General features: G+C 44.7%; 2 protein-coding genes and 1 non-coding gene across 8 annotated transcripts; 1 reads left to right on the top strand and 2 right to left on the bottom strand.

Moving 5' to 3' along the window:
* Positions 1–2,320: 2,320 nt before the first annotated feature.
* NKRF (NFKB repressing factor) lies at positions 2,321–18,821 on the bottom strand. Of its 2 annotated transcripts, XM_055564369.1 has the most exons (4): positions 18,087–18,821; positions 16,525–16,623; positions 6,674–6,804; positions 2,321–5,536 (listed from the first exon to the last, which is right to left on the bottom strand). In XM_055564369.1, exons 1-4 carry the CDS (start codon positions 18,350–18,352, stop codon positions 3,579–3,581), a joined length of 2,454 nt encoding a protein of 817 aa, XP_055420344.1. In that variant the 5' UTR covers positions 18,353–18,821; the 3' UTR covers positions 2,321–3,578. The 2 variants fall into 2 exon arrangements, with proteins under 2 accessions (XP_055420344.1, XP_055420345.1); XM_055564370.1 differs by lacking the exon at positions 16,525–16,623.
* Positions 18,822–26,196: 7,375 nt separating this feature from the next.
* SEPTIN6 (septin 6) lies at positions 26,197–101,305 on the bottom strand. Of its 5 annotated transcripts, none has more exons than XM_055564381.1 (11): positions 100,041–100,368; positions 83,686–83,800; positions 74,254–74,449; positions 56,563–56,749; positions 53,518–53,679; positions 44,163–44,259; positions 41,890–42,058; positions 38,580–38,712; positions 35,933–36,123; positions 33,699–33,743; positions 29,246–30,462 (listed from the first exon to the last, which is right to left on the bottom strand). In XM_055564381.1, the coding sequence occupies exons 1-10, from the start codon at positions 100,068–100,070 to the stop codon at positions 33,740–33,742; spliced, it is 1,284 nt and encodes a 427-aa protein (XP_055420356.1). In that variant the 5' UTR covers positions 100,071–100,368; the 3' UTR covers positions 29,246–30,462; positions 33,699–33,739. The 5 variants fall into 5 exon arrangements, with proteins under 5 accessions (XP_055420354.1, XP_055420352.1, XP_055420356.1 ...); XM_055564376.1 differs by lacking the exons at positions 29,246–30,462; positions 33,699–33,743 and adding exons at positions 34,736–35,278; positions 100,995–101,305 and having other exon boundaries at positions 100,041–100,143; XM_055564379.1 differs by lacking the exons at positions 29,246–30,462; positions 33,699–33,743 and adding an exon at positions 26,197–27,214.
* Positions 101,306–106,124: 4,819 nt separating this feature from the next.
* On the top strand, positions 106,125–106,251 carry LOC129640496 (small nucleolar RNA SNORA40). Its single transcript, XR_008708863.1, has one exon. It is a non-coding gene; the product is annotated as a small nucleolar RNA SNORA40 (small nucleolar RNA).
* Positions 106,252–144,179: the final 37,928 nt, after the last annotated feature.

Consider the following 144,179-nt stretch of genomic DNA (forward strand, 5'->3'; position numbering starts at 1 on the left):
TTTTATAGAGACAAGGACAATGACTGGAAATTCACTTCTTAACTTGGTGGGAGGGGTGGTGATAAATGAAATTTAAGTCCTTCTGGTGTATTTAAAGGAGCTTCAACGTGAGGGACCTCATCCTACACTGAACACACGAACTGGTTAGATTCACCTGGGAACAACATCCTTAGTAAGTTCATTTCTGCTTCTTAGTAGAATGACATTAAATCAGTCTTTATTTGGCAGATTAGTTTTACATAAATTTCTTCATCCTACTTTGGCTGGGTTGTTTTTTTTTTGGCTGTGCCACATGGCTTATGGGAGCTTAGATCCCTAACCAGGGACTGAACATGGGCCATGGCAGTAAAAGCGCCCAAGTCTTAATCGCTGGACCACCAGGGAATTCCTGTGGTTGGGTATCTTGAACATTGACACTGTTACTCATACTTGAAAAAATTAAGGTGAGATTGGGAATATGCATGTTTATTATTTTTTTCTTTAGTATACCTCCTGAGAAACACTATTCCCAGTATCTTTCATGGGATAATCCTTTTAAAATCTTACAACAGCATCAACAAACTGACTTCCCCAAAGCATCATATCCATGGTCAAAAGCACCACAAATCATTCATTTCAAAGTTTAATGCAGATTTGCCTTTTTTCTTTACAGTTTTTTTTAAATGCCACAGGCTAACAACACCATACACTAATTTATAACAATTATAAATTTAAAACATATATGTGAGGTCCCCTTTCAAATGGCAGATTGAACTTGAATCTTCAATTCTGCACCTGCATGTATGGCAAAGGGGGTATGATGAAGAGCTAGAGTTGTAATTAAGAGTCCCTTATTTAGGACCCATTTCCAACTTCAAGAGTTACTCTTAGCACAGTGAATAATGTACTGTATACTACTTTTAAAAGAATCCAAACAGAATGCATGAAATTTCCATTCATTTTGTAATCAAAGGGGAGGGAAAAAAATCTAAAAAGTAGATCTGTGAGCCTTAATGCTATAAATATATATGTAACTGAAAGCAGAGTTAGTTCCTCAGTATAATTTATTCAAACAAAACTTAAAGCTGCTCATGTACCTGTGCAGGTTTTATAGCAAGGTTACAGTACTGGGTTAAAAATGACTGCTGTCTCATATGTCTCAAAGAAAGGGAAAATATAAGAACCAACAAAAAGGGGACACAATAGAACAGCAAGGTTGTCAGCAGCTCATTCTTGCCAACCCCATTTCTCAACATATTCTCAAGCAGAGTTAGATGATTTAAATTTCATTTATCACCACCCCTCCCACCAAGTTAAGAAGTGAATTTCCAGTTAGATGCATTTCCACATTAATACCAAGGCTGATCCTAAGAAGTTAGGAAATCTGGACCCTCAAACCGAGAACCAAATATATACTTGGCCCCATTGTTTCAGAGCTTAACTAACTACACTGATATTCTATTCGTTTTAACTTATACAAATAAACCAGATTTATATAACATCACCCTACTCCTCTGGCCCCTGAATCATTTTGGGAAGAGGAAAGAAATGTAAAGAGAGGAGTTTCTACACTCAATCTCCAAAGCTACCCTTACCCAAGAGAGGTGAAGGTGGGCTTTTCTAATACACTAATTGAACCATAGCTTCTCAAAGTTGGCATGAGACTAGGAGGTAAAAAACATAATCCTAAAAAATCTATAAACATTTTAGGTTAGTTCCCTTTGCCACTGTTAAAAGATTAAGGGCCAAAATAAAACGCACACCTCATTCCTCATCCTACTAACATGAAAGGCCAGACACTGTAGGACAAAAGTTAGCGGAAAGCAAACATCATACACTGTGTTATCATTGTAGGTGACTGAAAGCCATAGAGATCCAGGCATAAAAGAAAATCCCCTTCTATTTTTAACATATTGATTTAAGTACAATGGACAGCTTCTTAATGCAAAATATACCTAAGAAGGGAAAGGAAGTTGTTCATTGTGGGCCAATGTCAAGTTTGGTGCTAAATGTTTTCAGTCACTGTAAGCAACCTAACTGTTCTAAATATGAAGTCACTGGAGGTGTTTATCAATATTCACCTCTGAATATTAATACTCGATTTACCTGAGATACAAAAAACAAAATCATGTAAAAGGAAACAGCCTAAGATTTGGCTGCAGCCAGCATGTTGGTCCCCGGGGAAAACATGATGGGTCACTGACTGGCTGTTCCTATCTGCTAAGTCATCATGTTCATCCACATGTGTTCTAGTGTTGAAATGTTTTGTGCAAACACCACTTCTCCAAAGACTCAAAGTGTTGCTACCAGGCTGCTTCCCAGAAATGAGCACACCACCACATTGATCAACTCTGGCTCCTTTTTATTCAGGAAGCATACGCTAATTCTTTTTATACATTTTTTTTACATTCCAGAAATAAGCGAAAATAGCAGTTTTAAATATGTTACAAAGTTGGCTTTGGGGGCTAAATAAGCTTTTCGAGAGAGAACCAGCCAACTGACCTTTTCATCAAAGCACCAATGTATCTTCAGTCTTTCACCAAGCTCTGCCACAGCTGTGGCCACCCTGGATGTGTTATACATCCAAGCCACATGAAAGCTGTAATGGAGAGTTGCTGCGAGTCTCTCTGCAAGGCACCAAGAACAGACAGTTCCAGCTTCCTTTCTTCAGACTGAATCAAAATTTTGGAAACTTTTCAATTGCTCTCTCAAGTAGTGCTCTCTCAGCATGAAGACTAGAATTTGTTAAAACTCCTATCACAAGATACAGTAAATCACTTCCAATATTCTGGAAACCACATGGAAGAGTTATAAATAAATGGACACTAAAATTACTTTAAGAAATTTTTGCATCATTTAGTTGGTAAGGACATTTACACATACAGCACAATTTACTGTTAAACATTCTATAACTGGCTTCACATAAAGATGAAAATAGATAATACAAAATGATCTGACATTTTCAGTTAAGTTGGAATTAAGACTCTAGGCACCCCACTCCAGTACTCTTGCCTGGGAAATCCCATGGACAGAGGAGCCTGGTGGGCTGCAGTCCATGGGGTCGCAGAGTCGGACACGACCGAGCGACTTCACTTTCACTTTTGTGCACTGGAGAAGGAAATGGCAACCCACTCCAGTGTTCTTGCCTGGAGAATCCCAGGGACGGAGGAGCCTGGTGGGCTGCCATCTCTGGGGTCGCACAGAGTCGGACATGACTGACGCGACTTAGCAGTTTTATTGTAGTCAACATCAATTTTACATATTGTTGCAGATTGCTGTGCTATGCCCTTTAAAATGGGAATTTCTTTCTTGGGGTGAAATTCCATTTGGATATGTGTTCTTGCTTTGTACAAACCACTAAAATCTGAGGGACACAGCAATATCAAAGACAGAAACAGTAACTGCACAATATTATCTGCTGGATTAAGCTAATACAAGTGGACAGTATTCTTCAAGTTGCAATATCTAATAAAGCACTATATGAAATGAACAAGGTGAAACATCGTAAGAATGAATATACTCTGCAACCAGTACATGTAGCATCACTTCTTTAATTCACAAATCTGCCTCAGGTATCTGCACAATAAATTAGCAAGATCTCAATTTGCTTGAGGCATCACCAGCTCGTAATGCCCTACTTGGCCTTCCTGTTTGAGCTGGTCAAGTAAGTCCTCCTTCCGTCTTTTTCTTCCTACCACCAGGTACCTGTCGTGGCCCACCCCATGAGACTTACTCTTAAGACCATACTTCTGGGCGATCTGATGTATTTGCTTCCTCTCATCATTAGTCAGCTCTGTAGAGAAAGTTAAATCCGTGTGGCTCTCGGAGCGGGCATAGTTTCTGATGATCTGTTCAATATCTCTCTTGGCAATTTTATTTACCCTCTCTACATCAAGGCCAAGCCCTTCCCGCTTATGCTGCTCTTTGACGGAGATTGGCTCCCGAATGCCCTCACCAGATTTACCTAAACCACCACCCGTCCAACCCATCTTTCTCAGCAGCTGATTCCCAATGTTATCTTCTTTGATTTGTTGTTTATAAGCCTCCTCTGCTGAGCGGCCCTGAATTTCATTTCTGGAAATCACATCTTCAATAGCTCCTTTCTTCAAGTTGTTAATAACAGTCGGTTGGGTCTTTTTGAGGGTTTTCACAGCTTCCCCCGCAGCTTCATATTTGACAGTTTTCTTCACTCCAACTGCTTCTGCAATTACTTCACTCTCGAGAATCACCTTGCATTTCCATCGGAGGCCTGTCATTCTTTCATAGACGTATTCAACTGTCATTCGGTTAAACTGAGCTGTGTCATTCAGCGTGCACACAGGATTGGAAGAATTCTCATAAACTACAAGATCCTTTATGTCTTTCTTCTTTCCAGATCCCCTGGGGGAAGAGCCTGCTTGGCACTGTGAACTTTTGACAGATGGATAAGTGGGCTGTGTTTTTTGAAGGATTTTCAAAGCCTCATCAGCAGCTGCATGTTTACTTGTTTTTTTGGTTCCATAACCTTCAGCTAAGCAGTGATCTTGCAAAAACACTCGACAACGCCATGTACGATTTGGCATCATCTCATATTTGTATTCAACAGACATTTTGTTGTATGAGGCAGAATTGTTAAGGATACCAATTGCATCGTTTGCATTTTCTGTAAGGATAAAATTGGTCCAGTGTTTGGCGGAAGCATTAAAAATCGGCTGCCCAGAAGCATCTTTAGCCAGCACCACCAGCTCTTCTGGTGGTTTCAGAGCTGGAGGAAAGTCATAGGAAGGCATGCCAATCTGACACACCACAAGGTCCTCTCCAATTGTGTGCTTGAATTTCCGTCGGATAACCCTAACTTCAATACGTTTCTGCAAGAGTTTTACAGCTAGCTCAGTAGCTCGATCCCTGGACCCATTCTTGCTGCCAGCATAGCCTGTAGTTAAGTAGATGTTCTGGCATCTAACTTCACAGGCATAACCATCTGTTAGAAGTTTTTTATTTTTGGGGATGTCAGCAGGAGGGATTTCTTTTAAAGGAGCATATATATATTCAGGATTTGTCTTACATGCCTGAATACAACGAGTTAACATATAGGTGTAATTAATTTTATCAGATCCAGAAGTCATCTCTGGATTAGAAAGGTTCTTCCAGATAGTTGCTGTTAATTTTTCAATAAAATACTGCTTCTCAGCTACCACTGACTCAGGAAATGTCTGTGATGGTGAAGGCTCAGGAGGTGACTGAGAGTCTGCCTGCTGTGATGTGCTGCTGGGGGCAGGGTTCCCACTGTCAAAATACATGTTGGCTGTGACAGGCTTGTCTTTTGTGAAAATAAATCCTGATGAATCACAATACTGAGAGTTCCCATCTTGTATACTGAAAGAGTCTTGAGTATAATCTTGGTAGATGTCTCTTGGCATGTTAGCAAAATGTGTTTGTTCATTTCTCTCTTTTGCTTGAGGGCCATAAGGATCTTCCTGTCTTTCGTCTTTTGAACTACTAGCTACAAAATGTACAGGCTCAAAACGAGGTCTCACATGGAATTTGGAACCGGCTTGCTTTTTAGGAGGATTTTGACCTATAGAATGAGTGAAATTTACAATTCATTAAAAAGGGATATTTCAAAAGAACCAAGCAGGAAAACAGTACCAACCACTTTTTTTTTGCAAGCTGAACTGCTGGTAAAAGTTATGTCCCATCACAAAAACTTCAGGTCATTTAGGTGAAGGGACTCAAATATCAATGTAAGATTCCAGCATAAGGAGAGATGCTCCCTGTCCTTCCACGTGTAAGGGAGGAGACTTGACAGAAAATATGCCATTGACTCAACTATGCAGGTCACCACCATGCACGACGGGTAGATGCTTCTGCATCTAATGAGTTAAAGCACAGGTGAAGTGTACTGAGTAAGAGGATGTTCCACTATGATCTCATACCACCTGTGCTGAAAAGCTCCTTCTTAAGGACTGCAAATGGAACAGATGGCTCTAATGCAACAGAGATGATGACCAGAGGCGTTTACAAAGCCTCTCTTTTGTACCAGAAGTGACCGACTCTGTGATGGTGCTTTACATAGTTGCGACTAAAAAAAAAATCAAATAAAAAATATTTGTCAAAAGATCCCAAAGATTTTCAACTTCAAAATTTTAGTTCTGACTTATTCTGCACAAAAAGATGTTTGCTATATTTTATTTCTAGAACAAACTTTAGCTGGAAACTAATGATTTATAGAGGATATCAAATTTAAAGCTATGGAAGAACTCTGCTGAGGCTATACCAGACACTAGAGCTTTCTCCCTATAACACTGTTTAGTAGAAAATTGGTCTACCACAGACCCATCCAGGAGGATTTAGTTACTTAGATGCTTAAGGGAGGTTCCATGGCATGGAAGCATTACCCTTCAAGGACAGCATTATAGCATGAATTCAGTATTCTTAGCTTTCAGTTCTATTTAGCACCCTCAAAAAAAAATGTACAAACTGAAAGTTAAAACTTTTACAGGACAGCATTATAGCATGAATTCAGTATTCTTAGCTTTCAGTTCTATTTAGCACCCTCAAAAAAAAAAAATGTACAAACTGAAAGTTAAAACTTTTACAGTGTGTAAGATCTGATGTTACCAATGTTATTTAAAATCATATACCACACTCATATCATTAAAAAAGAAGCTACACTGTTTCTTCAAATCCCACCTTCCAGAAACAGTATACTCACCATCACATGTTGAGAGGTGACGTTTTTGACCTTTGGAGGCCTTGGACAGCATCAGATCATATGAAGGCATCTCCCCAATATCAATACCTTCAGCCATTTGGAGAATTTTTTCCATCAAGCGTGGGCTGTACCTATTTAAATGAATATAATCTACAGTTAAAACAGCAAGAATGCAGTTTTTGAAAAAGTTTCTAGATGACCCATCTTATAATTGCTCCCACAGGACTTTACTAACAGAGTGTCTTGGCTATAAAACTGAAGAATCTGCCCTAAAATAGTTATGTATCAAATGAGCAATTATGTTACTGTCATTAGAAGACATACAAACACAAACATTAAGAAATTTAGGTGAAGACCATATCTTTAATTTGAATTAAAAGTATCCATATAAACTCGTAATTTATTTTTCTCTACATATATACATATATGATGTATATCATGTATACATATATGATAATGATAATGTAAAAGTACTAAGAATGTTAATAAGAGATGGGTTGTTAACATCCAGATTGCGGTTTCTATCATTTCCCACCAAATGGAATCAGAGTCCTGAAAGAAGTGGCTGGATCCAAGTCTGGGCCAAGAAATGTAGAATCTGGGAGATATTTTCATGCCTGGAAACAAGGATGCTGTCAAAGACCTCAGGGGTTGTTGTCAAATAGACTCAGAAGTGAGCCAACTTGAATATCAAGAATAACCACAGTGGATTGAAACACATCAAACACGTTAAAAAATCCATTAGTTCACAGTAATACTTACAAACTCATTATTGGTCACCTTTGGAGAATGGTGGGGAATCAAGTCATTATTCCCAAAACAAGTAACATTAAAAGAAGAAAGCAAGCATTTATCCAGCATTTCCCTGTACAAATTGTACCTCAGAGAAAACTAAAGAGTTGATGAAGAAAATCTCCTTTACAGAAGCATTCCAGCTAATAAACGAAGGAATGATAGATTTCTACCATTTTGCAACCCATAATGCAACAATAAATGATCATCAATGGCTGCTAAGTTTAGCAAGGAGAGATAAGAACGCTTTCCTAAATGAACAATGCAAAGAAATAGAGGAAAACAATAAGACGGGAGAGACAGAGATCTCTTCAAGAAAATTAGAGATACTAAGGGAACATTTCAGAGAAGGCAATGGCACCCCACTCCAGTACTCTTGCCTGGAAAATCCCATGGACGGAGGAGCCTGGTAGGCTGCAATCCATGGGGTCGCTAAGAGTCGGACACGACTGAGTGACTTCACTTTCACTTTTCACTTTTATGCATCAGAGAAGGAAATGGCAACCCACTCCAGTGTTCTTGCCTGGAGAATCCCAGGGACGGGGGAGCCTGGTGGGCTTCCATCTATGGGGTCGCACAGAGTCGGACACGACTGAAGCAACTTAGCAGCAGCAGCAGCAGCAGCAAGGGAACATTTCACGCAAATTGGGCTCAATAAAGGACAGAAATGTTACGGACCTAACAGAAGCAGAAGATATTTTCTTAAGGTGGCAAGAATACATAGAAGAACTATACAGAAAAGATCTTAATGACCCAGATAACCACAATGGTGTGATCACTCACTTAGAGCCAGACATCCTGCAGTGAAAAGTCAAGTGGGCCTCAGGAAGCATCACTATGAACAAAGCTAGTGGAGGTGATGGAATTCCAGTTGAGCTACTTCAAATCCTGAAAGATGATGCTGTGAAAGTGCTGCAACTCAATATGCCAGCAAATTTGGAAAACTCAGCAGTGGCCACAGGACCGGAAAAGGTCAGTTTTCATTCCAATCCCAAAGACAGGCAATGCCAAAGAATGCTCAAACTACCGCACAATTGCACTCATCTCACATGCTAGTAAAGTAATGCTCAAAATTCTCCAAGCTAGTCTTCAACAGTATGAGAACTTCCAGATGTTCAAGCTGGATTTAGAAAAGGCAGAGGAACCAGAGATCAAATTGCCAACATCCATTGGATCACAGAAAAAGAATCCCAGAAAAACATCTACTTCTGCTTCATTGACTACGCTAAAGTCTTTGACTGTGTGGATCACAACACACTGTGGAAAATTCTTAAAGTGATGGGGATACCAGACCACCTTACCTGCCTCCTGCAAAACCTGTACACAGGTCAAAAAGCAACAATGGATTGGTTCAAAATTGGTAAAGGACTAGGTCAAAGCTGTATACTGTCACCCTGCTTATTTAACTTATATGCCAAGTACATCATGTGAAATGCCAGGCTGGATGAAGCATGAGGTGGAATCAAGATTACTGGGAGAAATATCAATAACCTCAGATATTCAGATGACACCACCCTTATGGCAGAAAGTGAAGAAGAACTAAAGAGCCTCTTGATGAAAGTGAAAGAGGGGAGTGAAAAAGCTGGCTTAAAACTCAACATTCAAAAAATGAAGATCATGGCATCCAATCCCATCACTTCATGGCAAAGATGGGGAAACAGTGACAGATTTTATTTTCTTGGGCTCCAAAATCACTGCAGATGATAACTGCAGCCATGAAATTAAAAGACGCTTGCTCCTTGGAAGAAAAGCTATGACCAACATAGACAGCGTATTAAAAAACAGAGACATTACTTTGCCAACAAAGTCTGTCTAGTCAAAGCTATGGTTTTTCCAGTAGTCATGTATGGATGTGAGAGCTGGACCATAAAGAAGGCTGAGCACCAAAGAATTGATGCTTTTGAACTGTGGTGTTGGAAAAGACTCTTGAGAGGCCCTTGGACTAAAAGGAGATCCAACCAGTCAATCCTAAAGGAAATCAGTCCTGAATATTCATTGGAAGGACTGATGCTGAAGCTGAAACTCCAATACTTTGGCCACCTGATATGAAGAACTGACTCATTGGAAAAGACCCTGATGCTGGGAAAGACTGAAAGCAGGAGGAGAAGGGGACGACAGAGGATGAGATGGTTGGATGGCATCACTGACTCAATGGACATGAGTTTGAACAAGCTCCAGGAGATGCTGAAGGACAGAGAAGCCTGGCATGCTGCAGTTAATGGGGTCACAAAGAGTCAGACACAACTGAGCAACTGAAAACAATAAAGGCTTATCAGGTGAAAGTTGATGGGGAAGAACCTAGAAATAGACCCACACTGACATGCTCAATTGTTGATAAAACTAAAAGCAATTCAATGGTGGCAGGACAGTCTTTTTATCAAATGGTGCTGGACAAAGTAGGCATCCAACCTAAACAAACCACCTCAACCTAAACCTCACATCATATACAAAAGTTAACTCAAAATGCATCATAAACTTAAATGTGAAACTAAAAAGTTTTTACAAAAAATACAGAAGAAAATCTTCAAGATCTCCAGCTAGGCAAAGAATTCTTATACTTAACACCACAAGTATGATCCATAAAAGAAAAAGTTAATAAAATGGACTTCATTAAAATTTAAAAATTTTGCTCTCAAAAGATCCTGGGAAGAGGATGAAAAGACAAGCTACAGAGAGCAAGAAAATATTTACAAACCATATACTTGACAAAAGACTGCTGCTGCTGTTGCTGCTGCTGCTAAATCGCTTCAGTCGTGTCTGACTCTGTGCGACCCCATAGACGGCAGCCCACCAGGCTTCCAGTCCCTGGGATTCTCCAGGCAAGAACACTGGAGTGGGTTGCCATTTCCTTCTCCAATGCATGAAAGTGAAAAGTGAAAGTGAAGTTGCTCAGTCGCGTCCGACTCTAGCGACCCCATGGACTGCAGCCTACCAGGCTCCTCCGTCCATGGGATTTTCTAGGCAAGAGTACTGGAGTGGGGTGCCATTGCCTTCTCCAGACAAAAGACTAGTATCTAGAATAAAGACCTCAAGACCTCTCAAGTTCAACAGTAAAATATATACACATATATAATGTGTATATATGTGTATATAGTATACACACATATAAATGAACAAAAGATATGAATAGAACATTTCACCAGAGAGGATATACAGATTGCAAATAAGCAGATAAAAAGAAATGTTCAACATCATCAGCCACCAAGGAAATGCAACTTAAACCACAATGAGATATTATTCCATATCTATCAGAGTGGCTACAGTGAAAATGGCGACAACACTAAATGCTGACAAGGATGCAGAAAAACTGGATCACTTGTACACTACTCGTGGGAATATAAAGTGATATGGCCACTCTGGAGCACAACTTGCAAGTTTTTTATAAAATTAAACATGCAATCACCTCATGACCTTGCAACTGCACTTTTGGGCATTTATCTCCGAGAAATAAAAGTGTACATTCACACAAAAAACTCTACACAAATGTTCATAACAGCTTTATTTGTAACAGCCCCAAACTACAACCAGCCCAGATGTCTTTACCACACACCATGGAACACTGCTCAGCAAAAAAATGAATAAACTATTGATACACGCAGTATTGGGTATGAGTGGGAGGGAAATGGATGTGGTTTTAAAGGGCAATGTGAGGGATCCTTGTGGTACTGGAACTGTTCAATATCTTGATTATGGTTGTGGACATGCAAACCTACATCTGTGATAAACTGTATAGAATCACACACACAAGTATTAGTAAAACTGGAGGAATCTGTGTAGACTGCAGATTGTAACAATGTCATTATCCTGATTATGATATATTAACTTTGCAAAATGTTGTCATTGCGGGAATTGGGTAAAGAGCACAGGGCATTATATTATTTTCTACAATTACAGGTGAATCAATAATTATGTCAATAAAAATTTCAATTGAAAAAAGTTGGTGGAGAACTTTATAATCTTAATCTCACTAAAAATGGGACAACCAGACATGTGTTCCCGATGTGATATGACAGGGCAAAGATCTACAAAGTGTTCTTGACCACCAAATAATTGCACGCAAACCTAATCAAGCCCCTAACTCCTAGAAACATGTTAAGCACCACCACAAGAATACAGCCAGTCGAATCCATGATGAAGGAAACACTACGTGACAGTCCATTTCGTCATCAAATAAACAGCATGAAAACAAAAGGAGAGGGAATGGTTATAGGTTAAAGGTGACACATCAATCAGATATGTGTGGACCTTGTTTGGACCGTGGGTCAAACAAACCATTCTGAGACAAATGGAGAACACATTATTGGATCATTTTGAGAAATTATCGTTAATTTTTCTGAGTATGAATAATGGTATTATGACTCTATTTTTTAAAATTATCTGGTACAGATACATACTAAAATATTTGCAAGAGAAATGATGTCAAGGTTTTCTTTAATATATTCTGCCTTGCACAAAATACTGGGGGCGAGACGAAATGAGAAGGGTAGCATGACAGACTGTTGATAATTGCTGAAGTTGAATGATGCATGCATGAGTGTCCACTAAACTCTTCTACTTTTTGTGTTTGATTTTCCTTAATAAAAAGCTTTAAAACATACAATACAATATTGTAATTAGCCTCCAATTAAAATAAATAAATTTATATTAAAAAAATAAAAAGGACTCCTTATGAAGTACATTTGCCCTTGACAGAATATCAATTTCCTGCAGAGAAACAAAACTATGGGCTCAGTGAAGTTTTGGTTATCATGGGATCTACTCACTCTTCTCACCTTCAGAGCCTTTCTAAGCCTAAGACCAAAAAAGACTTCTGGTGGTGTGTGAGAAGAAAGTTCTTCTTTGGGCAGGGGCAGGGGGCATGCTGTGCAGCTTGTGGGATCTTAGTTCCCCAACCAGGGACCACTGGACCACCAGGGAATTCCCCAAGAAAGTTGTGAAAATGAGAAACTAGCACACCTCTATATGAGTAGGCTCTGAACTTGAAAGAGGATAACATTTTCCATTTTCAACACAACAGGTCCTGCACCCATCAGATGTCTTTCCTTGCAAAGCAGAGAAGTGACATGGTGGCCATCTCTGACAGATGACCTGGAAGCTAGCCCAGTTGTAACCCACATTTCCCACTGATAACTGCTGCTGCTAACACCAGCATTTAAATGCCGTGATTTATTTTTATTTACTCTTATCTAAACATCAAAAGGAGAAGGCAATGGCACCCCACTCCAGTACTCTTGCCTGGAAAATCCTACGGACGGAGGAGCCTGGTAGGCTGCAGTCCATGGGGTCGCTAAGAGTCGGACACGACTGAGCGACTTCACTTTCACTTTTCACTTTCATGCATTGGAGAAGGAAATGGCAACCCACTCCAGTGTTCTTGCCTGGAGAATCCCAGGCACAGGGGAGCCTGGTGGGCTGCCGTCTATGGGGTCGCACAAGAGTCAGACACGACTAAGCGACTTAGCAGCAGCAGCAAACATCAAAAAGCATAGCCTAAAATGTCATACATTATATATATCACTTTCATTAAGATTTGGGAGTGGGGACTTCTCTGGTGGTATAGAAGATAAGATCCTCCTGCCAATGCAGGGAACACAGGTTCGAATCCCTAGCCGGGAAGTTCCTACATTCCATGGAACAACTAAGCCAGTGCACCACAACTACTGAGCCCACACGCTGCAACTATAGAAGCCTGCATGCCCTAGAGCCTGTGCTCTGCAACAAGAGAAGCCACCACAATGAGAAGCCCACACACCACAACTAGAGAGTAGCCCCTGCTGGGCGCAACTAGAATAAGCCAGCACACAGCAACAAAGACCCAGTGCAGCCAAAAATAAAATAATTTAAAAAAAGATTTGTGAGCACAATTTCCAAGGTATGAGATGAAAAGATTATGAAAATGAGATGAAGTCTACCAATCTTAAACTGGTATTGCCAATTTTGCTACCAAAACTGGTACTACAACCAAACCACTCACCTTGAATTCCAGTTAAAATTCTCCAAATCTTATAGATGGATTCCAAACATGGTACCCAAGTGTAATGGCATGTATGCCATTCAGGGTGCAGGAATGATGCATTTGGGGCCCACTCCATTCACATTCACTTTTTCTCTCCGGTTTCTTCCAGCATTAGTATTGATTATACCTACTTACTGTTCCCTATTCATTACATCTGCCACAAAATTTAACATCACCCATAGGCTATAAAAATAAACCTTTGTGTTGGTTGCCAATACAGTCATCTTCTCAGCCCTTTATTAGGAAGTCAAAATACTGAAGAATCCCAACCAGCTGGAACAATAATGGAACAGACTGTGTAGTGCTTGCTGCTGCTGCTGCTGCTAAGTCACGTCAGTCGTGTCCGACTCTGTGCGACCCCATAGACGGCAGCCCGCCAGGCTCCCCCGTCCCTGGGATTCTCCAGGCAAGAACACTGGAGTGGGTTGCCATTTCCTTCTCCAATGCATGAAAGTGAAAAGTGAAAGTGAAGTCAGGGGATCCGTCCATGGGATTTTCCAGGCAAGAGTACTGGAGTGGGGTGCCATTGCCTTCTCCAGTGTAGTGCCTAACACTTGACTATTCAAAGAACAAATATTAATCTTTACATTAATCTTTACTATGAAGACCACTAGGATTTCAGTCTTATTTCTAAAAATTCTCCAAAGAATACCTACCCAGGGATAAAGTGGTTCCACAAATCTGAAATAAGCCAAGGCAGTAAATAAAGCTTTCATCACTCAGTTTTCCATAGTGCATTTTTTTAGTGGATTTAAAAAGTAACACCTTTACTCCAGAAATTTTAGAGAATCCATCAAGAAAACGCCTACAAACCCAACCACTGATAATTTCATTAACATTTTGGGGTTTACTTTTTATTCCTTTTTCTATGCTTCCCATACCACCTTCTCCCCACCCCTGCAAAAAAAAAAAATCACTATCAGATCATCTATGTTGATTTGTAATCTGCTGAGATTCTTTTTTGATGTTTTTCTTAATTTATTATGTCATAAGCTTTTTCTCCATGTCATTAGCACATGACTTTTAATGGCTATACAGTATTTTATCTCATGGAGGGATCATGATGTAAAGTACCATTAAGGCAAGTCCAATGAAGTAATTTTAAGATGTATGCATACTATGCATTTACAACCCATTTGGTTGTAAATGCTTAAAAAAGAAAACCAAAAAGCCCCAGCTGGTCTTTAAGGTTTTCCAAGGTAGTTTATCATGTATCAAGCTTTTTGGAAATCACAACTGTGCCACCATACCTACCATACAAAAAGATGATTTCTAATGGACAAAGACATCTGACTTCATGAATCTTACATTCTTGAAAAAAGACACGTGCTTATAGGTGTATACTTATGATATACAATGGCACCTGAAATTTAATAAATATTCAGTAATAGATGCTTTCTTTCAAATTAAAAAAATTATCAAACTGCTCTACTAGGTCCAAATTTAAAAGGTGAGGTTTGAAAACTAAGCAAAGGTTAGGATTTCCAAATATAAAATTATTTATGCAAACCTATTCAAAAGACTCCTACATAGTGAATAACATACAACTAAGATTACTGATACAGCTTTTAAAAGCTCCCACTCATATTTCATCAGCTGGTGATTGATGCATTCTACCTACTATGTGCAAAGTTAGTTTCACAACATGAGCCCAGTCAGCATCTTCCTTCCAAACATCAGTCTCACATCAACAGGAAGAGACAAATAATCAAGGTGGCAAACTGGATTCATTTTAGGATATATTTTCTCTATTGATTAATATCTCACCAAAAGTCAATAGATCAGGATTCTGTTTCTTTCTTTTTTTTTGGATTCTGTTTCCAATACTACTGATGAAGAATGATTGGAAAGCTGAATGCCCCAGTTAACCAAACATTCTGCTTTATTAAATATACACGCACTATCAACAATTTTAAGTAAAAATTGCATAGGTCCCTTGGCATTCATATGAACAATTATGTCTGTGCTGTACATGAAGTTGATAAGACTGCACTAAATTTTCATTAGCCACAAGATATATGTTAGAAATGGCCTACAGAAAAAAAAAAACCTTGACACGTTGTTTATTTTTATGAAACAGAGAAGAAAAGGTGAAGAGAAATAATTTCAGCTATTTGGGCTTCCTGATTGCCTGCTGCTGCTGCTAAGTCGCTTCAGTTGTGTCCGACTCTGTGCGACCCCATAGATGGCAGCCCACCAGGCTCCCCTGTCCCTGGGATTCTCCAGGCAAGAATACTGGAGTGGGTTGCCATTTCCTTCTCCAATGCATGAAAGTGAAGAAAGTGAAGTCGCTCAGTCATGTCTGACCCTTAGCGACCCCATGGACTGCAGCCTACCAGGCTCCTCTGTCCATGGGATTTTGTAGACTGAGGGAAAAAAATGATCAAAAAGCAGATTAGAAAACATTGTTTTATTTATCCTGTAAGACAACGGTTCTCATAGTGTAGTCCCTGGATGAGCATCATCCATTACCTGGGAACTTGTTAGAAATACAAATTCTGGGGTCCCACCTCATACCCACTGAATCAGAAACCCTGGCAGTAGAGCCCAGCAATCTGTGTTTTAAGAAGCCTAAGATTCTGATGCTGCTTAAGTCTGAGAAACATGTTACAGATGGTCAAGAAGATATTAAAACTTGTTCTCTGAGAATCGCCACTATCACCAAAAGGGATTGAAACATGATTTGCTCCCCTGCTCATGTGAGCTCCTCCTGGCTTGGTCTTATGATCAAGGATTTTTCAAAGCTATCCCTGACCTAGGAGTTCTTTCAGTCCCAGCTAAATTAGAACACACAAAGTCCTGCGAGTGGGAAACAAAATGCAAAGAGTTCTCTTCTGGCTACTGTTTATAATCTGTTCTAAAAGTCAGGGGATGGGCCTTCAAAGACAAATTAATGATTTCAGTTTAGAGTGGGCTGTGTCACCATGCATTCTGCAGTCCCCCTGGGAGAAAAGAAGAGTCTTCTGTCACAGAAAAATAGACCAGAAAATAGAGCTCTGCCAACACCGACGTTAACAAGTACTGGAATACAGATTTTACTCACCTGAAGATGACAGCTGACATAAAGCCTGCCTCAAGTGGAAGATTACACTTGGTTCCTAGTTTCCATGATTCTTTATTGCCCCTTCCCTTTCTCCTATATCTAAGTTAACAGATAGAATGTAAACATTACTCTTCAGTTAAACTATTGGTTAACATTATAGCAATTCTTTAAGTTTTTTTCTTAAAGGATTCAGATTTCCCATGGCTTCTGTGATATTAAGGACATCTATGATTATAGGATAAAGGTACCATTCCAATTGCCAGAACAATATTGTTAAGTGCAGGTCAGTTAGATTTATCTGACTTGATTAATTACTGAGGCTTCCCCAGTCATAACCAGTTCCTCCAGTGAAATAGTCATTTATCTCTGGAGGCAGAAAAGTACACTAATCTAGAGAAGACAGAAAAAATATTTTTGTGTTATGGAAGCAAAACAAGTATCACACTGGATGCTATCTATGTTCAATAATTAAGCATTAACCACAGACAATCTTATTTATCTGTATCTGTTACAATCATTCCTGGAACTGAACTGGTTGAATTTGATCTGATCATTTTTCATAATTTCTCATCCTTCCTAAAAAATTTGCCCTGAAGCAAGTGTCTTAAAAAAAAAAACAAAAAACCCTATCAGTCTATCAAAGGAATGATTAGTCTAGTATAGGGCCGATTTGAAGGTTCTGAAGGACAGTGGTCCAAGTAGTTTGTTTAAAAAAAAAAAGGGTTGGAACCATACTGCAGTCTCCATTGAATGCAAAGAGCTTTCAAAGAGGCCTGTTCAGAACAGGCACTAGGTTCTAAGAAAGGGGAGCGGGGCGGGGGCGGGGGGCGGGGGCGACAAACACACACCTAAAACCTTACTCAGAGGCCAAATGTTAATCCTACTGATCACATTTAAGGTGAAATGAGGGCAATCCGCTTTTACAGTAGATATAACCATTTCTTTGTTTGCGTCCAGACACATTATGCGCAAATCTACAAGCAAGGCGGACCCTGCGGCTGAGACCTCATACAAACCGCCTCCCCAGGAGAAGACAGTAAAACCCAGCTAGGGGGCTGCTATTTAATTTAACGGGAGTGGAAAGAGAGAACGCTCAGGAGACTAGGATTAGAACCGCAGAGCCCCTCTCCTCTCCCCCCATAGACCCCGGAACCCCGACTGTCGAATATTCTCTGCGGATACCGCATCCCTGGAAGGTCCTACGCAGGTCCGAGGTTCTGCTATTCGTTATTTCCCACGCCCTCCAAAACACCATCACAATGACCACCTCTCGGCAATCCTCTCCCAGGTGCTGCTTCATCTCCATCCCTGGTCCTAGAGAGCCTCTCCCGCGATCCCCGTACCTTTCTAGCTGTTATGTCATCTGCAGCCACCTCGCTCAGCCAACCGCCCCCGTCCCCGCCCGCCCGCCCGCCCTGGGCCAACAGTGGAGTCCTCCAGCACCTCCAAATCTCCAGTCTCTAAGCACTCATCCATACTCGCCCCCTCCTTCCCTATCCCGACCCTCTTCACTGATCCCCACCCCACCCGGGTCCCCAGCCCGACCCTCACACCTTACTCACCTGCAGCCCAAGAAAACGTGGTTGGTCCAGGCAGCGGAGAGCGCGAGGAGCTGGTCTAGGGCAGCCCCTGGATAACTGTGCAGGTGCCGACAGATGAAGCTGCGCCGCAGAGCCCACTGCCAGTCACTTTCGTGGCTATAGCGCCACTGCTCCAGCACTGGCTCGGGCGGGGGCGGCGGGAGGGGCGGCGGCGGCGGCGGCGGGAGCGGGGGTAGCGGCGGCGGCGACAGGAAGTCGCCCCCCAACAGCAGACGTCCGCCAGCCATCTTCTCCGCCCCCAAGCAGGGACCCCAGGGATGAAGCCGACTCCTGATCAGGAGCAAGCGGGAACTGGAGGTTGGTGGGAGGGACCGGGTGAGCAGGGGCGCGCCGGGGGCACGAAGACCAACTCTCAGGGGACTGGAGTGTGTAATTGAGGGGCGACCGTTAAAAAGGGAAAGGCGACCACAAGCTCCTGTCCCGGCAACCCGGGTACACGCCCGCTGCACTCCTGCAACTCGTGGAGGAGCACGAGGGCACCCGGCACAGTCACACGCGCGCCGGGGAGACCAAGCCAGGCCCAGCGCTCCGCACCTCCGGCGACCCTCAGATTCACGCACTGCGCTGGGAAAGAAAAAAAAAGACACCTGCACGCTCTGCTTCCCCTTCTCTGAGTTCTAGTCTACCTACCCGCGTGCCGCCCTGAGGTTGTGAGGCCAGTGCGCGTGCGCTGCGGCTGTTCCCTAACTTCAAAATCCCGTCGCTGAGTCTCGCGCGACGTACGTTTTTATCCCTTCTTATGACTACTGGGGGCCTTTGACGTACTGTGGTCGCAAGCGTGGGGCGGGGCTCCGGGAAGGGGATTTTTTGAAAGATTTTTCTGAGGTTTGGAAACATGGTTCCGTTAACTCCTTAGAAGGCTCTCTCAGGTGACTGTTGGCAGCAATAGGTCGCCTGACGCTTTCCCCTGGGTTTCTGACAGTGGGAGGGACTTGGGTTTGAAATGGATAACACACTTCTTTTTCTTCTTAATGTAAGCTCTCCGAGGCGCTCTTTCTTCAGAGGATAGCTTGAAAAGCTATCTGTGCGTCGTACACCATTAGCTTTGTTTTATTGTGAAGTAATAGTAAAAACAAAATACTTAAGAAAAAATCATCCAAACCCACTTATCGTCCATACTCCATCCCAGTTGCTGACAAATACAAGCATCGTGTTCACACAGTTCTGATCACGGTTTCAAATAATCCTGTATTAACTGTATCAATTTAAAACGTGCAGAATATTACAAAATACAAAAGGGGCCCCCAAACTAAAAGCTGCACAGCACCAAATGGCTCACTCTGTAGGCAAACGTTTTCACTAGGCCCGCGGTCTGCTCCAGCCCCTCAATCAACTGTCTGCCCGTCTGTGCTATGGAAGTAGTTAATGAGTGTCAGTGGGAATTTATATATCTATTTTATATAAGGTTGGGATTGGTATCTTTCATGTAAACAATTTTATGTATTTATTAATTTGGCTGCACTGGGTCTTCCTTGGGGCATCCAGGCTGTGTCTAGTTGTGGTATCTTAGTTCGAGGACTAGGAATCAAACCGGGCTTCGCTGCATTGGAATGCAGATTCTTAACCACTGGACCACCAGGAAAGCCCCCGGTCAGTAGGAATTTACACAGCACTTACTGTGTGCTCAGTATAGTCAATACAAAGGAAAAAGAAACTGGATTTTCTCTGTTGTCCTGGAACTAATTATCGGGTTGGTGGGGAGAAATAGTCCTGCCTAGAACTCAGTGTTCCATAGCAGGAGGACTGTTGAATGAAGTGACTTTTATCCGTTGTCCCCTTTTAACTGTTTTCAGAGAAGATCACATCAGATCAGTCGCTCAGTCGTGTCCGACTCTTTGCGACCCCATGAATCCCAGCACGCCAGGCCTCCCTGACTATCACCAACTCCCAGAGTTCACTCAGACTCACGTCCATCGAGTCAGTGATGCCATCCAGCCATCTCATCCTCTGTCGTCCCCTTCTCCTCTTGCCCCCAATCCCTCCCAGCATCAGAGTCTTTTCCAATGAGTCAACTCTTTGCATGACGTGGCCAAAGTACTGGAGTTTCAGCTTTAGCATCATTCCTTCCAAAGAAATCCCAGGGCTGATCTTCAGAATGGACTGGTTGGATCTCCTTGCAGTTCAAGGAACTCTCAAGAGTCTTCTCCAGTACCACAGTTCAAAAGCATCAATTCTTTGGCGCTCAGCCTTCTTCACAGTCCAACTCTCACATCTATACATGACCACAGGAAAAACCATAGCCTTGACTAGACGGACCTTTGTTGGCAAAGTAATGTCTCTGCTTTTGAATATGCTATCTAGGTTGGTCATAACTTTCCTTCCAAGGAGTAAGTGTCTTTTAATTTCATGGCCACAGTCACCATCTGCAGTGATTTTGGAGCCCCCCAAAATAAAGTCTGACACTGTTTCCACTGTTTCCCCATCTATTTCCCATGAAGTGATGGGACCAGATGCCATGATCTTCGTTTTCTGAATGTTGAGCTTTAAGCCAACTTTTTCACTCTCCTCTTTCACTTTTATCAAGAGGCTCTTTAGTTCTTCACTTTCTGCCATAAGGGTGGTGTCATCTGCATATCTGAGGTTATTGATATTTCTCCCAGCAATCTTGATTCCAGCTTGTGCTTCTTCCAGCCCAGCATTTCTCATGATGTACTCTGCATATAAGTTAAATAAGCAGGGTGACAATATACAGCCTTGACGTACTCCTTTTCCTATTTGGAACCAGTCTGTTGTTCCATGTCCAGTTCTAACTGTTGCTTCCTGACCTCTTAATAAATTTAACTGTTTTAGGATGTATTTATCATTATGTGACATATTTATATGTAGGGCTGTTTTGGACTGACAAGAGCAGAAGATCACAGCATTTTTCACTTTAATAATGATTTATTTTCATGCCTGTCTCTCCCATTACACAGGGAGTGCTGTCTTTGACTCTGTGGTAGGTACTCATGTTTATTGAAGTAATGACAGTCTTTGAACCATGAAATCAAAGAAAGTGATACTAGAAAGGAAGCTTTGAGATCATAAATTCAAATCATTATTGTATGAGTGAGAAAAATAAGGCCAGAGAGGTAGAGTGATAACTGAAGTCTGTAGAGGTGGGTTCTGGCAAAGCTGAGATCAGAATCTAGGTCACCTGACTTCTCATCCAGTGCTCCCCACTCATTTGCCATTATATTGCCCTGTTTTTTTTTTTTAATTCTTCACAGTATGTACCACCTTTTGAACTTCAAAAAATTTTTGACTCCTCCTCACCCCCTGTAACAGTGCCATGAGAGCAAGGAACTCATCTGTCTTGCTTTTAGCAACTACATTTGGCTCCTGCAGGAACTCCATAGATATTTGTTGAATTAAATGAATGACTGAATGAATGAAGGCTCTTCCTGTTGTCTCAAACTTGTGAAACTCATTTTCTTAGGGCCTACATTTTAAGCTGGTTTTAAGTTAGATTAATTTCCACCTAAGCTGCCAACTTTCATCAGAATCAGCATTGCAATCAATACACATCTTTCCTAGAAAAGGAGTTGAGAAAAGAAAAATGCCTTCCTCTCAGATTGGATGAAAATTCTTCCATCATATAGGAACAAATAATTCCAACCTGGCTTTTGAATTTGGATTACAGAGTGAAAGGTGATAAAATTGATATTAGAGGCCATTTGCTCTGGAACAGCCATAGCTGGAGTGCATTTATAAATCTTGCTATGGAATAAGCAGTTTCATCTCTAGCAAGCAAAACAAAAATTCCCATGATTCTCCAGGAACTTCTTTCTTTGGTAATCCTTCTGATCAAAAAATCCTTCAGCCAGCCTAGCTCAGTCCATCCCTTCTCACACATCCCAAATGTTTTCTCACTAAGCAGGAATTGAAACCCCTAAGCAGAAGTAAATTATCTGAATAAAGGTTGAAGAGAAATGCAGGAGGGAAGTCTGATAATGGCAACCACTGCCATCCTAAAACAATCCAGAAACCTCATGTAATCACCTGTCCTCCTCCCCTCCATCATCTTTCTCTGCTCTAACACAGGCTCCCGCCATGTTTTTACGTGAAACATAAACACACACACACTCATACACACATAGTCTGTAAGCTCTGAGCTTCCTTCCCTTCCCTTTCCTGTGGGGAAGCCAGTGAGTAAAGAAAAGAGGGAAACCTGGAACCTGGCTCAGCACCAGCCTCATAAATTATCCCAGAAATCAGATCACCAAAATTTCTTGACCAGAGTATTCCGCACTGCAATATCCTCTTGAGGAATGGTCACTAATGGACTAAAAGCAATAGCTAGGAGCTGGCCAAAGCCTGGTAATTTGAGCACCCAAATTATTAAGGACAGTAATGAGCCATTGAAAAAATAGGAAGCCATAAGTCTACAGTGAGACCAAGTAGATAAATAATGAGGGAAAGGGGAGGGCCTTTGCTTATGATAGCATACCATGTGCTGACTGGTAAATATGAAGGGAATGCTGGAGTCAGAAAATCATCATTGGTTCAGGTAAGAATTACCAGTAGATGCTAAATCTAGGGGGAATTTTTTGATGAGGAAGATTTTGCATGGACTTACAGTTTTCTCCTCACAGATTGTTTATTAGTAGCAAAGAAGAGGAAAAACAATAATTATATAGTGGAGAAATTGGGCAACACCTTGACCCAAAATGACAACAATCTTTTTTTAAAAATGGCACTTCAAAAATATCAGTATCATGAAAGACAAAAAAAGGCTGTTTCAGATGAAAGGACAACAAAGTAACACGACACAGTGCATGATTCTAGAGCCAATCTTATATGGCAGGAAAAATTGGCATAAAGTATACTATTCAATGGGCTTCCCAGGTGGCTCAGTGGGTAAAGAATCCATCTGCAATGCAGGAGTCACAGGATCCTCGGTTCCATCCCTGGGTAGGGAAGATCCCCTGAAGGAGGGCATGGCAACCCACTTCAGCATTCTTGCCTGGAGAATCTCATGGACAGAGAAGCCTGGCAAGTTACAGTCCACGAGGTCACAGAGTTGGACACAACTGAAGTGACTGAGCACACACACATACTATTGAACAGGTTAAAGTAGTATAACAAGGTTAAATTTACTGAAGTTGGTAACTGTGGCTATGTAAGAGAGTATCCTTATTGCTAGGAAATACCCTTTGCAATATTTAGGAGTAAAGGCCAGAATACCTGTAAATTATCTTCAAATGGTTCAGAAAAAATGTTATGTATCTTTCTCTATCTATTTGGTTCCAGGGGAGGGGGAAGGGGGCACCTCAATGTAAATGATAAAGCAAATGGGGCAAAATATTATCAGTTAGTACATCTGGGTCAAGAGTATGTGAGTGTACTTTGCACTATTATTATTTAATCTCAAAAGTAAATTGTTTCAAAAGTGCAATAGCTCCCTAAATTGGTGAAGAATCGCCATCTAGCTACCTCTTAATCGCTCTTTATTGTGTGTCCGGCACTTTCCTGGGCCCGCTGGGGAGCTGTAAATGATGTTTCTACCCTAAGGAAGCTTAACATCTCTTGAAGAATGAAGTCTCTCAAATGAGAAGCAGAGAAGATTAAACAATTTCAGCCAGGAGGTTTTTGAAAAGGAAGAAGAGATCAAAACAGGTGGATGGGGTCAAGAAAGTCTTCAAGGAGAAGATAGGCCTGAAGCTCAATGGCAGGATTTTTTTAACTTTTAATTTTGTATTGGGGTATAGCCGATTAACAATGTTGTGATAGTTTCAGATGAACATTAAGGGGACTCAGCTGAGTGGGGGCTTTTCAAACACAAAAGGACACTGCTTAACTTCAGTTGCTCACAACTGGAGCCCAGGTTGCTTAGCCATTTTGAAGGTATTAGAAGCCTGGTTCTGTCCCTAAAAGCAGTTGGCGTTCTCACTGCTCAGTAAGTCCCTAGGAACTGGCTCTCAGCACCCCAGCAGACCCTTGCCCCCATCTATGCTCTAGCAAAATGATATACAAATTTTAGTTAACCAAGCCCATTTCCCCACCAACTTGCATTAAAATATCAGCCATTTGTCTTCATTTCTGATTTCTTTTGACCAGCCAGTCACTTCTAAGACCTTTAGGCTTTGTGATGCATTCATCTATGCATGCTCAGTCGTGTCTGACTCTGTGACTCCATGGACTGTAGCCCACCAGTCTTCTCTGTCCATGGAATTTTCAAGGCAAGAATACTAGAATGGCTTGCCATTTCCTACTCCAGGGGATCTTCCCAATCCAGAGATCGAACCTGTGTCTCCTGCTTTGGCAGGCAGATTCTTTACCACTAGCGCCACCTATGATGTGTTAAACAAGCACCAAAATGCATTAGAAGTGGGGTCGACAAACGGTGGCCCACAGGCCAAATCCAGTCACACTCCCTGTGTTTATATGACCCTCCCATGGACGGAGGAGCCTGGTGGGCTACAGTCCATGGGGTCTCGAAGAGTCGGACACGACTGAGCGACTTCACTTTCACTTTTCACTTTCATGCATTGGAGAAGGAAATGGCAACCCACTCCAGTGCTCTTGCCTGGAGAATCCCAGGGACGGGGGAGCCTGGTGGGCTGCCGTCTATGGGGTCGCACAGAGTCGGACGTGACTGAAGCGACGCAGCAGCAGCAGCAGCATGCTAAGAATGGTCTTTACATTTTAAATGGTTGGAAGAAATATAAATAATAATAAGTCAGGACATGTGAAAATGAAACCCACACATGAATTTCAAATTTCAGTGTCCATAAATGCAGTTTTATTAGTGCACAGTCACGTTCATCCTTTTATGTATTATCAATGGCTGGTTTTGGTCTGTACTGAGCAGTAAAATAGTTTCTGACACCATGTGGCCTGTGAAGCCTAAAATATTTGCCTGCTGGCCCTTTACAGGAAAAGTTTGCTGACCCGTGGCCCAGAGCAATGGTTCTCAATTTGGGGCAATTTTGCCCTCCAGGGGACGTTTGGCATTATCTGGAGACAGTTTTGTTTGTCAGAACTGGGGATGGGGTAGTATAGTGTGCTACTGACATCTAGTGGGTAGGGATGCTACAATGCACACGTCGGCCTCCGCAACAAAGAATTATCTGGTCTCAAAAGACAATAGTGCTGAGGGTGAGAAACCATGGATTGGAAGAACCTAAGATACTTCTAGTAAAGGGGAAACTCCATCCTTAATAGGAATTTCCTTTAGTGAACACCCACCTCCTTAGTTTACAGTAGCTCACAAAACCGTTGCAATCATTGCTGCAAGGGAGTTGCTGATATTCTTTACAGGGAGGTTTTTGACCACAACTTGCCCCCAAACACACACAGCTAGCAAGTCTGTCTGGCTCCAGAACCGGTATTTTTCCACACCTCCAGGAGGCCGGGGGCTCAGTGACGTCATGGGCGATTGTTGTCCCGCTCGGCTGCTCTCTAGTGTGCGAGTTGCACAGATGCAGGCCAGCGTCATTTTCCCTGGTACCCCTTCCCTTCAGAGGTCTCCAAGGGCTTGGTACAGAGAGGGTACCGACCACCTTCTGGTCTCCAGCATCTGGCTATTTGGGAAATGAAGGCGAGGAAAAGGAAATTCCACCACGATTGCGGCCAGAATTATGAAAACTGACCACTGTCCCTCTTGCCCACTTGAATGCTGGGAGGGACAAGGAAGCTTCCCTCTCTAGTAGACCCTATTTATAGAAGGCTTTTGGAGTCATGCCCATGAATTTTCAGGATGTTCACATCACAGTAATAATAAGAGAAGCCATGCAGCACAGTCCTTTTCCTTCTGGAATTAAAACTCAACCGACTCTTATTCTTATTCTATAGTATCTGGCACTCCACTTTCTCCATCTATTATCCTAGATGAACTCAACGGATCAGTGAAATCCATGCTAATGAAGAAAAAGTAAAGGACTCCCCCCCCGCCCCGCCCCGCAAGCCCGTGGAAATTTCAAACCCAGATGAGGGGTGTGGTCACAGTAGCCCACCCAGGAAGGTTGCAAATGGGCTGATGGTGTCTCCCTGAGCCCCTCAAATCACCCCCTTGAAAGGAAGCCACCCACTCCTCCTAAGGCAAACTCCTCCTAAGGCATCACCTAATAATCACACAGCTACTGAGCATTTCTTTGAATTTTATTGAAAATTGACATGGACATTATAAAGGTATCAAGCTAAACAGTGCTGGTTTTGGGATGTTTCTCCTGGTGAATGAAAGCCCCAGAGGGGCAGTGACTGGTCACATCTCTGAGCAAAAAGAACAAAGGAGAAGAAAGGAAGAATGAACACAGATTTTGGAAAACATGCAAAGAGGCTCTCTCAAGAGACACGGGACAATGGAATGGTAATGGTCGTAGGGCTATATGGGGATGAGCACACTCACATGGTATTTTGATCCAAGTTAAACCAATGAATTTGGGGCAGATTTATCAACATCAAAGCTCTCCCTCCAGGTCCCACATTGAGCAGAAACCTCTCTCAAAACCCCAACTGCCTTGGAAGGCTGAATGGAGTAATTTTGCTCTCACTAAGCTTAAACTCCCCCATCTCTCCTTTCCTTTCTCCACCTGAATGTTAGTAGATCGACTCGCCCCACTTGCTGAGGGGGTCTGCAGAAGGTCTGTGAATGCTGAAGAAGATATGAATGTTGCTTGACTTTCTTGTCCATATTCAGAAATGTTTAATAGTGGCTGTAGACAATCAACCCATTGAACCAGAGAAATGGTGTTTAAAAGGAAAAACAGAAAACTCAAATGAAAAACTTGTGAACAGTACTTCCACACCCACAGCTGAGGTCTCCTGCCTCAGTCACTTACACTTGGGTGAGTCATCCTGCAGTTGTCTCTCTGAGGTTACATTGGGTCCATTCTCCAGCTCGGACGGAGCTTTTCCTGCCTTGTTAGGTTAGGACAAGACACTTCCATTTAAAATACCATGTAAGTTGGGAGAGAGCTTCTTGCCTGGACACATGAACACTTGTTGAGAGAGAGAGTGTGTGTGTGTACGCGCGTGAGCACACAATTTGGAGGGAGAGGGAATTGGTTGGTTTCTGGTTTGAGACAATATGGAAACCCTAACTCTTCTATAATGGTAGTCTTCTCCTTTAGACTTAGTGCAGCTGCTGAAGACAAGATTAAAAAAAGCTGGAGAGGGAAAGAGAAAGAAAACATGAAATTAGCCAAAGAAAAAGGACATTCAAAGTAAGACAGGGTCAGGGAGGTGGGCAGTGTGAAGTAGCACAGATTATACATGGAGAAGACAGGTGAGAAATGGGTCACGATGGGCCATCACCACTGGAAAATCTGCTGAGAAGGTTTTAAGAACACCACACACCAGTTTCAAGCTTCTTGTTTTAATAATAAAAAAAAAAGCGCATATTGACAGCCACATGTGAATGCCAAATGATTAAAACAAACAAACAAAAAAAAACATAAACTAAACCAAAAGTGATCTATCCTGCATCTAGGAAAAGCAAACTTCTTGGCTTAAGAGAAATGAGGCGTGTGTGTGTGTGTACATGTGGGGATTTTTCAGGAAAACCATTTCAGTCTAGGGTAGGGGTGGGGCGGGACAGAGACCATTTCTAATGACTGGTTTTGTTTCATCAGAAGTAAACAGAGTATTAGGGTAATTTTTTTTAATAGTAACAATTATACCCAGTAAAAAATCTTTTCACTGAAGAAGGAAAAAAATCTTTCTGTTTACAGTGAGACAAGCTACCCGATAAAATAAGCATTTTAATTATTTTACATAGCCTTGGTTGACTTTATAAAGGTCTCATGTTCACGCACAAGTTAGATTTTTGTTTACCAAACTTCCTTGATGACAAGGGTCATCTCTGGCACCTGTTAAACTTCCGCACTCACAAGCCTCATTCCAGACTCCAAGGAAAGCTGAGCAGCTAACAGGTGTCCATGACTCTTATCGTCAGCAGAAGCACTCAGTTCAGCGGTGGGACTAGAGTCCTCTGCTTTGCCCATCCCTGCCCACCCCATCCTCGAATATTTTTCTATGGGATAAAAACCTCAAAGGCACTCTAATGCTAACTATTCATTTTCTCCTGAACATCAAAAGACTTGTCTCCAGGAATGAACATGAACAGATTGAATCCATTTGTGAAAAGTATCGGGTCTCAGAAGACACTGAATTTAGCCTGACTTTTGCCACGAAACAGCCCTGGGACCTCTGGCAAAGTCCCTTCATTTCTCTGCGCCTCGATTTCCTCTTACAAAAAGTGGGTCCTACCTGTCTTCTGGACCCAAATGTCTCCTTTCATACAAAATTCCTGCCCAGTCTCTGAAGGTCTCTCAAAGGCTGGGTGGCTCTAATACCTTTTGAAGTTTTCAGAACCACTCAAACCTCAAGTAGTTAATCTGTAAATAAATTTAAATGAGGGGACCTCCTATTTGTGATGCAAATAATTACTGGGGGGGAGGGGATGGAGACCGTTAGTTGTTTAAGTTTGGGATTCTTGGGAAGCAGCTGTGAAACTGGTCAAATAAGGCTGCAAATAAGAAGCCTTTCCCATGGAGACTTGACAGCCTTAACTTAGCATCTCCCTGAGCCAAGCTGAGGATCCAAGTTTTTTTTTTTTTTGGCTTTTAAATCTCCAAGCATAGGATCTCCTAAAATGCTCCACTGTGTGACTTGGATTTTCTCAAGAAACTAGCTTCTGCTTTGGCAGCATCACCTTCATACTTGCTTCTGGCCACTCACCAATCAGTGACTCACCAAACAATACATCTCAAAACTGCCCTCTTGCTTTGCCAACAAGAAAAGATAAAGTGTGTGCATTCGTTTGCTTTCCGTTGTTTCTACTTTTTGCTTCCTGTTATTATCTATTATTGAAAAGAGAACACCCCCTCCCCATTCTCAATACTTCAAAAAGGTCTGAAAATTTGGCATAGCCTTGTTCGATTGTGTGTTTTCAAAGCAAGTGACCAAAAAATAAAAAAGAAGGTCATGGTCAATGCCAGTGGGACTGTGAGGCAGAAATAGAAAGAAGAGGTGGGGCTTGAAGTGGAAGAACATGGCAGGGGCCGGGGACCCGGCTGCCTGGCACCCCAAAGGAAAGCTGTCAGTTACAATAGGAACCTTGGCTTAAAAGGCTAAGTGGAGTCCAGTCCAGCTGTAGCGGGGAATACTATTCAGTACACAGCCATGGATTACTGCAAAGGAAGGGCAGAGAAACGGCGTGTTAGCCACGGATCATTGCCAGTCACCGCCAGTGCTCACTTTCTCACTGGTCTAACACCAAAGTCCAGTGCGCCTCATGGCCCTGACAAGGGAGGGCTCTCAACTTCAAAGGGGTTCCCAAAGCCACTATCAGAGAGGCCCCATTATACAAATCCGGGCTAGAAGTTTTCAAATATCAAATCCTTAGAGGCAAAGTTAGGGACCTTCCAAGGTACAACATCTCTTTTCTCTTCTCCGACTGACAGTCTCACCTCCTCTTCTTATTAGGAGACACATGCAAAATACAGATTGAAACTCATCATCATCAAATTCACCAAATAAATAGACTGGAAGACTCCTCAAAGCCAAACTAAAACACTGATTCTTGAACCACTCAGTCTGGCAGTTTACGACACAGGATGCTTACACCTGCTATTGACCCTGCCTTGTTAGGATGGTGTGGCATCCTCAGGGAAATTACAGAGGAGATGCGAGACACCTCATAACAATTCCATAAGACACTATGCTGGTACTAATATTCAGGTTTATTTTCCCTCCTGCATCTGTAGGGTACTTAGAATTACAGAGAGGGACATTTATGCTATTTTCTTCAGCAGTTGTGTTGTCTGGGAAGGGCTGGGTGCAAATAAACTCATTCCAGATTCTTAACAGAGCCTGAGTGCAGTCACTTTTGAGTGAATCAAAACTGGAAAGGGCTGGGCTGACCGAAGGATCTCCTTCTGGAACCCTCTGAGGAGAGGCTGTGGTTCCTGTCAGGGGCTTAGTGGTGGTTGGGGAAGCCAAGTGACTGAAGACTAAGGGGGAAATCCCTGCTGACTGGTGCTCACCCAGCCAGGCTGGATGCAAATACCTCGGGGGAACAAACAGCATTCGGAGTTGGAACAGGGAAGCTGGTGGTGCCGTAGAGCAGGCAGAGCTCCTGCACATGTTACAGTCAAAGATGGGGTGGGGAGTGGCCGGCTGGGGGCGCTGGGAGGGGCTCTGGGATGCAGGATGCAGCTTTAAACCACGTGACTGCTGGCTTCTTGCCCAGAGGCCAGACTCGGTCCTCAGACTCTCAGGCTTCTATAAACCTTGGCAGGAAGAAAGGGGGGGGGGCACGGGTTGTGTGCCCCACAGACGTGTTAAGGGGGAATTAGAGAAAGGGAGGCCCAGCTCTGTTGCGCAGGAAAAGGGCGTCTACAGGAAACCCAAACTGAAAATGAAAAGAGAAGTTGGGTTAATGAATGGATGGATTAATGTAAAAAACAAAACAAAGGTTAGAATTGTCATGATGACTGATGGATAAATTAGAATATAGCTATGTTAGATGGTCTTAAGGTCTTATTGCATTGGCTTCTGGGAACATGCTTTCTCTCTCATTCACCCCCACACACCTCTGAGTGGCGACTGTCATGGCATCGGCTAGTAAAATAATCAAGAGCCACAAGAATCCTTTTTCTCTCTTCTTAATGACTAGGTCCTGACTAGTGCTCCCAACCCAGACACCTTGTACAGGAACACCTTCAGCAGATCTCCAAGTGGCTCAGGTCACAGCACAGAGTGCCAGGCTCTCAACCAGTGATGGCCTCACCCCACAGCGAATGCCAAGGGGGTAGAGGTTTCACCTTCGAAGAGCCCCAGTCCACTAACTGGTCCCCCGGGGCAAGATCTGTCTGAGAAGTATCTGGGGGTGGTGACTGGCCTCTGCACCAGGGTCTAACCACAGTCACCTGGAAACCTGAACAATGGAAATCCATTACTGGTTTGTGTTCACTCTGCACTTTGAACTTTCTCCCGTTCAAACTTCACCCTTGTGACATAAATGGGGACAAGTTGTATTGGTCCCCATCTGACTTATGAGGATGCTGAGAAACACTGCGAGGCCAACTGACTTGCCCAAGGTCACAAAGAGTCACAACCTACAGGAGCAGAGCCCGAATCCCTGGGTTGCTTGATTGTGACTCTCCTTCACACCACAATGTCCCTGAGAACTCCTTGCCTGTGGATCCAAGCCCCTCGTTTTATTTTTTTTACCTGAACACATTTCTCTCATTAAAGATATTGGGGAGGGATAGTTAAAAGCATAAGCTGAGTCTATCTGTACAGTCGCTTCCTCAGAGTGAATACAAACACACACACACACACACACACACACACACACGCATGAGGATGGCAGTTTATACCACAACTAGTTTTGCGTTCTCATTCCAGTTCTGCCAATAACTCCCTGTGTCAGCCTCGGTAAGTCCCTTAACCCCATGCCTCCATTTGTTCATCTTGTGAAATGAAGATCAGCACCTTCCTCCTCTGCCTCACAGGACTGTCGTAATGTGAAAATAAGATAGCGTGAGGAAAAACACTTTGAATAGTATTAAAAGGTCCTATGAAAGCTCAGCTCTCTTGTTCTTCCTTGTCTACTTCCCAGGGGAAAAGAAACCTATAGAACACTGCAAGGGCTTATGTCCTGGGCAGCCTGGGAAGGCTGAAATATTTTGCTAGGTGAACTGTCCATACATCATACTCTGTCCCCCTGCCAGAGTACCTACAACTGTGTGTGGGTCACAGAGGAAGTGTTTTGTTACAAATACAGATGGCTACAGACAACAATCTCTATTTGGTTTGGAACTGCTCTTGTGGTCTGCTGGGGAGAAGCATGCCAGAAAAAGCCAACCTGCTTAGGGTCGGGGTTGGCTGTTCCCACTGTTTGCCAATTGACTCTTGCTCGTTAAGTGTGGCTTTAATTATAGTTTTGAAAGAATTCATTTTAGTAATGGCCACTACCAATGATTTACTCGGGGAAAGCTGAACCAAACTGGGTCAAACCACGTTAATCTGGGTTTCATGAACTGAAAGCTAGCTGAGCAGGATGCATCTTTCCTATTTTCCTCCTTGAAAATAGGGGAACCGAGGAAATACACGTGAACCGAGCATCAGCCACTCTGCTGGGCACTAGGACTGCAGCCATGGACATACACTCCAGAACTGTGTCTTCCTAGGTTTCATTCAAGTCAATGCACAGGGCTCCAAGTCTTGCCTTTAAGCCAGACAAGAAATCATTTCATTGTTCTTTTAGGGTTGTTTCCTTTGGCCCAATTTCATAGGCCTTATGTTTCAGAAGCCTCTATGGACTTCCTCTTCAGGATTTGCTTGAAAGTAGGATGTTTTGCCAGCTGCCCAAAGTCCCCGGTGCAGTAGCTGCAGCAATTATTTTGGTGACTAACAGCAGGTTCTCCATTTAAATCATAAACTCCATGGTGAGTGTGGAGAAGTCTTCTCAATATTTTATATTCCCCGATCCAAACAAAACAAATGTAAAAGGCATTTATGAGACAACCAGGGTATTCTGAACCCTGGCTAGAAATTTTATGTGAATGAATTGTTAAATTTGGAGGTGTGATAATGGTGGCATTGTGGTTTTTTAAGAGTCATTAGCTCTTGGAGATCCATGCTGAAGTAGTGACAGATGAAATGAGATGCGTTTTGCTTTACAATAATCCAGCCAATTTGGGGGCAATAAATGAGACAGGACTGACTTATGTTGACAGTTGTTTGGGGGCTGGGGGTTGGGTACATGGGGCTCCATTGTATTATCCTCTCTCTTCTTTTGTTCCTGTTTGAAAATTTCTATGGTAAAGTTTTAAATGGTAATACACCTAATTATGTTAGATTGAAAATATTTGTGTTCCTCCCCACTCACTACCTAAGTCTAGTAAAATAGATGGAAGCTTAATCACTGCTGTAATCAACCTATAAACTATGTGATGCCAGGGGCTGCTTTATTTACTCCTGTTGACATAACACCTAGCCCTCAGGAATGCATCTTACCTGCTTATCTCCTTAACAGAGGTGTTCATGAAGTTGGTGCTTGTAGATAAGAGTATAAGGAATTCTCTATAGTATCTAACTCTTCCCTTTCTTCCCCTTTTATTATGGTTTTGGGAGATTACATAGCCAAATGAAATTAGAAAATTTGAACCCCTCAGATAAGAAACAGCCACCAGAGGGAAACAGAGAAACAAGTTTCCATTGACTTGAAACCTTCCCAAACCTGGGGCTCAAAGCTGACCGTGACATTGCAGGACAAGGCTTATGAACCCAACAGTTCCCCTCATCACTACAGTTTAGTTCATTATGAAAGTAATGATGAAGTCTCCTTAAGAAAAAAAAAGTGGCTAAAATGGAAACCTCAAATACCTATCACAGGTTCCACCTAGGCTAGGTAGAAAAGTCGGAAAATACCCCACTTATAATCAGGAAGGCAAATATTGCACATGTACACTTGGAATCAAACTAGACTATTTCTTAATATTATAAGTCACAAGAGAAACCCAGCTAGAACAATGAGGCAGCTTCTTTGATATTAGGTGTGTGTGTTGGGCAGGGGGTGAGACTTGGGGATATGTGTTCTAGAAGCCACTGCCAGTTCTATTTAGAGTTAATAAAGCTTACCAGGGCCCTGGGTATCATGCAGCATGCAGCAAACAGCAGAGTTAACTGTAAAACAGTAAGAGCTGATGAAGATGGAGTGAGCTTGGGGAGAAATCAAATATAATGAATTGATGCAAATAATGAAGAGTTAGAGGTCAAAGGAGATTAGGAGGAGTGGGGAGGGGAAGGTGGGAGGGTGGGCTGGTAGGGATCCCCTGAAACACCAGTACTCTTTCTTAACTTATTTAAGGGCAGCCAAAGAAAATTCTCAATAGGTGACTCTATTAGATCCAACCACCGTCTCTCCAGAAGAAATGCTTTTACCCTGACTTTCGCCCTTCACCCACCCCCGCCCCCATCATCACCATGGGACCAGAGTGACACCAGGCTAAAGACAGGTCTTCCGGAGGTTAGGCAACTGTTCACGGAATTACGTAAGAAGCCCAGGCCAGCAGACACATATATCTGAAAGTATAGAAGACAGCAGGCTGTTCTGTCAGGCTCTCTTAATAGGATGTGTCTGGTGTGAGTGAGGTTTTCACTCATCTCAAAATTGGAAACGGGTGCCATCACCAGCTCCAAATATTCCTAGAAGACTGGAGAGACATGTCTCCTTATGTGGGGTCTTCGGCTAGGGGTGGGGGTGGTGGTCAGTCAATTGGAGGCAACTAGGAAAAAGCCTGGTCTGGGAAGAACTTCCACTGAACAGCTCAATGGGGACTATTTATATAGTTGAGTGTCAGTGGGGTCCCAACAAATGAATCTCCTAATTCCAGCCAGCAGGCTGTGAAACTGCCCCAGGGATCCTGTTAACAAACACCTTGGGACTGTGAAGGCAGCAGGTTAGAGCTGGAAGACTAATTTAAACTTTTCTGATCTTAAAAATAGGAATCCATTCCTGCTGCTACAACTAACACACCATTACAGGTCAGTTAATATAGAGTGTGTCAAAAGAGGCTTTGTTCAGGGTAGTTGAATTTTGTCATGTAATACCAAAAAAAAAAAAAAAAAAAGAGATCGTCAGTGACTCTGACATACAGTGTTGTGACTCTGTGACAAAAATCTCTGAACGAATTGGTGAAAATGCCCAAATGACACTTTTGAAAAAAGAATGATCAGATGGCAAAACTTAGTGCCTTCAAAGTTAAGATATTTTACTGTTGCATTTTACTCTTGGTGAAATGTGGTACTGTTTTATTCCTAAGTGATGAGCCAGGGGACAGAAGAAAGGAAGATGTTTCCTCCTTCTGGCCAGTAACTAGCAATGGAGTCCAGCAAAAAGTGGCTAAGAACAGAAGGCACTGATGATGGCCATGTTTTAGATCCTCAGACCACTATAGTTTGGCTCCTCCGGTCACAGTGCCCAAACAGCTAGAGTGCAAGGGACCACTAGATGTTTTCCTGCTGTTGTATAAGTCCCGTCGGAAATCTTTTTCTCTTCTCTGGTTCTGGGATGAGGAATAGGTAACCCCAGCAAGCGAGGCCAGGGCTCGGGTCAGCATTCTTGACCCAATGGTAACCAGGAGCCCATACGTCCTGTGTCGCCAAACCCCAGGGGAGACAGACGGACGGTGCAGTCGTTCCCCAGTGGAGGGTGGGGCCTGCAGAGGATATTAGCATCTGAGGATTCAAGTTCCCAGCACCCCAGGCTGGGGACAACTAAGCACCCAAGAGGGAGGGACAGGAAGGGGTGAGAAATCAGGACCGGGCTGCAGCCTTCAGTGGCAGTGCTTAAACTCTGTTAGGCACAGCCCTTAGAACTGAGGGGGGTGAGGGGGGCTCCAGGGCTGAACCACCTCAGGCATAGGATGAGCAAGCTGGCCTGGGAGTCCTTCCAGCTCCCACGTCCCGGAGGGAGAGGAGGCCCAGAGGCTTCTGCTATCCTCTCTCTGCCCTTCTTTTTGTTCATCTCTTTCTTGTAACTTTGCAGATTCTCATCGTTTCCGCCTTTCTTCTTTCTACTTTCTCACTTGCCTTTTGCTTTTCCTCCCTTTTCCCTCCCTCTTCTCCTGCCTTGAGTTGGCAGGACTTTACCAAGTGGGCGGAGCAGAGGGGCTGGTCCTCTGAGGCCACATACAGCCCTCGCCTCCTCTCAGCTCCCCAGATGTAGGGAATCTGTGGGGCCTGTGGGGATACCGAGACCAGGTCCAGGGGCCCAAAGGAGCCTATCAGCCCACAGCTGGCCTCTATCACCGTCCTGAGGGGATGAACAGGAGCAGAAAGAGGCCCTCACCCCAGAGCAGCCTGCCACTTACTTTTTCTTCTCTTTGTCTCTTTTCAGAGTCTGTGAGCCTCCAGCCTGGGAGCCCTGGGACTGGAGCAGCTCAGCCGCCGTCTTCCTCTGTTTGAAAGCGTTCACTTCGTCATCCAGGGATTTCTTCTTATCCTCCAGCTTCTTCTTCTCGTCCTGGTGTAGTTTCTTCAGACGGTCAAACTTCTCATGCAGCTGGCAGGGAAGCACAGGGGGTTTGGGGAGAGCAGAGCTCAGCTGAGTAGAGTGCAGGTCGGGCGGGGGGAGGTGGGGGGATGGAGTGGGGGTGGGGTGGGGATGGGCGGGCTTGTGACCATGAAGGACCCTGGGATCCAAGGAGACATTTCTGCCAGGGACAGCTATAATGTCACCAAAGGGCATCATGTTCTGAATGGTTCTCTTCTGCCATTTTATCTCCACATTTCTGCTCCTGAATATGGTCAGGGAACCATGCATTCTGTCTAATCAAGCATTTTATTTAAAGGAGTGCCCATAGTTACTACATATGAAAAATAATAACATCAGTTATAATGTAGAACATGTATTGAGTGCTTATTGTAGGTCAGGTACTGGCTTTTCTAAGCATTTTATATGTATTAACTCATTTAATCATCACAACAACCCTATGAGGCAGGTTCTGTTATTATCTGCATTTTATGAGGAAACAGAAGGTGTGAGAAGTTAAGGAATTTGCCCAAGGTCAACGCATTCTTTAGATGATCATATAATGAGATCTCTCAATAGGAAAGGGGCCTGTGCCTTTTCTTAGCCTCTCCAACCAGGGAGGCTCATTGGAGATTGCAGAGAAAACTTCGACAGTGCTGAAGCTGGTCAAAGAAAACACATGTCCGTGGATGTGGAAGGAAAGAAAAGAACTTTAGAAAATGAAATGAATGTGGAAACCTCAGCTTTGATCAAGGGGAGGCTCAACTAGCCCTGATTAGAGTCAGAAACCCAAAGGAGAAGAGCAACAATGTTCTAGCATGTTACTGTGATAAGTGGATCAGGGGAATTAGGGGTGTGTGTGCATGCATGCTCAGTCGTGTCTGACTCTTTACACCCCCATGGGCTGTGGCCCGTCTTCTGTCCTTGGGATTTTTTTAGGCAAGAATAATGGAGTGGAGTGCAGGTTGGATCCCTGGGTCAGGAAGATCCCCTGGAGTAGGAAATGACAATCACTCCAATATGCTTGCCTGGAGAATCCCGTGGACAGAGGAGCCTGGTGGGCTACAGTCCATGGGGTCACAAAAGAGTTGGACACAACTGAGTGGCTGAGCACACACACACTGGGGGTGTAGGTGACTAACAAACTGGAATGTGATAAACTATCCTGAGTAGTAAGAGCAGCTCAAGCATCATTTCAGTATCTTTTGAGGATTCAGGAAGGAATGGAGGGTTCTACAGCCCTCACAGCACACAGTGGAGGAGGCTGGATGTCCTATAGGTATCTGGGCCTGTCACCAAGTAAGGGGTGGTGGATGACAGACTTGTTGGATCAGCCAGATTCCGCTAGTCACTCAGGGTAGGCTGCTGGTAGAAGCTCTGCTGATCAGTGGTGTCCACCTGGCTTTTGCTTACTGGCCTTTCAGTCATTCAAAGGATCACCTTCCCTCTCTTCCTAAAAGTACGGGGTGATATTTTTCTTTTGAAAAGTGAAACTGAAATGAAGTCAATACTCTTGCCATGGGCTTTGGCAATAACACTGGAGAGTCTTGGCAGATTAAAAGAGGAAGAGACTTGGGAAGTAATTAAGTGCTCCTTTCTTTATGGGTTTCAAGGCCTAGAGAGCTGAAGCAGTTGCTGACATGACCAAAACTGTGGCTGAGGCCAATTAATCTGGCAGCAGTAGGGGAATCAGTAGTGGGACCTTGGAGGCAAGGCAATGGTGCGAGGGCTAACTGCAGTCTATTAGTCATGGCTTAAGTAAAGTCCAGATAGACCATCAAGCCTTAGTTAAAAACTCACTAGAGCTGCACAGATGCTCTTTAGCAGTAGCATGAAATGGAACGGAATACTCAAGTGGGTGGGGAAACACACCAGCTGTCACTGGCTTAGGATTCAACACGGTACCCAGGACTCCCTGGGACCATCTTTCTCCATGGCCATCAGAGCAGGCAGGATGGGGCAGGACCACCAAGAAAGTGATCAACTGTCCCTTCTGAGCTATGAACTCCCAGAAAGGGGGGCAAAAAAACCAGCCTCCCCTGACCTCGAGGGGCAATGTCAGGTCCCGAGTGTTGAGTGGCACTGCCCAATAGAACTTTCTGCGGTGATGGAAATGTTCAATATCTCATAGCCCCGAGTTGCATGAAGATTGAACATTTAAAATATGGTGAATGCAAATGATAAATAGAGTTTTAAACTTTATTTAATTTCAGTTCATTTAAATAGCTACTATATGGGACAGTGGGGGTCTAGAGAATTAAATAACAAAGAGTGAGAAAATATCCTGGCCTTGGGGACTGAGGGATGGAAAAGACACAGATCTCACAGCCTCTCTGTGCCGGCCAAGGCAGGGCTACAGATGCTGTGTCCCATTCCTGCCTGAGGCCCCAAGGTTCCCCCAGCTGCTCTCCTGGGGCAGAAATCCTTGTCTTGCTTAAGTTCAGCCTCCTTTTCCTTCCCACCTAGCATGCCAACCCACATTTTACCTCTTTCTCTGCCTCTTTAAGTTCAGCTTCTTTCTCTTTGACTCTCTGCACAAACATCTGTCTCATCTCCTCTTCTTTTTTCTGGAGCTCCCCTAGGAACTCGTTCCTTTTGGCCTCATATGTCTCCTGTAAACTGCGAACACAGTCAGGTTAATTCCCCTGCCTTTGGAATGGCTCTTGTTCAATGAAAAACAGCCCCAGTGATCCTCCCTGGGTTCCCCCACCCTCCTTTCCTCAGTTCTTGGAGATGTGCAAAAGCAGAAGCACAGAGCTGTGGGCACCTGGCTTTGAACTTGGAGTGACTTGGAACACCTGCTTCTATACCCTGATTCTACAGATAAGGCCCAGAGAAGTGAGATGACTCGCTCAAGATCACACAGCAAGTTAGAGGCAGAGCTGGGACCGGATGCTGGGTTTCCTCTCATAATCTAGGTCCTTCCATCTGCACTATGCCGCCAGGTCCTGGCTCTGAAACTGACCACATTAATGACTGAGTTCAACAAACACTTGATGAAACTCTACCACATGCTGGACACAGAATTAAGTGATATTATGCTAGTCACTCAATACCTGGAGCCAATAGCCACTGTGCCTGCCATCAAGGAACTCACAGTCCGTGGGAGATGCCTATGTTATGTCTCCCTGCCCACACCCACTCCCCGGCTGGATTTAGTTTTATAGAAATAGGAGTTAGCCTGATAAAGAAGAAGAGGGTGGGTGCTCTGAAGAGGGTACCCTGTGGAAAGGCACATGTGGAGAAGGAATGGCATATACCTGGGGTGTCAGGCATGGCCCCATGTGGCTGGAGTAGTGGAAGATAAGGTTCCTGAGAGTGGCAGGAGAGAGCAGGCGGTGGCTGCCATGTTAAGACTTGGGCGTTTTAAGCAGGGCTGACTTGATCCAATTTGAAAATGGGAAAGACCACTCTGGGTATTGCGTGAAGGACAGACTTTCCAACAATCAAAGTAAGAAATGATGGGATCTTGGGACCTCCCTGGTGATCCAGTGGTTAAGAATCCGCCTTCCAATGCAGGGACATGGGTTCAATCCCTGGTTGGGGAACTAAGATCCCACATGCCTTGGGACAACTAAGTTCATAGGCAGCAACTACTAAGGCTGCGTTTTCTAGAGCCTGTGCATCACAACCAGAGAGGAGGCCTCGAGCCACAGTGAAGATCCTGCACACTACAATGAAGTGAAGATGCGATGCAGTGAAAGAAGGAAAGAAGGGCTCTTAATGTGAAGGCTGGAAGGGAAAGGGAGACCAGTGAGGGAAGCAGAACTCCAAGGACTCGGGAGGAGTCAAAGATGATTCAGGTGAATGGAGAATGAGTATGTTTAAGAGGGAAAGAGATGAATTAAATTTGAGACAGCTTGAGTTTCAGGTACATCCTCTATGGACGGCCAAGTGAAAATATCCAGTAAGCAGTGGGATCACTGGGTTTGAGCTCAAAAGTAACATTTTAACTTGGGAATGATCTATTTCTTTACGACTGTGAGAGAAGAAAGAACCAACCACAAAGAGAAAAGAGAGTGAGAGTAGCAGAAGCCTTCAGAAAGAACACAAAAAGGAAGAAGTTGAATGAAACAAATCTGCCAAAGAGGCTGAGAAGAAGTAAAACAGTGTGAGAGAGGACTCTAACCAGACAGACCAATGCTAGAAAAGCCAACCACAGAGAGAATTTCAGGAAGGAGGCAGTGGGAAGGAATATCAAGCACTGTGTTGAGATTTTTAACAAAAAGATGGGGGACTTCCCTGGTGGTCCAGTGGTTAAGACTTTGCTTTCCAATGCAGGGGGTGTGGGTTTGATCCCTGATCAGGGAGGTAAAATCCCACATGCCTCACAGCCAAAAACCAAAACATAAAATATAAATAATATTGTAACAAATTCAATAAAGACTTTAAAAATGGTCCACATTCAAAAAATTCTTAAAAAAAAAAAAAAAAGAAGACGGGGCTCAGAGATCACACTGGAATATGTGACTGCTGACCTAGAGGCCTCTGTACTCAGTGGCGTGGTGGAACAGAAGCCAGTAAATACAGAACCATTCTCTCTCCTTCCCATCGCAGCCAAACTCCTTGACAGGGCAGAGGCTGGTGACAAGGAGCAGAGTGAGGGAGAGTTTTTTAGGATAAGAATGTCTGCCCACAAGATGGAAAGGAGCCAGCAGAGAAAGCGTGCAGAAGGCAAAGATGTGAGAAACAGAGGTAATCAGGATAGAGCTGAGGAGGAGAGGAGGGGACTAGAGGACACCTCTTCCCCCGCAGATGCATATTAAAGCAGTCTGAAGGGTAGAAGGGAGAAAGCTAATGGAACACCCATCAGAGAGACCAACACGTTTTCCTTCAACTCCAGGGGCTCCAGCGGTCCCTGTCCATGAAGGGCAGTGAACTTACTCCTCCGGAACCAGACATCCCCAAAGGAATGGGTATTCTATGCCTCCAGGCTGGCTTTCTGCTGTGAACAGGCTTTGTGGGATCTGAGAGGCCATTTGCAGGCCTTCTTATCCCACAAGCAAGCCCTTTACTTGTTTATCAAGGCTTGACATTTCCTGAAATGTTCCAGTACAGGGCACTACATGTGACATGGTAATTTACAACATGAGGCTTACATCACATATTATGCATACAGATCAGACACTTATTCACATAGCTCCCAACAGCATAGTTATTTGAAAGCATTTGAAGCAATGCTTTCAAAATCTTTCCTCTTTTCTGAAAGCATCTTAGATTCTGATTTGAGGTGTCAACGATTATTCACATCTGGTGGTCAAAACAAACCTCGCACTTGAACACAAACGCTAAAGGGCAGTAATGAAGAGCTGGAAGTTCATCAACACGTGTGTGGTGACTGCTGCCTGGTCCCACCTGATTTTGATCATGAGGAGGGGGTTAAAGAACAGACTGGAAACCTGACAGAGCAGCAGGAGCCCAATGAAGAATGTGGGTCAGCAGGCAGGCACAAACTGCCACGTTGAGGCACAAGGCCCAGGCTCAGGGCTCACAACTACTATGCGAATGCCTGTGGCAGCGAGATCATTGGCCTTGCCCATCCCCTGGCCTCCTCCCCACCCCCATTCTTATAAGCATGGCAGCAGGGCTTACCAAGCCCACCATGCCACAGCATCCCCTGGCAGGTGTGCCAGGGCAGAGAAGGGACAGGCAAATGGAGCTGGCGAGTGACTTAGCCTTCTAGCGCTAGGTCTGGGATCCTGTGTCTCGCCTCTCCTGTGAATTCTCCAGGGCAAGGCCTCCCCCCTGCCCCCGGGTGGGCTGAGTTGAGCTGGGCAGGACTGGAGGGAGAGGTACCTGAAGGGTTTGCTGTCAGGGTCGGTGTCCTTGAAGCCCATCTCCTCCAGCTTACAGCGGCGGTACAGCTCATAGTGCCGGCTGTGGGTCTGCTCTCGGAGATCCTCCATGTTGACTCGGATCAGCATCTCCCGCAGCTTCACAAAGTCACAGTGGGCTTCATTTTCAACTGCATGGCAGGGGTTGAGGTATTGAAAGTCCATTGAAAGGAAGGTCAGAAGAAGCAGAAATGGACAAAACGAGGGGTGAAATGTCTACTGGTGGCATCACCTTTTAACCTGTGTATATAGAGCTCGAGATGTTGCCTTCTAGTTGGCTTTTCTACTAAAAAGGCAGATGAAAAATTATAAGAATGACAGTAATGGAAAACAGCAATACCGTAAAAGTAGCTAAGAAGACATCTGGTAGACATTTAGATTCAACTCAAATTTACCCATCAGACACTCACAGGAATGTTTGCTTCACACGACTTGTAGGACAATGGCAAATGGACATTCAGCCATCTGTCTGATAAATACTTGCAGAATCTTTCTTCCCAGGATAGTATGAGGCACTGGGAATTCAGACACATGGGGTCTTGCCCATAGGAGCTTCCAGTTTAATGGAAGAACAGATGCAAACACACAAATGTAACACAATGCAAATATTACTGACATAGCCAGGGAATCACAGGAGCCCAGAAAAGGGAGTCCTGAGAACTTCAGGGAGCATGAAGACTTTACTAAAGAGGGGACAGACCCCTAGGATGACTCGTGAAGGAAGACTAAGAATTCAGCAGGCAGATAAGGGACTCATCCTTGCAGGGTCTCCCTGAGGTTAGGCAATGTTACAGCTAAGTTGCAGGGTTAGGATTCCAATCCAGGTCATCTAAAGGAGAGGCAAAACCTATGACCAGGTATCAAAATCCACAGAATAAGAGTGTAGAACTAGGACATGGCTAGATGGTTGTGACAAGCAGGGATGTGAGCCACGAGTGTGGCCCATCAGGATGGTAGATGCTTCAAAACAGGTGTTTTTAAAAGGTGAATAATGGCCTGATGGCAGCAATGGTGATCAGGACAGAGTGTCTCTGGGCGAGGTTCCACCTTGCTGGAATGGGGGTGTCTGGCCTGACCACATTGGGACAGTGGCATCTGAGATGAACAGGCACAGTTACCCCAGATTCTGTTTCACAGGTCTGGGAGAAGGTCGTGGGGGCTGTGGGGGGCGGCGTCTGGACACGGGATAAGTTTATGGTAAACCAACCACCCTCTCACGTATAGTAACCCTGACTAGTACCAAGGGTACCTTACTGCAGACTGCAAAAGGAATCGTCTCAAGCCTATAGGCAATAGTTTGCTTTTAAATTGCAAAGTAATCATACAAACAAAAGAGTGCTTGAAATGTACTGTTTAAAGGATCAAAAAAAAAAGGACACCACTGTATCTATGGCCCAGGTGAAACATTGCCAACTCCCTAGACATCCCTTCCTTTTTTTTTGGTAAACTTTGGCCACACTGCAGGATCTTGGTTTGATCTTAGATTGGACCTGCATCCCCTGCTTTGGAAGGCGGGGTCTTAACCACTGGACCACCAGGGAAATCCCCCTTTGTGTCCCTTCCTGATCACATTCTTGCCTCTCCTTCCCTGCCACAAGACTTAACCACCATCCTGACTTGGGGGTTTATCCTTCCTTTGTTTTTCTTTATAGTTATACCATTCACGCATGAATTTCTAAAGTTCAGCTTTGTCTTACTTTTGGATTCCATATAAATGGAATCATACAGCTTGTATCTGTCTATGATTTACTTAGCTCAACGTGCTGTTCGTGAGATGCATTGCTGTAGATGTACAGTCCATCCATCTTCACTGTTGTATAATATTGCATTATTTGAACATTCTGCAATTCACCCAATCTATTTTTAATGGCTCTGGGTTGTTTCTACCTATTTGCTATCACGAACAACACTGTTGTGGACATTCTTGTACGTCTTGTACACTCAAGTGGGTACACCTGCTTTCTCACACTCTCTGTCCTACCTTACTGCAAGTACATTTATTTTTGTTTTAGGAATGCTTTCTCCATTGGAGACAGAGAGCTTGCTCAGTGCAGAGAATCCAGGTATGAAGCCAAAGTTTGCCTGCTGGTGACCCCTAGAGATGCCTGAGGCCCAAGATGAATGAGCAGAAACTGGGGACAAGTGAGGAACTGGTCACAGAGTGGCTGGGGACAAGCAAAGGGACAGATAGAAGGGGATTGCTGAGTGTAGCCCCTCTCCAGGAGATTCACTCACCTTGCACAGTGCCCCAGGGGTACTGCCGAGCTTTCATCATCTTGTTACCTATCTTTAGTTCTTCTGTGCTACCAATGACAGCAAATGGCAGGTGGGCCTGCAACAGGAGGCAGACAAAAGCTGAGAATTCTGGGTAAAGGCACTGAGTGACCCCAGTCCCGCTGCCGCTCATCGCGAGGGCCTCGGCACCCCCGCCGCAGTGTCCCTCACTGCCGCCACCATCAGGAGGCATTTCATAAACTCCCAGGCTGTGTAGGGAGAAGAGGCCTACTCCAAGCTTTGCATGTTCAGAAATTCACAATAGAAGGTAACCACAATATGGCCGAGTGCGTAAGGAACAAAGACAGAAAATAAGCAGAATAATAAGCAGATACACAGATTAGCCAGCTATTCGGTCTTCATGGTTGCTAAGGCGAAGCGCCTTCGGAAGGCAGGTGAGTGGGACACAGAGGGCTATGTGTGGAGAGAGAGTAAAGGAGAATGGAGGGGGCTGGAACCACTGCTCCCTTTCCCCAGAGTATGAGAGCCCAAAGAATAGACACACACGGAAACCACACTGCTGACTGAGGTGGACACACCTGGTCTCATACTATCCTGGAGCAAGAGCTTGCCCTGAACTCTTGAGCCTAGAAGTCAAGTCCCCACGTGCCCATCACTGAGCTGAGCTCTGTTTCAGGGGCTTTAAAGGGAAACAAAGAGAGTAGAAAATTCAGTCCCTTACCCTCTGGGAGCTTACGATCTGGTTAGGGAAGACTGAATTCCATACCTGAAATCACAGAAGACAGAATATGCCCCAGGGCTCAAGTGTACAGTCTGGCACCCCGCACACAGTAGGTGCTTAATAAATACTCCTTGAATAGCCACGGGAATAGCAGGGGAAAGAAAAGTACAACTGGGGTGTATGGCTTGGTGCTTGAGGTAGAGAGGGATAATAAGGCACAAGGCCCAGCTGATGAGGCTGCTTTCATGCATCAGAGAAGAGGCAGGTGCCCCCAATCATACTGTGAGGCCTGGGACATGCTCACAATGCTCAATTCCACGTGAAGTGCTGAGTCACCACTGGCCAAATGGAACCACTGATTAAATACTGTTTACAAGCCAGGTAGAGCTTTACTTAGAAGGGTTTTACAGAGAAGCAAAAGTCCACTGAAACAAGCTTTCTTAGCCTGCTTGGACAAACAGGCCTTGATCTCAGATATTTTGACCCACTTCATAGTCAACAAAAGAGTCTGAAATGCAGTACTTGGATGCAATCTCAAAAACAACAGAATGATCTCTGTTCATTTCCAAGGCAAACCATTCAATATCACAGTAATCCAAGTCTATGCCCCGACCAGTAACGCTGAAGAAGCTGAAGTTGAATGGTTCTATTCTATGAAGACCTACAAGACCTTCTAGAACTAACACCCCAAAAAGATGTCCTTTTCATTATAGGGGACTGGAATGCAAAAAGTAGGAAGTCAAGAAACACCTGGAGTAACAGGCAAATTTGGCCTTGGAGTATGGAATGAAGCAGGGCAAAGGCTAATAGAGTTCTGCCAAGAGAACACACTGGTCATAGCGAACACCCTCTTCCAAAAACATAAGAGAAGACCCTACACATGGACATCACCAGATAGTCAATGCAAAAATCAGATTGATTATATTCTTTGCAGCCAAAGGTGGAGAAGCTCTACACAGTCAGCAAAAACAAGACTGGGAGCTGACTGTGGCTCAGATCATGACCTCCTTATTGCCAAATTCAGACTTAAATTGAAGAAAGAGGGGAAAACCACTAGACCATTCAGGTATGACCTAAATCAAATCCCTTATGACTATACAGTGGAAGTGAGAAATAGATTTAAGGGACTAAATCTGATAGACAGGGTGCCTGATGAACTATGGATGGAGGTTGGTGACACTGTACAGGAGACAGGGAGCAAGACCATCCCCATGGAAAAGAAATGCAAAAATTGCTGTGAAAAGCAGAGAAGCAAAAAGCGAAGGAGAAAAGGAAAGATATACCCATTTGAATGCAGAGTTCCAAAGAATAGCAAGGAGAGATAAGAAAGCCTTCCTCAGCGATCAATGCAAAGAAATAGAGGAAAACAATAGAATGGGAAAGACTAGAGATCTCTTCAAGAAATTAGATACACCAAGGGAACATTTCATGCAAAGATGGGCTCAATAAAGGACAGAAATGGTATGGACCTAACAGAAGCAGAAGATATTAAGAACAGGTGGCAAGAATACACAGAAGAACTGTACAAAAAAGAGCTTCACGACCCATATAATCACAATGGTGTGATCACTCACACTCACCTAGAGCCAGACATCCTGGAATGTGAAGTCAAGTGGGCCTTAGGAAGCATCACCACGAACAAAGCTAGTGGAGGTGATGGAATTCCAGTAGAGCTACTTCAAATCCTGAAAGATGATGCTGTGAAAGTGCTGCACTCAATATGCCAGCAAATTTGGAAAACTCAGCAGTGGCCACAGGACTGGAAAGGGTCAGTTTTCATTCTGATCTCAAAGAAAGGCAATGCCAAAGAATGCTCAAACTACCGCACAATTGCACTCATCTCATACACTAGTAAAGTAATGCTCAAAATTCTCCAAGCCAGGTTTCAACAATACGTGAACCGTGAACTTCCAGATGTTCAAGCTGGTTTTAGAAAAGGCAGAGGAACCAAAGATCAAATTGCCAACATCTGCTGGATCATGGAAAAAGCAAGAGAGTTCCAGAAAAACATCTATTTCTGCTTTACTGACTATGCCAAAGCCTTTGACTGTGTGGATCACAATAAACTAGAAAATTCTGAAAGAGATGGGACTACCAGACCACCCAACTTGCCTCTTGAGAAACCTGTATGCAGGTCAGGAAGCAACAATTAGAACTGGACATGAAACAACAGACTGGTTCCAAATAGGAAAAGGAGTATGTCAAGGCTGTATATCGTCACCCTGCTTATTTAACTTATATGCAGAGTACATCATGAGAAACGCTGGGCTGGAGGAAGCACAAGCTGGAATCAAGATTGCCAGGCGAAATATCAATAACCTCAGATACGCAGATGACACCACCCTTATGGCAGAAAGTGAAGAACTAAAGAGCCTCTTGATGAAAGTGAAAGAGGAGAGTGAAAAAATTGGCTTAAAGCTCAACATTCAGAAAACTAAGATCGTGGCATCTGGTCCCATCACTTCATGGCAAATAGACTGGGAAACAGTGGCTGACTTTATTTTTTTTTTTTGGTCTCCAAAATCACTGCAGATGGTGAAATTAAAAGATGCTTACTCCATGGTGGGAAAGTTATGACCAACCCAGACAGCACATTAAAAAGCAGAGACATTACTTTGTCCACAAAGGTCCATCTAGTCAAGGCTATGGTTTTTCCAATGGTCATGTATGGATGTGAGAGTTGGACTATAAAGAAAGCTGAGCACCGAAGAATTGATGCTTTTGAACTGTGGTGTTGGAGAAGACTCTTGAGAGTCCCTTGGACTGCAAGGGGTTCCAACCAGTCCTAAAGGAGATCAGTCCTGGGTGTTCATTGGAAGGACTGATGTTGAAGCTGAAACTCCAATACTTTGGCCACCTGATGCAAAAACTCCAATACTTTGGCCACCTGATGCGAAGAGCTGACTCATTTGAAAAGACCCTGATGCTGGGAAAGACTGAGGGCAGAGGAGAAGGGGATGACAAAGGATGAGATGATTGGATGGCATCACCGACTCAATGGACATGAGTTTGGGTAAACTCCGGGAGTTGGTGATGGACAGGGAGGCCTGGCGTGCTGCAGTTCATGGGGTCACAGAGAGTCGGACATGACTGAGCAACTGAACTCAACTCTTGTCCTGCTGTGTGCCAGGCATTAAGAATAATACAACATTGAAAAAGCTCAGAGCCTAGCCCTGGTGATTGTACAGTTTGGGAGGGGAGAGACACACCAATGATGATAACACAGTAAGGTCCAGACTATGAACAGAGGGTTGAGGGCTGGAGGAACACAGAGGAAGGAGAAGCTGATTCCATGGGAAGTCAAAGCAGGGTTCACAAAGTAGGTAGTAGCAATCATACTAAGGGATTGGGAGCTATGGACCTGATATTAGCAGCAGTTCTCTGTCCCATGTGCCAGGTGCTCTACATGGCATTATCTCATTGAATCTTACAACACTAGGAAGTAGGCATACTTATTATACCCATTTTATAGAAGACAAAACTGAGGTCCAGAAGGGAAGAGACTTACCAGCAGTGCCACCATAGTAAGGGGCAAAGCTAGGAGTGGAATCCATGTCTCTCCGATTTCAAAGCCCACCCCTGCTGGTCTGCCACTCCCTTTGGGGGTTCGAGCAGCAGATCAGGGGAGCACTCTAAACCCAGGGGTTTAGAGTGAACAGGTGAACTGGCCAGGCAAGGCCAAATTGTAAGAGGCAGTTTAAATCTGACCTCACAGTCAATACTTCCTTTCTGTTCTCCTCTAGTCCTGCACGCCAAGAATGTTTTTCAGAGTGGAAGAACACAGGTGTCAATTGGGAGCTCAGCTCCAGCACATCTGTTAAACCACTCCCCCAACCCCGCTGAGGTGCTGGGCCTTCACCCACTCTCAGTTGCTCTCCGATGATTATCTCAGGTCTTGCCACATCCCACTGCTATGACTGTCCGCAAATAAGGGACACAGGAAAGAGGGAAAGACAAGGCTATGGATATGGAAAGTGGGCAAGGGGTGGAGGTGGGAAATGTTTTGTCAGTTCTAATAGGGCCATGGAGGGAGGCGTGAAATCCTGGAAACCCTGCCTAAAGGCCGAAGCATCTCTGACCTCGGCCAGCCGGCTTTCAAGGTCAGAAGGGGCGGGGGTTCAATTGGGCACAATTCATTCCCCCTCAGAGACCCAAGACATGCCGGCAGCCTCCAATTAACCCCCAAACACTTTCCAGGAAAAGGCTGCCCCACCTGCAGAAACCTCAAAGCTTCAGTCACTCGAAGGGGCAGCCATGACAGAGGGCTAGACCAGGGGACTGGTGGTGGAGCATTCCCACACATCCTGGGCTCTCAGCTGAAAGTGATGCAGGAGGAGGGTATGTGAAGTGGGAAGTACTTCTCTGGGCTTAAGAGCGAAAAAAGAAAAAAAAAATCCAGAAGAGAATAAAGGCATTAAAAAAAAAAAATGTCAGTATTCCCTTGGGTGTGTTATTTTTATCTCCAAAAGACATTTTCAGTTAGCATGACAGGGTCACTTGCTTTCCCCTCCTCTTTAAACTGCCGTCACTTTATCCCTCCCCACTCTGAAACACACAGTCCCTGCCATGGCAGCTTCAGAGGGCTCCGAGACCTCCCCTGGCACACTCGTTTCCAACTGGCATCAAAGTCTGTTCTGATAAGTTTCTGCAAGGATCTCATTTCCGAGTGCTCCCAGGCAGATTTCATTTGATTCTACAACAGCCTTCCAGGGCAGTTATTATATAAGCCCCACTAGTGATTTGGAAAACTGGCGTACAGACCATTGAAAGGAGTTGCCCAGGTTCCTACCTCCCATGCCCAAATCTTCCCAAGGAGCAGTGAGGACACCACGCTGTAGCTGCCAGCCTTTGCCACCACCCAGGGCGGCAGGTCAGCTCAGCTTTAACCATGAAGGGCAGGAAATCGTGGGGTCGGCTCTGGCCGCCTTGCTGCTGCTCTTGAGAGCCTGGTGGCTCTGACAACTAGAATAGAGTCAAGCAGAGCAGGGAGAAGGTAAACCCTCCAGTCCCCACCCCCTACCCCCCTGGGGCTGGCACTTTGTAGGTGTGGGCCCTGGGAGGAGACTTGAAAGACAGCACTGCTGCTGAAACATGGATGGGTTCCTATGGGGATTCCACGTAATTCTCACTCACCCGAGACCTCAGATGCCCCTGTCTCAGAAAACTCCAACAAGGGATAGTCCCAAGCCTCCTCTTGGGAGTCTGTTCCCAGACTCACTATCTTTTTTTTTTAGAGTGAAAGAAGGCTTATCCAGGGAGGAAATACATTCCATAGACAGAGTGGGGGCTATCTTGGAAGGCAAGAGAGGCCCAGGGTTATGGGGTTGTAGACAAAGTGATAGGTAAGAAGTGGATTTATTCAGAGAGAGACACACTCCACAGAGTGTGGGCCATTGCAGAGGACGAATGCCCAGACTCACTATCTTTATGGCCTCATATGTCCCTTAAATTCCTCTTGGTCCATTTAAAAGTGTTCGATGAGTCAACCAGCCTGAACTATTCTATTCTGTTTCTAAGACACCCATTCTATTAGGGAGGTTAGATGACCATCCCCCTTAGCCCAGTGAAACACATTGCCAGGACCACTGATTCCTCATCTGATAAGATCTGGAGTGGGCATAGCTTCCTCCCAGGAGGACAGTATTTCCCAGTTGTGGGGCTAGTTACACTGGCCTTCATTCTAGCCTCCTACTGACCACCGAGCAAGAGAATTGTCTTTTACCATCTGAGCCATCAGGGAAGCCCGAGAGCATTGACTGATCCTCCCAAGTTCACCCTTGGTGGTGATTCACACACAAATATTGCCAACTATGGAAACGGCACTGCTACCTCGGGGTGGGGGAGACAGGCTTGTACCTCTGGGTCTCTCTGTGACCCTCCTGGCCGCCCATATGCTCTCACTGGGCCCAAATGCCTTTGTGGGGGCCAAACCCAAGAGCTCTCAGGCAGCCAGCTGACTGAGCCAAGTCGAGTAACTGGGCCTATGCCCTGCTCCCAGGCCGTGGTTTGAACCATTCAAAGAACATTCAATTTGAACAACATAGCAAATTTTGGGCTTCCCAGGTGGTGCTAGTGGTAAAGAACTTGCCTGCCAATGCAGGAGACATAAGAGATGTAGGTTCAATTCCTGGGGTGGAAAGATCCCCTGGTGGAGGGTATAGCAACCCATTCCAGTATTCTTGCCAGGAAAATCCTATGGACAGAGGAGCCTGGCAGGCTACAGTCCAAAGGGTTGCAAAGAGTTGGACACAACTGAAGTGACTTACCACGGCTCACCAGAGCAAATTGTAGCACTGAAGTCTGCCACCTTGAGAGCTATCAGAGTATAGGTGGAAAGTGGCATACAGCAAGACCTCTCCCCCTCTCTTTTGAGCACTCTGAGTCAAAATAAGTGTTTTCAGAGCCACCCAGGAGCCAAGAGGGAGGCTAGACCTCTTGACTCTCATTTCCTGCCGTGAAAATCCCGAGTGGGGAACTAAGGGATGACTGAGCAGTCTTCTCCACTCAAGCAAGAGGCTTCTTCCATCCTTCCAATCCAGTTCCCAGGACAATTGGCTAGGGTGGCTGAGACTGTGGGGCTGGGGTCAAATCCAGAATTGAGAGGCCAGCATCCATTTCTCCTACCACCCAACCCCGGCTCTCTGATGATGCTGCTTCACAGGCCACAACTCGTCTGGAAGGCCCAGTGTAACACAGTTGCTCCAGGGATAGTCAGGCTAAGCAATTCTCTGTATGTATTTCATAGCACCTACTCCCCCCGCCTTCCCCCATCACAACAAATGCAATACACAGTTTTCAAATGCACGCCCCCTCCCTTGTGCATGCCCAGTTCAGGCATGCTAGCTGTAAGCCACTCCTGTCTTGAGCTGTCTGTCACATACAAAAAAGCCTGGGGGAACGCAAGAGAATGAGTGCTGAGGGATGTTGCAGGGATAACCCCGGATCCACTCAAATAAGGTTTTTCAAAGTGAACCATTGGCACACTGGGACTATTTATTGTTAAAAAAAAAAGGACCCCAAATCCCTTCACAGGTGAAACAGCGTAGTTGAGGACTACTGCTTCATAGCACGGGAAGTTTCCCACCTTGAGGCCAAGGCTGCCCGGGGTTCAAGCAAGGGCCCAGAGGTAAGCTGAAAGCAGAGCCCAAAATGATGGTCACTCCTGACCCACCACATAGTCAGAGGTTGTTCTGTGTGACACCCTGAGATTGCTGAGGACTCTTCGATCGTATCTATATCCATCCTCAGCCAAGCAAACCACCATCCTGAAAGCTGCCTAGTGACTCAGGGAATCCATGTTTGGAAGGTATCCATGGGGCCCGATGTTCTGAGGTGAGTAAGAGTTTCCAGACCTCAGTGTGGTGACACCAGATGACGCTTCTTTCTAGGCTCCAGTTTTCTGGAGATTAGGTGCCCCTTCGGGTTTTCTTATCCTAGCAGAACCTAATTTTCATCAAAATGTCCTGGCGGCTGGAGACGATATGCAGTAACCTTATTTTTTTTTTTAATTAGTTTTTCAATATTCAGGCCCAGTCAGAGAGGCCACAACTCCACCTCCCATGATCCACACAGTTCTATCCTCCGGCCAGGTTTGTCAAAGATAACCAAGGGCCTCTCATCACAAACGTATCTCTGGTGCGCTGATGGGCAAAAAGGCAGGCAAGACAGTGATTTGCTGCCCCACTAGGTTAATTTGTTGGCTGATTCATAGGAGGTGGTAGCTGATGCGTAATGATGACTTAGGGGGTGGTGGCAGCAGGAAAGTTTTCTAAAAATGGCTTTTATTATAAGGCTTTCCTGCATTTGGCTATATTCAGGCATTATGTCATTAGGAAAAAACTGATGACTCTCAATGGAGAAAAAGAAATCTGTTCCAAAGCAGAGGCTTTCTGCAAGCTATTAGCTGTCTCCTTGAAATCACAACATTGAAGATTTCACAGCAACAGTATCAACACATTGTAAAGAAGCATGAGGAGCCATTTGACTCCCTGCCTCCTTCATTACTCATTCCTCTAGGAGGGGAAATGGGGGAGTGAGAGGAAACATGGCAAGTGGTTGGTTGTTTTTTTCATTTTTTCCCTTCGACTCATTCACACTTAATAAAGCAAAACATAATCATGAAGTTTAAAAATAACATTTCTCTAGTCACCAGAAAAATTGGAGACTACATGTCATTTTTCCTCCCAGGGGCAGAGGGCTTGATTATCAGAGTACAGATTATCCTCGAGTCTCCAAAGCCAGCCAACTTTCTCACACTTGCCTTCTTTTGCTGCATCAACTGTCAAGACATTTTTCTGGTCTGAGACAAAGACTGCCTTTGTGGCAGTCCCACAGGGGCTTCCTGGCCTAGATGAGACAGGCGTCAAAGAGGAGGGTAGGAGAGGTCGGAATCCCCTGGTCGAACCGATTCCTGGGGTCAGCCATTCCCTCCTTCAGTCTCTGGCTATTTATCTCTGCATGTCTGAGGAGGGAGGAGCTGTTTGCCTCTAAATTCTTTCTCACAAATACCTGAGACTCAGATAATTGAGTTGATTACACTAAGATGGATGGTGAGGTCTGACTGCTATTTGGCAAAATAATAATCCTAAAGAGCAAATGGCCAGAAAATTGAAGCCCTGTGTGAAGCCCACTCACGTTCATCGTTCCGTTGATCTCTGCCACTGACTCATCATCTGTAGGGAATTGGTAGATCTGGACTCCGTTGTTGACAAGCTCGCTGGTAATTTTGATTTTGAACTTGGTTAGCTCACTCTTAGAAATGGCATCTGATTTGGCAATGATGGGGATGATGTTCACCTAGGGAAGGGAAGAGCAAAGGGGCATCATTACTGGAAATCTGCAGCTCAGAGTAGGTGACCTAGGACTTCTACCAGCTGCCAGAGGGAGCAGTTCAACCCAATAGTCCAGGCCTGGCCACATCCATAGCCAAACAGTAGTATAATAAATGACGATGAGTGCTTTCTGTTTGCCGGGCACTGAACAATAAGTGCTTTACATGGATTAACACAATTAACCCTGGCAGAAAACCCTCCCAGAAGGTATTAGTACCACTATTTTACCAAGGACAAACTGAGGCAGAGAGAGGCTAAGTAGCTTGTCCAAGGCCACAGAGCACACACATACTGGAACTGGGGTTCTGATCCAAGTTGAACCTCATTTTTCAGTCTGTAGTCTTAACCTACCAGCTCAGATCCAAATTGATGAGCTGTGTGATATCTTAATATCAAGGTCATTGCTTTGGTGATTTTGAAGCAGAAGGATGACAATTGGGAATCTGAGGTGGACAAGGGGAGAAGAGGCCACTCCTTTCCAATAGTCAACTGTCCCAACCCATCTTGTGGGGGCTAGCCCTAAGCCAGGTGAAAGAGACCCATGTGGGAAGTGAGGCAGGGCAGGGCTCCATGAAGATGCACATACGGCCCTCTTTCTGGAGCCAACACTAAGGAACCAGCCCACGGACGTGAAGACCACCCTCTGTTACTGATTTGATCTGTGCTGTGCTTAGTCGATCAGTTGTGTACAACTCTTTGTGACCCTATGGACTGTAGCCCACCAGGCTCCTCTGCCCATGTGGCTTCTCCAGGGAAGAATACCAGAGTGGGTTGCCATGCCCTCCTCCGGGGGATCTTCCCAACCCAGGGATTAAACCCAGGTCTCCAGCATTGCAGGAGGATTCTTCACCGTCTGAGCCACCAGGGAAGTCCAAGAATACTGGAGTGGATAACCTATTCCTTTTCCAGAGGATCTTTCTGACCTAGGAATCGAACTGGGGTCTCTTGCATTGCAGGAGGATTCTTTACCAGCTGAGCTATCAGGGGAGCCCAATTTGATCTGAGACTTAGCCAAAAAGAGCTTCACTGTCAGAATCTCCTGATTAATTTCTGTGTAAAGAAAGCAGAAGCAGATGCCCAATTTTGTACAGATGTAGGAGGAAGGCCTGATGCTGCCCTGAAGTTTAATCTACCTGAACCTTAATCCTTGAAATTCCTCCGAGAAGGGACAAGGCTTTTACTGCTGGAAGGTCAAGCAACTGGAAAGGGATGTGCCTGAGTGAGACAGAGCAGAGCCAAGCTCAAGTTCACACAACAAGCACAGCTGGTCCTGCCAGCACACTCCAATGGGCTGGTGTGGATGGTGCTTGGGCCCTGAAAACAGCTCAAGACTTGAAATTTTCCCCTTCTTTGCTCTTTGCCTTAGGAGAGCCTCTCCAGGCTGACGCCGCAGCTTTAGGTGTTGGTCAAAGAAAGACTGTACCTTGGCGGCACCTCCCTTCAGGTCTTTGAAGCATGGAGGTTGAAGCCCTTGGCTAGGTAATGCAGCAGGCAGTCAATTCTTGTCTCTTTTCACCACTTCCCCCATCAGCACGCTGTAAACATTGGCTGAACTTTGCCTACCTAACAGCCCACCTAGCAGGCTACCCACCACATGGCTCCGTGCTGCCTCATTCAAGACATGCAGGGCATGGCGACGTTTCCTGAGCAGCACATTACTCGCGGGCGGAGAACTCATTGCTGTGAAAAATGACAAATTGCTCCTCTTTTGATGACAGCTGAAACTCAGTGATTATAGTGAAGGTGCTACTAAACAACCACATTTAAAGATTTCTTTCTTTCTTTCTTTTTTTTTTTTGTAAAATAAATTCCCTGGAGTTAGAGAGAGCTCGGTCTGCATCCCAGATCCATTACAAGTTGTCTTGAGCAAGCTATTTGACTGTGCCTCAGTTTCCTCGTGTGTAAAATGTGAATAATAATAATACTTACCACAAAGGATTATTGGAAGAATGAAATAAAAACAATGCATATAAAGGACTCATCACAGTGCCAGGTACATATGAGATGTTAAGGGAAGAAATATACTAGTAATGAGACTTTTTAAAGAATCCCGTGGTCAATTATCTTGCACAACCAATAATCCTTTAACATGAAGAATCATTGTCTAATTTATATCTGATGTGGGACTTGCATTTTTCAGTTTATCTTAAAGCAGGATGTGCCTGAATCCCACAGCCATCTTCCTTGGGTGTGGAGGCAATGTAACCTGGCACCACAGAGCCGAGTTCAAATCTAGGCTTTGCCAGGAGCTGGCTCTATGACAATGGGTGTCTCCAAACCTCTCAGAGCCTCAGTTTTCTCTTCTATAAAATAAGAGTAATGATGGTGTTTGCTTTACTGGGTTGTTGTGAGGATTCAATGAGACACTCCACAAGGCACTTCTACAGTGGTGACATATAATAAAGGTTTAACAAATGTTAGCTGCTATGATAAAATTATTATTGATAATAAGAATAATAACTTTTGAAGTCAAGCTTGCATGTTTGATTCCAGTATAGATCAGTTAACATTGTGACAAAGGAAAAAAAAAACACCTTTCCACCACCCGAAGTCTGAGGCCCTAGACCCAGACAGCCATCTGTCCTGCATCCACCTTTATTCCCAAGAGGGATCAGGGAAGAAAACAGCTCAGTGCACACTCATGCCCGGTGCTGGGAAAACATCACAAAGCATACGACTCAGGTGCCGGAGCAATTAACACCATCTTTATGGAGGGACAGGGAGTGAAGTGGAGGATGCCAATGCCACAGAACCTCTGCCGGACTCTGGCATCAGTGTGGCACAGGAGACCACCAGGAGGGGTCCAGCAGGCCCCACCTCCCACCCACCCTCGCCCCTGCCTCCCTACCTTACTGTCCAGCTTCTTCATTGTCACTAGGTCCAGAGACTTCAAGGAATGACCCGTGGGGGCGATGAAGTACAAGCAGGCATGGATGCGAGAGTCATGGTAGGTGTGCAGTACCCTGCGGATCTTCAGCTCCTCCTGCAGGTAGGCCTCAAACTGGGCATCGATGAATTCCACGATGGGCTTGTAGCTACAGGGGAGAGTGGGGAAATGGCCAGACCCCTTCAGACACCTGGATTTTGTTAGGTCTCAAAGCTCTTTTTGAAGTGCAAAATGCCCTCGGTAATCTGACTCCTCCCACCTGACTGGATTTCAGTGGGCCTCTACTCCCGTCAGACTGGCCACCTCTTTCATCTCCACATGAGCCAACTGTGTGTTCATCAGTGTGCTTTCTCTCTGGAATGAGCACTTCTCTCTTCTCATCCCAATCTTGCCCTCCCAGGCCTCAGAACTCGGATGAATGCCCATCTCCTCCAAAATTCTCCAGTGATGCCAGAAAGCCCTTCTGGGCCTCATGAGTGTGACAAAGAATTATGCTATTGGATGGCTTACTGATGCTTCACAAGGATTAGTGTCCCCTCAAACAGACTGTGTCCTTGTGAAGGGCAGGGACAGTGAAGGGCCCTTCTCTGCCCCATGGGGCCCAGATGCAGTGTGGAGCCCCCTGGCAGCATCTGTGGATGAGCGGATGGTGCCCCAGGCTGGGCTCATGTCTTTGCTTCCTTTGTCTCCCCTGCAGCAGCTAATACTCGAGCTGGGTAGCCAGGGGTGGTCGGGATGTCTCCTTGACCCACTGCTGGGGAATCTTCCAGAATGCACTGGGTTCTTCTCAATCTTTCTGGGTTTGAGGCTCCCCTAAAATATTTTTCTGTTCTCATTTCCTCTAAGGTCATGATTTTTTTTTTTCTGTGGCCACAGGGCATGCGGGATCTTAGTTCCCTCACCAGGGACTGAAGCCACGCCCCCTGCATTAAAGTGCAGAGTCTTAACCACTGGACCGCCAGGGAAGTCCCTAAGGTTGTAACTGAAAATGTGAAACTTTGAAAATTTGGTAGAGTCTTACACACACAACCTCAACACGTGTGCACACCCCCCCCACCCCCAAGCTCATTGAGTCCCCAGGCACAGAGCTCCTGTGTGGCTCCAAGTCTTGCTGAAGAGTCTTAGCCAAGAGTCAGTCCTCTGTTCCTCTCTGTCCTGGGAAGCTTCTTTCTTCTCTATGGCCCCTACAGCCTCTTTCTGCTCTAACTAGGTCAGCTTAGCCTCCGCCCTGCCTCTGTTCTCATCTCCCTGTCTGTCCGCTGCCTCTCCGTCCGGGGCTTCCTCCCTTCAAGCAAGAAGAGGTTTGCTATCTGGCCCAGGGCAGTGGTCCCTAACCATTTTGGCATCAGGGACCGGTTTCATGGAAGACAGTTTTTCCAAGAATGGGGGTGGAGAAGCGGGGGGGCGGGGATGGTTTCAGGATGATTCAAGCGCATTACATTGATTGTACATTTTATTTCTATTAATATTATTATTACATCAGCTCCACCCCAGATCATCTGGCATTAGAATCTGGGAGGTTGGGGACCCCTGCCAGATGGGGAGTCTGCAGAGACCACTGCGGGAAGGGAATGTGATGGAAGGAGGAGCTGGGCTCAGCCAGTGCCTCTCAGCTGCAGCGGCCCACTACCTGAGCCTTTCTGAAAGATTCCCCTAGTAGAGAAGAGAAAAGAGCTTTTTAAAAAAGAAATCACAGAATTCTAGATTCTGAGAGCTACATACAGAGAGAGCCAGGTGCACGGTACCTCTGGAGCCCCAGAGAAAAATCTAAAAATATAGTCCTTTCTTTCTTCCTTTGATCCCTGTGAGCCAAACACTATTCTGAAGGGTAATGTCATCAAAGGATCACTTGGTTGCAGGGATCCTTAGAAGGTTCCTGAAGAATTAGTGGGGTTGGGGGGGAATACATCTCTTAGGTTTGTTTAATTAATTTTTGGGTGACTGGCTCATTTGAATGATCTAAATACAGCACGCCTATATTTTTTCCTCCATTATATAACTTTTTTACTTTATTTTTTGCTCTACAGAAGGGACCCAAGGAGGACACAAAGCAATGCATTTTTAGCTTTTTACCCCCTGCATCTCTAGTGACACACTGGGTCTTTCTGCTAACGCCTCTGGCCCTTAGGGTCTCTGAAGAGAGGCATCGTCAGAGCAGCCAATCCACCCACAGGATTTGGTTCAGTCTAATCCTAAATGGATGACTCATCTTTGTCTTATTCTTTTTTACCCTTTTTCTGACATTTTGATTTTTAAATTTAGTTTTATTGAGACATAAGTGACATATAGCACTGTATAAGTTTAAGGTATACAGCATAATGATTTGATTTACATACATCATGAAGTGGTTATCACAATAACTCTAGTAAACATCTATCATCTCACATATGTACAAAATTACAGAAATACAAACAAAATTTCCCTTTTGATGAGAATTCAGGATTTACTCTCTTAACTTTCATATATAACATACAGCCATGTTAATTACATTGATCATGCTATAAATTACATCCTTTGTATTTATTTACCTTAGAACTAGAGTCTTATTCATCTTTTTATCCTCAGTGTCCCACATGGTATCTGGAATATAGTAAGGGTCCCACTCCCGCTCCCAATGGCTCATCTTCCCTCAATGGCCATCTCTCCCATCCCACTCTGTCATGCTCACTGGACTCCAGTCCCTGGTAAACAAAATCTCTTACTCCCATAAGCAACCGTGTCACAAAAATGCTTCCTTCTAAAAAAAAAACCTGCTTCCTTCTGAGGGATACCTGGCTCCCCTTCAAAGATTTTTCTTCCTTCATATCCTTATCAACTGGAAATCTCTACATCCCTCACACCCCAAGGCAGCTTTTTTCCAGCCCATTTTCCCTGGCTTACTATGATCTGCTAGAAAACCCGGCTCCAATATATTCTATCCCTCTTTCTCACAACTGTTTTATCTTTTACTTTTCAGGGTAGAAATTTCTTTTTATCTTTTAGCCATGCCACATGGCATGTGGGATCTTATTCCCTGACTAGGGATCAAACCCATGCCCCCTGCAATGGAAGCTGGGAGTCTTAACCACTGGACCACCAGGGAAGTCCCTTCAGGGTAAGAATTCCTTAGCCTGGGGTCCACAAACCTTGAAGAGGCCTATGGATAGAATCCATAGGACCCATGAACTTCGACAGGAAAAAACACATCTTTTTCTCTAAGCTGTAACTGCAAGTTTAGAGTTTCTTCAGGTACAAAAGTAGGTAATGGAAAGGAAACCATAAACAAGACGAAAAGACAAACCCTCAGAATAGGAGAAAATAATTGCAAACAACCCGATCAAAAAACGGGCAGATGACCTAAACAGACTTTTCTCCAAAGAAGACATACAGATGGCCAATAAACACATGAAAAAATGCTTAATACCGCTCATTCTTAGAGAAATGCAAATCAAAACTATAATGAGTTATCACCTCACACCAGTTAGAATCATCAAGAAATCTACAAACAATAAATGCTGGAGAGGATGTGGAGAGAAGGGAACCTTCTTGCACAGTTGGTGGCAATGTAAATTGATATAGCCATTATGGAGAACAGTATGGAGATTTCTTAAAAAAGAAATGGAACTGTCATATGGCCCAGCACTCCCACTACTGGGCATATACCCTGAGAAAACCATAATTCAAAAGACACGTGTACCCCAGTGTTCACTGCAGGACTATTTATGGTAGCTAGGATATGGAAGCAACCTAGATGTCCAGAGACAGATGAATGGATAAAGAAGTTGTGTTACATATATACACAATAGAATATTACTCAGCCATAAAAAGGAACAAACTTGAGTCAGTTCTACTGAGGTGGATGAACCTAGAGCCTGTTATACAGAGTGAAGTAATTCAGAAAAAGAAAAACAAATATCATATATTAATGCATATATATGGAATCTAGAAAAATGGCACTGATGAACCTATTTGCAGGGCTGGAATAGAGACGCAGACATAGAGAATGGACTTGTGGACACAATAGGGGAAGGAGAGGGTGGGACAAATTCAAAGAGTAGCATTGAAACATATATATTACCATGTGTAACACAGATAACTAGTAGGAAGTGGCTGTATGATGCAGGGAGTTCATTCCGGAGCTCTGTGACAACCTAGAGGGGTAGGAGCGGGTGAAGGTGGGAGGGAGGCTCAAGAAGGAGGGACATATGTATACTTATGGCTGATTCATGCTGCTATATGGTAGAAACCAATACAACATTGTAAATCAATTATCTTCCAATTAAAAATTTTTAAAAAACCACACTGAGATATCACCTCACACCTATTAGTATGGCACTATCAAGAAGACAAGAGAAAAAAGAAAAGAAGACAATTTTTGTCCATTGATCCATTGTTCAATATTTGGATTGTTTCCATGTCTTGGCTGTTGTGAACGGTGCTACAATGGACACAGGAGTGCAGATATCTCTTGAATATCCTGTTTTCATTTCTTTTGCAATATGTGCTCAGAGGCAGGACTGCTGGATCATATGGTAGTTCTATTTTTTATTTTTAAAATTGTTTTCCATGATGGCTGAGCCACCAGCAGTGCACAGGTATTCCTTTTTCTTTACCTTTGCTAACACTTGATTTCTCTTTTTGGAAACAATATAAGGTGTCTATCCACAGATGAATGGATAAAAAAGATGTGTCCAGTAAAGTAATTATACTCCAATAAAAAAAAAAAGTCATTCAGCAAAAAACAAAGTAGGTAACAGTCTACAGTAACTTCAGCAGTGCCTGTGATTTCATAACCAATAGAAATTACCAATATTTTTCGTTGCCTATTACAATTGTTGCAAATATCTCAAAAAGCATTTCTAATCATGACCTCTAAATTATAATAGTTATTAGACCTGCATATAGCTATTGTTATTTCAGAGATTAGTAGAGAAGGACACAGGTTACTATATCACGATTTTAAAGTATTTTGGTAACTGTATTTTTTTGGTGGGCTTCCCTAGTAGCTCAGCTGGTAAAGAAATCCACCTGCAATGCAGGAGACCCTGGTTTGATTCCTGGGTCAGGAAGATGCCCTGGAGAAGGGATAGGCAACCCACTCCAGTATTCTTCAGCTTCCCTGGTGGCTCAGCTGGTAAAGAATCCACCTGCAATGCGGGAGACCTGGGTTTGATCCCTGGGTTGGGAAGATCCCTTGGATAAGGGATAGGCTACCCACTCCAGTATTCTGGACTGGAGAATTCCATGGACTGTAGAGTTGATATATTTTAGGCAAGTTATTCTGAGCCCAGAAGCCTCACTGGTTTAAGGGGCCAATAGCACAAACAAGCCTAGTCTAGACACTATTTCTTATTCATTTCAGATGGTGATATGTATTATGAAGACAATAAAATAGGACAATGGGATGAAAAGTGACTGAGAGCTCAGCTACTTTACATACAGTGATCAGGGAAGGCTTCTCTGAGGATGTAGCGCTTGAGCTTCAAGGATGCAAATGACAGTCATAAGAGAATATGGGAGAAGAGCATTCCAAGCAGAAGGAAAAACAAATGCAATGGTCTTGAGGCAGAAACAAGCTTGACAAATCTGAGCAAGAGAATTAGGGAATGAGGAAGAGCAATATACTGTTCACAATTGCCAAAGGTGGAAACAACCCAAAAGTCCATCAACTGATAAAATGTGGAATATCATACAATGGAATATTACTCAGCCATGAGTAATATTACTTTTCAGCCACGAAAAGGAAGAACATTCAGATACATGCTGCCACATGGATGAACCTTGAAAACATTATGCTAAGTGAAAGAAGCTAATCACAAAAGGACAAATAGTATATGATTTCACTTCTATGAAGTACTGCTGCTGCTGTTACTCGCTCAGTAGAGTCCGACTCCCTGCGACCCCATGGACCGCAGCCTGCCAGGCTCCTTTGACTATTCTATGAGGTACTAGAATAGTCAAATTCACAGAGACAGGAAAGAGAATAATAACTGGGAGCTGAGAGGAAAGGGTAATGGGAAGTTATTGTTTAATGGGTTTCCTTTGAGGATGATGAAAATGTTTGGGAACTAAACAGAGGTAGTGATTGCACAACAGTGAATTTATTAGATGCCACTAAATTTATTCGCTTTAAAATAGCTAATTTTATGTTATGTGACTTTCACTTCAAGAAATACAAAAATAATAAGAGATGAAGCAAGTGAGGTAATGGAGACAGATCACATAAGGTCTTGTGGGTAAGGTTATAGTAAGGGTTTTTTTTTTGTTTGTTTGTTTTTTAACTGTGAATAGGGTCTTCTGTTCCATACTGCCTTCTAATTGGTTGTTGTCAGATAAGAAGTCTATGACTTTCTGCATATTTATTTTGAAATTAGCTACCTTGTCTTTAAGTTGATTATATTGGATTTTGTAAATAAAGATATTACAGAAAAGTAAGAGTTTTATCTTTCAATTGTTTTCTTTCTTGATAATGTTAGCCGTCCCTTCTTGAAATACTGTCCTTTGGCTTCACTGCCACCATTAGCTCCTACCTCTATAAGAGCTCTTCTTTCTCACTCACCTTAGCTTCAATTCTTGGCCTGTCTCTGAGGTTCCATCCTGGACCATCTTTTGTGGTCATTCTGCACATCACAAACACGTTAGCCCTGGGTGGTCCTGTTCACTGTCATGGCCTCAGTTACCACTGGCTCCTATCACACTTCGTAGACACCCAGAAGTCACCCCAGTCTCCCTCTCCCACATGCCAGCCCTCTGTGTAAACACAGCTATCAGAAGCTCCCCTGCTGGAAACCCAGAAGACCTGGTCACAGACATCATACTCAAACAGTACCATGTCAGGCATCAAAGCCAAGATATCATAAGGTCAGGTCTCCTGGAACAGCGCTCAGAGTGACAATACCTCACTTACTCCATCCTTCCAATCACCTCTTTCCTCTATGCTCATCACTATTCTGCTCTCTCCTCGTGGACTCACTATCCCTCCAAACTATGTCCACTGTGCCCTCTGAAACTCCTGAACCATGGTGAACAAAACTGCCACTCAGAGTGCGGTCCCCGAACTGGCAGCACTAGCATCATCGGCAGGCTTGTGAGAAATGGAGACTCTCCAGTCTCCAACCCAGACCCACAGGATCAGAATCTATATCTTATTAAGAGCCACAGTGGCTCATATGCTACTTTAAAGTCTGAGAAGTAGCACATGCCACCTTCCTCTTCATAGCGCCTGCCTATCTCTTCATGCTACTGGAAACCTAATTCTCTCCTGAGGATCCCACTGCCTAGCAGCCCCCTCCTGTGTAGGCTCCTCATTCTCCCACAACCTGTGTACGCTGGGCTCAGTGCGGTGGGCATCCAGGCAGACCCTGAGCACTTCTAGACCATTACTCCTCTACCTCTGTGTAAAACAACACTCTCCATTTGAGACCTGTTTCATCCTCTTCCGGAGGTGCCTGACCCAGTCTTTCTTCCTGTTCCAGGTGACTGCAATGTGCTTGTGGACAAGCCATCAGCCTTCAGCCTCTTTCTTCCTGGATGGCCTCAACTTCCCCCACCTCCAGACCCTTCTACTTCAGCCACCTCCACACCAGACCATTCGCCAGGCCAGCCTCACCCAAGATAGCCTCTAACACTCTGCTCTCTAACCATTGCCACACATCTTTCCAACTCTCCTATGTCTCTATGGGCCTAAACTTGATCTTTCGCCTCATAGAATCCTCTGGTACCTTGGTCTCTCCATTATCTTACAGGCTATCAGCCCCTCATGGCCTCATCTTCTTCTTGGCCTGGGCTGACCCCCTAATTAATGGCCCCAAACACTCTTTTATCAACTCCTCTCCCATTGCACCCTCCTTGCCTGGCTGAACTGCTGGACTGGATACATTTCAGTATCTTCCCTCTGCTCCTAGACCACTGCCGCTGAATTTCACTAGAAGCAATCACAAAACATGGGGTCTTGGCGCCCAAATTCCTGGCCTCCAACCTCACATATGCCTTTAAAACAATATGACATCCCTTTGCTTGGGCTCAATTGCTTCTTCCCACTGCTTTCACTGACCAGGCCAAACTGTCCCCACTTTCCTCAAGCTCTGAAACTCATCTGTGACCCTTCCCTCTCACAGAACCATGTCACCTTCTACTTTATCAGCACAATCCGGTCACCAGGCTCATACTACCCCAACCTGCCTCACTCCCTCGCCTTCTCTGTATCCTCTAGCCTCTGAGGACAAAGCATCCCTCATCCTGTTCAAGGTCCATCAGCCCCTGTGCACTTGATCTCATTCCTTTCAGGCTCTTTTGAGCCTAGAACCTGCTATCTATCTGCTCCTCACCTCCTACTGATCACTCCCCCTCCCTGAAACCTATGAACAGGCTTACGTCTTCCCTCGTCTCAAAAAAAAAAAAAGATCTTTCCTCAGCCAGTCCTCCTTAACCACACATTTCTCTCCAACTACGGCCCTGTGTCTTCTCTTTCCTTACCAGTCAAGTCTCTCTTTTGCACCTACTACAGGGCCTGACATACAACAGGCGGCCCATAAATATTTAGTGCATGGATAGAGATGTTTTTTGAAAGAACAATCTACTCATTTATTTATTTTTACTTCCTCTTCATTCCTCAACACATTGTAGACTGGTTTCCACCCTCACCAGCATCCGAGTTAACACACTCAATGGATACTTTGGGGATTTTTGTTGTTGTTTGAAGTATAGTTGATTTATGTTGTGTTCGTTTCAGGTGTACAGCAAAATGAATCAGTTATGTATATATATGTGTGCATGCGTGCTAAGTCACTTCAGCTGTGTCTGACTCTTTGCAACCCTATGGACTGTAGCCCGTCAGGCTCCTCTGTCCATGGGATTCTCCAGGTAAGAATACTGGAGTGGGTTGCCATTTCCTTCCCCAGAAGATCTTCCCTACCCAGGGATTGAACCCACATCTCCTGCGCTTCCTGCATTCACAGGCAGGTTCTTTACCATTTAGCGCCACCTGGGAAGCCATATATAGATATATCTATAGATACAGATACCCTGATGCTGGGAGCGATTGCGGGCAGGAGGAGAAGGGGACGACAGAGGATGAGATGGCTGGATGGCATCACCGACTCGATGGACATGAGTTTGGGTAAACTCCAGGAGTTGGTGATGGACAGAGAGGCCTGGCGTGCTGCGATTCATGGGGTTGCAAAGAGTTGGACACGACTGAGCGACTGAACTGACTGACTGACTGATAGATACAGATATATCTTCTTTTTAAGATCGTTTCCATTATAGGTTATAACAAGATATTGAATATAGTTTCCTGTGCTATACAGTAGGTCCTTGTTTATTTTATATAGTGTATATCTGTTAATCCCAAACTCCTAATTTATCCTTCTTTGATGACCATAAATTTGTTTTATATGTCTGTGAGTTGCATATTTTTAGCTTTTTAAATTTTATTTTATTTATTTATTTTGGCTGTGCAGGGTATTCATTGCTGTGTGGGCTCTTTTCTAGTTGTGGAGAACCAAGGGCTACTCTCTAGTTGCGGTGCTCAGGCTTTCTCATTGTGGTGGCTTCTCTTGTTGCAGAGCGTAGGCTCAGCAGATGTGGTGCACGGGCTTACTTGCCCCAAGGCATGTGAGATCTTCCCTGATCAGGGATCAAATGGTGTCTCCTCCATTGGCAGGCAGATTCTTTACCACTGAGTCACCAGGGAAGCCCCTACTTTAAGTTTTAAATCATGAAAAGTTAAGAGGTGTTTATTTTCCCCATCAATGTATATATTGATTCATCATTTATTCAACAAATGTGTACTGAATACCCACTATAAGACAGCCGGCTACCTTGTACTCCACTTGCAAAACTTGAAAACTTAGCCCAGTCATTCCTGATCACCTCCTCTCCCCTTTCTGCAACCTCCAAACTATATACCCCCACCACCAGGCTTGATTGCCTGTTCCCACAGTCCTTCTCCACACATCTCTGTTACTGTACTTACCATATTATGTAGAATTTGTGCACATATATTTGCCCCTTCTACTAAACTGTGAGTTCCTTAATTAGAGATTATGCCTTATTTCTTAGTATTCCTGGCCCTTCACACTGTACCTGGCACACAGTGGTGGTTTAGTCGCTAAGTCATGTCCAACTCTTGCAATCCCATGGACTGTAGTCCACCAGGCTCTTCTGTCCATGGGATTCTCCAAGCAAAAATACTGGAATGGGTTGTCATCTCCTTCTCCAGGCATACAGTAGGCATTCAGAATTTTATAACCTGAACTAGGTCCCCCATGTCAACTGGTTACTATGTCTTATCAGCCTCTTCCTATCTATCCTTGAAGTTTCTGCTCCTGTTCAAGCCCTTTTCATCTCTTCCATCCTCATAAAACTTACCCATTACCTCCCTGCCTCCCTCTGGATTCTGCTTTATCTTTTTCCCAGCTCAGAAAAGCTTTTTAAAGGAGCAGTCTACACCCACTATATCTGCTTCCTTTGAAATTTTTTCAATTTTTTAAAAAATTTATTCATAATCATGCAAGCAATATGTGTACTTAATCTACTATTCTCAGAGGTAACTACTATTTTTAGTTTGATTATTCATACAGACTTTTTTCTATGTCTCTATAAACAGAGAGCGGAGAAGGCAATGGCACCCCACTCCAGTACTCTTGCCTGGAAAATCCCATGGACGGAGGAGCCTGGTAGGCTGCAGTCCATGGGGTCGCTGGGAGTCAGACACGACTGAGCAACTTCACTTTCGCTTTTCACTCTCATGCATTGGAGAAGGAAATGGCAACCCACTCCAGTGTTCTTGCCTGGAGAATCCCAGGGACGGGGGAGCCTGGTGGGCTGCCGTCTATGGGGTCGCACAGAGTCGGACACGACTGAAGCAACTTAGCAGCAGCAGCATAAACAGAAAGAAGGGCAGGGAGGAAAGGAGAAGGGGAGAAAGGGAGAAATGTTTGTTTTATTGGGAAGGGGTAGATTTATACAAATGGCATTATGATCTGTGTATCATTCTTCAACTTCTTGTTTTCACTTAGCGACCTGTTTATGTGAGTATGTATACATTTAACTCGTTCTTTTACATGGCCAAGTACAGGTCCATGGTATGGCGGTTGGTATGGCGGTACTATAGCTCATTTCGTTGCACTCTTGGTGGAAATTTAAACTGCTTAAATTTTTTTCTCATTCCATAACCAATGATACAGTGAACATCCTTTCTGTGGGCCTTTTACAAACATGTGCAATCATTTCTCTAGGCTGTATACATAGAGATGGACCTGTTGGATTATAAGATACTCACATTTCTTTTTTTTTTTTATTCATTTTTTATTTTGTTTGGAAACAAGAGTTCTTTTAGAGTGAAATGTTTTGATGGTTAAAGAATAATTCATTTTGAGACTCAAAAACTTGATATCTACTGAATTAAAATTTTTTTTCCTGTTCTGGGTCTTCGTTGCTGCATGGGCTTTTCTGTAGTTGTGGAGAGCGGGGGTTACCCTCTAGTTGGGCTTCTCATTGCGGTGGCTTCTCTTGTTGCGGAGCGCAGGCTCTAGGGCATGTGGGCTTCAGTTGCAGCTCTCAGGCTCTAGAGCACAGGCTCAATAGTTGTGGCACACAGGCTTTGGTGCTCTGCGGCATGTGGGATCTTCCCGACCCAGGGATCAAACCTGTGTCTCCTGCATTGGCAGGCAGATTCTTTACCACCGAGCCACCAGGGAAGCCCTGATATCTATTGATATTGATGGTTGTATTAGTCAGGGCTCTCCAGAGAAACAAAATCGATAGGATGTATGTTTATAAATAGAGAGAGATTTATTTTAAGGACTTAGCTTATCACATTTAAAATTTTAATAGATACTGTCAAATTTACCCTTTACAAAATCTGTATCAATTTACACTCCCAGAAAGATGAATGAAATTAGCTGGTATTAATGGATATGGTATTTTTATGTTTTATTTTTGCAAATCTGATAGATGAAAAAAATACTTCATTGTTTCATTTCACATTTCCCTGATCACTGAAGAAGTTGAATGACCATCATTTTATACATTGATGGTCCACTTACATTTCCCCTTCTGTCAACTACTTGTTTCTCACTGAATTGCAGAAGCTCTTTTTACATTTTAGAAAAACACTTTGTCTGCTATATGAAAAAGTGAAAGAGAAAGTCACTCAGTCATGTTCGACTCTTTGCAATCCCATGGACTATAGCCTGCCAGGCTCCTCTGTCCATGGAATTCTCCAGGCCAGAATAGCAGAGTAAGTAGCTGTTCCCTTCTCCAGGGGCTCTTCCCAACCCAGGGATCAATGTCTGCTATATAGGTTCCAAGTATTTTCTCCCCATCTGTAGTTTGGTTTTGCTTTTGCTTATAATATCTTTCAATAGACTATTGACTGAAAAAATGCACAACCTAAAAGCTGAGAATTATGTTTTATTTGGTGAACAAAACTGAGGACTTAAGCCTAGAAGACACCTTCTCCGCTCTAAGGGACTGCTCCGAAGAGGTAACAGAAGAGACAGATATCCAGCGGGTTTTGCAACAAAATCCAGATAGTCAGACCATCAAAAGACTACTGCTAGTTAAAGAAAACCAGACATCTCAAGTTAATGAGTGCAGTGCTTTTCTATGTATGGGAAGAGCAAGAGTCTGGCGGGGCTCACTGAAATCATGCCTTTGATAGGCATCTTAACTGTCCAGGGCCAGTATTCTGCTTTTCTCCATCCATCCTGAGTCCGCTCGGAATGCACTGTTGTGGGTGGCCTCAGTGGAAGCTGCCTTGATGCAACATCCTTTGTTTATTGATAAGGCAGGTGACATTTTTCATCCACAAGACAAAGGTTTTGTTTTGCTTAATTTTTAACGAATTTAAATCTGTCAGTCTTCTCTGACTTCTGGACTTTGCATCACAACTAGAAAGGCCTTCTCTACCCTCCAAAGTTACAAAAATATTCTCCTATGTTTTCGCGTCGTATTTTTAGAAATTGTTTTTAATCCAACTGGAATCTATTTTGGAGACTGGTACTTGTGTGGGAGGGTCTCGTCTTATTTTTTCCTGATGGATGACCTATTTCCCCAGCACATTTTCTTGAATAGTCCATTCTTTTCCTTGCTAATGACAAATGCTAAATTCTCACAGAAACAGGAATTTGATCGTGGACTCATTTTTGGGTTCAATTGCTCTTTTTGCTAGTCTGATGCCTGTGCTTCCTTATCTCCCATTCACTCATGGCAAACTAGTTTCACCCACAATACCCCTGGAATTATCATTCTTAAGTGTATTTATTAATGACCTCCATTCATGTTGCCAAACCTAATGAATATTTTTCCTTTTTTTTTTTTTTTTTTGCCATACCAAATGGTTATGTGGGATCTTTAGTTCCCCGACCAAGGATGGAACTCGTTGCCTCTGCAGTGGAAGCTCAGCGTCTTAACCAGTGGACCACCAGGGAAGTCCCAATATTTTTCAGCTTTTATCTTCCTGGACACTATTTATCATATCCTCCCATATGCTACATGATACAACTCTCCCTTGATTCTTCTACCAATAAAAGTCATGATCATAACAGTATCTTCTGGTTAATAGTTACCCTGTGCCAGGCACTGTTTAAGAATTTCCTACATGTGGAGTATGCCTCACCCATCACCCTCTGGGTAGATATTAGTATTATCATCATCTCCTCTTTACAGAAAACTGAGGCATAAAGAATTTAAGTGCCAGACTTCCCTGGTGGTCCAGTGGTTAAGAACCCATCTGCCAATGCAGGAGACATGGGTTTGATCCCTGGTCCAGGAAGATTCCATGTGCCTGTAAGCTGCCAACTACTGAGCCTGCGCTCTGAAGCCCGTGCTCTGCAACACGAGAAGCCACCGCAACTAGAGAGTAGACCCCACTCACGGCAACTAGAGAAAGCCTGCGCTCAGCAGAGCCAGTACTGCCAAAAATACTTACAAAAAAGAATTGAAGTGCCGAGTTGTCGTGTGAGCCCTGACAGTTGTAACTTGCATTTTTTTGTAACTCAAGTGCCTGATTTAAGCTTTGATTTCAGAGGCATGCCACTTCAATAAGACATTACTTCAAGGACGGCTATCTCGAATAAACACATTGCCAGCCACAGAAAGATAAGGAACGAGCCTTCCCCACCCCCTCACCCCTCCACCCCAGGCTTCTTTGTTTTAAAGATCTTGGTGAATTTCTATAATTGACCATTTGAGCCACTTGTTTTCTCTCTCACGTTTTAAATTCACCAATAAAGAGCAAGCCTGCAAAACTACAGGCCACCCACCCCCACCCTTGATCCCAGGGAAATTAGAACCCCTGGCCCAGGTCCTCTCTCTCTTTCTCTACCCTTGACCCTCGCCCTTGCTGTGTGGCCCCAGGTATGCCTTCTCCTTTCCAGGACCTGTGAGTAATAAACCCCTTTTCCCCTTCAAGTTCCCTGATGGTTATTACTGAGGGTATCTTGCAATTGTAAGAACCACAACACTGGTTATGGATAGATAGGCTGAGACCTGAACAAAACACATCCCGTGCAACATCCCTGAATTAATAGGTAGCAGGATGGGGCCAAACCCAGCTCTGTCAGAGCCCAAAGCCTAGGTTCCTAAGCACACCCCTTTTTCCAGCCTGTGCTCTGTCTCCCCCTCCAGTTGCTTTTGCTCCAGCGTCTTTCAAGTGGTAGCCTTCCCATTTCCATTTCCCGTGGATATATGTTTAGGAGTGCTATTGCTGGCTTTTATGACAAGCTTGTGTTTAACTTCTGAAGAGACTCCCACACTCTTTTCCGAAGTGTCTGTACCATTTACCTTCCTGCCAGCAGTGTCATGAGGGTTCTGATTGCTCCACATCCTCACCAATACTTGTTGTTTTCTATTTTTTGGTTATAGCCATTCTAGTGGGTGTGAAGTGATAACTCGTTGTGGCTTTGATTTGCATTTCTTGAATGGCTAATGATGTTGAGCATCTTTTGATGTTTTTATGAATCATGCATGTATATCCTTTGGTGAAATGTGTATTCAGAACTTTTGCTCACTTGTTTAATTGGGTTGTTGTCTTCTTTTGGAAAAGCAAGCTTTCTTAAAATACTCTGGTTACAAGTCCTTTATAAGACATATGATTTGCAAATGTTTTCTCCCTGTCTGTGACATGTCTTCTCAATTCCTTAATATTGTGAATCTTTTTAATATTAATGAAGTCCAGTTTATGGTTCTTTTTCTTAAAAAATAGTGGCTTTCCCCAGGCTCTAGCCTTAGTCCCTGCTCTTCTCAGTTTACCTCCGCATCCTGGTAAAGCAGGGCTTTCTGATGCTCTATTTTAGTGCAGCTGCACTGACCTATCCATGCCTTCGTGGCCTTGTCAGAATGGAGAAAACGTGGCTTTTTGTTACAAATCCCTGGAACTCACTCTACTCCTGTTCCCCAGCCCATTTCCCAGAGGCGTCTCATTTCTACTTATTCGAGTTTGTGTTATTTGATATAAGCATGTATCATACTTATAATTAAGAAAAACAGTAAGCATACTAAAAATATAAAAGAAGCAGATTAGCCTCTAAGGGGTTCTATCAGTTCAGCCCTCCCAAACCATCATTATCCAGACATTTTCCAATGTTTGGCGTGTCAAACGTATGTTACTGAGACCCATAAGATATTTAATTGAGAAGATGCTGAGCAATCTGCAGCTGAGATTAATCACTCATATTGTGACCCAAATATCCCCTTTCCCCCAGGGTTTAATTTATTCTCCCCCAAACAAGATTAGCATAATAAGCAAGCCTATAAAAAGCAGAGGTGTCCTTCGTCTAGAATTGCAAATGGAAAACAGAATTCAGTTCAAATCTTAAGGAGCTAAATGTGTCTATTCATTATAAGGAAATGAGTCTGGCTGTTGTTATTTTAAGGGAAAGACAGAAAAATTTGGGATACAAATTTGCCAAGAAGCAAGGGGATTCTCAAAGGATGAGCAGACACTTTGCTCAAAATGATGAATGACCTTTTCTGCGAAGAGCATGTGGGATTACATGTGATTTTTAGTTAAATGCAGATGGTGTCTGACCCCTTCCCACCTCAACCCAGCCCTCATCCTGTCCTCATCTGAGCCTCACTCCAGACCTCCCTGGCACACCATTTTCAACCGCCCACAGTCTCTCCTCCCACCTCTTTGCTTATTCCAGCTCAGTCTCTTTCCAGGATGTCTTTTCCTCCATCTGCTGACTTAACATCCCCAGGCTTTTGTTTTTAGCCCAGTGTTCACCTCGCTCAACTCCACTCCCTGGATGATCTTATGTATTTCTCCGGCTGGAACACAGTCCCTCTACCTTGATAACCCAAGTCTTTTGCCAGCACAGACCCTTTCCTCACCTTGAAACCCTGCACATTCAGCTGCCAACCAATGAAGGGCACCTTCTCTCCCAACAGGCCACGGGCATCTCAAGCTCACCATGTCCAAAACAGAGCTGGTTCTTTTTAAATGTGGTTCTATTTGAGTTCCTCTTTCTGAATGCCAACACCATCTGTCCACTCTCCAAAGCCAGAAATCTCAGCCTTATTCTAGGTTCTTCTTTTGCCTTCCCGACCTCACACCAAGCCTCTCTACCAAGTCCTCTTGAGTTTACCTACCCAACAGTTACCCCAACTGTCTCCTCTTCCCTGTTTCACTGCCGGCCCCCATCAAATTGGTCCAACAGTCTCCTAGTTGGTCTTCCTGCTCTCCAGCCCATGTCCATACTATCCCAAAGCCCCTTCTTCAAAGGCCAATCCAACCACATCATTCTACTTTATAGAGCTTTTCAGTGGCCCCATATCCACATATTCTATTAACCCCTCCATGATCCGGCCCCTTTTACCTCTTCAGGCTCATCTCCCCTTACTTTTCCCCCAGTTCATGCCAAGCACCAGCCCAGGGACAGAGTGGCTATCACGGGGACCTAAGCTTATATGATTTTAAGGGCCCTCCAAGAAAGAGCAAACAACACAATGACTAGAAATTAGTTCCAGGGCTTTGGAGGGTCGTGGGCAAGTGGCAGTCCTGAAACAACCTTCACTAGCTTCACCCCTGGTCTAGCCAAACAGAACAAGTGCAGTCCCCTAGAGCATGCCATGGTCTTCCACAGCCCTTGCCTTCATACAAGCTATTGTCCCTCCCTGGAATGCCCTTTCCAAACTTCCCTTGTCTGTCCAGCAAAATCGTTCACCCTTCAAAGGCCAAGTCAGGCACACCTCCTCTGTGCAGGCCTCCCTGAACACCCCTCTCCCCACCCCCTTCCCCACCCCACACCCTGCCGTAAGTGGAGCTGACTGTTCTCTCCTTCCCATTCTCATTTAACATTGTACCCTGTCCTTTACAGAGGAGGTCATGCTCAAAGGAACTTGTTGATTTAAGACCAAGCTTCCCCGTGACTGCCTCGAGGTCAGAGACAAGGTCATTCTTCTTCAGATTGTTAGAGCATGGCAGTACCTGGCACAAGGTAGGAACTCAATAAATGTTTGCTGAATGAAGGAGAAAGACATCCTCCTTTCAGCAGAGCATGTGGAGTAGAGCACTGAAATAGACAGGAACCCCGGTGGAAGGTGGCGCTAGTGAGCTCTCTGCTGACAGCCTGCATCATCTGACAGGAGGTCTGGCAAGAACCTGGTAGTGAGCTCCTCCCCGTGGGCTTCCCACCCGCCTCTCCACTCCACTGCCTCCCTTACCTGTCCTCCTTGTTGATCTGGTCCCCGAAGCCCACCGTGCTAACAATTGTCAGCTTTAGCCCCACGTTGCTCTCTTGAAGGTCATAGGTATTGGACCGGAGCTGGACACCCGGCTGTGTGTGGGTGGCTGGCTCCCCCTCGAACTTGGTGTTGAACAGGGTGTCCATGAGGGTGGACTTGCCCAAACCTGTCTCTCCTGAAAAATGAAAGAATGAATGGTGATGCATTCACGCATATTTTGGTTGTATATTCACTGACATGGGAGACTATACACAGTAAGACACTAAGTGAAGAGCACCTAGAACTAGATGGACTAGGTGATCTCAGTTAAGTGAAAAGGAGTCTAAGGAACTGCAGCAACGTATTAGCGGTAGTCATCTCAGGATAGTGAAATGGGGGTAATTTTCCTTTTAGTCTTCATATTTTTGTACTATTTGAAAATTGAGCATGCATTGTTTTTACACTCAGAAAAAGAAACCGTGTTAAAAGGCGGTGATGGAGAGGCAGAGTCATGCCTAGGAAAAGACTGGAAGGGCATACAGTGTACTCTTACCAAATAGTCATGTCTGGGTGGTGGGGTTGTGTGTGGTTTTCACTTCCTTCTTTATGCTTTTCTCTATTGTCCCAGTTTTCTACAAGGAACTTGTATAGCTTTCATAAGAAAAATTTAAGGGGTATCTTCAAGTTTAAAAGAAGGGACAGAAGTCCCTCCTCAAATAAATATTTTCTCCTCTCAGCATCAGCCCCCATTCCCTGCCAGACCCAGACAGCAGGGGATGTACATCCCAGTGGGGAGACCATTTTTAGCTAATGGGGAGGGAATTCAGCAGGCCACAAATTATCCTTCCCTTCAGATTTCAAACAAGCCAGTCATTTGTTTGTTTAACTAACAGGCTGCAGGATACTAATAAATTCAACCACTGGAATTTCAAAGTCTTGGCTTTCACACTAGGGAGTGGGGGCAGGGCTGTGGGGACTGGTGAAGGTTCTTGGAGGTTATTCCTGAGAGCCGAGAGCCGCAAAGGATGTTAAGCCACTGCCAGGAGCCAAGGACTGCGCTTTGGAGACCTGGGCTGCCCCGCTACCATCACCCCTCTGCTCCCCTTCCCTGCTCCCATCCCTTGAGATGTAAGAATTGACAGGTCTTCCCTGTGGGGAGCGGTGGGGGGAGGGCGGGAATGGGTTTGTCCTGGGCAAATCCTAGCCTGACCCGTCCCTCTTTGTGACCGACAGCACTATCTCCAGGGCAGTCCAGGGCTGGGGTTATAGCTGCTCAACCCATAACCCATAAATGATCCATCTCTCCTCCACCCTCTGGGTGTGTCTAGCTTTGCATCTTGCAAACCTCTTTCATCCCGAATAATGAGCTATGAATACAGGAGGTGCTTTTAAAAATATCTGTCTCTCACAGACAGGGAACAGACTTATGGACACGGTGGGGGGTGGGGCTGGGTAGTGGCAGAAAGGAGAGGGTAGGCTGAATGCAGAGTAGCATGGAAACATATATATCAATATATGTAAAATAGATGGCCAGTGGGAATTTGCTGTATGACTCAGGGAACTCAAACCAGGGCTCTGTGATAACCTAGAGGGGTGGGATGGGGTGGGAGGTGGGAGAGAGGCTCAAGAGGGAGGGGACATATGATCCATACTGATGTAGGGCAGAAACTAACACAACATTGTAATTATCCTTCAATTAAAAACTAATAAATTAAGAAAAAAAATCTGTCTCTGCTGAGCGCTCTCTGTGTGGAGAGATTGGTGAGACAGAGAGGGAAAACAAGGAGAACATTCAACTCAGCCTGGCTACCCGGCCCCCCAGCCCGATTTCATAGCCAGGTCTGACTAATGCGGTTGAGTGCCGGGGTGCAGGGAAACGTTCCTCACACAGATCACATTTCCAGCCAGGATCTGCTATACCTATTAGCAGCAAACACTCTCTCAAAAGAGGCCCTTTCTTTCCGTCCCTAAGAGCACCAGAAGTATTTGCGTCCCCAGAAAAATTTGGCGAGGTGGGGGGCCTCTGCCATGGGAGGTGGCAGACTTGGCCGAGCAATGGCACACAACATCCGCCTCCCCACCCGAAGTGGGGTGCAGCTCCACTGTAAAGAGGCCAGCACCTCTGAGCTGGGAAACCAGGGTGGCTCCTCCTCCTAACTCGCCTTCCCTTGGGTGCTGAGGCTCAAGCTACATTTTAGCCCGTCTTTGTTCATGCCTAATACATCGTCCCTCTACATCCCCACTTTCAGACCCTTTCTCCTGTTCCATGAGCTCTGTGCTGAATGGCCTGAGACGTGGTAGGCCCTGTCTCCCCAGCACCCAGAGCTGGCCCCTGACTCCCTGATCCTAAGACTTCTCTGAGAGCAGGGGATGGGCAGCTTCTAGGACTCCCTGGAGTGCCCAGCAGAAGCTCACACAGAGCCCTCAGGAGCAGTAAGCAGAGGGAGGGGCCCACCCTGTTTGTGCAGCTGGAGAAAGGGAGGCTGGGCAGGCTGGGCAGGGCAGGGCAACAGGGAAAATGACCATCCGGATCCCTGCCAGTGCAAAAGGGCTGTGGAAATTAGACACTCAATGATGAGTGTCTGGAAGAAAAGGCCCAGCGGGTGTCTAGGGAATTGTGATGAATTGCAACATGAGAAGAGGGCAGAAAATCAAGAACTGGTCCCATTGCTCTCAGTGTTCCCACCCAGGTTGCCATCAATGTGGAAGCTGGTGGGGGCGAGGAACTCTCTCCCTCTCCATGGCTGGCACAGACCCAGCCTAAGCCTGGGATGCTGTCCTGGGCTGAGCATTGAGGGTGGGAGGGGAGCCTAACTCACATCAGGTCAGCAGATTCCACGCCCCTGCAGGAAGGTGGGGACTTGGCCGTTACATTCCAGCAGGAAACCTGAGGAATCCCCAGGGATCAATTTCTCTCTCCTCCTCCCTCCTCAAGAGTGGACAGCAGGCTTTCTTAACCCTTTTTAAGTCATCTCCACCAGTAGAGAGGATTTCCTCTCACTTGGCTTAATGTAGATAGGAACCTGGAAACAGTAGATTTTTTTTTCAAGATTTCATTTTAAAACATGGAATATGAAATCTGCTTTTTCAAACTATAGTCTTTGGGATAGTCTGGTGTTGACCTCTCTACCCTGAGTTCAACACCACTGTGACAAAGAAAAGCTTAACCCTTTTCCTCATCTGCAATTAATGTTTGCATCCTCTGGTACCTTGTGCAATTCAGTTTTTGCAAGTGATTAAATGCAGAGTCCCAGGCGGGTTATCACTAAATGACTGTGTCACCTAAACTGAGCCCTTCCCCCTTTTCTGGATTCCAGTCTCTTTTTCCATAAAACAAGCAGGTTCAAGTAGTAATAATAAAAGTTATTGCTTCTGGAGCACCTACTTATGTGGACACCACTGTAAATAAATACCTTACATATATTTTCCTCTGTATTCCCCCAAATAAGCCTGTGCATTCACTTTCAGTCCAGTAGCTCAGTCGTGGCTGACTCTTTGTGACCCCATGGACTGCAGCACGCCAGGCTTCTCTGTCCATCACCCACTTCCAGAGCTTGCTCAAACTCATGTCCATTGAGTTGGTGATGCCATCCAACCACCTCATCCTCTGTCATCCCCTTCTCCTGCCTTCAATCTTTCCTAGCATCAGGGTCTTTTCCAATGAGTCGGTTCTTTGCATCAGGTAGCCAAAGTATTGGAGCTTCAGCTTCAGCATCAGTCCTTCCAATGAATATTCAGGACTGATTTCCTTTAGGATTGACTGGTTGGATCTCCTTGCCGTCCATGGGACTCTCAAGAGTCTTCTCCAACACCACAGTTCAAAAGCATCAAATTCTTCGGTGCTCAGCTTTCTTTATGGCCCAACTCTCACATCCATACATGACTACTGGAAGAACCATAGCTTTGGCTAGACAGACCTTTATTGGCAAAGTAATGTCTCTCTGCTTTTTAATAACTTTGTCTAGGTTGGTCATAGCTTTTCTTCCAAGGAGCAAGCGTCTTTTAATTTCATGGCTGCAGCCGTCATCTGCAGTGATTTTGGAGCCCCAAAAATAAAGTCTGTTACTGTTTACATTGTTTCCCCATCTATTTGCCATGAAGTGATGGGACCGGATGTCATGATCTTAGTTTTCTGAGTGTTGAGTTTAGAGCCAGCTTTTTCACTCTCTCTTTGTTCACTTTCATCAAGAGGCTCTTTAGTTCTTCTTTGCTTTCTGCCATAAGGGTGGTGTCATCTGCATATCTGAGGTTGTTGATATTTCTCCTGGCAATCTTGATTCCAGCTTGTGCTTCATCCAGCCTGGCATTTCACATGATGTACTCTGCATATGTTAAATAAGCAGGGTGACAATATACAGCCTTGACGAACTCCTTTCCCAGTTTTGAACCAGCCGTTGTTCCGTGTCTGGTTCTAACTGTTGCTTCTTGACTTTCATACAGATTTCTCAGGAAGCAGGTCAGGTGGTCTGGTATTCCCATCTCTTTAAGAATTTTCACAGTTTGTTGTGATCCACACAGTCAATGGCTTTGGCATAGTCGATGAAGCAGAAGTAGGTGCTTTTCTGGAACTCTTGCTGCTTTTCCTATTATCCAGCAGATGTTAGCAATTTGTTCTTTGGTTCCTCTGCCTTTTCTAAATCCAGCTTGAGCATCTGTAAGTTCTCAGTTCATGTACTGTTGAAGCCTGGCTTGGAGAATTTTGAGCATCACTTCACTAGCGTGTGAGATGAGTGCAATTGTGCGGTAGTTTGAGCATTCTTTGGCAGTGCCTTTCTTAGGGATTGGAATGAAAACTGATCTTTTCCAGTCCGATGGCCACTGCTGAGTTTTCCAAATTTGCTGGCATATTGAGTGCAGCACTTTCACAGCATCATTTTCTAGGATGTGAAATAGCTCAACTGGAATTCCATCACCTCCACTAGCTTTATTCATAGTGATGCTTCTTAAGGCCCATACTATTTGTCCTTAATTTACCCATGAGTTAACCAAATCACTTCCTAGCTGCGTGCATCTGCCCCTGCTCTTCAGGCTCTCTGTACCTCACCTTCCTCATCTATAAAATGTGGAGGAAGAAACTGACCCAGGGTCACAAAAGTAGGATGTGACAATGCCAGCATTTGACTGCAGGCAGTCTGACACTGCAACCCATATATGCTCCAGTGTCCAATAGGTGCGATACGCTGGTTCACTCAGTCAGTCAACAAATCTTTAGAGCCTCTAATAGGAGCCAGGCACAGATTTAGGAGCTGGGGATAGAGCAATGAACAGGACAGCCACAATCTCTGTTGGCATGGAACTCAGTCGCATGGAGCTTGCCTCTTCTGGCTCCGAATGTTGGAAAAAATCAAGAGGGATGTTTTTGAGTTCAACCAGGAGGTGTCCAAAAGGAAACTCTCCAGGAACTCCTGTTGGCCAAGGGAGCCTATGGACGGGGACAGGGTCCTGCCTGGCTCTGTGACCTTGCCTCTATGCCTTCCTCATCTTGCAGAGACCTGGCAAACAGTGGTGTGCTGGAGCCAGCTTGCCCGGTTTCCTGCAGCTCTTCCCAAGCCTGCATGCAGTGACGTCAAGTTGGCAGTTTAAAACCAGCTATGGTGAGACTTAGCAGCAGCAGCAGCATGGTGAGAATAATGACAGCTGGGAAACCAGCAGATGCTATAAACGATGGCAATGTTTCTCCTGAGAGTGGGTTGCTCGATGCTGACCAGCACACTATCACTGGCAGCCTTTCTTAGACAAGTGGACAGCTGCCTCTCCCAGAGACGGTGGGCTGAAACCATCACCCCCTGACCTTGAGAGAATCCTAGTTGCCCTTCCCCTCCTTCTGCAGAACCTCAATCCTGCTTCTCTTGTATGTTTTCTTCTCCCTAAGTTCAACAGAGCCCAGTTGAGCCTGGAATCCTGAGCAGCTTCAAAGTAAATATTATCATTATGACCCTTTGTGCTCTTCACAGGCATTCTCTGTTGCTGGCACACTCAGAGGGTTGAATCTCTTTGGGGTTCCTTCCCAGTCGAATGTTTGCACTGCTGACTCAAGTGGTTCCTCCAAGGCTTCCTGTACTATATCTAGAATCCTGGGATCCTAGTGATTTCTAAAGCTAAGGGACTAGTAGATTTTTTAGAGGGGGAGGGGAATCTTATGCCATTCAGTAATTATTGTATTATTGTCAACTGTTGGAAAGGAGACATAATATGCTCACATCCATGTGCCTGGCCCTCTAAAAATAATCGTAGATGTTATTATCAGGGCCCTTGCATAAAGACTATGCTCTTGATTCATTAAAATTCTCCCTCTCAATTCCATACTGGAGTGGGTAGCCATTCCCTTCTCCAGGGGAGCTTCCTGACCCAGGGATTGAACCCGGGTCTCCTGCAGGCAGATTCTTTACTGTCTGAGCCACCCACCAGGGAAGCCTGTTTCCATCACACACATGTGCACATATGCATGTAGGGTACTCACTCTGCTGCTGGCAGAGTAACTAGTAACTCCCCTTTTAGCCCTGCGGGTGCACCCCTTGCATGCACCTGCCCAGATTGGGTTAATTTCAGATCAGAGCCTAGCACCAGATAAACACTGCTGTGATGATAAAAAAAAAAAAACAAAAAACAAACAAACGAAAAAACTGGAGAAGGAAATGGCAACCCACTCCAGTATTCTTGCCTGGAGAATCCCAGGGACGGAGGAGCCTGGTTGGCTGCCATCTATGGGGTAGCACAGAGTCGGACACAGCTGAAGCGACTTAGCAGCAGTGATTAAAAATATCCTAGGTCTCTGTTAATAACCGAGGCTGGGGTTAGCATAATTTTACATTTACTTAAAATTTATTTAAAATGCCTGATCAGAAAAGAAAAGAAAATCCTTTGGGGAAACATACCCTATGCAAACAAAATGGTTTTCTAGCCATCATTAAGTGAGTAAAACTGACCGTTATGCACAGGCAGTAGGCATGAAAGTATGGTCACTGAAGGTTCTGTGAGAGAAACAATCACCTTCAGCGGCCAAGCCATGGACCCTTCGCCAAGTCAGCGACAGCACCCCGCCCCATGGCCAGGCTGAGATGGCAGCCGAAGAGCCACTGTAAGCCACTCGAGACTTAGGGCCAAAATGTGGGTTCTCAGAGCAAGGACAGGCTTGGGAGCCCAGCCAGAGACGGAGATGTATGAGTTGCAGGCTTTTGTGGATCAGGGATGGGGAATGAAATTAACCCAATCTGGGCAGGTGCATGCAAGGGGTGCACCCACAGGGCTAAAAGGTCACTAGGGCAGCCATTTCCTGAAACTTCATCAGTAGGGAGAGGAAGAGAAGGGGTGACTCCTTGGGTGTAAGGGTCTCCTTTCTCCCCTTCTCCTCTTGGAGGGTCTGTCCCCGGCAGTTGAGCAATTCTATCCCCGCAGCACAGTGAAGCAGTTACAGTTGTAACTGCCTGGCTGAGTCGGGGTTTACTATTTCTCCCACCCACTTTGCCTGGAGATTGGCTGCTTCTTTCTCTGGGCCCTAGGAGAGCCTGTGTTCCGAATGGCCAATTACCCCACACTTAGGCTCCCCCAAAGCTGTACCAGCCACCCAACTGCAATTGGTTTGAGAGGTTGACATGGGTGGGCCTTCACTTTTCATCCCCTAGACTTCAGCACAGGTCATCCGGAGCTCTGGGAGGAATGCCAAGGGACTCCAACATGTTTGTGCAGAAGTTTTTCAGTAATCAAATATTATGTGAAATAAGTTGGCCATCAGCCAAAGATGGGAAAGATCTGGCAGTGCTAATATTGGATGTGATGGCATTTGATCTTGATGTTGATCACCACAGCTGCTGTTTGTTTTGTATCCTTCTCCTAATAGAACTTCATCATAACCATGGGTCGACTTTTGGCATTTGAAGAATTAACAGCTTAGATGTGGATTTTCAGGCCCCTGGTAAGTAACCTGCGAAACATGTATTTTCATCTCATAGACTCAGAGCTGGACAGTGGGAGTGAGTCTTGTCGCTACTGAGTGAGCCTAGCTGACCACCTGTCCCCCAGATGTAGAAGTGGCCTTGTTTTTTCTACTGGTCTTTGAGGGTGCAGTTATTCTCCTCCACAAAATGATCTGAGGAGTGCCAGGGATGGAGACAAAAAAATAAAAGAGTCCCATAAAAAGGAATGGCCTTAGTTAGAAAACATCACTTTAGACTACATTAGAGTAAAATATGCAATTCAGTTGTGGTTCAGACCCTCAACATGAATGAACTCCCTATAAGCTCTATACAAAAATAAGAAAAGGCAACTAGCAAGTGTTTGAGTGTTCTAATTGGCATGAAAACTGCCATTATTATGGTATTTATACAGTCATTAACGTTTGGAGGTACGTCACTGAAAATATGCAGGTATGCCTTACTGTACTGTATAGTGAAAATTATATGGTGTGATCATGTTTGTAAATCTGGGATTATTTAAGGTCTCAGCCAAGAGTTGGACAGGACTGAGCACAGCACGGCAGCAAGGTCTAAAGAGATTCTTAAAGAATTTCAGGGAACTGCTATTCCTCAGATGTGTTTGGTTGGAGCGTGACAGTTTCCAAAACGCTTCTGGGTTCTCAAGAGGTGTTGCAGGAAGCGGTTACAGAAGCAGTGGGAGGAACAAAGGGTCAGGCAGACCTGGGTCCTTGTCATGGCTCCACCACTTATCCTGTGTGTACTCAGGTAAGTCCCTTATCCTCTGGAGTTTCTTGGTCTCCATCTGTTCCTTGAGGCTATGAATACCACTTGCTCTGTTCACTTCCCAGAGTCCTAGTAAGGACCCAAATTGCTAACATGGGAAAGTGTTTGAGAAGTATAGTGAGTGGTTCCTGCGGGGATAATTCGTTCATTCATTTCATGTACATCATTGAACTCTCTTTGTGCTGTGATTAGCACAGTAGAGGTGACTAAGACATGGTTCCCACACTTGAGACTAAAGATACACAGATACACTTAAAGGGAATAAAAGAACTTGTCACACAGCTGTGTGGTCCCTGCGCTTAGGCTCAAACTGTACCAAGCACAGCACGGCTGCAGAGGAAACAGACAGACCCAACCCACTGCCCACAGCTGGGAAGCAGGCATCTTTCCGCAGCCATTACCTCCCTCCCAGTTCTGCCCTGGCTCTTATTCTCTACAGTCAGAACAAACCTGACAAGAGCTGGTCAGCTCCCTCACAGAATTTCCAGTGGGTGTCACACAGCTCAGCTCCCCCCACCCCCAAGGGATGGCCCCACATTCTGGTCTGGGCAGAGAAAAAAGTGTAATTACAGCCAGCTGCTCACAAAACAAGCAGAGGGATAAAAGAAAAGGGGGAAAAATACTCTTGCAAATAGATCAGAACGACACACTACGGAACCTAATTACCTGCCAAGCCACATCCAGCCATTAAGGATCCATATTCTGTAATAGAATTTCCTGCTATGGAAATACTCACCCACGCACAGGATGTTGAAGCAGAAGCCCTGGCTGACTGACTTATTCACCAGCTGGTCAGGCAAGCTGTCAAACCCCACATGTCCAGCCAGGGGGACCGTTCGGCAACCTTCACCCTAATTTGGAAAGGGAAGAAAATGAGGACGTGCTTACAAGCAACCTGGGTCGCACTTTTCCCATCCCAGTGCCCTCTGTGCTAGGAAGGAACACACACTCGGGGAGTCAGGCTCATCTCCCCTTAGTAGTTCCTGATCCAAAGCAAAATGACCCGTTAGCTTACAAATCATGGATTCTCGGGTTCCGGCATCCTTGAGGCTCCATAATGAATGTCAATGCAGTTCACACGCAGCCAACTACAGAGAGGGCTTGTACAGGGTGGGGGGGTGGGGTCAGAGGATGAGAACACTGGGGCCGGAGGTTCCCATTCTTGGGTTAACTCTGTCGGAGACGATATTATGTTACAGGTGATTGGGAGACTCAATATGCTAACACACATGTAACAAGCTTAGGACAAAGCCTGAAACACATATAAGTGTTCAGCAAACATGACAAAGAAACATCACAAAAGCAATTTCTGGGACTTCCCTGGTGGTCCACCATTAAAGAACCCACCTTCCAATGTAGTCATTGCTCCGTGGACAAGGAACTAAGATTCCACATGCCAAGGGGCAACTAAGCACAAGTACAACTAGAGAAAGCCCACATTGGGCAACGAAGACCCAGGGCAGCCAAAAAAAATTAATAAAAATTTAAAAAGCAATTACTCCTCTCTCTAGGGCACTTTTGGGGATCTGACCAAGGTGGCACAACATACAGGTTAAAAATCAGGCAGGTCTGAGTGGGAGTCCCACATTCTCCACCTCCTGCCCTCAGACAAATTTACTGAACTTCTCGAAATCTCCACATGTGTAAAACCAGACAGTAGTAGTTACTACCTCGTAGGACTGGTGTGAGGACTGGATAGGATAATGCTCTTCAAGCCCTGAGCATGGGGCACAGAGTGTGATAAACACTCCAGCAACTGTAGCTGCAGCTCTTGCTGCACTGTGACGTTCTCCTTCCCCTCAGACCCTTAAACAATAGGCAATGCCATGGAACACTTTGTGATAGTCCAGCTACACAGCTGCCCTCAGCATGCCCCAGGTTCCCTGGTCTCCATCGGGGTCAGGTAAGCCATTCACAGCCCTGGAAAGCAGGGGGCCTTTGCTCTGCCTGCAGGTCCCAAGGGTTCTCATTGTTAGCGGTTCTACAAAACAGGGAGAACCTCACACTGAGGAAGGCTTCCAAGGAGCCAGGGGGCAGGACCGAAGGGGTCTGCTTGTACTCAAGAAGCCGGCTAAGTGCCGGCGGCCCCAAGGGAGGGGTGCAGAGAGGAAAGGGGAAGCGGGGGACAGCTGAGCTAGACAGGAGGGGTGGGCTACACAGGGAGTCAGACTTTCTGGTTGGTGGAGTCCACCGAGATTTCCGTATCCAGAAAGGTGCCATTCGAAATCCAAAATGAACACAGGAGGTGCGAGGAGTCCTGTTCCAGCATCACCAGCTGTGCTAGCAAGCACCTCTCAGGCTGGACGGGCCCTGCTTTTCGACTCAGACCATTAGGGTAAACTTTTGCACTGAGACAGACAGACTGCTTTGGCGGGGGAGCCCTTCAGCAGCTGGCATTGGCACCACTGGTTCCCAGACAGCCCTCCTCCCAGCATGGGATCCAACTCTCATCGGTGTCACCAGGTCATTGAAGAGCTAGGACGAGTGCCCGTGACTGCCATCTGGCAAGATGGTTACCCTCATACATCCCACCCCACACACTCCCAGCAGAGTATTCTCAACAGACAACCATATGCCATCACTTGGTCCTGGCTGGTAGATTCTGGACCCCAGAGGGGTACCTGAAGACAGCTGAGTTTCATGAGTGGCCCGCATCACTCAGGGCTTGTTCTACATCTGCCCCTCTTTGCCTTCCCTCACCCCTTTCTCCTTCTTTTTATCAAAACAATCAAAGAGAGATATAAGTTTCCCACCATTCACTCTTGGTCCTCAAGGCTGCAGGAGAGACAGAAACCTAAGAGCCCATCTGCTTTCTTGATGGAGCCTCCTACTTAGCAGATCAGAAATTGGGACGGACTCAGAGTCGAGGTTTCCTGAGCCTATTTTATCGCCCCTGGCTGCCTCTTCCTGTCTCCAAATTTGGCACCATGAAATTTCCAACTGCTCCAAGGCCTCTGGTCCAAGTGCCAAAAGGTGAGGAAAGGAAATTTTCAAACTGAAGATAGTGAAGGGCAGTGGGGAGGACTCTATATCTTATTCTTAAAGATTTAGTTCATTGCCAAAACCTCACCAAACACCCCTCAAATGGCCATAGTTATCTCCCACCTAGCCCAGTGCTGTGAGTGCCTGAAATAGCTGAACAAAACATATGGCCTTTATTCCCCAGGCAATGGGGTTTGAAAGGGGCATTTTGAGTGTTTTGAGCAGGAAGGACCATGACACAAGTGGTGTTTTCAAAACATCATTCGAGCTGCAGGGCACTTGATCAGTGGGAGGAGAGAGAGGGCAGGGGCAGGAAGACATATTAGGGGGTGACTCCAATAACGCTGAACTGGCAGAGTGACAAGCAGGCACTGTGACAATAAATGCTGGCTGAAATGAACTGATCTGACTTGGGACTCAGGAAAGAGGAACAAATTTGAGAGCCATCCTAAAGGAAGAATGAGACTCAGTGAGTGTTGGGGCAGAGAGTAAAGGAACAATCAAAGCTGTCAGGCTGCAAGGTCCTAGGCTTGGGAGCTTGGACTGATGTCACCAAGGGCAGAAAGAGGGAAGCCAGGAAAGGGTGCTTTAGTGGAAAAGTTGAAGATTCTCATTTTAAACAGCTATTATTTTTAAATTACATTTATCAGATTTTTATAAGAGTAATCAATGTTCACTGTAGAAATTTTAAAACATATGGAAAATTATAAAGAAGAAAATAAAAATCACTCATAATATCACTCTCCAGAGATAATCACCACTAATATTTATGTGTGTTTCCCTATAGTCTATATACTTCTTTCTCTCTCTCTTTTTTATTTTATTTTTTTTACAAAATGGGATAAATCTGTATATACATTCCTTTTCATCACCTGGCTTGATAACCTGACACTTAATATAGTATGGATGTTCTCTTGAGTAATTAAGTATATTCTAAAACAATACTTTTTTGGCCATGTAACATTCCATTGTAAGAATTTACCACATTTTCTCAACCCATCTCCCACTGCTAGACCTTTAGCCTGTTTCCAAGTCTGCAACCATTTTAAGTAATAATTCATGTTCTTACACGTTTGCATAGTCTCTGATTATTTCCTTAAGGTAAATTCCTAGAATTAAACCCTGCTGGGTCCAAGGGCACACACATTGGAAAGACTTCAGTACACATTGAGAAATCATTCAACAGAGAATATTACAAATGTCTATTTCCAACACCAGTGTGTGAGCATGTCTGTTTACACATACTTAAGACTAGCACTGAGCTTCTGAAACTTTTTAACCATCATGAATTTTGTCACTGGAAAATGGCATCATGTCACTTAATTTGCATTTTATTAGTGAGAGTGAATATTTTTTTATTGTTCAACTGTGTACGCAATTGTGTCTATGTATATGCGAGTTGCCTATCCGTGTCTTTGCCCATTTTGTTAAAATGGGTGCTTGTCTTTCTCTTCTGGATTTGTAAAAGCATTTTCTATATTAAAGAAGATGAGATAGTTTTGATTTTATGGTGACATGTCTATCTCAAAGAAGTCCAGGAGGTACTTAACAATATGGAATTGCATGCTCAGGGAGAATTCAGGACTGAGACAAGTTTAGGAGTAAGAAGCATGAAACTGGATGTGTTCTTCAAGAGACAGTACAGGGAGAAAAGAACTAAACATTGAATATAAGAAATGCCCACAAGTAAGGAATGGGAAGACGAAGAGAATTCTTCCAAGAGGGAGGGAAATGATCAGGAAAGTAAGAGATGACCCAATTAGTTTTCTATCACCATAGGCCAAGGTTGAAGTCAGGAATTATTACAAAGAAATAACCATTGGTCTGGATTTGGTGAAGGCCACTGGTAACTTTTAGAATCCTTTTTTTTTTTTTTTCTGTCTTTTTATCTGGTGTCCAGTACTAGGAACTAGGGAACGTGGGATCTAAATAATGTGTCTTTCTTGCTAACCAAGATTTAAGCAGTAAATTGCATGTCTCAGTCCTTGTAGCTGAGAAAGCTTCAAAAATGAATTTGTAAATGCAGTTCCTGCTTTAGGAAATCCTGTCTGGCGAGCACCATTCACTCCTGCTTTGATGAATCTTAGAAGATGTCAAGGTCACCGTTATGAATATCAGTCCCCATTGTTCAGAGGTAAATACATAGAGGTGAAAAGGACAGGATTTGGGCTGAGTGGACATTGACCCTATGACAGCCCCCGGAAGTTTCTCCACCCCCTCTTCCTCTCTGGTAGTTTATCTCTCCCATTTCTCCTTAAGGTGGCCTGATTAACTGAGGGCCTGATTACTTTGATTGCAGTTCATTGAATGTCCCTGGATTACCAAGTGCACAAGAGGAGATGGAACTGGCAACCTGGCCCAGCACATCTGTCACTAAACTCTTACCATCTTGAGTATCAGGTGGTGCCACGTCTGAGGCTTTAAACTGAGATGCTAGAAAGGATAGAGCCACCAAAATGTTAAATGGCTCATCTCCCATGACCCTGCAACCTTCCCGGAGAATCTACTCTACAGAAACTCACATGCCTATACAAAGATCCATGTACATACAATACAAGGAACTTCATTACAGTATTATTTATAATGCTGAAAACCTAGGGGAAAAAAAACCTAAATAGCCGACAATGGGAAAATAGTTAACTAAATTATGGTAAGTGCACATTCTGGAATATTCTGCAGCCATTAAGAAGCATGCAGTAGGTCTAGAAATAAAATTACAGATCTATAAAATAAACTTTTGGTTACCAGGGAATAAGGAGGGGCAAAGATAAATGGGGAGATTGGGATTGACATACACACTACTATATATATTAATAAAATAGGTAACTAATGAGGATCTACTGTATAGCACAGGGAACGCCACTCGATACTCTGCCATGACCTATATGAGAAATAAATCTAGAAGAGTAGATATATGTATAACGGAGTCACTTGCTGTACACCTGAAATTAATACAACGTTGTAAATTAATTATGGTGGTGGTGGTTTAGTCACTAAGTCTTGTCCAACTCTTGATACCCCCTGGACCGGAGCCCGCCAGACTCCCCTGTCTGTGGAATTCTCCAGGCAAGAATACCAGAGCGGGTTGCCATTTCCTTCTCCAGGGAATCCTCCCTATCCAGGGATTGAACCCACATCTCCTGCATTGGCAGGCATCACAGGTGGATTCTTTACTGCTGAGCCACGAGGGGGGCCCAAAGGTCAAGAAATCAACCGTACTCCAATACATAAAAAAGAATGCAGTTGGTCTATAGGTACTGATGGGAATATCTGAGACATGTTATAGTAGAAAAATAGAAGCTGTGGAACAATAAGCACAGTATTCATGTGTCGATGCATGCAAAAATCCTTACATGTGTGTATTGACACATACATGTATGTGAGTGCAGAGAAAGGCAACCAAAAAGACACCTCTTAAAAACCCAGAACTCAAGCTACCTCAGGAAAGGGGACCGGAACTAGGGGCTTACTCGGGGGGGGGGGGCGGGGGGGGGTAGTCAGTGCGCTTCTGCGCTGCTTGATTCTTTTACAGCATGAATGTATTCACACATTACCTGTGTAATTTAAAAAGATCTTTAACACACGAAAAGACAGTTCTCACTCAGCTTTGCAGCAGGAGTAATTAGGATGCAGAGTCTGAGAGGAGCTGAAAGGAAGGCAAAAATGAAAGTGTGCTCCTGAGAATTGCAGGAGCCCCACTCCCCTCCCCAATTGCATTTCCTGTTTTCGCCTCATCTGCAGGCACCTGCGGTTTTGAAATACGTTATACCACATTTCATATCACAGGCAGAAACACCGCTCTCTTTCTCTTCCGCCTCCTCCCCTGAGAACACGCCAATTTCGTGTTTTAATTGAATATTCGAAGGATCACGTTATGAAGAACGAGTGAAGGCGGTTCCAGCTGTGCATCAGTTTCCCCTTGCTGTGATTCTGAAAATAAAGAGTCCCGAAGCACCCAAATGGGCCATTTCTGTCCCCTCCTTCAACCTTTGTGGCATAGGAAAAGGAGGGTCCATCTGTCTCCATTTCAAACTGGGGTGGAAAAAAAACCTGGGGTGGCCAACTTAGTAGCTGTCATTCTGAAGGATAAGACCAAAACAAAAAGTTTGGAACTCATGGCTGATAACCGGGCTTGCCCTTGACTTTCTTCCTCTGGCCTTGGCACGGAGATGCTAGGAAAGGACAGAAACACGGAAATCGGATTCTCTCTGGCAGCCTCATGTGTCACTTCGTGGTGGGCCTGATTTCTCACACGTTCCCTTTCTCTACATCCATCCTCAGCTCTGACTATTGACCTCTGAGAGACCCTGAAAATCTTCAGGATGTTCAAACTCAATGAATAGTTCAGTGATGCATGATGGACTATTAAGTGTATGGTAAAAAACCATATTCATAGTCAAGGCTATGGTTTTTCTAGTGGTCATGTACGGATGTGAGAGTTGGACTGTGAAGAGAGCTGAGCTCCGAAGAATTGATGCTTTGGAACTGTGGTGTTGGAGAAGACTCTTGAGAGTCCCTTGGACTGCAAGGAGATCCAACCAGTCCATTCTGAAGGAGATCAGCCCTGGGATTTCTTTGGAAGGAATGATGCTAAAGCTGAAACTCCAGTACTTTGGCCACCTCATGTGAAGAGTTGACTCATTGGAAAAGACTCTGATGCTGGGAGGGATTGGGGGCAGGAGGAGAAGGGGACAACAGAGGATGAGATGGCTGGATGGCATCACCGACTCGATGGACGTGAGTCTGAGTGAACTCTGGGAGTTGGTGATGGACAGGGAGGCCTGGTGTGCTGCGATTCATGGGGTCGCAAAGAGTTGGACACGACTGAGCGACTGAACTGAACTGAAAAAACATATTCTAAGAATATTTAATAGCATAGGAACATGATCACCAAATACTATTAGGTGAAAAAAACAAAACCTTGTATATACAGGATCATCCCAATCATGGGGGAAATAAGTATATATGCATTTTTAAAAGCTTGGAAGAATATATACCAAAATGGTGACAATGGTCCTTTGGGGTTGGAGGGGCTGTAAGAGTTGGTGCTTTCCTCTGTTTTCCAAACTTTCTACAGTAGGCACATTTTAATTTTATAATCAGAATTAAAATGTTCTTTTTTTAAAAGCATCCATGATGATATTTTCCTAGGCAGGAAAGTAGCCTCAGATAGTTTAGCAAAATCTTTTTTTGTTGTTGTTTAGCAAAATATTTAGTTACAATGAAAAAGTTGCTTTATGTACAGATAATCAGACAATTCAGTTAAGTATTCAGCTTTCAGGCTGTTTTATTGTATATAAAATATTTATTTTACCAATAATACATAAAACCTCATTATTTTCCTTATTATAACATAGGTGCATGCATACTAAGGTGTTTCAGTTGTGTCCAACTCTGCAACTCTATGGACTGTAGCCCCCCAGGTTCCTCTCTCCATGGGGATTCTCCAGGCAAGAATACAGGAGTGGGTTGCCATGGCCTCCTCCAGGGGATTTTCCCGACAGGTTCTTTACAACTAGCACCATGTGGGAAGCCCCATTATATATATGTATATATATATATAAAACATTATTATATAGTATATTGTTGTTGTTGTTTATTATATAGTATATTGTTGTTGTTTAGTCACTAAGTCGTGTGTGACTCTTTGCGACCCTATGGACTGTAGCCAGCCAAGCTCCTCTGTCCATGGGGTCTTCCAGGCAAGAGTACTGGTGTTGGTTGCCTTTTCCTTCTCCAGGGAATCTTCCCAACCCAAGGATCAAACCCATGTTTCCTGCATTGGCAGGCGGATTCTTCAGTGCTGAGCTATCAGGAAAGCCCCGTTATGCCTTATTATTATACAGTATAATGGGGACTTCCCTGGTGGTCCAGTGGTTCAGTATCTGCCTCCCAGTGCAGGGGACATGAGTTCAATCCCTGCTCTGGGAAAATCCCACATGCTGCGGAGCAACTAAGCCAGTGTGCCACAACTACTGAGCCCAAGCATCCTCTTGTGCTCTGCAACAAGAGAAGCCACCGCAATGAGAAGTCACCACAGCTAGAGAGTAACTGCTCGCCGCAACTAGAGAAAACCCACAAAGCACAAAGTTGTTGAGGCCAAAAACAACAACAACAAGATTCATGTGAAGCAAGAGGCAAAGTCAAATCGCATAAGCTGATGAAGCAATCAGGTGGATGCTAGCCCTATTTGCTGCCTCCAGTGTTGTCAAGTGCGTGCATGCCAAGTCGCTTCAGTCGTGTCTGACTCTGCATGACCCTATGGACTGTGGCCTGCCAAGCTCCTCTGTCCATGGCAGGTGGGTTCCTTACCTCTAGCAAGTGACAAGAGATGCAGGTTCGATCCCTGGGTCGGGAAGATTCCCTGGAGGAGGGCAAGGCAACCCACTCCAGTATTCTTACTTGGAGAATCCCATGGACAGAGAAGCCTGGTGGGCTACAGTCCATAGGGTCGCAAAGAGTTGGATACAACTGATAGAGATAATCATGACCTGCATTGTCAGCCATAAGAGCACAAAAGCACTGATAAGTTCCCAGAGGTTAAAAATAAAAACAAAAGCAAAAAACTCCAGTATGCCTAACACATGAAAATCAGGATTTCCCTGGCTCTGATTAAGCTGGGCTGAGGAAACTGACAGTAATAATAATGCCCTAACTGAAAGAGAGAAATTTGGGGGCCTTTTGGATGAGACATAACGCCTGCAAAAGCCAGCATCACACCTTGGGGGCCCCAATGCCTTTCAGTGGGGGAGTAACTTAGGGGATCCTGGGGAAGCACACAGGAAACCATGCCCCCCCATGGAGACAGAAGGCCCAATTGTGGCAAATCCAACTCTGGGTTTTAATACACTGGATCAACTCCAGAGTGGCTTTTCTTCCTGTAAAAGGATTCACAGCAGGATTCTATTAAATACCTAGCTCTCCTAGTGCATTTAAAAGGGGATTCAATAGACAAAAATTCAGCTGTCATGTACCTTTATAGGAAGACAATAGCTATATAGACCTACACGGATAGACAGACAATATCTGAAGGGTCGTTGCTTTTCATTCCAGTTCCAGAATCCCTGCTGAGCTAAAAACCACTGGCTTGCTTTCTCTACAACAGTCTTTCCACCCAGCTCAAGGAGTCAAAGCAGGGAAAAGGTGGACTTAAATTCTGCCATCTCATTTGGAAGCAAAAGCAGTCAAGGACCTGAAAGAAATTAGGCCAGAGGACTAGGACAAGAACCCTACGCTGTTAGAGCTGGAAACGCCCTTAAAGAGCACTTCATCCAACCGGCTCATTTTACAAAAGGGGAAACAGAGACTCGGAGGGAGGAAGTGACGTCTCCCCAGTCACACAGTGATTTCGAGGCAGAGAACGGTGAGGGGACCCTGACAAGCAGACAGGCACTCTCAAATGGAAAGGCTGACTCAAGTGGCACAGAGATTTCTTTCTGCTGCTAGAATTCCAAGACACGGGGCTTGGGGCTGATGCTAGTCAGGAGGAGAAGGGTGGTGGAACAGGCTCATGAAGGCTGGTGCCCCTCTTCTGCCTCTTCTCTCCCACCTCCAGCTCCCAGTTCCCTCTCTTCTGACTAAGGCCTGAGCCTCAGTTTGGCCTCTAAGAGCTCCAGGGCTACTGAAGCCAACCGGCCAGATTCTATGTAAAAGATCTCCTCCACCTCAGGCCAGGGGTGACCCCTGCCCAGGGTGGGTCAACTTTCCCACAAAAGCCAGACAGCTTCGCTTCCAATCAGGCCATTTAAACAGAGTCTCCTAGGTGTTCTGGCCATTGTTATCTCCAATCTGTTAAAAAGAGAAGAAAAAAAAAAAAGGTTTACTCACAGGCCTCTGGATGAATGCCCAACTGTCCTCTGGGGAGCCTGAATTTGCCTCTGCCTCCATCTGGTCTCATTTAAAGGGGATCTGAAAAAACCCAGTTCCTGCCTCAGCGCCAGTGCTCAGAGCTGGGGCCTCTGCTGCAAAAGGAAACCGAACACGACCTCACACCTCATCAAGGCCGTGAAAGCAAGCTCGGCCCCTGCTACTCCAGCGCTTTCCTCGGGGATCAGAGAAGGCCCTGGCCAGAGAAACCTGAGCCCTGGGTCCTGTCCCTAAGAAGGCCCGCAAATCTTTCCCGCAGTCCCCTTTATGTGAGTGGAAGGAATGACCCGACTCTGAGGCCAGTGGTGAGCATGCTGCGTAATTCAGCAGATGGCTGCCTCTAATGAGAAGACACTGCAGAAGCACGAACGTTATTTCTCCCCCTCCCAAGCATGTGGCCTCCTTCCTCTGTGCAGGCAGCAGAGAAAACCCACGGTTTCAAATCCCAGCAGCAGAAGCCTCCTCCTGCCAAACCGAGGAGGAAGGGTCTGTGTTTCTAATTCATCCTGCGCCCCCCCTCCAGTTGTTACTTAAAATAATCCATCATTACATGGCTGGTGGCTCCAAGATTTTTATTTAAAGCAATATGGGAAAGAAGAAAGAAAGCAAGCCCACACATAGCCATGACTGTGCTATCTGGGGTTTAAGCTGAGAATCTCTTTTTAACATCAGAGCATCTCCCAAGCACCCAAGTATAGTCTTTCTTGACCTCTATGGTTAAGTGTGCTGGGGGGAGGGGGAGATGCAGTGAACAAAGCGGGAAGAGGGGACATGTCAGGATTTTTATTTCTTGGAATCACGATGACAAGGCCAGGGTTTTTTAAAAACTGAATTTGTATCATCTGGTAGATGTTCATTGCTTCACCCACTGAGCAGCAATAACACTTTGGACTAAGTCGTTTGGTCTCCCTGAACCCATAAAATGAAAAGAACAATAATACTCGTCCAGGAATCTGTTGGGGAAAATGGAATTATACAGATGGAAGCATTTTGAGATCATTGAAAGACACATGTTACACTCATCCACGGTATTCTTTTTCTTTCTTTTCTCGCTGGTTCTTTCTCAAATGTGGTTTTAATGTACACGCGACTGAAAAGCGGTCCTCAGTTGTTCATACTAATATGAAACCACGGCTCTGATAATCCAGAAACCCAGGAAAGTCCAGAAATCAGTCCCATTTAGTTCTGGAATACCTTTTCCCAGGGGACTTAGATTCCTAATTAGTTTTGCTCAGGCTAATGCTATGGGTTCGCTCCCTTACAGCACACAAAGGGAGGGGCCGTGCTGGGTAACAAAGCCAGCAATTAATAGAAAATTTACAGCAGAGACTACAAAGTAAATGCTGTGCACAAGACTGCAGATCAAAATCTCATTATACTATACAGACAAATTGCTCGGTTGTAATGCAGTTTTGTAATAAGAGTGCTGCTGACACTCACATTTCCGGGTTTTAGGATATGAAGAGGGCTTATTCTGGCCTCTCATCTGGAAGCTCTGAGAGGGCTGTCGTGTGTGCCTTGCCCACCACTATATTCCCAGCACCTGGCACAGAGCCTGGCAGTCAGTGCCCAATAAACACATGCAGAAGGAATGAATGAAAATAAAAGTATGTGAATTAACAAATTAAATGTTCCCAGCCTGGGAGCAGAAGTGAGTTCTCCCCCATCTTCACACCTATCCTTCTGGTGGTTAAAGTCCTCAGCAAGCCTTTCCTGTCACCCACCACCACCGCCCCCCCAACCCCTGCCAGGGCTGGATCAGGTCCCCTTGTAATGAATTATCCTAGCAGGCAGTAGCTCACCGCAGGGATAATCATAGTTAATCATGCCTGCCTCCACTACTAGATTGTAAACTCCCCGAGGGTAGGGGCCATGTGGCATTTGCGAGGAGGAGGACGGACATTCACATTGCCCTACAACTTCTAACTTTGCAAAGTCTCAAGCACACAGAAAAGTTGGAAAATAGTACCACGATCATCTACAGACCCTCAACTTAGATTCATGAAATTTTACTATTTGGGGCCATGCAAGTTTTCTTCAGTGCTGTACTTGCATATGCTGTATTTGCAGAGATATGGGTGAATGTTACAGTTTTCCTCTCCCCGTGTGGGGTAGAATATGACTTTTAGTTGGAGGTGGTGGAGATGGCTGAGGCAGGGCACTGCAATGGGAATCAAGGTTAAGTGTCATTTGATAGCAAGACCAGAGTGCAGCCACCTGTAGGTGGTACCCTGGCAGCATTAGGCCCGGCAAGCTCTTTCTTTAGGGAAAAAGACCATTATCTGGCTGCCACTGAAGAAAAGTATCATTGTCCACATCGTGGGATTGGTTCAAATCAGAATCAGTAAGCCCCACTTTCTATGGGCCGGCACTTATAGGCTGGACCCTAAAAAGCAACATTGAAAGAAACAACTCAGTGCAAGAGCCAGCAGCTGTGGCCTCTGGTGCCTTCCTAGTTACCTTGGACAAGACATGGAACCTCGCAGTGTGTGTGTGTGTGTGTGTGTAAAAATACCAGTTTGGTTTAGTTGCTTAGTCATGTCTGACTCTGCGACCCCATGGACTGCAGCACGACAGGCTTCCCTGTCCATCACCAACTCCTGGAGCTTGCTCAGACTCATATCCATCAAGTTGGTGATGCCATCCAACCATCTCATCCACTGTCATCCCTTTCTCCTGCCTTCAGTCTTTCCCAGCATCACAGTCTCTTCCAGTGTGTCAGTTCTTCACATCAGGTGGCTAAAATATTGGAGTTTCAGCTTCAGTATCAGTCCTTTCAATGAATATTCAGGACTGATTTCCTTTACGATTGACTGGTTGGATCTCCTTGCAGTCTAAGGGACTCTCAAGAGTCTTCTCCAACACCACAGTTCAAAAGCATCAATTCTTCAGGGCTCGGCTTTCTTTATGGTCCAACTCGCACATTCATACATGACTAGTGGAAAACCCATAGCTTTGACTAGATGGACTAAAGTCAATAAAGACTTTAAGAAAATGGTCTACATAAAGATAAAAATAAACCCTTAAAATATATTTGTGTGTATATAGTCTAGTGGTTTTCCCAACTTTATTCAGACTTAAATTGAAGAAAGTACGGAAAACCACTAGACCATATATAAACATATATTTTTAAGGGTTTTTTATGTAAACCGTTTTCTTAAAGTCTTTACTGACTTTGTTACAATATTGCTTCTGGGTTTTTCTTTTTTATGTTTTGGTTTTTTGGCTGAGAGGCAGGCGGGATCTTAGCTCCCCAACCAGGGGTCAAACCCACATCCCCTGCATCAGAAGATGAAGTGTTACCCACTGGACCACAGGGAAGTCCCATTAGAGTATATATTAATAGTAGCCCAAGCCACATCACAGGTAGGGGCTGGAGATGGGAACATCCCAAGAATCTTCTGTAGTTCTCTAATTATTTCCCCATGTACACAATTAGTCTCTCCAACTAGACTAGAATAAGTGTAAAAGCCAGGAAGTACGTCTATTACTTTTTTTAGTATCCTTGACCAGGGCTAGCCATAGTGCTGGACACTTATTAGTCAATCAAATAAACCCTGTGGACACGATAAACAAACAGTTTTGTCACAAAGAATCTTTACGGTGTTCATTCAAATAGGGTGGGGTTGTGTTATGGACACAAAAGCTGAGCTATTAAGTTGCATGTGTGCACAAATAAGGGTCCTACCCAGGAACTCTAAGGTCTGTTTTTGTCACTAATGATGTTATCTTACAAGCCAGAGTGACCCTCAACTGACTCTGGAGAGACCAGCCCATCCCTCACACACACCAGAGCACTACTTGCATGGCACTGTATCTCAGAGCTCATTAAAAAGAACTCCTAGGCTAGGCACACTTAGGTTTATACTCTAGTCTTCTTTTCCCAAACCCCGAATATGCCTTTGCTGAAAGAAACAATCAGCAACCAGAAGTCCAAGGTCTCCCAAGTTAATTGCATCTTCCCCTGGTGAATTACAACTTCTTACAGACACAAAGGCAAGCAGAGAGACAAATGACACAGAAACAAGAGCTTCACTGACTGGGGGAGGAGGGGGGCCTGGAGAATGACGTCAGTTTTCCCAGCAACCCATTTATCACGATAACAAGGTCTCAAGGGCTCTGGCTGCTCTTTCAGCTTCAGGATCTGGCATACAATTTTGTTCTTCGTTGTAGAGTAGGGCAAGGCCACCCAGAGCAAACTGGAACCAAGCAGAGCAATCCAAGTGGCCCTAAACAACCCCCTCCATTTTTAGAACAAAGGGGATCTCTGGGTAGCCCCAGGTGAAACACAACCTTCTGGAAGGTTCCCCTTTGCTACATCTGCCCTGCAACCCTGATTCAGGCTAGAAGAACTGGTGAGAGAGTATGGGCAGGTGAGTGCAAATTCATTAGCGGACAAGAAAAATCATTAGCGTCCTTCTTGGTCACTAAGGATGGAGCAAGTGTAATCTAGGGGACTAAATCTTCTCCTTAAGGCATGCCATCACTAAAATAGAGGAGCATAAAGGCACTGAGGGAGCCCTCAAAACACTAATGCAATACATATTAGAGTGCCAATCTTGGGGAGAAAAGAATTCACTCAAACGCCATTATTACAGAGCATGGTCTCCCAAGGACTCCTAGTCCTTCCACACCCTGAATGCCTAAAGAACTCCAGGCTGGGGTCTTGCAAGGCAGTAGGGGAGGATCCAAAGAAATCACCTTGCCCTTCCCAACAAGAACAAGATGGTGGAATAAACTTAGCCGTATCCTGTAGAAAAAATACTACCAGATTCTGGATTCAGATTTTGAAAACAAATCAATTTCAATTACACCAAATACCTAGAGGCTATATATATATTTTTGCACTAGAATTGCATTGCATGGACTATTTCCCTAAATAAGTATGACTCTGTGTGTGTGTGTGTTTCAGAAATTTTCATCAAGTAGTAGGGATATTTACTGTCATGGGATCTGACCTAGCTCTACTTCAGTCTCCTTCCTCACTTCAGGGTACTGGTAACTGTGGGCTTCTTAGAAATCCCAAACACTCAGGGAGGAATAGAAAGGCCAGGTTGTTCCCTCAAGTGGAAACATTCCCCTCCCTTTGCAACGAAACTTCTGGTCTAAAAAAAAAACCATGGAGCCTCAGGTCACTTCAGTATAATTTCTCTGCACATCCCAGGCTAGAAAACTTCAGTTCGTTAAACGAAGATTTTTTTTTCCAGAGTCGGCTGCCAACAAAAAGAGAGAGACGGCATCGCTTTTGCAAGCGTCACACTTATTTTCCTGAGTCCCATGACAAGAAGGCAGCGCCACAGGTTTTGGCACACAAGCCCAGTCACACCCGAACTCGCACCGGAGACAGATCCCCCCACCCCCAGGGTCCCGCAAAACCCGGGTCAGGTGTCAGAAACGCGCCAAAATACGCAGCCAGCCAGCACCTACAGGCCAGCGGACTGCAGCCCACACAGACGCACAAATGAGACCCAGAGGCACACAGCACAAGCAGACGGGGAGAGAAGCGTCCGGACCCAGGGACACGCACCAGGGAGCTGAGTACACTCCCAGAAACAAGCGGACGCATCAAGGGTCACAGACAAGCTGGACACCGGCGTGGTCCGCCCGGGGAGGCACGAGTGCGCGCGCACGCACTCACACGCACAGTGATACACACACACACACACACACACACACACACACACACACGCAGTCACATATGTAATGCATATGGAAAAACCCTACCCCAGCCAGTCACCTCCCCGCCCCCCTCACCACTCACCGCCTCCTGCCCCAGGCTCACCCCAGCCCCACGCCCCTCTGGCTGAGGAAGCCCGGGTCCCGGCGCGTGGCGGGGCGCTGGGGCGCGGCCCGGCCCCCCGAGGGAGCGAGGCCAGGGTGCCGGGGACCCAAAGGGCCCGGCGGCTCCTGCGGCCATTCATTCGGCAACGCCCCAGCGGCGGGGCCGCAGCTGCAGCGAGGGCGGCGGCGGCGCCGGCTGCAGCTCTTGGGCAATGCAAGTTCAGCCGCCGGCCTGCAGCCTGGACCAGTCCCCCCGCCTCCCCCACCCGCCCGCCACCACGGTTCTCGGGGACGGAAGGCTGGGGGACTGAGTCGCTGACCCTAGGAGCAGAAGTCCTGCCGCGCCTGGTCTCCTGGATGGTGCCCACTGCCCCTCCTTGCGGCGGTGGTGACGGCGGCCAGGTCTCCTCGGCTCTTCCGAGGCCCCCGGCCCCGAGGCTGGCACCCAAGCCCCGCACTCACCACCTGGCGAGCTATATCGGTCGCTGCCATCGTTCCTGCGTCCGCCAGGGCTGCCACCGGCGCCGCCGCAACGGGAGCTAGAGCACAGGAAACAGCGGAGCTCCTCCGACAAAGAGAAAGTGTTACACTTTGGGCGCAACCAAGTCCGGCGGGGGGAGGTGCAAGGGAGGGGCCCCTTCGCTGCTGCTCCAACCCCGACCTCTCCTCTATCGCCCACCCCCTCGGAAGTGGGGTGCGGCGTGGGGGTGGATTTAACGCGCCGCTTCCCTCTCCTGCGAGCAAGGTTCCAGCTCTTCCTGCAACCTCAGTTGTAGGCCTGTGCGAAGGGAGGCGGGGGCTCCCCTCGGTGACCCAGTCCTTTGCCCGCCCCCCCGCCACTGGGCTCTGTGGTACGTCCCGACCTCTGCTGAATTGTCACACCCCCCTGCTCTCGCCTTACATCCCTGAGTCCCCAGACCCCTGAGGCTGGAAGGGAGCCCCCGCCCCTACCCCCCGGCGCGCACCGCTCGGCGGCTGACCCCTGCGGGCCTTCTCTTCCTCCTCCCTGCATCCCGGACCCCATTTTTCTGCCCACCGAAATCTCAGGGTGCTTGGAGGGGAGCGGCCGCTGCTGGAGTCTCGCTGCTCCACCACACCTCCCCCACCCCGGCCCTGGAGGGCTGCTGAGGCCGGTGGGGGACCCGGAGGGAGAGAGCTGTGGCAGGTGCCGCTTCCCAGCAGAGCTTAGAAAGGGGGCGGTTGGGGGAAGCCGCACTGCGGGCCCCGCAACTGAGATGTGACATGCGGTGTCCAAGGCCAGGGGTCCTGACACGGAACGCCCCTTCTGCCCTGGGGTTTCCACGCCTCGGGTGCTGTGGGCTGTCATTTCCGAGCTCACCACCGTTGGGTCCCGCGCCTCCTCTCCCCACCGAGCCCTAGGCGATCGGCTTGTGAGCGGAGGCTCGGACGACTTACCCCCCTGTAGAGCCTGGACCGCTGGCAACTCTCAGAGGAGGGGCCGGGGGCTGAAATCCCAGCTCCGTGGAGCGGAATTTCGCCGAGGGACGCGGAGCAGCCTCCAGCGGCTCTGTCCCGCTCCCTGATTTCCCCTTAACCTTGGGTCAACCCGAGGCTAGGCGGCCGCAGTGAGCAGAGGGAAACCCTCCGAAGGCAGAGGCTCTGCCCGCCTGCTTTCCTTTTCCTCTCGGCCCTCCGTCGCCGCGGGTCCCCTCCCTTCCCCTCAGCACTTCTCCCTCTCTTCGGCCTGACGCCCCGCAATGCTTCTCCTGGCCGTGGACCTTGCTAGATCCCTGGCGTGTCCGAGGCCGGAGCGGGCGGGATCATCCACTCCACTCCTTAAAAGGGCAGGCGCCCTGGTCTCTGAGAGGGACTCGGATCCTCGAGTGGAACCCGGGACCGCGGGGGGAGACAGATCCCTGGAGGGAAGCCCGGCCAGAGAGGGGTCCGGGATGCGGCGTGGGAGCTGGCCCAAGGCGGGAGCGCCTGAGGTGGAGAGGAAGGAGGGAGGAAAAAAGAAAAACGGGAAGCACTGAGAGGGAGAAGGGACCCGACCCGGAGGCCCACGCGTGGGGAAAAGGGCAGGCAGAGAAACTGGGGTGGCTATAGGAGGCGCTCCTATGGCCCTTGATTCCACCTGCCGGGACAGTGCGTGTCACACGGTCTCCGGAAGCTCTTCACGTGCGTGTGAACGTTGAGAACAACGACTCCGCAAAATGCATCCCCAGAGCCTACTTCGGGGCCTGGCATCCACCAAGCGCCCAATTAAGCACTTCCTGAACCGGCGGACAGAGGGTTTGGACTGGGGCGGGTACAGGAGAAGGAAGAGACACAATCCGGAGGTGGCTCTGTAGGGACAGAAAAGCAAGGCTCTGGAGGTGCCCATTGTGCGGGAGACCCAGGAGGGGCCGAAAGAGAAGAGCCTGGCACAATCAGGGAACAGAACTAGGAAGCTCTGTGGACGGACAGCGCTGGCCGGAAGGGCAGATGGTGGTGGCAGAGAACCGGGGCGACTATCGTCTCCGAGGCCCGCCAGGGCGCTGGGGCAGGGCCTGGGCGAGGCGCCAGGTCCTGGATTCGGGTGGCCGACACGTGCAGGACCAGGCTGGTATTTGCGGAACCGTCATAAGGCTGGGCCGGGACCGGATGGGGGCGGGGAGCAGTGGGGGCTGGCGGCTCGCAGACCCGGTGTCTGGCCCGCAGACAGGTCTGCACTGCAAAGTCTGGGGCGTGGAGAGGCTGGAGGTCAATAACTCTGACCTGGATCTGCGGTTTGGTGGGTGGCGGGAGCCGAGCTGTACATTTGGAAAGCAGAGCTGAGAGCTGATACCCGCAGCGTCGGCGAGCAAGCGGAGTGCCCGGCGGAGCTGGACTGGCCGACTGCGGGGCTCCCTGGGAACCCTGCCTGCCCACTTCCAACATCACCCCGCTCCCGCCTAAGCGGTCCTCTCCCACCAGAGCTCAAGGCATTTCCACCCGGCGCAGGGGCTACAGAAGCGCCGAAACCTTGGTGCCCCGCCCATATGCCCCCACCCCCCCGCCCCTGCCCTCCTGTCCCTAGGAACCCTCCCAACCTCGCGGAAGCCTCCGCCTCCAAAACAATGGCCCTCGCAGACTGGAACCAAGTGTGTAACTCAAGTCTCCCTCAACCCTTTGGTCTCTCAAAAACCTGCCACCTGCGGCTGCAAGCACCTCAGGCTTCCGGGTTTCCGCGGGGTGCGGTGGGTGTTGATGTGTGAGTAGGTGTGCATTTGTCTGTCAGTGTGCATCCGCCGTGTCTGTGTGTCAAGGTGTGTCAATGTGTGTGTGTGTACAGGCATGTATTTACTGGTTTTTTTATCTGCTACCGTGTGTGTGTTTCAGTGAGTGCGTCTGTGTCGATGTGTGTGTCAGTGTGTACTTTTGCTGTGTATTGGTATGTATGAAAAGGTGTGCATGCCAGTGCTGTGTGTGTGTCTGTCAGTCTGCGCATGTCAATGTGAGGGTCAGTGTAGGTGTGTGTATGTGTAGAGACGCTCTAGCTTACTACATTCTGGGCTTTACATTCCTTGCCTGACTCCATGCAGGGGGCCCATAACTGAATGCTATGGATTACCATCCTTATTTCAACGAAGAAGTGGGGGGAAGGGAAGGAGAACAAAGAACTTTGGAAATTCGCTGGGTTCTATCTCCCAGTCTTTGGTCCTGGGTCACTAGCCCAGACACAGGGCGGACACAAAGGGCTGAGGCAGGAGGGCTCACTAGTGGTCAGTCACTTCCTTGCATGTCTGTCCCTGTTGAGGTCTCTGTGGACCCTCAGGACCCATGAACCTGTCTTCATGTTCAATGTATCCTCGCAGGGTCCCCTGGGCCCTGCAGAGTTATCTGGCAGGTGCTCAATCAATGTTTGTTGAGTGAATGGATAAACGGAAGCATGTAAATGTGGTGTTTTCAGTGTTTCCACTGTCCTTAAGGAAGCTGGAGCAAGCAGCAACTTCCGCAGGCCAGCAGGTGACTGTCATTAACTTGCTAATGTTGTTTGTGGAACCGGACTCCCCAGGGAGGGGAAATGGCCATCCCTGCTAGATAGGAGGGGGCCCTAATTAAAGCCAAGCTTTAGAAAGGTCACCCTGATGGCTGGGGAAGTGGGTGCTCAGACTGGATGGGGGAAGGGGTCAGGGATGTGGGGAGAGAGGGAGAAGAGGGCAGTGAAATGGAACTAAGAGCTCAGGAAAGGGCTTTGTCCTGAAACTGGCTTTGCGGAAGAAGAAAGGAGAGTCACGTTGCTCTAAAGTGGAGACGCCGATAATCATCTGAAAAATAAAATCAGAAAGTTGGAGAAAGAGGACAAGGTGAAGCAGAGGGAAAATGACCTGAGATTAACCAAATAGGACAATGCTGATAGAATCAGAAACTCAGTGAAGGGGCTAAGTCAAGAGGAAATAAGGATTCCTTTGTGCATCATTACCTCCTGCCTCTGGTTTGACATCAGTTTATTCCAGTAGTTCTCAAAAGGTGATCTTTGTCTAACAGTCTCTGTGTCACCTGGGAAGTTAGAAATGCAAACTCTCAGGCCCCAGCCTAGACAGACCTACCAAATCAACCTTGAGCACTGAGACCCAGTAACCTGTGTTTGAACAAGTCCTCCAAGGAATTCTCATTTATGCTAAAGTTTGAGAACCACTGGTTTATCTGAAATCTAGCCATGGATGGGACACAGGAGTGAGTAAAGTTTGGCAGGATATTGAGGGAAAATTCTGAAGCCTGGGCTGTCATACTAATGGCAGATCCTGGTGGATTACTCCAGTGGGCAACATGAGAAGACAGTGCCTAGGTTGGAAAAGGAGTGCCATAAAAGATGGAGAGGGAACCCCTGTAGGCAGCTGGAAGTTTCTAAAGATAAACTTTGCTTCCTTTGAAATTTTACTCTTCATTCCACGAATATGACCTAAGCCTCCACTGCACATCAGCCACTGTGCTCAGTGCCGGAGGACTCAAGAAAAATGGATGACAAGAACCCCTGTTGTGACCTGAGGTAGCCCCCTGGCCAGTTGCCAGCTCCACAAACAACCAGTAATGGGATAAGCGATCTAATCAGACAGGGGCAAGATCTTGGGAAGGTAGACACCCAGAGAGGTGAGGGAAGGCAACTCAAAGACCCATTTGGGAACTTTCCTGGTGGTCCAGTGGTTAGGGCTCCACACTTCCACTGCAAGAGGTGTGGGTTCACTCCCTGGTCTGCTGGGAGAACTAAGATCACACAAGCCACGCAGCATGGCCAAAAAAAAAAAAAAAAAGACCCATTTGGATTGAATCCTGAAGAAAGAGTAGTAGCTTATCTAGCCATCAAGGGGTGGGGTGAACAGTAGCAGAACATCATGTATAAAATCACAGAAAAAAAAAGGCAAGAACATTTAGGGAATTCCAACTCTTGGCCAGAGGGAATGGTAGAGGAGAGGACAGCAGTTGTAAATGAGGCTGAGAGAAGCTGGCATCAGAGCTTGAAGGGGCATGTTGGTCATGCCAAAGAGCTCAGCCTTTATGCCCCAGCGTCCGGAGTCTCAAGCTGTGCTCTCTAGGGCCAACACCTGCTCCATTCTGGAGCCAAGTGAGACGGATGCTCACAGTGAAAAAAATCAATTAATGGGTAGAAACTTTTCTATTTTAACTTTTTTTAACCATAAAGTTTTCTTCAGTCTTTGACAGATGCTCCTTCTTATCTGTGAGCAGGCAACAGAATGAATGAACATGTAGCAAAAGAATATTAAATAGACAGTCCCAGGACTGATCATGCTTAATTCAACAGTTTATTTCTTTTTTCATGGACATCTGTGCTTGTGGCTATGATTTTGTATCTCACTCACATTATGTAGATGTATTTTCTGCTAGCAGAAGTGTTCTTTTGAAAAGTGTTTGATTTCATATGGTGCCATGGAATATATCAATTATTTCCTGGCATTCTAGAAAGAATACCACGACTTCCAGCTGCCATGCCACCTGAACCAGCTGGAGAAACCATCCCTTAGGTGGTGAGGAGCCACTGAAGGGTTTAGAGCAGGGGAGCAGAATGAATGCATTTGCAATTTTGAAATTTCACTCTTGTTCCAGCTTGGGGAGGAGACTGGAGCAGAGAGTGATGAAAGCAGTTAAGACTCTGGAGTTAACACACGGTTGTAGCAGTTCAGGCAAGAAATGATGGTGATAGTGACATGGGATTGGAGTGGAAGGGAGGGAACAGGGCACTCTTTAAAAAGGGCATCCATTAGAAGGGCCTTGTGCACCATGTTAAAGATGCTAAGGTTTCACCCTCTAGAGAATAAGAGTCTTTGAAGAGTTTCTTGATGAATGGCTGCAGCAGAATCACCTGTCCTTCTTCTTATAGAAACAGAGGCCAAGAGGCCACCTCGGACCTGCCAAATCAGAACCTTTGTTTGGCAGGAGTATGGGTGTGTAAGAAGCTCTCCAAGCGGTTGTGAGGTGAATTACCACTGGAGAAACACTGCGTGATGGTTAGTGAGTGGCGGTATAGCAGTCAGATCTGGGTTTACACAGTGCACTCAAGACACCACGAGAAGAACTGATTGAATGAAGGCAAGAACAGAGACAGATAGCATTTGTGTTTGTTTTTGTTTAATTTGTGGACAAAGACTTACAGACAAGTGTGAAAGTAAATCCTCTTTTGCAACCCACAGCTCATTGTTCAGTATGAGTTTTGATACAGATAAGAAGGAACATGATCCATAAAATGGGTGTGTATTGATGAGTATAAAGATTGCTTCCAGGGCTGTAGAGTTAAATAAGCTTTTAAATTACCAGCTGTATTGATCCTAGTACTCAGTTTTAATGTTGACATAAAACAAAGATGGGCTTCTTTTTTTAGGCTTTTATCTTCGGAATACAGTGTCTGGGTTTTCCAAAGGTATTGGCATATCCTAATGATCTCTGTCAAGTTTTAGGGTGTGATAACTTAGGAATTAATATGATTTGAACTTGATAAGTTTTTAGAGAACTAGACAGATCCCCGGAGAAGGCAATGGCACCCCACTCCAGTACACTTGCCTGGAAAATCCCATGGATGGAGGAGCCTGGTGGGCTGCAGTCCATGGGGTCGCTAGGAGTCAGACACGACTGAGCGACTTCACTTTCTCTTTTCACTTTCATGCTTTGGAGAAGGAAATGGCAACCCACTCCAGTGTTCTTGCCTGGAGAATCCCAGGGACGGGGGAGCCTGGTGTGCTGCCGTCTCTAGGGTCTCACAGAGTTGGACACGACTGAAGTGACTTAGCATAGCATAGCATAGACAGATCCCATCTCCTGACCCTAAACAAGATCCTAGAGTAAACTGCTTGAGGAAATTGGATCTTGAAGATTACAGGTGGCAAACTTAGAAGTGCACTCTGTTGAAGATCAAAAAGGCCCAACTAAAACAACTGTGGCAAGCATCACAGCTGTGGATTGAGCAGAACTTTTTGAAAGGTCTACCTTGAAGATGACAACTTGGGAGGAGCTATGGTGATTGCCAGTGGAAACAATCAGGATGTGTGATAATCCTTAAAAATTTATTGACTTAAATAACTTTGCCTATGTTATGAATAAAAAGAAACCTTTGTGCAGAAAAAAAAAAAAAAGAACAGAGACAGGGAGAGCAGTCAGGAGGCTACTGCCATGGTCCTAGGCTGACTTTCTGCATTGGGCAAGAGCCAGAACTCAAGAGAAGGTTCGGCTCACCACCCCCATCAGGGATACTAGTTATCCTTAGAAACTTACCTGTACACACCGGTTTAGACAAATGGTACAATTTTGTATTTTCCCGAACAATTCTTGTTCTCCACAGTTAGTCCTCAGTGGTCTTCCCAGAGTCACAGAGTTTGCCTAAGATGTATAATCATGTAAAATGCATGATGTACCTACCAGGGCACTGCACTAGGCACTGGGAGAGGTAGAAAAAATATGAGATATGGCTTCTGTTCTGAGGGAAGTTCCTGCCTAACTGAGGAAACCAGATATATACGCACTAACAGTAAAATGTGCTGTGCTGTACTTGTGTTTAGTCGCTCAGTCGTGCCTGACTCTGCAACCCCATGGACTGTAGCCCGCCAGGCTCCTCTGTCCATGGGATTCTCCAGGCAAGAATACTGGAGTGGGTTGCCATGCCCTCCTCCAGGGGATCTTCCGCACCTGGGGATTGAACCTAGGTCTCCCGCATTGCAGGCAGATTGTTCACTATCTGGGCCACCAGGGAATAGTGAATACCAAATATGTCATAAGGCAGTAACCAAGATGCAGCATAGACAATGAATACCAATGCCCTGTTTCTTTTCTTTTTTGTTTTTTGTTTTTGTTTTTTTCATGCCTCACAGCTTGTGGGATCTCAGTTCCCCTACCAGGGATTGAACCCAGCCCTGGAAGTGAAGGCAGTGAGTCATAACCACTGGACAGCCAAGGAACTCCCCCAGTGCTCGATTTCTTAACCTATCAATGGTCACATGGGTGTTTGCTCTATAAGTATTGATTTTTGCTTTGTCTTTCTGCTTTAGGAATGCTTCAAGATATGTGTTATATTTCATAAGATTAAAAAAAGGTTTACTGCGCAGCCTAGAGCCCAGGCTCCTCAACAAGAGAAGCCACTGCAATGAGAAGCTGACGCACTGCATCTAGAGAGTAGGCCCCACTCGCTGCAACTAAAGAAAGTCAGAGCACAGCAATGAAGCCCCAGCACAGTCAAAAGTAAACAAGTAAATTCATCAGTTAATTAATTTTTACATAAGTTTAAAAAGACAATAAGTTCTGTGAGTTGAATGATATTCACCGACAGCCCCTAGACATGGTACAGAATCTAGAGAAACAAGGTGTCTACCCAGTGACCTTGCAGTCTTCCACAGATGAGCCGCCAGCACTGCGAAAGGATCGAAATAAGCCACAGAAACAGAATCAAGATGGTAATGACACCTCAGTGAGATACGGGCTTCACCATCACCACCATTAGTCATTGGTTTCGGGAAGATCCCCTGGAGAAGGAAATGGCAGCCCACTCCAGTATTCTTGCCTGGAAAATCCCATGGACGGAGGAGCTTGGTGGGCTACAGTCCACAGGTCACAGAGCCGGACACGACTGAGCGACTTCACTTTCACTAAGGTGAAGTTTAATTTTTTTTAAATCATTCTGTCAATGCTTTGAAAACACTTTGGTTTAGTTTTGTATCCATACACGAGTGCATATACACACAGAGTATCTTATTCCAAAGAATATTTTATGGGTCAATAAACTGGGAATAGAACATCATTATCAAAAGAGAGGATTCAGATATGCTAAATCTAGTGGGTTGATATAATTGCTGTAATTAAGTTTTAAATAGGATTCTCAGCTTCCTGGAAGCCATAACAAAGGGAGAAATACTGGTTGGCTTCATTTTGTGTGGGGTTTTTGTTTTTGTTTTTCTGGCCGTGCCAAGCAGCTTGTGGGATCTTAGTTCCCTGATCAAAGATTGAACCTGCACCCTCCGTAGTGACAGCATGGAGTCCTAACCACTGGACCACCAGGAAATTGCTGTTTTATGTATTTTCTATACATAACAATCATTAGCCTCACAAATATTAATAGAGTACCTGAAAAATGAAAGTGAAAGTGTTAGTCGCTCAGTTGTGTCTGACTCTTTGCGACCCCATGGACTGTAGCCCACCAGGCTCCTCTGTCCATGGAATTTTCCAGGCAAGAATACTGGATGGAGTGAGTAGCCGATCACTTCTCCAGGGAATCTTCCCAGCCCAGGTATCGAACCTGGGTCTCCTGCGGGGCAGGCAGATTCTTTACCATCTGAGCCACCAGAGTACCTACTGTATGCCAAGTCTTAGACTAGGTGCCAGAGATCAATGATGAGTAAAAACAAACTTGGTCCTTGCCTTCATGGAGCTTATGGTCTAGTAGGGAGCACAGATAATAATCAAATAGTCATATGCATAAATGAAGAACTAAAACTGCAATAAGAGCAATTAAGGAGATATTTATTGTGCCCTGAGAACCTATAATGGCAGAGGTGGGGGGATGTAGATTTGACTCAGTCTAGCCTGTGAGTGTAGGGGGCCTCATGGAGGAGGTGGTGTTTGAGTTGAGATCTATAGATTAAGTAGGAGTCAGCTAGGTGAAGGGAGAACTGAAGCCGAAAGAGGATTCCAGGCAAAGGGAAGAGCATGTGCTGAGGGTCCATTCAAGGGACAGAAAGGAAACTGGTGTGCCTGGAGTACAGACAGACTGGGGTGGAATGCAATGAGGCTGGAGACATGGGCATAGAGCCAAATCATTCAGGGTCCTTGGTCATTGTACAGAGCTGTTTGGAATTTTTTATGCTAAGCAATGGGAAGCCACTGAGGGATTTGAGACAGGAGTATGACATGATCAGACTCATGTTTTGAAAAGTTCCCTGGCTTCAGTGTGGAGAGCATATTGAAGAGAAGAAAATGGAGGCAGAAAACCAGTTAAGGGAATTTCCTGGTGGTCCATGGCAGAGGCCACGGGTTCAATCCCTGTTCAAGGAACTAAGATCCTATGCCTCACAGCACAGCCCAAAATAAAGGAAGGAAGGAAGACAACCAGTTAGGGAGCTTTCCTGGTGACTCAGTGGTAAAGAACCCACCTGCCAATGCAAGAGACATGGGTTCAAGCTCTGGTCCAGGAAGATCCCACAAGCCACACAGAAATTAAGCCCGTGCACCACTACAATTGAACCTGTGCTCTAGAGCCTGGGAGCCAGAACTACTAAGCCCATGCACCCTAGAGCCCATGCTCCACAGTGGTAGAGGCCACCGCAATGAGAAACCCGAGCACAGTGGCTAGAGAGTAGCCCCTGCTCACTGCAACTGGAGAGGGGACCACACAGCGGCGAGGACCCAGCACAGCCAAATAAATTAATTTAATTAAAAAAGGAAACCAGTTAGGAAGCTCTTTTACTCATCCAGCTGAAAGATCATGGAGGCTTGTACTAGGGTGGTAGAAGTAAAGATGGAGAGAAGAAAGCTTATTGGCTAGCTATTTAGAAGATAAAGACAACCTAGACTTGGTAATGTGGGAGATGAAGACAGGGATGCCAAAGTTGACTCTTATGTTTCTGGCTTGTATGGTGGTGCTTTTTATGGGGATAGGGAACACTGGAGAACCTCTGGTTTGAGGAAGAGAGAGACCATCTTTAGCTCCAGTTTGGAACCAGCTTGAGTTTGAGATGCTTTTGAAACACTAAGGGGGAAGATGTCAAGTAGGCAACTGGAGCTCCCATAAAAGGTCAGGCCTGGAGACAAAAATCAAGAAGTCATTGGTGTATAGGTAATGTGTAAAGCCATGGGAATAAATGAAATGACCTAGGGAGGGAGTAAAGAAGAGGACCCAAGACTAATCCCTGGAAAACACCAGCATTTCTAGATGGAAAATGAGAATAAGAACTTGAGAAGGGAACTGAAAAGGAGAAGCTAGAGAGGAAAACCAGTATCTTGTGCCATCAAAGCCCAAAGACAAGAGAATTTCAAGAAGGTAAATATCAACAGAATTCAATACTGCCACGAGGTCAAAGAAAGTAAGGGAAAACTGTTAATAGAATTTAGGGTTCATGGAGGTCATTGAGCTCAACAAGAGCTGTTTCAGGGGAGTGGTGGTGGCAAAAACTGGCTTGAGTTGAAGGATGATTGGAAAATGACTAAATGAAGTCAGGAAATATAGTCAATTCTTTGGAGAAGTTTGTGAAGGAAAACAGAGACAGAATGGTAGCTGGAGGAAGATGTGGGGGCTGAGATTTCCTTAAAGATGGTAGAAAAGGCTTGAGAATGTTTGAATGTTGTTGGAAAGGATCCAGATGAGAGCGAGTCACTGAATATACACAGTGATGAGCTGGTAAATGTTTAACAACTGGTTCTTTCAAAGAGGGGGGAAACCCAGATATGTAGCATTTCCTGATTTCCATCGGAGAAGGCAATGGCACCCCACTTCGGTACTCTTGCCCGGAAAATCCCATGGATGGAGGAGCCTGGTAGGCTGAGGTCCATGGGGTTGCTAAGACTCGGACACGACTGAGCGACTTCACTTTCCCTTTTCACTTTCATGCATTGGAGAAGGAAACGGCAACCCACTCCAGAATTCTTGCCGGGAGAATCCAAGGGACGGGGGAGCCTGGTGGGCTGCCGTCTATGGGGTCGCACAGAGTCGGACACGACTGAAGTGACTTAGCAACAGCAGCAGCAGCTGATTTTCGTGGTATAAATATTCTTACAACAACTGATGTCAAACTGTCAATATGAAGTCTCAAGCCCTACCTGATGCGAAGAACTGACTCATTGGAAAAGACCTTGATGCTGGGAAAGACTGAAGGCAGGAGGAGAAGGGGACAACAGAGGATGGGATGGTTGGATGGCATCACTGACTCAATGGACATGAGTTTGAGCAAGCTCCAGGAGTTGGTGATGGACAGGGAAGCCTGGCATGATGCAGTCCATGGGGTCACAAAGCCTGCCAGTAGGCTTAAGCACACCACTAACAGCAGAAAGATTTATGTTCAGTTATCAGTTATATTTTTCCTTTTATGAATTTCTCATATGTGTCCCTTGCCTACTTTTATATTGAAACACTTTTTTCTCCTTCTTTAGTCCTATAAGCTCTTTATATAGTGAGGAAATTAACCCTTTGTCATTAAGTTTATTTATAGTGGATTTTGGGGTAAAGAAGTTAAATTATTTGTATAGTCAAAATCTATCAATATTTCCCTTTATGATTTTTCCCTTGTAGTTCTGTATTTTTTGTCTATTAGTAAACTGGCACTCTGCTTTATTTTTTGTGAAATTGGCTATCATGAATTAGCTTTCCTGAAGCTGAGGTGTTTTGTTATATTTCAGGTATTTTTTATGTAGACCATTTTCAAAGTTTCCATTGAATTTGTTACAATAATGCTTCTGTGTTACATTTTGGTTTTTGGCCACAAGATACGTAGGATTTTAGTTACCCAACCAGGAATAAAATGTGCAGCCACTGCATTGGAAGGCAGAGTCTTAAGCACTGAACCCCTGGGGAAGTCCCCAGCTGAGGCATTTTAAACTGCAAGGGTGGTGAACAGACTGTGGCTCTCAGTGGGCTCACCAAGCTACTACCGTCTTGTGAGCCCTACTTGTGGTCAGCTAACGCTCTAACCGCATCTTTTCAATTTATTGTTTTAAATATCATTATAATACCTATAAGGACATAGGCTTTCCAAGAGCCCGCCCCCTCTTTTAAAATTTCTGCTCCAATAATTTGAATCTGCCTTTCAATCACCTGCACAGATAGTCCTCCCTACCATGGCAAATGAGACATTCAGGGACCTTACAAAAGTAAGCTAGTGACAAGATTCTATCATCACCTGCCAAGAAGAAGCTCAAAAGATAATCAGACCTCGTATTTTGCTCCTATTCAAAGTAATTAAGGTAAAATTGTAACCTTTGACTGTAGCATGTATTTTCCATACTCAATTGGTCAAGTATTAAATAACTTTATAAAGTAGGTTCATTCACCTGGGGGCATATTGACTTGCAGCTAATTCAGTCAGGCCCACTCATGGGGAACTCATGTTATTTAAAATCAGACATCCCATAGTGTCAATCTGCAGCTGAGGGGTCAAGTCAAGGATACAGCCAGAGTTTCAAGGGGTGGGTAACCCAGTGGAATGGATTCATTTATTCGTTTATTCAGTAAAGGTTTACAGAGCACTGCTGAGCAGTGTACATAATGCTGGGGACATAGCAGTGTGCAAGTGCTATTATGGAACTTACAAGAGAAAGACATACAGGCCATTATAACACAACGAAAGAAAACCACAGATGCTCTAAGACCCTCAGGGGATGGGTACCCAATTCAGGTAATGAAGTAAGGCTTTCCAGAGATGGTGATAACTAAGTTGAGGCCTGAATGGAAGTAGGAGATGGTTGGGTGAAAAAGAGAAAGGCAATGGTCATCTCATCAGGCTGAGGTCTAAGAAGAAAACACTTAATGGGTGGAGAAATGCCAGATGGTAAACAAAGGTTCAGATGTGGGTTCCAGTGGTGTGAGTCTATCATCTTGAGCTAGAGTCAAAAACTGAGGGTGAGCATGGATGGGTATATAGCAGGTGGGGGAGTAGGTTCCAGAATTTAAAACCTTTTGTTTTCCCTGCAGAGATGTGGGTTATGGGGACTTTGAAGAGCAAGTACTTTTTTTTTTTTAACTTTTTATTTTGTATCGGGGTATAGCCGATTAACAATGTTGTGATAGTTTCAGGTGGACAATGAAGGGACTCAGCCATTCATATACGTGGATCCATTCTCCGTCAAAGAGCAAGTAGTGTTTTTTTTGTTTTTTTTTTTATTATTTTTAAACTTTACATAATTGTATAGTAAGCACACAATGAGGTCCTTCGTATAGCATAGGGAACTGTATTCAATATCTTGTGACAAACCACTGTAAAAAATATATATATATATGTATATACACACACATATACATATACATATATATATGTATAACTGAGTCATTTGCTATACAGAAGAAATTCACACAACACTGTAAATCAACTATACTTCAATAAAAAAATTTTAAAGTAAGCAAGGGGGACTTCCCTGGTGGTCCTGTGGTTAAGACTCCGTGCTTCCACTGCAGGCGGTGTGGGTTTGATCCCTAGTCAGGGATGGAAGATCCCGCATGCCTCACTGTGTGGCCAAAAAATTATAAAAGGATAAACATTTTTAAAAAATAAAAAAAGTAAACAAGGTAAAAACAAGCATGCCTTGAGCACAGGTGGGATCTCAGCAGAAAGGACAAAAACCCTTTCTGGAAGCTTGCTTTTATATGGCGTGCCTGATACCCACTCCTTGGAGGGAGCCTACGCAACCTTTGCAGAGCAGGAATAGTACTGAGGTTCTACCAGGATTATGGCAGGTTATCGGTTAATGTCATGAATCCACTTTAGTGCTCTTGGGCTTCCCTGGTGGCTCAGCTGGTAAAGAATTGCCTGCAATCTGGAAGACCTGGATTCAATCCCTGGGTTGGGAAGATCCCCTGGAGAAAGGAAAGGCTACCCACTCCAGTATTTTAGCCTGGATAATTCCATGGACTGTATAGTCCATGGGGTCGCAATGAGTCGGACACAACTAAGCAACTTTCACTTTCCATATTGTGAAACTTAGGGACTGAACGGAGTGTTTTTTAACTTGTTAGCAAATAGTCCAAGCTGCTTCCTGCTTCCTGGAAGATTTGACTTCACCATAAATAGCTTCATGGCTCACCTCCAGAAGGCCCATGACCTTCCATTTTGGTGACCAGAGGTCAACCTTCCTAATATAATATATAGCAACCACCTCCCCTATTGGTTTCCAAAATAAATGCATCACTCCTCCATAAACAACAGAGAGAAAAAAGCTCTCTAAGCCCTTATCAGAGATGACAAGTTTAAATGATCTGCCATGTCATTCTGATCACAAATCTAGACAAGAAAACTGAAATTTGAGGATAGCTTGTTTGGGGTATGGTATCCACATTTTTTCCATTGTAAGTCATATAATAAAAGATACAGATATGTACAGGTTGCATACACTAATGGTAATAGTGAAATATGGCTTGTTGGCCGGCCAACAATACAGACTGCAGAAACAGTAATACAAAAGCATCCCCTCCAAGTTTAATCAACTGTATTCACTCAGAAGTGCACATTTGTAGGTCTGTTGTTTATCAGTGATAAATTCTGATTGATTCAATAATAAGAATAGAACACTGGCACTTAACAAAATGACCTGAAACAGTGGGTGCTAGTTTAGTCTAGGGCTGTCTCATGCTGACTCCAGAGACACTCCCAATGGGGGTTTCCATTTCAGCAGTCTTAACAAAGAGAACATACTCTCCACTGCATTAGAAAGACCCCAACCTTGTTTAGAGCTTGGCCATTCAAACTGAGAGGTTGGGATAATGTTCACCTCAAAATTCTTGATGAATCCAGTTCACGATGTTGAACATTGACACACATTAATAGTAGGTTTTCTGATTTAGTTGTAAGCAATGTGTAAATGAATAAATGACAACCTAATGTTGTTTGTGCTCCCACGGCAGTCATAAAAATGTCTTTTAAAGTATATTTTGCTTGTGAAAATAAAGGACTGTCTGTGCTCACCAAAACCTGTGAAACAGATGGATTGTGTGGTGTGTGAATTAAAACTATTACGGGCTTCCCAGGTGGCACTAGTGGTAAAGAACCCTCTTGCCAATGCAGGAGACATAAGAGATAGGGGTTCGATCCCTGGGGCGGGAAGATCTCCTGGAGGAGGGCACAGCAACCCACTCCAGTATTCTTGCCTGAAGAATCCCATGGACAAAGGAGCCTGGCAGGCTACAGTCCATGGGGGTCTCAAAGAGTCCGACACGACTCAAGCGATTTAGCGTGCATGCACGCAAAACTATTATGCTGGCGGCTTCCCTGGTGTTCCAATGGTTAAGAATCCACCTTGCAATGCAGGGGACGTGGGTTTGATTCCTGGTTGGGGAACTAAGATCCCACATGCTGTGAGGCAGCTAAGTCCACAGGCTGCAACAAAAGATCTCACATGATGCAATGAAGATCCCATGTGCCACAACTAAGATTTGATGCAGCCAAATAAAGACACAAATAAATATTTTTTAAAGCTATTATATGGGCTTCTCTGATAGCTCAGTGGTAAAGAATCTGCCTGCAATACAAGAGCCTTAAGAGACAGGGATTCAATCCCTGGGTTGGGAAGATACTTTGGAGAAGGGAATGACAACCCACTCCAGTATTCTTGCCTGGAGAATCTCATGGACAGAGGAGCCTGGTGGGCTACAGGCTATAGAGTGGCAAAGAGTCAGGCATGACTGAAGCTACTTAGCAAGGACAAAGCTATTATACTAGAAAAAAACAAAAACAAACCTATCAACCTCTTCTGGCCATCCCATTACTGCTACTGCTGCTAAATCACTTCAGTCGTGTCCGACTCTGTGTCATCCCATAGACGGCAGCCCACCAGGCTTCCCCGTCCCTGGGATTCTCCAGGCAAGAATACTGGAGTGGGTTGCCATTTCCTTCTCCAATGCATGAAAGTGAAAAGTGAAAGTGAAGTCGCTCAGTTGTGTCTGACTCTTAGCGACCTCATGGACTGCAGCCTACCAGGCTCCTCTGTCCATGGGATTTTCCAGGCAAGAGTACTGGAGTGGGGTGCCATTGCCTTCTCCGGGCCATCCCATTACTGTGCTTTAAACTCTCCTGGGCACTCTGCACCCTACCAGGGATGCAGGAAATACAGGACAATCAACCATTCCTGGCACCTGCCAAGCATGGCCCAGTCCTGCAGGCTGGCTCTGCCCCTGCTGTATTGCTCTGGTCCTTCTGGCTTACGGATTCCTGACTCTGCATATCTGGCCTGAGGTAAGAGACTGCCTCCTCTAGCCCCAGGCTCTTGGGATCCTGTGGTGTAAACTCTCCTCTGCATCCCTCCTCCTACATCCAGGGAAGGGAACCATCACACAATTGTGACTTCTTTTCCACCAAATCTATTACAGACTTCTTTACAATCTAGGAACGCATTGAACCCAAGACAGTTCAGCAGTGGGAAAAGAGGGGTTTCCAGTCCCCATCTGCCCATCCAGGTGTCCAGGTAGAGTCTGAATTTCCTTGAACAAGTCAACAGAGCTTTTGTTTGTCCCCTGAAGTTTCAAGTTCAATGTGCTCCGATGTCTTGCCATATCCATAAGGAAATATAATCTTGTGAATCACTGGAGGTCTAACAAATTAGATTTGGGGCCTCTGATTCCAAAAAGTCCTTGATTGGAGATGGCAGCTCAATAAATCTCCATACCTGGGATCAATCTCTTCTAAATAGCTCCTAAAGCACTCATGATTAAAGATGTGAGCACAGAGGAAATTCATAGTCTTTATTGCTTTCTCCATCACATCACGTGGTGAACCAGACTTGCAAAATTCATGGCATGAGGCATGCGGCAATGACAGCTGGGCCCACCAAATTTCTTTTGGATTGAATACATTGTTGAAATCTTATTTGCTTTTCAAAGCAGATGCTCTATGTATAACAAGTGAACTTTTCCATGTTTAGAACTTTTTAAAATCCTTTTTAAAAAACTGGTTCGGCAAGGACCTACTGTATAGCACAGGGAGCTGCTCAATGTTATGTGGCGGCCTGGATAGGAAGGGAGCTTGGGAGAGGATGGCTACATGCATGTGTATGGCTGAGTCCCTTCCCTGTTCCCCTGAAACTATCACAACACTGTTAATTGGCCACATGCTTTGTGCTAGTTGCTCAGCTGTGTCCGACTGTTTGCGACCCCATGGACAGTAGCCCTCCAGACTTCTCTGTTCATGGAAGTTTTCAGGCAAGAATGCTGGAATGGGTTGCCATTTCCTTCTGCAGTAATAAAGTATACTCCAATATAAAATTTTAAAAAAATTTAATAAAAAGCTGGTTGAGACCTAATTCATGTGGGTTGGCACTAAAAAAAAATGGACTCTGGAGTCAGACCCTTTAGGTTTAAGTATCAGTGTGCCTCTTGCCAGCTATGTGTGTTAGGCAAAATTTTTAACTTCTTTGTGCCTTAGTTTCTTTCCCTGTAAAATTCAGATAATGATAATAAGATGACCTGTGTTAGGGGGCTGTTATGAGGATAAAATATGTTGAAATTTGTAAAATGCTTAGAATAGTACTGGCACATAATGAGTGCTGTATTAGTTCTTAAGTAAATTAGATTAGTTAATTTTGCTAAAACTCTCAGGCAGACACAAACAAACACTTGCCCCTTCCCAGGCCATGTCACACACCTTGGATGAGGACATACAGTTCATTCATTCTCCTGGGTACTCTGAGTTCTTTTTTTCAGTCAAACTAGACCACTTGAAACCCATGTGTTCAGTCACCTTTGCAGGATCACCTTCCCTGAGTTTTACTTCTAATGCTATGCCTTCCACTTCTGATCACTGTAATAAAGAGACATGTAAAATTCTTTTCTGCTGGGTATTAAAAACTATTGTTGAGACTTCCTTGGTGGTCCAGTGGTTAAGGCTCCATGCTTCCAATGCAGGGGGCATGGGTTTGATCCCTGGTTGGGGAAGCAAGATCCCACAGGCTGTGTGGCACCATCAAAAAATAAAAAATATTGTTGAGGACAATATCCAATATGGTACATATTTGCACCTCCAGCCCCAACTATCTCGCTCCAGCCTCATGTATCCATCTGACATCAGCATTAGATATTTCAAAAGAAATAAACTCAACAAATTCAAGAACAACTACATCATCCCCTTCCTGCTCTTGACCCTCAACCAGATTTTCATCAGTGATCCACCTCTCAGAGAACAGCACCACCTGTTCTGATCTGTCACACAGATCAGAATCATAGGAGTCATCTTTCTTCCTCAACCCTCATCTCAATCTTACAAAAACCAATCTATTTCACCTCCTAAATATCTCTCAATATTCAAAGCCCACATGTCTGTTTTTATACAGCTATGACCAGTGTATACAAACTTTTCTCTTGCCTCTTCATTTAATAGTGTCATAAACGCACTGGCTTGAGCATCAGTGGAGACTGGGCCCTCGTTTGTTTATTCAATAAAATTTAACTCTCCCCTCTTTGCTCAGGCTAATCTATGAGGGCTGCTGGAAAAATAGAGATGACCTAGACCTGTTGGTGCCCTCAGGGAGCTTCCAGTCTGCTGAGGGAGACAGACACATTTCCAATTTTTTTCTAGAGGAGATGTGCCATGCAGTAAGCAGAGATCAATACACACAGGGTATTGAGAGACCATGGAAGAGTAACAGGTTAATCAGATGTGGGTTTGGAAAACTTTCCTAGGCCTTGAACCCTGAATAATGGTTCCCTGGGAAAGGAACAATTAAGATTAGAGATAGTCTAGGCAACAACTGCAGCCATGAAAATAAAAGACACTTGCTCCTTGGAAGAAAAGCTATGACAAACCTAGACAGCATATTAAAAGCAGAGACATTACTTTGCCAACAAAGGTCCATCTAGTCAAAGCTATGGTTTTTCCAGTAGTTGTGTATGGATGCAAGGGTTCGACCATAAAGAAAGCTGAGTGCCGAAGAACTGATGCTTTTGAACTGTGGTGCTGGAGAAGACTCTTGAGAGTCCCTTGGACTGCAAGGACATCCAACCAGTCCATTCTAAAGGAAATCAGTCCTGAATATTCATTGGAAGGGCTGATGCTGAAACTGAAACTTCAATACTTTGACCACCTGATGCGAAGAACTGACTCATTAGGAAAGACCCTGATGCTGGGAAAGACTGAAGGTAGGAGGAGAATGGGACAACAGAGGGTGAAATGGTTGGATGGCATCACTGACTCAATGGATATGAGTTTGAGCAAGCCCCGGGAGTTGGTGATGGGCCAGGACTGGCATGCTGCAGTCCATGGGGTCGCAAAGAATTGGACATGACTGAGCAACTGAACTGAGGCAATAATAATAGTGCATGCAAAGACCAGAAAGTAGAAATCCCACTGCCGGTTCAAGGAACTCTAAGGTATTCCTTGTGTCTGGGAGTCAGAATTTGAGAGGACTGAATTACCAGTAGCCAGATCATGCTTTGAGTGCCCTATTGAGGAGCTTCCTCTATCATGTGGTAACTGAGAGGCCAAGGTATTCACACAGAGGAGGGACAAAATCAGATCTGGATATATTTGAAAGATTTCTGTGTGAACCTAATCACAAACCTTCCAAATGGATAAAACAAATAGGGAAAAATTTTTTCAAAAGAAATATAAGGCTTGAACAACACAGTAAACTAACTGGACCTAATGGATATGTATAGAACACTCCACCCAACAAGAGCAGAATGCACCTTCTTCCCAAGTGACCATGGAACATTTCACAGGATAAAGCCATATATTAGGCCATAATACAGGCCTCAGTACATTTTAAAGGCTCATAATCTTACAAAATATGTTCTCTGACCACAATGGAGTAACATTAGAAATAAATAACAGAAAAAAATTAGGGAAATTCACAAATATGTAGAAGTTAAACAGCACACTCATATATAACCATGGGTCAAAGAAGAAATAACAAGTGAAATTAGAAAATGCTTTGGGATGAATAAAAATGATGGCATAATATACCAAAATTTGTGGGATGAAGCTAAACCAATACTTAGAGGAAAATATTAATAAAGTAATATTTGGTACCAAAACCAGATGAAGATATCATAAGAAGGAAACAATATCTCTTATGAATATAGATGTAAAAATCATCAACAAAATACTAGTAAGCAAAATGCATCAACATTTTAAAAGGAAGACTCACTATAAACAAAGCTAATGGAGGTGATAGAATTCCAGTTGAGCTATTTCAAATCCTAAAAGATGATGCTGTGAAAGTGCTGCACTCAATATGCCAGAACATTTGGAAAACTCAGCAGTGGCCACAGGACTGGAAAGGTCAGTTTTCATTCCAATCCCAAAGAAAGGCAATACCAAAGAATGTTCAAACTACCACACAATTGCACTCATCTCACACGATAGCAAAGTAATGCTCAAAATTCTCCAAGCCAGTTCAACTGGTTCAACAGTACACGAACCATGAGATTCCAGATGTTCAAGCTGGATTTAGAAAAGGCAGAGGAACCAGAGATCAAATTGCCAACATCCGTTGGATCATTGAAAAAGCAAGAGCGTTTCAGAAAAATATCTGCTTTATTGACTATGCCAAAGCCTTTGACTGTGTGGATCACAACAAGCTGTGGAAAATTCTTCAAGAGATGGGAATACCAGACCACCTGACTTGCCTTCTGAGAAATCTGTATGCAGGTCAACAACAACAGTTAGAACTGGACATGGAGCAACAGACTGGTTCCAAATTGGAAAAGGAGTACATCAAGGCTGCATATTGTCATCCTGTTTATTTAATTTATATGCAGAGTACATCATGAGAAATGCCAGGCTGGATAAAGCACAAGCTGGAATCAAGATTGCTGGCAGAAATATCAATAACCTCAGATATGCAGATGACACCACCCTTATACCAGAAAGCAAAGAAGAACTAAAGAGCCTCTTGATGAAAGTGAAAGAGGAGAGTGAAAAAGTTGGCTTAACATTCAGAAAACGAAGATCATGGCATCCAGTCCCATCATTTCATGGCAAATAGATGGGGAAACAATGTAAACAGTGAAAACTTTATTTTGGGGGGCTCCAAAATCACTGCAGATGGTGACTGCAGCCATGAAATTAAAAGATGCTTGCTCCTTGGAAGAAAAGCTGTGACCAACTTAAACAACATATTAAAAAGCAGAGACGTTACTTTGCTAACAAAGGTCCATCTAGTCAAAGCTATGGTTTTTCCAGTAGTCTATGTATGGATCTGAGAGTTGGACTATAAAGAAAGTGGAGCACCGAAGAATTGATGCGTTTGAACTTCGATGTTGGAGAAGACTCTTGAGAGTCCCTTGGACTGCAAGGAGAGGAGATCCTGAAGGAAATCAGTCCTGAATATTCATCGGAAGTATTGATGCTGAAGCTGAAACTCCAACACTTTGGCCACCTGATGCGAAGAACCGACTCATTGGAAAAGACCCTGATGCTGGAAAAGATTGAAGGCAGGAGAAGGGGACGACAGAAGATGAGATGGTTGGATGGCATCACCAACGCGATGGACATGAGTTTGAGTAGGCTCTGGCAGTTGGTGACAGATAGGGAAGCCTGGTGTGCTGCAGTCCATGGGATTGCAAAGAGTCAGACACTACTCAGCAGCTGAACTGAACTGACTAATGCATGGTGATGGACTTATTATGGTGATCATTTCACAATATAAACAAACATCAAATTATTATGTTGTATACCTGAACTAATACAATGTTATATGTCAGTTATACCTCAAAAAAAAAAAAAAAAACAACACTGAATCTCAGGAAAAAAAAAAATAAAAGAATAAGCAAATGAGGGACTTCCCTGGTGATCCAGTGGCTAAGACTCAGCAGTCCCAGTGCAGGAAGCTGGGATTCGATCCCTGGTCAGGGAACTAGATCCCACATGTCGCAACTGAGTTTGCATGCTGCAACTAAAGATCCTATGTGCTGCAACATAGATCTGGTGTAGCCAAATAAGTAAGTAAATAAAAGTTAAAAAAAAAAAACAAGAAGAAGAAGCAAAGGATCTGAGTAGACATTTCTCCAAAGAAGATAGACAAGTTGTGGATAATTTTGTGAAAAGATGCTCAACATCACTAGCCTTCAGTGGACTGCGCTTTGAATCCTGAGATAGACCTACTTCACACCTGCTAGGATGGTGTGCTACAATCAAAACGATGTATAATAACAAGTGTTGGCAAATAAGTGGAGACATTGAAATCCTCATTGACAGCTGGCAGTGATGTATAAGGGTGCAGCCACTTTGGAAAGCAGTCTGGCAGTTCCTCAAATGTTAAGCACAGAGTTACCATATGACCCAGCAATTCCATTCCTAGAAATAGACCCAAGAGAAATGAATACATACATTGACTCAAAAACCAGTACATGAATGTTCATAGCAGCATGAATCATAATAGCCCAAAAGTCAGAACCCAAATGTCCATCAATCAATGAATATTGATGACTTAAATGTGGTATATCTAGACAATGGGATATTATCCTGCAATCAAAAGGAGTAAAGTACTGATACATGCTACAACTTGGATTAACTTTGAAAACATGATGCTAAGTGAGAGAAAGCAGTCACCAAAGATCATATATTGTATGATTCTAATTTTATCAAGTGTTCAGAAGAGGGAAATCTACAGAGACAGAGAGTATATTAGTACTGCCAAGAGCTGGGAAGGTTGGAAGGGAATGGGAATTGAGTGCTAATTGCTATGGGATTTCTGAGGTGGTGAAAATGTTCTAAAATTAGATAAGTGATGATGGTTACCCATATCTGTGAAACACTAAAAAGCCATTGAACTGTACCTTCTAAACAGGTAAATTGTATGGCATGTGAATTAGATCTCAATAAAGCTATTATTAAGAAAAATCTCTATGATGACAGGTGCAGGAAAGAAACTGGAGGTGAGACTGAGACCACGCAAGTGGTTGGTGCATGGTCTGGGCAGGAGAGGATGAGTGAGTTGGAACAGGGTTTGTGGAATAGATGCAAGAGAGAGTCCATGTGGAGACAGGCAGGACTGGGTGATGATTCATTTTCAGCTTGATTCTTAGTTCTATACATAATATTTGTCCTGATACTACCAGTTTGTATCTGTGAGTTGCTCTCCATCCATAAAACTACGTGATGCTCCAAACCTCTCTCATCATCACTCATCTCAACTACTGCCCTCTTGGATGGTCTTTGTGCATCCACTCGGGTTCCCAGCCAGTCTATTCCCTACACTGGAGCCACAGTGATCTTTTCATACTGCAAATCTATCATGTCATCCTTCTGCTTTAAACTCTTTAATGATTTCCCTTTGCACTTAGGATAAAGACCAAAATACTTAACTCCCTCAACCACCCCAAATGTCCTAGTCCCTGCTTATCTCTCAGATCAGTCCTTTTGTGCTCCAAGTCCACTGGACTGCTTTCAAGTGCCTCACCGTGCTCCCTCCTACCACAGGGTCTTTGCACCTGCTGTTCCCTCTATGGCTGCTTCATTCCCTGCTTCACCTGGTGACTCAAACTCTCCCTTCAGCTACCAGTTATCACTTCCTCAGAGAAGCCTTCCCTGATGGCCCATTTCAGTTCAGTTAGTCATTCAGTCATGTCTGACTCTGTGACCCCATAGACTGCAGCACACCAGGCTTCCCTGTCCATCACCAACTCCCAGAGCTTGCTCAAACTCATGTCCATCAAGTCGGTGATGCTATCCAACCATCTCATCTTCTGTCATCCCCTTCTCCTCCTGCCTTCAATCTTTCCCAGCATCAGAATCTTTTCAAATGAGTTGGTTCTTCGCATCAGGTGGCCCAAATATTGGAGCTTCAGCTTCAGTCCTTCCAATGAATATTCAGGACTGATTTCCTTTAGGATGGACTAGTTTGATCTCCTTGCAGTCCAAGGGACTCTCAAGAGTCTTCTCCAACATCACAGTTCAAAAGCCTGATGGCCCAAGTGCCCTATTTTATGCTCTCAGAGCTCTTTGTACTTCTCCTCCATAACCCTTATCACGGTTGCAGTTTTTTTCTATTTATGGGATCATTTGATTAATGTCTATCTCTTTCATTAGCTTGTAAGTGCCATAAGATTAACATCTGTGGCTTTTTTTGTTCACCATTGTATCTCTGGTGCCAAATACAGTGTTTGGCACATAGTAGGCCCTGAATTATATTTGTTAAATAAATGAATAAACCACAGGAACCATTTAAAATGCTAATCAAAGCAACAATGAACTGCCCTACTGTGCCCATAGATTGGCAGTGGTTAAAAATACTCAGTGTGGAAATGAATAATCAACAAGGACCTACTGTTTAGCACATGGAACTCTGCTCAATGTTATGTGGCTGCTTGGATAGGAGGGGTTGAGGGAGAATGGATACATGTATATGTATGGCTGAGTTCCTTTGCTGTTCACCTGAAACTATCACAACATTGTTTGTTAATCAGCTATACCCCAATACAAAATAAAAAGCTTTTTAAAAAATAAAGCTTAATTCTCCCTGGAAAAAGAATACCCAGTGTGGGTAAGAATTGAGGAAAATGAGCACTGTCATATTCTGGTGCTGGGTGTGTAGAATGCTATGTCCTTGATGGATGGCAATTGGATCTGCAAATGTTCACACTGTTGGACTTCACAATTCTATTCATGAAATTTTATTCCAAGAAAATGACCACTAGTGTGCATAATGGTATAAACAGGAGGATAGCTATTGAAGCGTTGTTTATAATAGTAGAAGGATGAAAAACAACCTAAATGTTCAACCACAGAATATTATTAGTTAAATAAATCACAATGCATTCATACTGTGGAATACTATGCGGCTATTAAAAATGATCATGCAAATTGTGTTTATCAACATGATGAGAAATTCATGGTAGAATCTTTAGTAAAAATAAAGTTACTAAAAAGCATGATGGAAGTGAGAGTGTTAATAGCCTCAGTAGGGAGGCCAGAGGTCCCCAAGCAGGCAGAAGGAAATAAACTGCAAGTGGCAGACTTTTTTTGTTCTTGTCTTTTCTAATCCTGTGTTGTCATGGTGACACCTGGTTCCACCTGAACTTAACTTTATCTCAAATCTTAAGCTAACCACTGTGTTTTTCTTATGGAAATGTTTTTCTTAAACTATGTTCATGAACTATGTATTTGTTTGGAAATCTGCCTTTCTTCAAGATTCATGGCAATTGTTTTATGGCCTGGGATGACTCGGGTTGTGCCAATACTATCTCAAAATGCATGGTGTGGGTGAGGGGCCCGGTGCAACTCTCATTTTTGACGCATTTCCTTTCTCTAATTAGCAGCGCTAATAGGTATATAACACCTTGCTAAAAACTAGCAAGAGGGCACTCTTTCTGCCCCCTTCTGATGTCTATGTCAGAAGCCTTCTCTATCTCTTTTATACTTTAATAAAACTTTGGTACACAAAAAGCTCTGAGTGATCAAGCCTCGTCACTGGCCCCGGATCGAATTCCCTCCTCTGGAGGCCAAGAATCCCGGTGTCATTCATGGCTTGTAGCAGCAACCTTTCAGAAGGATCCTAGATTTTTAAAATTTTATTAATATAGAATGTAGACATCTAAATTCATAGAGAACTACAATGATAGACATGGAAGCTATTTATTCTAAGTTGCTTTCTGGGATCTTTCCCATTTACCCTATGTAGTTCTAGATTATGTTAAAAGCTTTTATAAAAATCTATTCATGTTAAATGAACCTATGGTTACCAGGGGGAAGGACTGGGGGAAAGTAGTTAAGGAGTTTGGATTGACATGTACACACTGTTGTATCTAAAATGGATAACCAACAAGGACCTACTGTATAGCACATGGAACTCTGCTCAATATCATGTGCAGTCTGGATGGGAGGGGGGCTTGGGGGGCGAATGAACACATGTATATGTATGGCTGAGTCCCTTTGCTGTTCACCTGAAACTATCACAATATTGTTTGTTAATCTGCTATACCCCAATACAAAATAAAGGTTTTTTTAAAAAATGTACTCCCTGGCAACCCACTCCAGTATTCTTGCCTGGAGAATCCCATGGACAGAGGAGCCTGGCGGGTTACAGTCCACGGGGTCACAAAGGGTCAGACACAACTGAGCGACTTCACTTTCTTTCTTTTTTTCACTTTACATTTATTCCTAGTTACTTTATTTTTTGTTGTTGACACTTTTGTCCATTATTTTTCATTGTTGATACTTTTGTCGATACATGATACTTTTAAAAATTGATACTTTCTAATTGACTGCTGGTGGTATATAAAAATGCAGATTTTTGTGCAATGATCCATTTACTTTAATAAATTATTTTAAGTAGTAAAAAAAAATGTACTCCTGTTATCACTTGCACCATTGAAGAACTTTCAAATCAAAAAAAGAAAACTAAAGAATATCAAAAGTAAATATTTAGCACATATGACTATATGTATACGTACTATATATATACATATAAAGGGGATCCAAACTAATACTTGTGAAAGTATTAACCATAGATGTTCCAGGTTGTGGGACTATGGGTGACCTTTATGCTCTCTTTTTGCTTGTCTACATCTTCTACAATTAGTATCTATTACTTTTGTAATAAGAGAAAATCATAAAATATATTTCAGTTAGGAAAAAGCATTACAATGAGAAACAGAGGCTTAGAGAGAAGGCCTATTCATGCTGGCTAGCCAGCCAACTATCTCCCAGAAGGTAGATCTATGTGGGGGCAACATTTAATCAGAAAGTTGCTTAGTGACCAAGAACCAGAGCAAAGGGCTTAGGTGGGTGGCTGTAATGTGTAAGGCCAGCAAGCACTGGAAGCCAGATACATTCATCTTCACTACGGTGATATATTGCCTGCCCTGAATATGCTGCCTTTGAAACAGCTTGACACACCTAGTGCCCCAAGGATCCACCCCAAGATGGTTGGTCCCGTTGTGCTGGATCCACTCTGACTGTGTACAACTCAGCCTCACTTGACCATGACCCTGGCTGACAGCAAACTGTCAGCTCACAACCCAGCCTTGGATCCGCTGGTGTCTGATCCCGGTTCAGCATTTGCTCACAGGGGCTTAGTTCGCAGCCTCCGTCTGATGGATTGCAGTTTGGACTTGCTTCTTGACTCTTCCTGCTAAGCTCCTCTAGCTGCAGAACCCCAGTGGGGCCCTGCTTCTCCCTGTCCCATTCCTGGGCTGGGGGCACCATTTGGGGATTCAGACCTACACAAGACAAGAGGCTCAGACATCTCAAGAAGCTGAGTGAGGCCTTCAGACTTGATAGCACAGGGTGGGCCCTGTCAACCCCTTTTCTCTTCAATTCCTGTTTCTCTTTGTCTAATGTTGACTGTTTTTCTTCAGGTGGACACATCCTTTCTTTAGCTTAGAATTCTCTGTTAAGTTACAATCAATTTCTTACTCTTCCTGCCTTGGACCTGGGAAATATTTTGCCTTTAAATTATTTTTTAATGTCTGATCTTATCCATCATATACTAGTATTATTACTTTGGGGGAGGGATTGCCCTGAAATTCTCCTACACAGATTTAAAGCTGCTAATCAACAGAAACCAAATCATATTTTAAATTTCTTATATATCCTCAGTGTCTAACACATTGCCATGCATGCAGTAGGTGCTCAATGATTACTAAGTAAAAGAATGACTTGAATGGAAGCAGGTGGAAAAGATACATGGACAAAAGAGTGGAAACATTGAAGAAATCAGTCTTTTTGAGTTCAGGTATTAAAATGTAAATTAATGGCATAAGTAATACATGAATGAATCCATTCTTTTTTCTTTTTCAAAATTAATTTTGATTGGAGTGTAGCCGATTTACAATGTTGTATTAGTTTCTGCTGTACAGAAAAGGGATTCAGTTATATGTATATCCTCTCTTTTTTAGATTCTTTTCCATATAGGTCATTACAGAGTATTGAGGAGAGTTCCCTGTACTCTACAGTAGGTTCTTATTAGTTATCTATTTTATATGTAGTAGTGTGTGTATATGTCAACTTCAATCTCCCAATTTATCCCTCCCCCAATCTCATTAGTAATCATAAAATGGTTTTCTGTATCAGTGACTCTATTTCTGTTTTATAAATAAGTTTATTTGTACTCTTTTTTTGGCTCCCCAGGTGGCAGTAGTGGTAAGGAACCCACATGCCAATGCAGGAGATATAAGAGACAGGGGTTCAATCCCTGGATAGATAAGATCCCTTGGAGGAGGGCATGGCAACCCCTCCAATATCCTTGCCTGGAGAATATCCATGGACAGAGGAGCCTTGTGGGCCACGGTCCATAGAGTCACAAAGACTCGGACATGACTGAAGTGACTTAACATGCACATGTACCTTTTTTTAAATCCCACAAATAAGTGATATCATATGATATTTGTCTTTCTCTATCTGAATCACTTCACTCAATGACAATGGCAATTGTATGACAATCTCTTGGTCCATCCTACATGAATCCATCAGTATCTTAAAAAGAAAACAAAAACAAAAGAATAAAGTAAAAGTTCCCTTTCATCAGGCATCTCCAAATCTAATCTTACCCCTAAAGGTAACCAGTGTTTGACATACATCCTTCTGAAGCACTGACTCAGTATGTGTATCCATATGATCACTGAAAGGGAGTGAGCTCAGGGATATAGTATCATGAAAAAATATTTTGATGTTGATGTTCAGTCATTAAGTTGTGTATCACTCAGCATCATCTTCAGCATCAGTCCTATCAATGAATATTCTTCACACTACAGCATGTCAGGCAACCTGTACACCAGATCTAATTCCTTGAATTTATTCATCACCTCCACTGTATAATCATAAAGGATTTGATTTAGGTCATACCTGAATGGCCTAGTGGTTTTCCATACTTTCTTCAATTAAAGTATGGGCTAAGTCAGAGTTAGCCAGTCAGGGCAAAGTAAAGGCTAGGAGTCAGCCAGTCAAGGCAAAGGACAGGCTAGGAGACAGCCAATCAGGGCAAACTACAGGCTAGCATGCAGCATATCAGAGCAAAGTACAGCTTAGGAGTCAGTCAATCAGGGCAAAAGACAAGCATGGAGTCAGCCAATCAGGGCAAACTACAGGCTAGAACTCAACCAGCATCAGGGCGTTATCCATAGAGTCTGTTTTTAGCATTAGGAGAAGGCAATGGCAACCCACTCCAATACTCTTGCCTGGAAAATCCCATGGGCGGAGGAGCCTGGTAGACTACCATCTGTGGGGTTGCACAGAGTCGGACACGACTGAAACTACATAGCAGCAGACAAAGTATTGGAGCTTCAGCTTCAGTCCATGGGGTCGCTAAGAGTCAGACACGACTGAGTGACTTCACTTTCACTTTTCACTTTCATGCATTGGAGAAGGAAATGGCAACCCACTCCAGTGTTCTTGCCTGGAGAATCCCAGGGACGGGGGAGCCTGGTGGGCTACCATCTATGGGGTTGCACAGAGTCGGACACGACTGAAACTACATAGCAGCAAAGTATTGGAGCTTCAGCTTCAGCATCACTCCTTCCAATGAATATTCAGGGTTGATTTCCTTAAGATTGACTGCTTTGATCTCCTTGCAATCCAAAGGACTCTAAAAAGACTTCTCTAGCAACACATTTTAAAAGCATCAATTTTTAGGTGCTCAGCCTTCTTTATGGTCCAACTCTCACATCCGGACATGGCTCCTGGAAACACCGTAGCTTTGACTAGACGGACCTTTGTTTGCAAATGATGTCTCTGCTTTTGAATACACTGTCTAGGTTTGTCATAGCTTTCCTTCCAAGGGGCAGGCGTCTTTTAATTTCATGGCTGCAGTCACCATCCCCAATGATTTTGGAGCCCAAGATAATAAAATCAGTCACTGCCTCCACTTTTTCCCCCTTTATTTACCATGAAGTGATGGCAGTTGATGCCCTGATCTTAATTTTTTGAATGTTGAGATTTAGCCAGCTTTTTCACTCTCCTCCTTCAGCCACAACAAGAGGCTCTTTAGTTCTTCTTCATGTTCTGCCATTAGAGTGGTATCGTTTGCATATGTGAGGTTGTTGATATTTCTCCCAGCAATCTTGATTCCAGCTTGTGATTCTCCAGCTGGGCATTTCACATGATGTTCTCTGCCTAAAAGTTAAATAAACAGGCTGGCAGTATACAGCCTTTTTGTACTCCTTTTCCAATTTTAAACCACTCCGTTGTTCCATGTAAGGTTCTAACAGCTGCTTCTTGAACCACATGCAGGTTTCTCAGGAGACAGGTAAGGTGATCTGGTATTCCTATCTCTTTAAGACTTTTCCACAGCTTGTTGTGATCCACATAGTCAAAGGATTTAGTGTAGTCAATGAAACAAAAGTAAATGTTTTTCTGTAATTCCCTTGCTTTCTTTATGGTCCAATGAATATCAGCAATTGCATCTTTGATTCCTCTACATTTTCTAAATCCAGCTTGTATATGTGGAAGTTCTCGGTTCCCGTACTGCTAAAGACTAGTTTGAAGGATCTTGAGCATAACTTTACTAGCATACAAAATGAGTGCAATTGTCCAGTAGCTTCAACATTCTTTGGCATTGCCCTTCTTTGGGATTGGAATGAAAACTGACCTTTTCCAGTCCTGTGGCCACTGCTACATTTATCAAAATTGCTGATATATTGAGTGCAGCACTTTAACTGCATTATCTTTTAGGATTTGAAATACCTCAGCTGGAATTCCATCAGCTCCACTAGCTTTGCTTGTAGTGATGCTTCCTAAGGACCACTTGACTTCGCATTCCAGGATGTCTGGCTCTAGGTTGGTGATCACACTATCGTGGTTATCTGAGTCATTAAGATCTTTTTTGTATAGTTTTTCTGTGTATTCATGCCACCTCTTCTTAATCTCTTCTGCTTTTGTTAGGTCCATGCCATTTCTGTCCTTCCCTCTGCCCATCTTTGCATGAAACGTTCCTTTAGTATCTCTAATTTACTTGAAGAGATCTCTAGTCTTTTCCCATTCTATTCTTTTCCTCTATTTCTTTGCATTGATCACTTAGGAAGGCTTTCTTATCTCTCCTTGCTATTGTTGGGAACTCTGCATTCAGATGGATATATCTTTCCTTTTCTCCTTTACCTTCTCTTTTCTCAGCTATTTGCAAGGCCTCCTCAGACAACCATTTTGCCTTTCTGCATTTCTTTTTCTTGGGGATGGTTTTGATCACAGCCTCCTATACAATGTTATGAAGCTCACTCCATAGTCCTTCAGGCACTCTATCAGATCTAATCCTTCGAATCTATTTAAATTTGAATCTATTCAAAATCCTTTGAATCCTTTGAATCTTTGAAGCTATACACTTCCACTGTATAATCATAAGAGAGTTGATTTAGGTCATATTTGAATGGTCTAGTGGTTTTCCCTACTTTCTTCAATTTAAGTCTGAATTTGGCAATAAGGAGTTTATGAGCTGAGCCACAGCCAGCTTCTGGTCTTGTTTTTGCTGACTGTATAGAGCTTCTCCACCTTTGGCAGCAAAGAATATAATCAATGTGATTTCGGTATTGACCATCTGGTATGAGCTAGGTGTCCGCCATTATGGGCAAAGTACAGGCATGGAGTCAGCCAATCAAGGAAAAGTACCAGCTAGGTTCAGTCAATTAGGGCAAAGTATAGGCTGGAGGCAGCCAATCAAGACACAATATAGGTTAGGATTCGGGTATCCAGGCAAAATGCCGGCTAGCATTCAGCCATTCAGAGCAAAGTAGAGGCAAGTAGTCAGCCAATCAGAACAAAGTACAAGGTTGGAGTCAGCCAAAGAGACCAAACTACTGGTTAAGATACAGCCAATTAGGACAATGAACAGTCTAGAAGTCAGCAAATCTGGGCCTAATACAAAGTTGGATTCTGCCAATAAAAGCAAAGTAGGAGCTAGGAGTCAGCCAATAGAGCAATGTACAGGCTAGGAGTCAATCAATCAGAGCAAACTTCTGGTTAAGAGCCAGCCAATCAGGGCAAAATACTGGCCTGGAGTCAGCCAATGAAGTCAGAATACTCTAGGAGTCAACCAATCAGTGTAAACTACTGGCTAAGAGTCAGACAGTCAAGGCAAGGTACAGGATCCGAGTCAGCAAACCAGGCAAAGTAGAGGTTTGGAGTCAGACAGTCAGGACAAAGTGTAGGCTAGGACTCAGCCAATCAAGGCAAAATGCAGGGTAGCACTCAGTCAATCAGAGCAAAGTACAGTCTTGGTGTCAGCCATTCAGAGCAAAGGATTAACTAGGAGTCAACCAATCATAGCAAACTACTGGCTAAGAGCCAATAAGACAGGACAAGGAACAGTCTAAAAATCAGCCGATTGGGGTCAAGTACAAGCTTGGAATCTGCCAATCAGATCAAAGTACTAGCTAAGAGTCAGACGTTAGCTTAACATAGACAAAACACATGCTAGCACGCAGCCAATCAGAGCAAAGTACCAGCTTGGAGTCAGCGCCAAAGGATAGGCTAGGTTAGGAGTCAGCCAATTAAGGCAAAAAACAGGCTAGCTCTCAGCCAATCAATGCAAAGTACAGTCTAGGAGTCACCCAATCAGAGCAAAGTAGAAGTTTGAAGTCACTAAATCAGGGCAAAGTATAAAATTGAAGTCAGACAATCAGGGCAAAGTACAGGCAAGGATTCAGCCAATCAGAGCGAAGTACAAGCTTGGAGTCAGCCAATCAGTGTAAAGTGTAGGCAAGGAGTCTGCCAATCAGAGCAAAGTACCAGCTTGGCCAGTCAGGACAAAGAACAGGTTAAGTTCAGTTCAGTCACTCAGTCGTGTCCGACTCTTTGCGACCCCATGAATTGCAGCAGGCCAGGCCTCCTTGTCCATCACCAACTCCCAGAGTTCACTCAGACTCATGTCCATCGAGTCAGTGATGCCATCCAGCCATATCATCCTCTGTCGTCCCTTTCTCCTCCTGCCCCCAATCCCTCCCAGCATCAGAGTCTTTTCCAATGAGTCAACTCTTCACATGAGGTGGCCAAAGAATAAGTTAGGTTTCAGTTAATCATGGCAAATACAGGCTAAGAGTCAATCAGGACAAAGTATTTCTTAGGCCTCAACCAATCAGATCAAACTACTGGCTAAGAGATAGACAGTCAGGGCAAGGTAGAAGCTAGTTGTCAGCCAATTAGGACAAAAAGTGGACTTACAGCAAGCCAATCAGGGCAAAGTATATGCTAAGAGTCAACCAATCAGAGCAAACTACTAGCTAAGGGACAGCCAAACAATTCGAGGTACCATCTAGAAGTCATCCAATTAGGGCTAAGTATCAAGCTTGAAGCCTGCCAGTCAGAGAAAAGTACAGGCTAAGATTCAGTCAGTAGAGCAATGTATAGGCTAGGAGTCAAGCAATCAGAGCAAACTACTGGCCAAGAGACAGCCAATCAGGGCAAGGTACAGGCTAGGAGTTAGCCATTCAGGTCAAAGTACTGGCTTAGAGTCAATCAAACAAGACAAAGTATAGGCTAGGAGTCAATCAGTCAGGGCAAATTGCATTAAGAGCCAGCCAATCTGTGCAGGGTACCATCTTGAAGTCATCAAATTAGGGCCTCATATCAAGCTAGAAGCCTGCCAATTAGAGAAAGTACAGGCTAAAAGCCAGCCAGTAGAGCATTGTACAGGCTAGGAGTCAAGCAATCAGAGCAAACTACTGGCTAGTTCAGTTCAGTTCAGTTCAGTCGCTCAGTCGTGTCCGACTCTTTGCAATCCCATGAATCGCAGCACACCAGGCCTCCCTGTCCATCACCAACTCCCGGAGTTCACCCAGACCCATGTCCATCGAGTTAGTGATGCCATCCAGCCATCTCATCCTCTGGCGTCCCCTTCTCCTCCTGCCCCCAATCCCTCCCAGCATCAGAGTCTTTTCCAATGAGTCAGCTCTTCACATGAGGTGGCCAAAGTACTGGAGTTTCAGCTTCAGCATCATTCCCTCCAAAGAAATCCCAGGGCTGATCTCCTTCAGAATGGACTGGTTGGATCTCCTTGCAGTCCAAGGGACTCTCAAGAGTCTTCTCCAACACCACAGTTCAAAAGCATCAATTCTTCGGTGCTCAGCCTTCTTCACAGTCCAACTCTCACATCCATACATGACCACAGGAAAAACCATAGCCTTGACTAGACGAACCTTTGTTGGCAAAGTAATGTCTCTGCTTTTGAATATGCTATCTAGGTTGGTCATAACTTTCCTTCCAAGGAGTAGGTGTCTTTTAATTTCGTGGCTGCAGTCACCATCTGTAGTGATTTTGGAGCCCAGAAAAATAAAGTCTGACATTGTTTCCACTGTTTCCCCATCTATTTCCCATGAAGTGATGGGACCGGATGCCATGATCTTCGTTTTCTGAATGTTGAGCTTTAAGCCAAGTTTTTCACTTTCCACTTTGACTTTCATCAAGAGGCTTTTTAGTTCCTCTTCACTTTCTGCCATAAGGGTGGTGTCATCTGCATATCTGTGGTTATTGATATTTCTCCCGGCAATCTTGATTCCAGCTTGTGTTTCTTCCAGTCCAGTGTTTCTCATGATGTACTCTGCATATAAGTTAAATAAGAAGGGTGACAATATACAGCCTTGACATACTCCTTTTCCTGTTTGGAACCAGTCTGTTGTTCCATGTCCAGTTCTAACTGTTGCTTCCTGACCTGCATACAAATTTCTCAAGAGGCAGGTCAGGTGGTCTGGTATTCCCATCTCTTTCAGAATTTTCCACAGTTTATTGTGAGCCACACAGTAAAAGGCCTTGGCATAGTCAATAAAGCAGAAATAGATGTTTTTTCTGGAACTCTCTTGCGTTTTCCATGATCCAGCGGATGTTGGCAATTTGATCTCTGGTTCCTTTGCCTTTTCTAAAACCAGGTTGAACATCTGGAAGTTCGCAGTTCACATATTGCTGAAGCCTGGCTTGGAGAATTTTGATCATTACTTTACTAGAGTGTGAGATGAGTGCAACTGTGCGGTAGTTTGAGCATTCTTTGGCATTGCCTTTCTTAGGGATTGGAATGAAAACTGACCTTTTCCAGTCCTGTGGCCACTGCTGAGTTTTCCAAATGTGCTGGCATATTGAGTGCAACACTTTTCACAGCATCATCTTTCAGGATTTGGAATAGCTCAACTGGAATTCCATCACCTCCACTAGCTTTGTTCGTAGTGATGCTTTCTAAGGCCCACTTGACTTCACATTCCAGGATGTCTGGCTCTAGGTCAGTGATCACACCATTGTGATTATCTGTGTCGTGAAGATCTTTTTTGTACAGTTCTTCTGTGTATTCTTGCCATCTCTTCTTAATACCTTCTGCTTCTGTTAGGTCCATACCATTTCTGTCCTTTATCGAGCCCATCTTTGCTTGAAATATTCCTTTGGTAGCTCTGATTTTCTTGAAGAGATCTCTAGTCTTTCCCATTCTGTTGTTTTCCTCTATTTCTTTGCATTGATCGCTAGGACTCACCCAATCAGAGAAAAGCAGAATCTTGAAGTCCCCCTAGCAGGGCAAAGCACAATTTTGGAGTCAGACAATCAGGGCAAAGTACAAGCTTGGAGTCAGCCAATCAAGGTAAAGTGGAGACTAGGAGTCAGCCAAACAGTGCAAGTATACGCTAGCACCTAGCCAATCAGAGAAAATTACAGGCTGCTGCTGCTGCTGCTAAGTTGCTTCAGTCGTGTCTCACTCTGTGCGACCCCATAGACGGCAGCCCACCAGGCTCCCGTCCCTGGGATTCTCCAGGCAAGAACACTGGAGTGGGTTGCCTTTTCCTTCTCCAATGCATGAAAGTGAAAAGTGAAAGTGAAGTAGCTCAGTTGTGCCCGACTCTTACTGACCCCATGGACTGCAGCCTACCAGGCTCCCCCGTCCATGGGATTTTTCCAGGCAAGAGTACTGGAGTGGGTCGCCAGTACCTTCTCCGAAATTACAGGCTAGGGGACTGCTAATCAGGACAAAATACTGCTTGTTGTTGTTGCTCAGTGTCTAGGTCTGTCGGATATTTGCAATCCCATGGACTGCAGCAGGCCAGGCTTCCTTGTCCTTCACTATCTCCTGGATTTGCTCTAATTCCTGTCCATTGAGTAAGTGTTGCCATCTAATCGGCTCATCCACTTCCACTTCCATCTCCTTTTGCTTTCGGTGTTTCCCAGCATCAGGGCCTTTTCCACAAATTTGGCTCCTGGCGTCAGGTGGTCAAATTACTGGAGTTTCAGCCTCAGCATCAGTCCTTCTAATGAAGATTCAGGGTTGATTTCCTTTAGGATTGACTGGTCTGATCTCCTTGCAGTCCAAGGGACTCTCAAGAGTGTTCACCAACACCACAGTTCAAAAGCATCAATTCTTCAGCACTCAGACTTTTTCATGGTCCAACTCTCACATCAGTACATGACTACTGGAAAAACCATAGCTTTGACTAGACGGACCTTTCTTTGCAAATGATGGCTCTGCTTGTGAATACGCTGTCTAGGTTTGTCTTAGCTTTCCTTCCAAGGGGCAGGCTTCTTGTAATGGCATGGCTGCAGTCACCATCCTTGGTGATTCAGGAACCCAAGATAATAAAATCAGTCACTGCTTCCACTTGTTTCCCCTTTATTTACCATGAAGCGATGCGACTGGATGCCCTAATCTTAGTATTTGGAACGTTGAGTTTTAAGCTAGCTTTTTCACTCTCTTCTCTCACTCTCATCAAGAAGCTCTTTAGTTCCTCTCACTTTCTGCCAGTAGAATGGCATCATTTGCATATATGAGGTTGCTGACATTTCTCCCAGCAATTTTGATTCCAGCTTGTGATTCCTCCAGCCCAGCGTGTTGCATGATGTTCTCTACCTAAAAGTTGAATAAACTGGCTGGCAATATACAGCCTTTTCATACTCCTTTCCCAATTTTAAACCAGTCAGTTGTTCCATGTAAGGTTCTAACAGTTGCTTTATTTTTTTAATTTTATTTTTAATTGACAGATAATTGCTTTATAGCATTTTGTTGGTTTCTACAAAACATCAGTGTGAGTCAGTCTTAGGTTTACCTATGTCCCCTCCCACTTTTCATCCCTCCCACCTCCCTCATCCCACCTTTCTAGGTTGTTAGGGAGCCTGGGTTTGAGCTCCCTGAGTCATACAGCAAATTCCCATAACAGTTGCATCTTGAACCACATACAGGTTTCTCAGGAGGCAGGTAAGGTTGTCTGGTATTCCCATCTCTTTAAGAATTTTCCACATCTTGTTGTGATCCACACCAAGGCTTTAGCGTAGTCAATGAAGCAAAAGTAGATGCTTTTCTGGAATTCCCTTGCTTTCTTTATGGTCCAACGAATATTGGCAATTGGATTTGGATCTCTGATTTCTCTGCCTTTTCTAAATCCAGCTTTTACATGTGGAAGTTCTCGGTTCACATACTGCTGAAGACTAGCTTGAAGGATTTTGAGCATAACCTTTTTTTTTTTTAGTATATTAAATGAGTACTATTGTGCAATATTTCAACTTTCTTTGGCAGTGCCTTTCTTTGGGATTGGAATGAAAACTGATCTTTTCCAGTCCTGTGGCCACTGCAGAGTTTCCCAAATTTGCTGACTTACTGAGTGCAGCACTCTAACAGCATTATCTTTCAGGATTTTAGATAGGTCAGATGGATTCCATCACCTCCACTAGCTTTGTTTGTAGTACTGCTTCCTAGGGCCCACTTGACTTCATGCTCCAGGACGTCCGTGACCACACCACTGTGGTTATACCGGTTGTGAAGACTCTTTTTGTATAGTTTTTCTGTGTATCCTTGCCACCTCTTCTCAATCTCTTCTGTTTCTGTTATTTGCTTACTGTTTATGTGTTTTATCATGTCAATCCTTGCGTGAAACAGTCCCTTGATATCTCTGGTATTCTTGAGATCTTTCCATTGTATTGTTTTCCTCTACTTCCCTCCATTGTTCATGCAAGATCTATTTCTCCTTGTTATTCTCTTGAACTCTGCATTCCGCTGTTCGTATCTTTCCTTTTTTCCCTTGCTTGTCGCTTCTCTTCATTCCCATCTATATGTAAAGCCTTCTCAGACAATGACTTTGCATTACTGCCTTTCTTTTTCTAGGGACCATTTTGGTCACTGTCTCCTGTACAGTGTTATGAACCCCTGTCCGAAGTTCTTCAGGCACTCTGTCTACCACATCTAAACCCCGACTCTATTAGTATCCTTCAATGTATAATGATGGGGCTTCGCAGTTGGCTCAGCAGTAATGGATCTGCCTGCAATGCAGGAGACATATGTTCCATCCAAGGTTGGAAAGAACCCCTGGATGATGGCATGGCAACCCCTTCCAATATTCTTGACTGCAGAATCCCATGGACAGAGGAACCTGGCATACCACAGGGTTTCCAAGTTGGACATCACTGAACGGACTGAGCACATACCCACCCAATGTATAAACATGAAGTATATGTTTTAGGTGAGCACTGACTCCCCTAGTGGTTTACCATACTTTCTTCATCTAAATTACAGGCTAGTAGTCAACCAATCACAGGAATCTAGAAGCTTAGAGTAGGCAATCAGGGAAAAGTGCAGTCTAGGATTCAGCCAATCAGGAAAATGTATATGCTCGGATTCAGCCTATCTGGTAAGAGGCAGCCAGTAACAACAAAGTAGAGGTTAGTTTTCAGTCAATCAGAACGAAGTATGTGCTAGATGTCACCCAGTCAGATCAAAAAGGATGCTAGGAGTCAGCCAATTAGGGTAAAGTAGAGGCTAGGAGTCAGCATATCAGGGCAAAGTACTGGCTAAAAGTCAGCGAATAGAGCAAAGAACTGGCCAGAAGTAAACCAATCAGAGTAACTTACTAGCTAGGAGTCAGCCAATCAGGGCACAGTGGTGGCTAGGAGTCAGCCAGTCATGGTGAGGTACTGGCATGGAATCAGCCAATCAGGAAAAAGTACTGGTTAGGTCCAGGCAACAATGACATACTATAGGCTAACATTCTGCCAATCTGAGCAAAGTACAGGCTAGGAGTCAGCCAACCAGAGCAAAGTACAAGCTTGGAGTCAGCCTATCAGGGCAAAGTACATGCTAGGATTCAGTCAATCAGGGCAAAGTATAGGCTTGAAGTGAACCAATCAGAACAAAGTATAGGCTAGGAGTCAGAGAATCAGGGCAGGTGCACGCCAGGAGTCAGTCAAGGTAAAATGCATGCTTGGAATCATTAAATCAGGGCAAAGTAAAGGGTTGAAATCAGCCAATCAGGACAAAGTATAGGCTATGAGGCAGCCAATCAGCCCAAACTACTGGCTAAGAAGGCCAGTACACCATAGGAGTCAGTCCGGGTAAAGTACAGGCTTGGAGTCAGCCAATCAAGTCAAAGTAAATGCTAAGAGTCAGCCAATCAGAGGAAACTACTGGCTAAGAAGGAGCTAATCAGGGCAATGTACAGGATAGGAATCAGTCAATCAGGAAAGGGTATAGGCTAGGAGTCAGCCAATCAAGACATAATATAGGCCAGGATTCTGCTAATCAAGGCAAAATGCAGGCTAGCATTCAGCCATTCAGAGCAAAGTACTGTCTAGTAGTCAGCCAATCAGACCAAAGTACAAGCTTGGCATCAGCCACTCAGGGTAAAAGATAGGCTTGGAGTCAACCAAAGAGGCCGAACTACTGGCAAAGTTACAGCCAATTAGGTCAATGCACAGTCTAGAAGTCAGCAAATCAAGGCCAAATACAAAGTTGGATTCTGCCAATCAGTGCAAAGTACAGGCCAGGAATCAGCCAATAGATCAGTGTACAGGCTAGGATGCAAGCAATCAGAACAAACTACTGGCTAAAAAACAGTCAATAAGGGTAGGTACAGCCTAGGACTCAGCCAATTAGGGCAAAGTACAGGCTTGGAGTCAGCTTATCAGGACAAATACAGGCTAGCCAATCAAGCAAATGTTTGGAGTCAGCCAATCAGAACAAAGTATAGGTTAGGATTCTACCAATGAGATCAAGCTACTGGCTAAGAGATAGTCAATCAGGGCAAGGTACAAATTAGTGTCAGCAAATCAGAGAAAAAATATGGACTTAGAGTAAGCCAATCAGGTCAAAGTACATGCTGGGAGTCAACCAATCAGAACAAACTACTGGCTAAGAGCTAGCCAATCAGGGAAAGTTACAGGATAGAAGTCAACCAATCAGGGCAAGTACAGGCTTGGAGTCAGCCAATCAGGACAAAGTACAGTCGAGGAGTCAGGCAATCAAGGCAACTGCAGGCTGGCACTCAGCCATTCAGAGCAAAGCACAGGCTACAAGTCTGCCAATCAGAGGCAAAGCAAAACCTTGACATCGGCCATTCCAGTCAAAGAACAGGCTAGGAGTCAACCAATCAGAGCAAACTACTAGCTAAGAGACAGCCATTCAGGGCAAGGTACCATCTAGAAGTAATTCAATTAGGGCCAAGTATCAAGCTTGAAGCCTGCCAATCAGAGAAAAGTACAGGCTAGGAGTCAGCCAGTAGAGCAATGTACAAGCTAGGAGTCAGGAATCAGAGAAAACTACTGGCTAAGAGACAGCCAATCAGGGCAAGGTACTGGCTAGGAGTTAGCCATTCAGGGCAAAGTACTGGCTTGGAGTCAGTCAAGACAAAGGCTAGGCTAGGAGTCAATCAGAGCAAACTACTGGCTAAGAGACATCGAATCAGGGCAAGACACTGGCTAGGAATCATTCAATCAAGGAAAAACATGTTAGCACTCAGCCAATCAGAGCAAAGTACCAGCTTTGAGTCAGCAAATCAGGCCAAAAGATAGGCTAGACATCAGCCAATCAAGGCAAAATACAGGCTAACACTCAGCCAATCAGTGCAAAGTTCAGCATAGTAGTCACCCAATCAGGGCAAAGTAAAATCTTAAAGTCACCCCAGCAGGGCAAAGTACAAACTTGGAGTCAGACAATCAGGGCAAAGTATAGGCTAGGATTCAGCCACTCACCACAACTACAAGCTTGGCGTCAGACAATCAAGGTAAAGTGGAGACTAGGAGTCAGCCAATCAGAGCAAAGTACGGGCTTGGTGTCAGCCAATCAGTGCAAGTACAGGCTAGCACTCTGCCAATCCGAGCAAATTACAGGCTAGGAGTCAGCTAATCAGGACAAAATACTGCCTGTTGTTGGTCAGTGACTAAGTCTGTCGGATCTTTGCAACCCCATGGACTGCAGCAGGCCAGGCTTCCTTGTCCTTCACTATCTCCTGGAATTTGCTCTAATCCCTGTCCATTGAGTCGGTGTTGCTATCTAATCTGCTCATCCTTATCTGCTACCATCTCCTTTTGCTTTCAGCGCTTCCCAGCATCAGGGCCTATTCCACTGAATTGGCTCTTGGCATCAGGTGGTCAAATTACTGGAGTTTCAGCTTCAGCATCAGTCCTTCTAATGAAGATTCAGGGTTGATTTCCTTTAGGATCGACTGGTCTGATCTCCTTGCAGTCCAAGGCACTCTCAAGAGTCTTCACCAACACCACAGTTCAAAAGCATCAATTCTTCAGCGCTCAGCTTTTTTTATGGTCCAACTCTCACATAGGCAATGGCACCCCACTCCAGTACTTACTCCAGTACTCTTGCCTGGAAAATCCCACGGGCGGAGGAGCCTGGTAGGCTGCAGTCCATGGGGTCGCTAGGAGTTGGACAGGACTGAGCGATTTCCCTTTCACTTTCCACTTTCATGCACTGGAGAAGGAAATGGCAACCCACTCCAGTGTTCTTGCCTGGAGAATCCCAGGGACGGAGGATCCTGGTGGGCTGTCGTCTATGGGGTCACACAGAGTCGGACACGACTGACGTAACTTAGCATTCTCACATCAGTACATGACTACTGGAAAAACCATAGCTTTGACTAGATGGATCTTTGTTGGCAAACAGAAGTCTCTGCTTTTGAATACACTGTCTAGCTGTGTCATAGCTTTCCTTCCACGGAGCAGTGAAGTGAAAGTGAAAGTCGCTCAGTCGTATCTGACTCTTTGCGACCCCATGGACTAGGAATTCTCCAGTCCAGAATACTGGTTCAGTAGCCTTTCCCTTCTCCAGGGGATCTTCCCAACCCAGGAATCGAACTGGGTTCTCTTGCATTGCAGGTGGATTCTTTACCAACTGAGCTATCAGCAAGCATGTTTTAATTTCATGGCTTCAGTCACCGTCCTTAGTCATTTAGGATCCCAGGATAATGAAATCTGTCACTGCTTCCACTTTTCCCCCCTTTATTTGCCATGATATGTGATTGGATGCCCTGATCTTAGTATTTGGAATGTTGAGATTTAAGCCAGATTTTTCACTCTCTTTCACCCTCATCAAAAGGCCCTTGTCCTCACTGCATGACTTGTGGGATTTCTGTTCCCAGAGATTGTACCCAGGCCGTGGCAGTGTATGTCCATAATCCTAACCAGTACACCACCAGGTACTGGTGATTGTATCAATTCTGATACAATCTGATAGTGTCAGATCCCATAGGTTAAGGGTCAGTATTACAAAATGCCCCCTCACCCCGATCTCAGATGCTAATTGCAAGTTCTAGTTACCTGTGCTTCTTACCAAGCTGCTGTAAATCAGAGGTTCCAGTGACACCACTCCTTAGGGGTCAATTAACCCAGGGATCAAACCCAGGTCCCCTGCATTGCAGGTGGATTCTTTACCAGCTGAGCTACAGGGAAGCCAAATTAATCTATTAGAATAGCTCATACAGCTCAGAGAAACTTCCTCACATTTACCAGTTTAATTAAAGGCTATGATAAGGATACAGAAGAATATCCAGGTGGAAGAATTGCACAGGGTGAGTAATGTGGGAAGGGGGCAAAGCTTGCATTCACGCTTCAGCTGCACTATTCTCCAGGCACCTCCAACTGTGCATCAATCTGGAGGCTCTCAAAGCCCATACTTTAGGGATTTTTATGGCGACTCCATCATATAGTCGTGATTGAACATTATTATTCCATTTTCAGCCTTTCTCCCTTTTCAAGAGAATGGGGGGCAGGCATCACTGAAAATTTCAAGCTTCTAAACATGGCTTTTCTATCTGGTGACCAGCCCCCACCTGGGAGCTATCCAGGAGCCCACCCAGAGTCACCTCATGAGAACAAAAGACACTCCTACCACTCAGGTAATTACAAGGGTTTCAGGAGCCCTGTGTCAGAAACCAGGGTTAAAAACCAAATATTAGAACAAAAGATGCTCCTTTGCTCTCATCAGTTAGGAAATTACAGGGTTTCAGGAGCTCTGTGCCAGCAACCAGGCCAGAGCCCAACACTTATATTTTCTGTTATCTCACAACTATGAATTCTACATGCCACAACTGACATCTTTAGATATTGAGTCTTCCCGTTCCTGAACATGGTGCGTCCCTCCAAACATTCAGGTCTTCTTTTATGTCCCTCAGTAACAGTGCAAGTCTTTACTGTGCTCAACACGATGTCTTGTAAATTATTATTGTTCAGTTGCTAAGTCATGTCCAACTCTCTGTGACCCCATGAACTGCAGCACTTCAGGCTTCCCTGTCCTTGTAAATCATTGACACACAATAAATATCTGCTGATGATTATCTGAAAAGGGTTTACTTGAGAACAGGAGATTAAGAAGACAGAGCCAACCTTAGGG

The sequence above is a fragment of the Bubalus kerabau genome, chromosome X (assembly GCF_029407905.1).
Source record: "Bubalus kerabau isolate K-KA32 ecotype Philippines breed swamp buffalo chromosome X, PCC_UOA_SB_1v2, whole genome shotgun sequence".
NCBI classification, from domain to species: Eukaryota; Metazoa; Chordata; class Mammalia; order Artiodactyla; family Bovidae; genus Bubalus; species Bubalus kerabau.

Coding starts and splice junctions, on each gene's coding strand:
- NKRF (XM_055564369.1), bottom strand. CDS start 18,352: ATGGCTGGCGGACGTCTGCTGTTGGGGGGCGACTTCCTGTCGCCGCCG. Junction 16,624..18,086: donor CACGTTTTCTTGGGCTGCAG/GTGAGTAAGGTG, acceptor CTGTTAACTTAG/ATATAGGAGAAAGGGAAGGG. Junction 6,805..16,524: donor ATGTCAGCTGTCATCTTCAG/GTGAGTAAAATC, acceptor TCATTTAAATAG/GTACAGCCCACGCTTGATGG.
- SEPTIN6 (XM_055564376.1), bottom strand. CDS start 100,070: ATGGCAGCGACCGATATAGCTCGCCAGGTG. Junction 42,059..44,162: donor CCCCTGGGGCACTGTGCAAG/GTGAGTGAATCT, acceptor CCTGCCATGCAG/TTGAAAATGAAGCCCACTGT. Junction 36,124..38,579: donor TTAAAGAGGCAGAGAAAGAG/GTAAAATGTGGG, acceptor CTTCCCTGCCAG/CTGCATGAGAAGTTTGACCG.